We start from the raw sequence: 144,179 nt of genomic DNA, 5'->3' as shown, positions 1-144,179 counted from the left end.
ACGAATTTAAATAATAAAAAATAATGAAATAATAAATAAACTTCATTTATTAAGTATCATTTCCCTAAAACGCGGGAAATTTAAACTTTTATTACGTCAACAATAATTCAAATTCCATAATTATAAACACTATTATAATTATCAAAAGTTGAGTAATATAAAAGATTACAATTTATTGAAAATCATAAAAATATAAAAGCTCCGATGAAAAACTTTATCCCAGACTAGCCCCGCTCTGGCTCTATGTCTCACCAGATCCACCTACAACATCATCTACTCACGTGTACCGCGTACACGATCATCACCAAACACAAGCAGATAGGGTGAGTTAACAAAATAAAACATATGTATACAAATCATATAATTTTATGCACACCAAAGGAACCTATATCCTTTGATTTCACACACATGGCCACCACCATGTCAATCGTGTTCTACGTCTTCTGATGAGTATCCCAAGATGTCTTGCTGCCACACCTACCAGCCACAACCGGTAGAACACGTGCGAGAAACCATGCTACGGATCATACACCGTAATGCTAGGTGGAATTCCCAATACGAATAACATTCGTACGTCCCAAGACTACCAAACTTGTCAATTATTACTGAGGAGGGCAATCTCACTAGACCCATTCGTACACGCCGCTACGTGCACACTCACACTGGCAACACTTGCCAACCTGAGCCACAACTCAAGAGTTCCTCATGTTCATCCGCCATCCCGAGCCACAACTCAATAGATGCTATTCCAAGCCACAACTCAAGAAATACCACGTGCTTAACCCCTATCCCGAGCCACAACTCAAGGGATACGTTCCGAGCCACAACTCAAGAGATACGTTCTGAGCCACAACTCAAGGAATACCAGCAAGCCAACCTTTGAGATATCATAGAACCCTTGTAGATCACGCACACCAAAATAAGCACCACAAATTTCTACTACAGCAACATCGCCTGGCGCAAATCACGAGGTGCCAGGCGCATCCGGCATCCAGACCGCCTGGCGGGGGACGTGTACCGCTAGACGCTAAGCGCCTCGAACACACTAACTCTGCAGACACCGCCTGGTATCTTGTTTCCTTTTAGAGTTATGAATATGGTGAAGTTGTTTAAGAAAGCTTTTTGAAAATTCCCACTGGACATTAAGATAGCATGCTATCTAGATGTGAAGGTTCATTTCTCAAGCTTATGAAAGGAAGAAGAGAGTTGGATTCAAACTTAAACACACACGTCAATAACAACACTTAAAGAGCAAAATGAAAGAAGAAACAATAAAAATGGAAAGCATAGAAGATGAAGAATGGAAGAAGCACGCCACTCATAGGGGGGATCTAAGCCAACCAAGCCCTAAAGATGAGTGATGGTGCCGCCACTTGCAAGCAAGATAAGGCAAAGGTGAGTTCACTTCTAGGAAGGAGAGCTCACGAAAATTGGTGGTTGAATGCACAAAGTTTATAACAAAATGATCAACCCTTTTACAAGACAAGGAGCACCCTTTAAATAGGAGTTCATAGGGGTCCTTTAGCATATACAAAAACTTGAAAAAGGATTAATTAGCAAACCCTAAACCTAATGTGAGAGTGAGTCTTGGCCAAGTGAAGGGAGATGATTGGTGGAGGCATTCCCATGAGGATTCTAGGCCAAAAGAGGAAGGAGACCAAATGACCTTCTAAGGCATAAACCACAAAGGCAAAAGGAGACAAGGTACATGTCTACTTTTGCTTTTGCTTTATGCTTTTTGCTTTCCTCTCTCTTCCACTTCATCCAAGTGCTCCAATCACCAAGTGCCACCTAGCCATGCTCTACTTTCTCTTAATTACCTACAAAACAAGACAAACAAGGATTAGCATGTTGGTTTAAGTTAATCTAATCTTAGTCAAAGGTCAACTTGGATCAAAGTCAACAACTCAACCAAAATATATAAACTAGAAACCAACTTAGGGAATTCAAACTAAAGTAATGAAAAACAAAGATAAAGGTGATGGAATAGAAGACTCCCCTCTAGACATGCTTCTAGTGATCCTTCTTGAGGGAGCTTCTAAGGAGATGGTCACGCCTTCATCAACACCGCCTAGTGGGACCTCCCTAACCGCCAGGCGCACGAGTTCTAGGAGCCCACTATTTTAGTAGTTATCGCCTGGTGGATCCCGCTCTACCGCCAGGCGCTGCATCAGTACAAAAATGATTACTGATTTAGGTCCTCCAACTCTGTTGGCACATTTTCAATAGATACTAACACCCACTGTGAACTTTTACTAGTTTAACTTATCAACTCCCAGGTGATTTAATCTTACTACCAATCTTTTTCTTTTATTATCATTTAGATTCATGACCCAAGATTTCAAATAAGGCAACTAACACAAATTCAACCTGGCCATGTCATAATATACCACTATTAAGTTTATACCTCATATACTATATTATGTACCCCAATTATTGCCTAAGTCTCTGCCAACTTTCATATAGCATAACCATCATACTTTAGCAATATCTACACTACATTTCCAACTAGAGCAATTCCCCAAATCTTACCACTCTAACATTTCAGTTTGCCTTCTCACAAACCTAATCCCATAGTTTTGTTAACCTGAACTCCACTATTATAGTATCCAAAACTGGCCAAGACAAATTATAGCTTAGTAATCATACATAACCTCGTTTCACTCATTTCCTATACTTTTAACCCTCAGCCAGCATAATCAAAATTCTCATTTGACACTCACACACTCCAATTTACTTCCCAACCTTCACTGCTCACCGAAACACATGAACCCAATTCTCTGGTATGGCGCCTGGCGACAACCAAGGTGCCGCCAAGCGGTTCCTGCTGTTCCAGGAACCCCAACATTCTCCCCGATCAGAATCATCCCAGAACACAAAAAATATCCAAATCGAATGAATTCGACTTGCGTCGCCTGACGGGTATTTATCACCGCTAGGCAGTTCATCCACAAAACCCAGAACTAGCTACGAGCTTGCGTCGATAGAGGGAACATTCATACATTTCATACAATAAACCACGCAGTTCATGCTTAAACATAAAGATTTAACGTGTAAAGCTCCCCTATCCTGGATTCCTTAGCTTAACTTTGAAATTAGAAGTGTTCCCTTGAACACCAATGGTCTCCCTTTGGTCCTTCCCTAATTAAGCTCCTATGCTTCAGTCAACCACACAATTCCACTCTGAATTTTATCTCGAATTTTTTGCAGAACAATGGCAGCACTGAAAACCTTTTTCCTTACCTAAAATTGGCCTTTTAATGGTGCCTTAAAGTTAGGTTAATGACCAAAAACGAAAATTTGGTTTAATGGTGCTTGTAATTGCCATTCAAGGACCATTATGACTATTTTTCCAGCCTCTCTTTGGCTGCCCCTTCAACTAGGGTTTTCTCTACCCTTCCATATTCATTCCAAACGTAAAATTGGCAAAAGGAGAGCTTAATTTGGGTCTACCAAGGTTTGAACCCATAACCATGCCCATGTCAACTCAATGCACCACCATTCAACTAATTCATGTTTCATGATAATTCACATAATTCGATAATTATGTTTTCACTCATCACGATCCATCACATTATTAAAATAATTTATAAATTAAATAGCATATAAATGACATAAATAGGACTTGAACCCAAGTCCTCACACATAACCAAGTACTCTCAACTACTTGAGATAATACTTTTTCACGTCACATCAATCAATATTTAATGTCATAAAGGCTCCCACTACCCACATTTATTAATTAATTATTTATTTAATTAATTAAATTTCACGGGTCTTACACCATGCGTTTGCTCTCTGGAATGCCCTCGCCTAGCGGTTCCAGGGTGTTGCTAGGCGCCACCCTGCTGCTAGGCTCCCATCTTTGTGGCTATTGCCTGACAGTCCACTCCACACCGTTAGGCGCCATACCAGTAAATTCAAGATTACTAGTTTATGCAATACATAAGAATTTCTCACACACCAATGAACACAGTCACACATTCCAGCACATAGGTTACAAGTATATATACTCCAACTAACTCAACAAGCACCACTATACATATATTTTAACCATTATATACATATTCATAGGTTTATGCATGCATTTGCACTTTGATGTAGATTATACCAACCATGTATTCATATAGGCATATGCACTCATACATGAACTATGTAACCAAATTTAGAATTTACTATATTGGTTTATACCCATAAAATTATGATACATTAATTATATGTTCATACATCCATTCCAATTCATGGCTCAATCATATCATACCAATTCCATTTTAGCATCATCATCCAAATTATATCTAGAATTAAGGAAAGAAAACCCAAGGCTAGATCACCCAACTCGCAACTTACAGCCAACCACAAGGGATTGCTGGGCATTGTCTGTCGCATGGTTGCAACTCGAGTACCGTCAAGCGGTGCATCCAATTCTAGAAAAATCCCAGATTTTTCCTGCACCAGTGTGAACCCTAAACCCCCCAAAAGTTCCTTCAAGTTATGCAATGTCACCCAATTCGTGCTCAATCATGATTATAGAGTTCATGTGTCACTAAAAAAAAGATAATACAAACCAAAGTTGGCAACAAACATAATGTATTAGTGCATAGTCTAGGGAAAGATATGTGTCACATCCAAGGAATGCAATGTGCTAAAATGAGAAAATGTTGTTTGAAATGATGTGATATTCTACCTAGAATTCATTAATGAACATATTAAATGCCATGGATGATGCAAGGAATCAAAAATCATAATTCAATCAAAGGTTGACAGTGTTGGTGCTTATATTATAACTTCAAATGAAAACAAGCTTACCAAACTATGATTGGGTTTTTTTTCCTGAAACTAGTGTATTTACTAAAACCATGATTTGGGTTTAAAAACTAAATTATCCTCTACCAACAAGTTTAATGGATAAAAAAGAAGGTAAAATTGATGCATGAATGCAGAAACTGAATGTAAGACTAAAAATGCATAAATGCAATCGGGCAAGAAGAGTAAAAATAGTACACAATACTAAAAGGACAAGCATAAATAAACATTAACAATAAGAATTGTAACAAAACCAATAAAGGGACGTTTAATTAGTAAAATTAGTAAGCAATTATAGAAAAGTAAATTGAAATTAAAAAATAATGGATTGAATTTGAAAAATAGATAGAGGGTTACAATTTCATCCACCCAATTCCTTTGTAGTATAAGAACATCAAGCATTGCGACAAAAGGGCTTATCGTGACAATTAGTACCAAGAATGAAGGGCAAACGGTTGGCAACACCAAGCAAGCTCACTCGAACTTAGGTTTTTGAAGGCCATGTGATATGAGGTACGATGGTTTGGAAAATTGGGACTTTGGAAAGACGAATCTAAGGCCAATTAGGGGAAAACGAGTTTAGGAATGGCCAAGTTGGGAAATATGAGCTTGGAGAATGCTTGTCTGTGAAATGGAGAAAGAAATGTGTCCTTTGAATCTCGAAAATTCATTTTAATGCTCCTACTCAATTACGGACACAAATATGTCAATCATAATTTGTCGGTAAACAACTATGACAATCTTATCGACAAATATTATTGACAGATATTTAGTCCACAATTACATAACTCACTTACCAACGAAAATTCCTATCAATAAATAAAATATTAATATTCATCACTATTACCGATAAATCTTCATTAATAAATTTAGTATTTATAATAATATAAGCGCTTTTAAAATTAACGTGAAACGACTCACATTTAAAAATGTTTGAAAATTCAAGTTGGAGTTTTATATCATATTAAAATTAAACGATATATAACAGGAAAAAACTCATAAGTTTATTATTGTTTTAAGGGTTAAATATGTTTTTGGTCCCTCAAGTTTGAGCGAAATTTGGGTTTAGTCCCTCATCAAAACTTTTGACCAATTTAGTCCTTCATCTTCCAAAATGCGTGAATTTAGTCCTTTTAACCAAATTTTGTTAAGTTTATATGACATTTCAAGCGCATTTCATGATAGTATTTAAATTATTTATACTGTTTGACACATTTTTGCTTCAATGTTAACTTAAATACTATCATGAAATGCGCTCGAAACGTCAGATAAACTTAACAAAATTTGGTTAAAAGGACTAAATTCACGCATTTTGAAAGATGAAGGACTAAATTGGTCAAAAGTTTTGATGAGGGACTAATTCCAAATTTCGCTGAAACTTGAGGGATCAAAAACATATTTAACCCTTGTTTTAAATAATGTTTTGATTAAAGACGTTTTAAATATCTTGCCCGAAGATAAATTCATCTCTCGTTAGTATTATATTTCTCCCATAAATATTTTCTAAAAAGATTCATCAAAAACTTGTGAAATCAATGACCAAGATTTGATTAGCTTTCGATTTAAAACAAAAATGACCGCGATGAAATGGTACCCAAGAGTTAAATCTCAGAGACACTATTTTTGAATACTTTTTTATTCTACTATTTTCTTATTTAATTATTTTAAGAAAAAATAATTTTTTTTTGAAAAATATATAACTATAATTAACTTTTATATTAATTAATTTGTAAAAAAACTTATATTAGTTTTTTTGAAAAAAAAAATAATTTCTCACAAAGATGTTTATTTATTTTTCTAAAAATCTCTCTTATCTTGATTTGACGTGGTGCAAGACAAATTCAGTTGTCCATATTGTCAAAATGAAATTGTAAGTGGTGGAACTATCTTACCGAAAATACCGAACTCATGTCCTTTCTTTATTGTTTGAGCTCTCTATTTCACAATAGAGACAGAGCTATCAATGTTTATTATCTATATAGAATAATATATTATATTTAGTATATATCGAAATAGGGTGATTAACAAAGTAGAGAGGCGGATCTTAACAATTAGTCTTAGTCCTAATTTTATCATTGGATCTATAATTTTTTACATTTTCTTAGAATAGAGATTGTGGTCAATGTTATTATTAATAAAGAAGAAGGATATAAATTTTCAGTATCTTTTATTCATATATTGTGTTTACGTATAAGATAAAGATATTGTATTCTTGGATTGTGACTTGACCTATCTAGTCTCTCACATGAGACACTTGTGATATTAATTGTTAAAATCAAGTATTTATTATTAGGCTAAAAGTTATAAATATTAGTTATGGTGCAACTCTTATTACTTAAGAGTGTAATAGTCCAAACGTCATGTTTAGATTGTGACCCGACCCACTTATCATCTTTCACAAAATAATTTATGTCACTTGCAACAATACTATGCATATTAAATGAAGAGAAATTCGCTTACAATATTTTATAATGTATGAAAAATAAATTCTACCCATTTTACACGAAAATTAACACCGGTCTTATTTTAAAAATGTAAAATATTATGAACAATGATACTTTAACCTTTTTTTTTGACTCACTTTTAATCCACCACTTCAATTACCATTAGATCATCATATCACATTACTTGAAAAAAATTAAAATAGATAATCTAATAGTGATTGAAGAAGTGAGTTAAAAGTGGGTCAAAAAAGTGGCTATTAAAGTGGGTCATATGATACCAAATATTATTTTGGTATCAAAATTATTAGGAATTTGCTATTACAGTGGCTGCTTTATAATCATAAATATCATTATCATTGTGTTGATTGAGATAAATTAATTTAATTAATAGTGATAGAATATATAAATTTTATATATATATATATATATATATATATATATATATATATATATATATATATATATATATATATATATATATATATATATATATTATCATGAATATCCACCCGTTACGAGTAGATCAAATTTTGAACATAAAAAATTAGTGTGTATAGTTGAAATTAAGAATATTGTTTTTGCTGCCACATTTTCTTTTATCGCAATTTCAATCACATAGTCAAAATGATTTTTTTTTCTTTAGTGTTACTTAATGAACTTTTAGTTCTACTTTGACTAGCTCTGATAGTATTAAACATGATACAAGCCTTTGTTAAAATGGTATGTATAATGAATTCAAAGTAGGCCAAAACTATTCTTGTTTTTGCATTTTCATTTTATTCAAATCAAATACTTATGTTTTAATATGAAGTTATATATTTAAAACATTACGTCCGACTCAACTTTTGATAAAGTTATTCAAATGTTGCAAGTCAAATTTTAAACACCCAACCCGAGTTTTTTTAATCTGTTCTACTTGAAAGTCAAACTTGAAATTTATTAAAATAAACACCTGTAAACATATGTATGTTATTCATATAAACATTGAATCATTATCTGGTTTATCTTTCTTTAATAATAATTGGCTCATGCCATATTATGGCTTTGTACATTCTTAAAAAAATGTTTCTGTTGCTTTTGTTGTGATTATTTATTTAGGGCTTCACCAACCCATGAACCCCAAGATGTGTGTGCTTAATTTCACTTTCTTTCCATTTTTTTTCCTTTTTTTACTCATTTATTTTCATTTCTCAATCTAACCAAAGTTTTGAAAGATATTAAAACCGGCCTCCTTTAGGATTATACAAGAAAAAGACAAAAATAATTATAATGGGAGAAATATAAACAAGCTAGTTATCTACAAAGCAAGGTATTTAATTTGAGTTTCATGTTTGAAAAAAAAAATTGTCGCGAAGATCTCCACCATACTGCAGACACGTAAGTCTTTACAAAAACAAGATTATTTTTGGCAAAAGTAGTATGTGATGAAAAAGAAAAAAGGTTAAATATGTTTTTGGTTCCTAACTTTAAGTGAATTTTTAAATTAGTCTATTTCAATATTTTGGACCAATTTAGTCTTTTTAATCAAATTTTGTTAAGTTTATTTGACATTTTAAGTGCATTTCATAATAGTATTTGATTTAACATTAAAGAAAAAATGTGTCAAACAATATAAACAACTCAAATATAATTATGAAATGCGTACGAAACATCAAATAAACCTAAAAAATTTTGATTAAAAGGACTAAATCTACGTATTTCGAAAGATGAAGGACTAAATTGGTCTAAATTTTTGAAATAGACTAATTTCAAAATTCACTGAAAGTTAAGGGACCAAAAACACATTTAACCCATAAAAAAATAATAGATTTGAGATGAAATTTGACAATTTATTTTGAATTTAACCTTGATGTTATTTTTATTTATATACTTTAAATTGATTTCTGATCTAACATTAAATTTAGAAATAGGAGAAAGCGAAAGTTGATAGTGCAGTGTGGCTTACGAGGAATGGGAGAAACGTAGGAAGAAGGAAGGTGATGCAGGTATCCAACCTTTTGTCAGAAGCCACAATACATAAAGCCTAAAGGCTACGTGTGTGTGATTAGGACCTACCCATTTCCACATATTCGCCCATTTAGGTTAAGACATGCTTCCTCTCTTTCACAAGGTTGCGTTTGCATAACAATATAAATGTTCCAACTAAAACTTTCACACAAAATTTTAGAACCTAGTTACATCATTAAAACTGAGTTCAGTTGTTTTCTTTTGACATTATATTAGGTTCAGTTGCTTTTGGAAGTCCTACATTAACTAATAATAATGTCAGTTTATAATACATAAAGTGAATCCAAACTTTATTTTATAAATCCAGTTTTGTAAAATTGATTAAGTTTAAAGTTTATGATATATAAATTTTGATGTAAGTGATGTGTTTTAAAAATCTCAAAATCAATATGTGATAAAATCAATTCATAATATATAAAATGAGTGTAAATATAATCTTACAAATTGACTTCGTAAGATTAAGTGTGTGTTGTTTTATGTCAAAGCAGTGTGAAATTAATTAGAATTGATTTTCTAACGTGGAATCAATACCTTATACATGTTTGGTTTACAAAATCAATCAAAGGGTAAAAAATTCACGTTGAATGAGTTGACTGAGAAACAACTAATTGTTGCTTCTGTGATAGAATTGATTTACCACTAAACCAAATACACTAAGTTAAAATTAGAGTTATTTTTCAGAACTATATTATATTTAAAAATCCTCTTTAACATGTCATCTCTCAATTTTGAATCAACGAGAGTTAAGAAATGAGATATATAAAGTCACGAAGGTATACGTTCTTTCAATCTCCAGCTAATAAAACAATGAAGCTAGATGATAAGATTAATAAAATTCTAATTCGAATAAATTAAATAAGTCTTTTAAGAAACTTACAAAGATGGTATTGGAGATTTTTCTTAAAACATTCACAAAAATCACAAAAAGAATAATCTATAATTAATACTTTCCTTTATTGACTAATGGAACCTTTTTTTAAAATAAAATTATAACAAATTCATCAACTTTGAGAAGTAGAAAACATCTCAAATGTGTTGACTAAGTGTTATTCTTATCGTTATCTAATTTCTTATTTTATCAATTATATTCTTAACTTTCACTCAATATTTATTTATTACATATATGTATACATTTATTATAATGAAAAAAAAACAGAAAATTTCATAACTATTTTATTAAAAGCAACGTTATTAATTTTTTTATTTTTCCAAAAGAATTTTAAAACCCACATAAAAATAATTCAAGGGAGTAACTAACTCAACATTACATTCGTATATTTTAATTTAAGGGTCGGTTAATGATGAAGGATTGACCCCAACCAAGGATGGAGGCACATGCTTAAGAAGACTAAGCATGTTTAGAAAGGAAGTTCATTAATTCTTCATCCCTTTCATTTGTGTTTGTTATTTTTGATTCCCTAAGTTGACTTAGTTGAATCAAATTTAGTTGACTTGTTGACCTTTGACTAGGTTTGACTTGTTGATTATAGTTGACTTCACTTAAGCCAACATGCTAATCTATGTTTATTTGCTTTGTAGGTTAATTAGGAGTAAGAAAGCAATGCTAAGTGGCGTATGGTGATTGGGGAGCATAAATGATGTGGAGGAGAGAGTAAAGCAAAGGCATAAAGCATAAAGTAAAAGGCATGAAGCAAGTGTACCTATGTACCTTTAGTCTCCTTTGTTTTTAGCACACTTTGACCACTTTTTGGAGACATATGAGACACATTCTTTGTCTCCTTTTGTGCTAGAACGAAATTAGCCTTGCACACACCATAGTTAGCTCTTTTGTCTCTCATTTTTGTAACCTTATTTGACCTAGTTTCTAGAAGCTAGGGTTAGGTTTATGTAGAGACATCCTTAGGTATCTTTTATTTGCTTAGAGGCCCCTAAACTCTTCTATATAAGGGGTGCTCCTAAACATGTAAAAGGGTTGAAGATTTTGAAGTAAAAACACTCTTGTGTCTCAACCATTTGTGAGAGTTTCCTCCCTAGGGAGTGAATACTTTTAAGCCTTATCTTGCATGACAAGTGGCGGCACACATCCACTCATCTTCAAGGTTGTCATGGCTTCTAGCCTAGCCTTATAGTGGCGTGCTTCTCACATTTTTACCATTTCTTTCCTTTCCATTTTATGTTTTCTTCTTCCTTTAATTGTTCTTGGTTTTATATGGTTTATTTGCTTTCCATTTCCTTTTCATTTGAATCAATCCATCATCTTCTTCTCTTGAGCTTTGAGAAAGGAACCTTCACATCTATATAGCTTGCTATCTTAATGTCCAGTGGGGATTTCACTTAGCTTTCTTAATCAACTCACACCATATTCAATCATCTTAAAAAGGAACAAGATAATCCTCCTTCATCAGTTAAGGTACATTTGGTGATATAAAAAAAGTAATAGTTTTTCTTAATTTTAACAAAAATTTTCTATTGTTCTTTATTTGCTTTTATATCATCATATATAGAGCAATTAGGAAAACAATTATTTGAACCCGTTACTATCATTTGACATTTCACTATGAAGATAAAATAGTCTTAATCAAAAAAGTGAAATTTATATTTATACACTATAAGAAAATATTTCATTAGTAACCAATTTTATTGATTAAAAATTGACACTACAAGAAAATACTTTATTAGTAACAAATTTTAGCGATTAAAAATTATTAATCACTAATGTGATCAATTTAGATACAAATTTACAAAGTAAAAAAATTATTGGTTACTAAAATAGTCACTAGTATAAATAAAAAATTAGAATTGGTCCTTAAATTGGTCTTTAAAATTAGCTACCATGTTTTTGGCTACCAAAATAAATTGGTCACAAAAAATTAACTACCTAGATTTTGGTTATCAAAATGACTTAGTTTCTAAATTAGTCTTTAGTTAATTAATGACCAATTTAGTGACCAATTATAAGTTTTTATTTCTAATAGTGACTATTTTAGTAACCAATTTTTTATTTTTTAAATTAATATTTAAATTGGTCACTATAGTAACTAACAATTTTTGGTTACTAAAATTGGTTACTGATAAAGTATTTTCCTTATACTGTACAAAGAGAAAGTAAAAAGTAATGCAGAGTAATATTAAATGGGTGTAAAAAACTTTTTTTTGGTGTCAAAGTATATTTGTCCAAGCAATTAAAATAGTGGGTTGACTCCACTTTATCAACTCCTCTTGGAAAAAATTGTTAATTAATTGACAATCCCACTCCTAACTTTTGTAATTTTGATTCGTTAATTATTTGCAGTTTCATATATTCAACTTTCCAAAGATTCACAAACACATTTGGGAAGAATAGTTTGCATGCATACATGGTGTTTGTTGAAGCGCTTAAATCACAGCTTTAGATAATGCCACCACAAGAAGAAAAAAGCTTAATTCCCCATCCAAATGTTGTTTCGCCTAATAGTTTGTCCACTCATTTCATAACCTAACTCAAGCCTCTCTCTCTCTTTTCTATTTGACAATCTATCAAAATTATATAATTAAAACAAATATCATGTTCATATATTATTAATATGATGTGTTACATTACCAAACTATTTTTAATACATAAATAAATAAATGCATCCTCATTATATCACAAAGTGGACAAAATACACACTTACTTTTTGTCAAATAACAAAAATGTGAGGAACTACTAGGTATTAAAGATAATGAAGTGAGAGAAATTAGTTCTATATATGATAGGTAATTATACTATAAATAGACAAAATAACGTTTGGTGTGATATTCCATCTTCAATATTAAATCCTTTCCCGTGATTATATGGTTAAATGTTTATATATTAAATATTTTTGAAAATATAAAATTACTCAAAAACATAATTTATTTAAGATTGTACATGAAAATAATATAGAAAATAAGAAAAATACGTAAAGTAAATTATGAAAAATAAAATAATTGAAACAAAATAAATTATAAAAACAACAAAACATTAAATAATTCAAGTAAATAAAATAGTTAAAAGCATTATAACAAATTATCTATCCCTTATTATTTAGTGATTTGATATTTAAATAATTATTAAAAATTTCAAGGATATTCACTAATAATTTTAGAGAATCAAAATAATATATTTAAATTAAGTATAACTCTAATATCTAATATCAATGCAAAATTACTCCATTGATTGGAAGGTAACGTGGATGACCTTATTTTATTATAATATTTTTACTTTACACGAACAAATTATATGAAATAATTATGTTTTGTGTAATTACTAACTATATTAAACAATAATTCTACTACCACATTACTAAAATCTTATATCTAACGACTATATTAAGAGAGTCATTAGTGATGTTAACGAGACAGGTAGGGTACATGTTGGATAAATATATGTTCTGTACTCATCTTCATATCATGCAGGTATTTGCATTTTTTTTTTAAATATCTATCGATATTTATGGATATCCGCGGGTACTTAAAAAAATAAAATAAAATATTTAACCACATATTTTAACCATAAATTCAAATCAAATACAATACATAATATTCATAAATTTCAAATAAAGTCTAGATAATCCATTTAAGTAGTGTTGAATGATAGTTTACAAAAAAATATTTTTTTTAAACCAATTGATAAAAAATAACTCATTCAAAATAATGTGTTAATATTTTAATCATGTTTTTTTAATTTAAATTATAGTATAGCGGTTACGGGTATCCACGGTATGAATACTATGATACATGTACTCGCCCTGTTAACATGAGGGTATAAAAAATATCCGTACCCGTTACCCGCGAATATCCATTTTCTACATATTACAGGTTTTATCTGCAGATACTCACATATACAGATTTTTTTGACATTCTTAGTCACAACTATCTCATCCCTTATAATTATAGGCCTCGATTGTCGCTTAACCGAAGCATAAAATGGCACGGTGGTATTTTTGCAATTTTTTCCAAGTTTTATGCATCGGTTCATAAAATACCTGAGGCAGAAAACACATTTCTGCTTCGGTTCTAAGAAAACCGGTGCCAAAAGTTGACTAGTAATTTAAAAATGCCACTAGGGTGATATTTGGCTTCGGGTGAAATCGAACTGGTGCCAAAAAGGGTTTTCTGTCTCAATTAAAAATTGAATTGAGGCCAAAAAGTTGGCCAGTATTTCAAAAATGCCACTAGGGTGATGTTTGGCCTCGGGTGAAATTGAACCGGTGCCAAAAAGAGTTTTTTGCCTCGGTTAAAAATTGAACTGAGGCCATATGTTATGTTAGGGTTCAAAAACGTGAATCCCTTTTTTTTTCTTCTTTTTCTTCCTCGTGCCTACTACTGTTGCACTCCGGCTAATCATGCCACCACAGGTCTACTGCTCCGTCTACCTCGCACCGTTGAGTCTCCTTCCTTGCGAACGCTGCTACAATCCATGATGTTGTTGTTCATGGTGCAAATTTGAGGTGAACGTTGGTGGTTCTGTTTTCAGTGACTATTGCGAGACGATAGTGGACTCATTGATGCTTGAAGATGCAAGTGGCGGAGGTTCCTAGGAGGTGTGGTGGTTTTGGGTGAGTCGAAGATGGACAACGCCTTCCATGGTGGTCCGAAGGTGACGAAAGAACCTAGGTTGATTTTCTATCGCACCATATGACTTTGGTTCTCATAAGAACCGAGGCAGAATGTGGGATTTCTGCTTCGGTTCACGCCCAAGGCCAAAACCTAACCCCATTTGACCTCGTCCTAATATTCCTCGGTTATGAAACCGGGACAAAATGGCAAAAATAACCGCTGCCAAATCTTCTTCCTACACTAGTGTATAAATTCCACCACTGATATAATATTTATGTGGTATAAATTTTAATTACTTGCAATTTTCTTAATTAATTTTATTAATATTTGTTATTAGCGTGGTTGATCTTCGTTTTATATTATTGATGGCATTGTGGTGTTTATTTGAAAAATCTCAAATAATTTGACAAATAAAAATGATGAGAGAGTTGACACTAATATTAATAAGTTCAGAGGAGTAAGATTGTTGTACATTTTTTTAATATGATAATGTTAGTGCACAAAGATATTGTGATGAGGGAAAATGAAAGTATGAAAGCATATCTTGAGGACGTCCACCTGCATTGCACAAGAACAACTTCATGTCCTCGAAAATGACTTTTCTCACACATTACCTTTATTTCTCCAATATATTCCACCAAACAAGATTGGAATTCTCGAACATTCTTACAATATATACCTACCTTTCCACCAAACTCTTCTCTTATATATATCTTTTCACCAATATTTTATTAATCTTCCTTCTTATTATATTCTTATTTGAAATCCTAAGACAAATTCTGTAAAACTTATTATTGTATTTTTAAAGTATATGTTCTATTATATCAAAAGTTATTTATTAAGTAATAAAAGTATTGTTAATGCATAGTCGTTTGGTGAAAGGTATTTTTCTTAAATACTATAACGTACATTTAAAATTGTTAAGTCAAATTTAAGACCCAAATTTGTAAAATTTAACTTAAAAGGAGGGGGTTACTTGGATTTCAATTTTCATCTTTGAATTTGTAGTACGCATGCATGTAAAAAGTAAGAACCAACCCGTGCAATTTGTACTTCCCATTGTTTCAACACTTCTATTTTTTCCTTTTTTACCTTTTACGTACATAAAAACTCTTTTCATTGTCATGTACAAACTCAACTAGTATAAAAAAATTATTATCAATAGTTTATTATTGTCTAGTATATATATAATTTTCTGGTTTTTTCTTTTCAATTTCATTTGTTTTTTTTATAGTCTTCATTAGGTTTTGTGTATTCAACAAATAATAAATAAGTAATAGTGTACCTGTAGTCAATATATTAGAGTGGATATCTATTTATATTATTTTTTTAATGGATGTTTACTTCAATAAATAATGAGAATTACTCAAATTATCATTAATTATAAATTAGTTGTTGTTAAAATATGATAATTAATTTTAAGTATTTATTATTATTTGACTAAATACATAAATATCATGTATAAAAGTATACTTCGAAAAATTAATTTTTTCTAATACTTGTGGACTTTATCTAATAGGACAACAATACTATAGTTCCTATTTTTTTTACTCTCATCCTTTGTTTTCTGATACGTGGATTTAGTGTAAGTCATTGATTAATGTATCACTATTTTTTTTAAATAATCAATAGTCCATATTAAACTACGTCAGAAAGTAAAAGATAAGAGTTAAAAAATGAGAGTCAAAGTATAATTTGCCTATGTAATATTTTTCTACCAAGTTATGATGGCTTTGAGATCTCACATAGTCTTAATTTTCAAGATTGTACTATGTTGTCCTAAACATTCTCAATTTACTCGAAATTTGAAAAAGAACAATTTAGATTTACATTTGATTAGCTCGAGGTTATTTAAACCACACAAAACTCAAAATTTATTTAAAGATAACACTTTTTCATAACATTTGTATCATTCGCGTAACCTAATTTTTAGTATATACTATAATATGATCCTCTTCCAAATCTTCTCCATAATCTGGGTTATAGTATGTTAGCCAATATCAAATTCTAGCATCTCATCACATTTATTTGATTTTATTTTCGGTTACCATCAATTAAGATTTTTATTTACTTAAAGAAGCCTTTATCTCAATTTTGGACACACTCAAAGCTCTTCACTTCCTTCGTTTATGATATGTTTGTCTGAAACTGAATATAAAATTTTAATAATTAATTGGGATAATATTGAAAAACAATTGCTTTAGCTATTTGTCATTAATGTACTGTACTTTGTACTATTCCAAATCAATTTTGATGCACACAGACAGTATGCTTGTTTATTAAGGAAGTGGTTCAAGATTTAAATTAGGAGAAATGTATTTATCAAAAATAAGACTTACAGCTCTTTCTAAGTTTTAATATTGATATAAATATTTTTTATATCTCTAATAAATAACATTTTTTTTTAATTTTTAGATAAATATTTACTCACCTTATACTTTTAGTTTTCTATTTTTCATAGAGCGAAATCCACTTTTATTGTTTTATTAAAATAAAATTTAAATACAAAATATGAATATTACAGTTTAAAATATGATGAATGCTTCCATAACCAATCAAAACACTTATTATATAAGTAATCAAACTCAAGTTTGTTTTGGAGAAACATCCACAACATATAGAATTGGACAACACAGTAACCACATTCACGTCAAAATAAGAATCAATATCTTTTTCCATTTGAATTAGATATTGCTCTGATGGTTATAAATTATGTAACAGAACTTTGAAGAGTTTAGCTATATTTCATAAACTAAACTATGATAAAGTTTGTTGCTTGTGATTGCGTGTTGCAGCACTAAACAAGAAATATTAATTTGGTGCTACTTCTAACTCACAATAAACTCAATCAATACCAAACAAAAGGAAATAAAAAAAAAATGTATACATATATATGCAACATAACCTATGAATAAATTATTTAATGTATACTCATTATTTTAGTGAAATAAACTACACCAACAAAATAAAAAATTGTTGGTGATTAAAATAAGAGAGAGAAATTGCCGGACATCCGTACTGTACAGATAATGCTGAAGAGGACAACGTTTGACTCTTCCTATGACCTTAACTGTGGAGTGTTGTGCAATGGTGTCAGTTAGTGCTACAACTTTATATCTTTTTTGAAGGTTAATGTTAGTGGGAAGACTTTTATCATGTGCTAAGCCTTCTCTATCCAATTCATACAATTTTTAAAACTTGGTAATGGGTATTGACGTGCTTTTTCAAGTTACAAGAAAACAATACTCAAAATGATAGAAAATAGATTTTGCAAAATCACCTAGTAATTATAATAATTATGTGCAGGGTGACCATTAACCTCTTGTCTTCTTACTACAAATCTTTGTCTTAATCTCATTTAACACGTCAGAGTAGCACAAGTGGAACTTTTAAAACCTATAAAAAAGAAGGAAGAGGAAAAAAGATAATGTTGGCATGGTGGTTTGTTTGAAAAAGAGAAAGTGAAAGTGAAGGTGAGAAACAAAGAGCATGAGCAATAAGCAGGACCAAATCACCATAGGCTGTGATGAAATTGATAAGGTGATCACAATAATTAAAAAGTGCAAAAGATGAAAAGTTATGATAGTATGATATGATATGATACGATTGTATTTACGTAGGGTCCTCACTCTGTCAGCAGGACCACGGTCACTTGTTGTATAATTTTTTAATAAATAATTATAATATATATATATATATATATATATATATATATATATATATATATATATATATATATATATATATATATATATATATATATATTAAACTTCAATAGTTAATAAAGATAATATATCTTATTTTCTTTTATAATTAGTTATGCTAAATCTATTTTCTATTCGTGTATTGGTACAATTGTTTGAACATGTCTATTTATTCAAAGTTAATCTTTGTAATTAATATTTTTGATATGGGAATATATGAATGGTTCATCATTTTTATTTTTTCTCTCTTTTTCAATTCACTTACATAGTATCATATTTAGGTTGCATTTTCCTTGTGAACCACATATGTAACAAGCCTTAAGAATTCTCCATTATCTGAAAAATACCTTTGGCCTTTGTCTCTTATATCAGTCTAACAATAATCTTATCAGTCAAGCATATTAAGATTCTGATTAGGCTTCTGGTGCCGCCACTCGGTGTTCCATCTCTGGCTTTTACATATTCCTTAGCGCATATTTGATTTCTTGGAAATCCAAGAAACAAAGTATTGTCTCAAGGTCTTCATTTGAGGGTGAATATTGTGCTTAGGTCTCCCTCACTTGTGAATTACAGTGGCTTCAGTTCATGTTTTGAGATCTTCAACTCTCTATTTCCACACCTTATACCACCTTCTATGATAACAACTCTATTATTCAAATAGCTAAAAATATTACTTTCCATGAGAGAACAAAGCATGTTGAAATTGATTGCAATCTTATGATATAAGCTTTTGGATGGTATTATACATCTCCTTCACGTTCCTTTAACACACCAATTACCTGATGTCTTCACTAAAGCTCTCCATCATGCTCATTTTCATGATGTTATGATGTTATTTCCAAGCTTGGACTTCAGACTTCATAACCCTTATGCCGAGCTTGAGGAGGGAGGGGGTTAGTGAGGGAGGGGGACTGATAGAGATAGTATATATCTCATCTTGTTTTGATCATGTATTAACAGATTTTGTTAAATATGTATTCTATTCATTTATTTGTACAATGCTTGAATTTCTCTACATATTCAAAGCCAATATTTGTAATCAATAACTCTGATATTGGAATATACGAATGGTTCTTCATTCTTATCTTTTCTCTCTTTTCTAATTCACTCACGATAGTGACGTGAATGTGAACCCTGGTAGCAGCGTGAACCCTAATAGCAACGTGAATTTGAACCACGAGAACCAAGTAATGACGACGATTGAAGTGCCTATGCAACGGCATGAGTAACGACACTAGACTGAGTAATGATAATAATATGGATGCTATGAGGAGGGTGGACAACAATACAAAAAATATGTATGTGATGAGAAAAATTGAATAAGAAGGGGTACAAGGTTTTTAACGACAATTGTAGAGGGGCCATCGTTATTTCTCCTCTATAACACTTTTAACGAAGGTTGCATAAATTAACAGTCGTTATTTCTACTTTAGTGGCAGTTATTGAGTAACCATCATGGAAAACATTGCTTTTATTACAAAAATGTCACTGTATCTTTTTTCTTCAAAATGTTAGATATTTTAGTTGTCATTATTTGATGTCATGGAACCCCTTTTTGGATTAGTGTACTACATAACTGGACGTAGATATAAATGAAAAAATAAATAAGATTGATGTGTAATTGAATATAAATATAAATAAATAAAGAAAACCATTGTATAATTGGAGATAAATTTAAATGAATAAATAAACAAAACTAGTGTAATTGGATATAGATATAAATGCATAAATAAATAATATCAATGCCTAATTGAAGATAAATATACATAAATAAATATAATCAGTGTGAAACATCAGATACATAGATTAGATCATACATAATTAGGAATAAATATAAATAAATAAATATGACTCACGGAGATAAATATAAATAAATAAATGAGATTAAGGACATCCTACTAAATATAAATGTATAAATAAAATACATATATAAAATGAGATTAAGGACACTCGGTGTATATATTATCCATTATTTATTATCTATATTATCCTTTATTTATTATCTATTACAATATAAGAAAATAAGATATTAAAATAATTACTTTATTATCCATGTTTATAATATAAGAAAAGAAGATTATGGAAAAATTGCTTTATTATCCATGTTTAATTTGTTTATTTTTTTTATTTATATTTATTTTGTTGTCACTGCATTTATATTTATTTTGTTGTTATATGTGCATAAAAGTTATTTTACTCTTTTATCTATTTATTTTATTTTTAAATTGATTTATCCTTAACATGAAAATTTATTTCTATAATATTTTTTTCAATCTTAATTTTATCCTTTTATAATTTATATTTAATTGATATTTTAATAAATTATTAAATTTAAATAATACCTTATATTTAAAATATTTATTTTTTATATTATTTTTTCATTTTTAATTTATCCTTTTATAATTATAATTACTTGATCATTTAATAAAATTAAGTTAAGAAAAATATTTTTTATTTTTATTTCTTAAAATAATATTATATTAAAAAATAATATATTTTTATTAATAAATATTTACTTAGAAAATGCTAAAAAATTTACTTTTTTATCCTTGATTATTTTATTAACAAGTGTCTCAAAAGTTGATTTTTTAGTTATATGATATTGTTAATTTATATTTATATTTATATTTATTTTGCTGCCACACGTGTATAAGAATTATTTTACTCTTTTATGTATTTATTTTATTTTTAAATTTATTTGCCTTAAAAATAACAATATATTTCAATTTTATTTATGTTTTTACTATATTAACTTAATTTACCTTTTTACTCAAATTTAATTTTCTACCATAACTCTTTTAAGAATTATTTTATTTTTTTATTCATTTGATTTATTAATAAATTATTATTTATATTTTTATTGTTGAATATTCTTCATATTTTTATTATAAAATTTAAACTGAAATTATTTAATAAAAAATTAGCATGAACCATACATGCATAGAACTTACATAAAATTTTAAATAATTATATTTATAATAAAATAAATTAAAAGGTTGTACTCATATAAACTGATCAATAGTTATTTTAAAGGTTTAAAATATATATTTATAATTAAAAAAAAGTTACGTTTCTTAATATTATGGTCACACTCAAAAAATTGTCGTGTAATCATTTTTTTCATACAAAAAATTGTCAACAAAAAATTATAGTTATATTTTTTATATTAAATTATACATATTCTAATTGTTGAATATTTTTATATTTTAAGTATGTAAAAATTAAAATAATATTATTTAATAAAAATAAATAAAATTAATCTTATGAACATAAAAATTGGTATACAATTTTAAATAATTATATTTGCAAGAGTATAAATTAAAACATTATACTTTTCATTTCATTTCAAAGGTTTAAATATATATATGTAATAAAAGAAATCACACTTCTTAATATTATAAATTTTGTTTGATATTTTTTGAATTCACTTTTTACTACTTTTAACTTCAAAACTTAAGAATTTAGTAAGAGAGAATCCAAAGGTATAAACTAACAAACTAATTATTTTAAAATATAATGTATATATTATCATTGGATGAGTTTAGAAATATATATTATACGTATATTGATTAAAGGAATCTAAATACACACTAAACAAATATAGCAAAAAAAAAAATATGAGTCTCACAATATAAATATTAGATGAGTTTGTTCATACATTGATTAAACTAGTGTAACAAAAACCATTAGACAAGTCTAGCAATACACAATAAATGAGTTTGTCCATATACTAATTAGATAAGTATAACAAAAAAACATTAGATGAGTTATTAATACAATGATTAGACGAGTCTAAGAATACATTTATCAAATGAGTATAACAAAAATATATTAAACGAGTTTGTTGATGCATTAATTAAACAACTTTAACAATACACATTAGATGAGTCAGCCATACAATCTACCCATTGGACGAGTTTGTCCACACACTAATTAGACGAGTCTAAGAACAAACACTAGATGAGTTTATCCATACATTGATAAGATGAGTCTAGCAATATACATTGCACAAATCTATCCATACACAAATTGTATGAGTCTATTAATATACATTAGAAGAATTTTTTCATTTACTAATTAGACAAGTCTTGCAATACACATTACATGAGTATGTACATACATTGATTAAACGACTTTGTCCATACACAATTAAATAAGTCTAGGAACAGACACTAAAAAAGCATGTCTATATATTGATTAGATAAGTATAGCAGTATACATTGGACAAGTTTTTCCATACAAAGATTAAACGAGTCTATTAATACACATTAGATGAGTTTTTCCACTCAATGATTAAAAGAGTCTTGCAATACACATTACACGAGTCTGAATATACACTTACTATGCGAGTTTAACAATACACATTACACGAGTGTGCTCATATATTCATTAGATAAGTTTAGCAATACATATTAGACGAGTTTGTCGATGTACTAATTAGACGAGTCTAACAATATATATCAGACGAGTTTATGCATACATTGATTAAACGAATATAACAAAAAAATACACGAGTCTAACAATATACATTAGACGAGATTGTCCATACACTAGTTAGACAAGTATAACAAAAAATATTAGACAAGTTATTCCATATGTTGATTAGACAAGTATACAAAAAATTATTTAACAAGTCTAGAAATGAGTAAAACAATAAATATTAGATGAGTTTGTTAATTTATTGATTAGACAAGTCATTCATACATACTAGGCAAGTTTTTCCCATACACTAATTCCACAAGTATCGAAAAATACACATTAATTAGATGAGTCTAAGAATACACATTAGACGAATATGTTCATACATGGATCATACGATCTTTGCAACACACATTAGACAAGTTTGTTCATACACATATTAGCTATATACACATTAGACATTCTTATTTATAGAGAAATCAGTTACAAATATTAGCTTGTAGATACTACATAATTCTTAAAGATAATCTAAAATATCCTCACAAAATAATAACAGAAAAAACAACCACCCTCAAAGTAGTCCCTCAAATATTAAAGATATTCCTCAAATCTTCAAAATTCAGATCTCCCTCGAATATTGGATATTTCTTGAAATAATCTCCTAAATCCTCTACGAGAACCTCAGATTTATATCGAACATATACCATCTCGTCCTCACACCGATCCCTTTCAACTCATTTTCATGTCGATCTCTTCCAACTCATCTTCATGCCGATCTCTTCCAGCTCATCTTCATGCCATATTGCATCAATCCCCCCATCCATACACAATTCCGGCATTCCAAGATAATAATCTCTATATACTCGGTCTATGGGCGAGAATATTCTCCACCTATCTCGGTAGGATGATGAACCGCTCCTTCCAGACTAGTACAACAATAGACAAGTTATTGTCTATATATTGATTAGATGAGTCTAGCAATACACATTAGGCAAGTTAGTCCATATACTGATTAGACGAGTCTAACAATACATATTAGATGAGTTTGTTAATGCACCTATTAGACGAGTCTAAAAATACACATTAGATCGGTTTGTTCATACACTGATTTGTATTTTTAGAAAGTTTACTCTACATATTTTTGCATATCCTTTATATTTCTAGAGATTATATTCTATATTTTTGAACATGTTTTATCTTTTGTATTTTTACAAACATATTGACTTTCTAGACATATAAATAACTTTTCATGTTGATTATATTCAAAATTTAATTATAAATCTAAAAATATTTATTATTTATTTTCTTAACCTCTAAAGCTCTTTTAATAAACACACAAATAAACATCAACTCTTGCGTACATGTTTAAAACTAGTTATAATAATAATTTTAAGGATTAAGTATGTTTTTAGTCTCTGAACTTTGATCCAAAATTAGAAAGTAAATTTTAATTTTTTTCCTTAAATATTTGAGATCTTTATATTGCTTTGTAGCTTGTGATTAGACTCATCCATGCATGAGTTATAAGATAGAAAAAATAATAATCTTGATTAGCCTAGGTAAGTAATTATATATTTAAATTTTGAAAGGTCTTAAGTTAAAATGTTATTCATGTTGGTGAGGAATTTTTAAGGAGCAAACGACTGTAGATAAAAAAAGATGAATTAAACTTTTAATTATAATTTCTATGGATTATGAAGCAATATGTTAAATAAGTATAAGTTGAATGACGTAGATATAATGAATTATTATGATAGCAAAAGTATAACAATATATTGATATAGATTTTGGTGTTACTCTAGTATTTTCTTAATACACAAGTCTTTGAATGTAAATAAAACATAAATTTCACAAGAAGATAAAACAGGGAATACAGGAATGACGAGATGCTTATTGTATTGTATGTTGTGTTGTTAAATTTGAACCAGAAAGAATATAAAGTAATGAAAGGAAGAAGTGATTGAGAAAGGGCAGTTCCCAATTGATATTGATGATTGATTCAAGTGAGTGAAGTGTGTCCCATTCTGAGCCCAAGAGCTGTTTATTTATTCCCTCACTTTTCTTCTCATTGACCTCTCTTCTACCCACTCTGTCCAAACCCCATCACACGTAAGTCTCCACTCCCCACTGCCCCACCCACCACCCTCGTTCCGTATATCGTACATTCTCCATAATTTCCTAATACCATTTTCTTCATACCCAAACTGCCTATATATCATCCCTTCCCCCTCTGCTTTTACCACTTCACTAACTCTCTCTCTCTCTCACTCACTTTCTCACCATGCAGGAAGACAAGAAGATGAAGGTGAAGAAAGGGTTCTTGGCCGTTCAAGTGGGGTTAGAAGACGAGGACCAAGGTGGTTCCTCTTCTCAGAGATTTGTGATTCCCATCTCATACCTTTACCACCCTCTCTTCAAGCGTCTTCTCGACAAAGCCCGCGAGGTCTACGGCTACCACACCGATGGCCCCCTCAAGCTCCCCTGCTCCGTCGACGACTTTCTCCATCTCCGCTGGCGTATCCAAAAGGAATCAACTTCCGATCAACACCACCATAACCACACCAACCATCGCCTTCCACACGCTCTGCACTTTCACTCCTGTTGAGGCCTCTTAATTTCTCTCTCTCTCTTTCACTCTTTCTCTCTTCATACACATATAGTTGTAGTGCTGTAGCCAGCTTCTTAGTTAGGGAATTGACGCCACCGCTCTGTGTTTTATTGTTCAGAGGGAAACTTAATTGAAACAATTTCGCTTCCGATTCTTTTCTTTTCCTCCTTCAACTCTTGCTTTTTAGTCTCTTCATCGCGGAAACTTCTTTCTTTTTCGTCTCTGTTCGACCCTGCTTCTTCGGGACAAAACCTTCGGACTGTATGAAAATTTTGTGACGGTAAATACTAGAAGTTCCTTTGTTTTTCCTTTAATTTCTCGGACGCTTCCGGATAATATCGAAATATGTTGGAATTCTCCTTTAACTTTTTTCTTCCCATGTTTTTGGGTATGCTGATCATTGTTTCTGCTTCAAAGTTCAAGAGTAAAGATGTGAAGGATGAACCAGGTCTAATATGAATGATTGGTAGACAGAGAAAAAAAAACATTGTTTATATATATATATATATATATATATATATATATATATATATATATATATATATATATATATATATAAATATTTAAAAGATGAAGAAATAAGAAAAAAAAAAGTTTTCTACACGATAAAATTAGTTTAGTTTCTTCATAAAAAGTTTAAAATATGATTTGTATTTTAAAATAAAATTAGCTAGTAACCTATTCGATCAAGTTTGATTGATAAAAAATTGGTTAAAATTAAAAAAAAAAATAGAAATTCTTAATTTTTAAATTACGAATTATTTAACTAACTTTTTAGCTTAAGTTTTATTTAGTTTTCTTCTACTTTATATTTTAATACATTTTTATTACTTTTAATTTTTTGCCTATTATTTACATAATATGTTTTTATTATTGGTTGAATTACTTTTTACTTTTTTTATGTAATTTAATTTAAAAAAAAATCAAAAGTTGAAATGACTCATGTTTCACAAATTGTCACTTTACATTAATCAGTCTAACTTCAAAGTAGATATAGCATATGTTGAGAAGCACATACACATACTTTAAACTTTGATATGTCATTTTTATCGAGTTTAAGGTATTAATGTAAGCCCCATTTTTCTTTAGAGTTTTCAGTGTTGGGCCTGGCCTTTTCGGAGGCCCAAGGCCCTGCCCTACAGAAGGGCACCCCACCCTACCACAAGCTCTTCACTCTGCTCATTTCTCAACTTTCTTTGTATCAGAAATACAGTCCTCTCTGCTGCTTTGTCCTCTGCTTAGGGCACGCCATCCACACGTCTCCAAGCTACCAAAACTCCCTCTTGTTCCAGGTAAGTGGAGCTTTAGAGCTCCTGGTCCACTCCTTCTCCCCCTCTCTTTGCTTTAAAACGCGTGGACCAAGTTAGAGTTAAGACTCTTAACCTTGTTTTGTCCTCCTTTCCAGTTTCAGCTCGTGATCTTAGTTCTTGGAGCTGCTGTGCTTCACAGTTAGAGTCTGCTCGCTTTTGATACCCAAACAAAGGTAAGGGAAGCTAGATCCATCTGTCTTGAGTAGTCCTTGGCTGTTTTTGGTCGCTTTCGTGTTTATATGCATGTATGATGTGTTTTATTGAGAAAAATGGAGTTGCATGCGTGTTTGGATGTGGATCTGGGCGGTTTCCGCCATTGCGTGTGGGTTGACAGTGGTGAACGCTGCTATTTTCGCCCAAGCGAGCTTGTCTCGCCTAGGCGAGAGTACCAGAGTACTCCCTGCCACGAGAGCTCGCCCAGGCGACCCTTTTTCGTCTTGAGCGACGCATAGTCTCGCTCAGGCGAGAAGGCCTCGCCTGAGCGAGATATCGTGAAGCTGCCACGTTGCGCATCTCGCCTGAGCGAGAAATCGTGGAAAAACCACGTTGCGCGTCTCGCCTGAGCGAGAGTACGTGAAGGCCCCTGTATCTCATCTCGCTTAGGCGAGAATATGCTGCGTCAGGAGGGTCAGCATCTCGCCTGAGCGAGTATGCGAGGGGATGCTGTGTTTCCTTGGCTGTTTGAGTGACTTGTTGCATGTACCATTCAAACTATCCTTTTCTAAATATGATGTGCGTGAATATAATTGGGTATATGTGGGTTCTTATGAATGAAACTGGCATGCTTGGTATGAGATTGATCATGGAGTTGTGGTTTTGTGATGTTTTAACATGAGGATTGTATGTATGAGATCAACGTGGTGGTTGTGGTATGAGAAATATGATTATGATGGTGATAGGCGTAATTCCATGAGTCTCGTGGGGAGACTTTATGGTGGCGTGTAGTGTATATATTAAGATAAGGATTCAAGTAAGGATCGCATCCCGAAACTCTAAAGGGTCAGTGAGTCTCAAGTAGAGCAAACTGACCCAAGTGGTGAGAGTAGCGGGAGGCCCTAGTCTTTGGCAGGATAATGGCCTCTGATGTTTGAAGGCTAACCTCGTGAGTGGTAGGGTGAAACCCATTGGCAATGGCTCTGCAGAGCAGTAGAGGCCACCACGAGTGCAGGCATCCGGTGAATCCGATCTTAATATATGTATCCGGATAATTGAGTCATAGTGTCTTGCTTGTCTGCCATAACCTGATGTATGTATTTCTGTGCTGTATGCCTACGAATGTGTATGCACTTATTAATTTTACAATATGCTAAGTTTCAAGTTACACTAGCTTACCCTTGCATGTTTGTGTTTGCTTTCTTGTATGTTCTCTTTTGCGATGATCACCATTGGTGGGAGCAGATGGGAATACTTCTGGAGGTAGGCCTGATGGTGGTAGCGGTGCAGCCTAGTGGGCCCGTTGTTGTGGTTTTTGAAGATGTTCTATGGCCCTAGCGCCTTGTGATTCCATGCTCCTAGGGCATTCGTTTTGCATGACTTCTAAACCTTAGAATTGTTTTGTTTATGGCATGGTTGTATGCCCTAAATTCTCTCTCTAAGTACTCCCTTGGATGATTGTTAAAGTACACTCTTTAACACTGGTTTCTTTTGTTCACGTTGTTCTTAAAATATTATAACTGTGCGACGTTTTGTTTATTGGATATATCTTTTAAAATGGGACGTCACACTTTTATGGTATCAGAGCCTTCGTTCCTGAGTGTCTGTGGGCTATGTGTTTGCTTAGCTTTCGTTGTGTCTTTCTTGTCATGTTTAGATGAGTTTCCAATCGAATCGAATTCTAATGGTGCTTTCTGTGTGTCCAGTGATATGGCACCTCCTCGTGTAGCTCCTCCTCAATCTTCTCAGGGCGACGGACAAGACCTAGCTAGGGCGATTGAGGCTATGGCTGCAGCCTTGACGCAACAGAGTAATGCTATGATGCAACAGCATGAGGCGGCGATGCAGCGCCAGGAAGCCTCTCTTGAGCAGCAGAACTTCATGATGCAGCAGATGGAGGCTGCTAGGCAGGCTGCTGAGGATGCACAGAGGCAGCATGTGGATGCTCTCCGTCAGTTAGGGGAGAATGCTGCTGGTGCTCAGGTGCATGGTCCTCATCCCCAACCTCCACCCCCTGAATGGAGTTTGGAAGACTTCTTGAAGCACCAACCTGCCAAGTTTGACGGCAAGAAGAGTCCCGACCAGGCGGACCAGTGGATGAAGGACATGGAACGCATCTTCGATGCCAAGAGGTGCCCCGATGAAAGCAGGCTTGCTTTCACTGTTTACATGCTCACTGGGGAGGCTGAGCACTGGTGGGCCAGCATGAAGCTGGTGATGGAAGAGAAACATGAGGACATCACATGGAGAGCCTTCAAGAAGAGGTTCTTGTCTGAGTACTTCCCTGATAGCGTGAGGTACGCTAAGGAGGTAGAATTCCTCCAGCTGACACAGGGAAACAAGTCTGTGGCCGAGTATGCCGAACAGTTCAAGCACCTTGGACGCTTCTACACCATGCCACTAGATGAAGAGTGGCGATGCAGAAAATTTGAGAATGGTCTCAGAGGAGACATCCGCCTGATGGTAGCTCCACTGTCCATCAAGGACTTTGCGGCCTTAGTGGAAAAGGCCAGGGTCATGGAACGTATGAAGGTGGAAGTGGAGGCTCAGCAGCAGCCACAGCAGAGAGTTAGCGGACCATCTGGGTCCAGGCCACGAGTCGAAGAGAAGAGGAAGCCCTATGCTAGACCTCACCCACAGTCACAGGGGTCTAGAGGTTTTTCTTCCCCACCCAGCAGGATCCAGTGCCACCATTGCGGAGGACCGCATGTGAAGAGTTTCTGCCCACAGCTATCCGGGTTCCGCAGGTGCAACCATTGTGGCAGAGAGGGCCACTTTGGTAGGGATTGTCCTACTCTGAGGAGGGCAGTAGCACGACCTTCACCACATACTCCGAGCCAGACTTCTAGTCAGACTCAGCAGAGGAGAGGAGGCAGCAGGCCTCAGGCTACGGGCCGAGTTTTTGCTATGACTGGGTCGGAGGCGGCAGGTTCAGGTAACCTAGTTATTGGTTGTTGTGTGATAACTGGTAAATCATGTTGCGTGCTTTTTGATTCTGGAGCGACACACTCATTTGTGTCAGAGTCTTGTGTGCGGGAGTTGGGTCTGCCGGTGTGTGAGCTACAGTTTGATCTAGTGGTATCGACTCCGGCATCTGGGTTGGTTAGGACTTCTTCAGTGTGTTCTAGATGTCCAGTTGAGGTAGAGGGGCGTGTATACAAAGTCAATCTTATATGCCTCCCTCTGCAAGGGTTAGATGTGATCTTGGGAATGGATTGGCTCTCTGCCAATCACGTTCTCATCGACTGTCGGGAGAAGAAGTTGTTGTTCTCAAACTCAGGGGAGCCTGGGTTGTTGTCTTCTAATGAGGTTATGAAGGAAATCCGGGACGGTGCACAGTGCTTTATGGTCTTTGCCAGAATGGAAGTTGAGAAGGAGAAAAGGATAACAGAGATACCAGTGGTCAGGGAATTTGAGGATGTGTTCCCTGAAGAGGTACCGGGTTTACCCCCTAGGAGAGAAGTTGAGTTCTCCATAGACTTGGTACCAGGAGCCGGTCCGGTGTCGATAGCTCCTTACCGCATGGCGCCAGCAGAGTTGGTGGAGTTGAAGAAGCAGATAGAGGAACTGCTTGAGAAACAGTTTATACGGCCGAGTGCTTCGCCGTGGGGAGCGCCTGTTTTGTTGGTAAAGAAGAAGGATGGCGGCTCGAGGTTGTGTGTGGATTATAGGCAGCTGAACAAGCTGACTATTAAGAACAAGTACCCCTTGCCGAGGATAGACGATTTGATGGATCAGCTACATGGGGCGTCTGTGTTCTCCAAGATTGATCTCCGGTCAGGTTATCATCAGATTCTGGTGAAGGCAGAAGATGTTGAGAAGACTGCTTTCAGATCCAGATATGGGCACTATGAGTATGTGGTTATGCCATTCGGTGTGACTAATGCTCCAGCTTTGTTCATGGACTACATGAACCGGATCTTCCGTCCGTTTCTAGATAAGTTTGTCGTGGTCTTCATAGACGACATTCTCATCTACTCCAGGACGCATGAGGAACATGCTGAGCATCTGAGGATAGTGCTTAGCATCTTGAGGGAGAAGCAACTGTTTGCCAAGTTGTCCAAGTGTGACTTCTGGATGAGAGAGGTACAATTCTTGGGGCACATTATATCAGCTCAGGGAATAGCTGTGGATCCAGCTAAGGTAGAGGCCGTGATACAGTGGGAATGTCCTAAGACGGTGACTGAGATTCGGAGCTTCGTGGGTTTGGCTGGCTACTACAGGAGATTTATAGAGGGGTTCTCCAAGATAGTGGCACCCCTGACACAACTAACCAGGAAAGATCAGCCGTTTGCATGGACTGATAGGTGCGAAGAGAGCTTCAGGGAGCTTAAGCAGAGGTTGACGAGTGCTCCAGTGTTGGTAATCCCAGATGTGAGTAAACCCTTTGAGGTTTATTGTGATGCCTCTCATCAGGGCCTTGGGTGTGTCTTGATGCAGGAGAGGAAGGTGGTGGCTTATGCTTCAAGGCAGTTGAAGGTTCATGAGAAGAACTACCCCACTCATGACCTAGAGTTAGCAGCGGTGGTTTTTGCTTTGAAGATATGGAGGCACTACTTGTATGGTGCACAGTTCCGTGTGTTTAGTGACCACAAGAGCCTGAAGTATCTCTTCGATCAGAAAGAGTTGAATATGAGGCAGAGGCGGTGGATAGAGTTTTTGAAGGACTATGACTTCGAACTTCTCTACCATCCAGGGAAAGCAAATGTGGTGGCAGACGCATTGAGTAGGAAGACAGTGCATGTGGCACACTTGATGATAAAAGAGATGGAGTTGCTAGAGAGCTTTAGAGACATGAAGCTACAGTTTGAGTTGGAGCCGGAATTCATTAGGTGTAGCACCTTGGTTATATCTAGTGACTTCTTGGGCTTAATCAGGGAGAGACAAGCAACGGATGTTAGTCTACAGAAGGTAAAAGAGTTACTGGGGACGGATCAGGCCGAGGAGTTTGCCTTGGGCAGTGATGGTGTGTTGAGATTCCGAGGCAGGGTTTGTGTGCCAGAAGATGCAGAGTTGAGGAAGTTAATCCTTGAGGAGGGACACAAGAGTCGTCTTAGTCTGCACCCTGGCATGACTAAGATGTACCAAGACCTCAAGGAGAACTTTTGGTGGCAGGGCATGAAAAAGGAGGTTGCACAGTTTGTATCGGCCTGTTTGACGTGTCAAAAGGCGAAGGTGGAGCATCAGAAACCCGGTGGAACGCTTCAACCCTTGGATATTCCGGTGTGGAAGTGGGATAGCATAGCTATGGATTTTGTTACCCACTTGCCTCGCACCGTGAGAGGACATGATGCTATATGGGTGGTGGTGGATCGGCTAACGAAGAGTGCTCACTTCTTGGCTGTGAATCTCAGGATGTCTATGACCAAGTTGGCTCAGCTCTACATCCGAGAGATAGTGAGACTTCATGGAGTGCCTAGTAGCATAGTGTCTGACAGAGACCCTCGGTTCACTTCCAGGTTCTGGCAGGCACTACAGGAGGCTATGGGTAGCAGATTGAGAATGAGTTCTGCTTATCATCCTCAGACGGATGGCCAGTCAGAGAGGGTGATTCAGTCCCTGGAGGACTTGTTGAGGACGTGTATCTTGGATCATCTTGGCAGTTGGGACGAGGTGTTACCGCTGGTGGAGTTTACCTACAACAACAGCTACCAAGCGAGTATAGGGATGGCACCTTATGAGGCTTTGTATGGGAGGAGGTGTAGGACTCCCTTGTGTTGGTACCAGGACGGTGAGTCAGTTTTGGTAGGACCTGAGCTGTTGCAACAGACCACAGAGAAGGTGCAGTTAGTGAGAGACAGATTGCAAGCATCCCAGAGTCGGCAAAAGGCATATGCTGACAGGAGGAGAAGACCCCTGGAGTTTGAGGCTGGGGAGCATGTATTCTTGAGGGTGACCCGAACCACTGGTGTGGGAAGGGCTATCCGCTCAAGGAAGTTGTCACCTAAGTTCTTGGGTCCGTATCAGATCTTGAGGAGGATAGGGCCCGTAGCTTATGAGATAGCATTACCACCCCAGTTGGCTAATCTACATCCAGTCTTTCATGTTTCACAGCTACGGAAGTATGTCTTTGATCCATCGCATGTCTTAGAGGCTGAGGATGTGGAAGTCAGGGAAAATCTCCAGGCAGTGGTACAACCCGTGGCTATAGAGGATCGCCAAGTTAAAGAGCAGAAGGGAAGAGCCACCAGTTTAGTGAAGGTCATCTGGGACAGGAGGACAGGTGACGCAACTTGGGAGCTAGAGGAGGACATGAGGAGTTCATACCCACATCTGTTCTGGTAAGTCTAATTTTTCGAGGACGAAAAATTTTTGTTGTTGGGGAGATATTGTAAGCCCCATTTTTCTTTAGAGTTTTCAGTGTTGGGCCTGGCCTTTTCGGAGGCCCAAGGCCCTGCCCTACAGAAGGGCACCCCACCCTACCACAAGCTCTTCACTCTGCTCATTTCTCAACTTTCTTTGTATCAGAAATACAGTCCTCTCTGCTGCTTTGTCCTCTGCTTAGGGCACGCCATCCACACGTCTCCAAGCTACCAAAACTCCCTCTTGTTCCAGGTAAGTGGAGCTTTAGAGCTCCTGGTCCACTCCTTCTCCCCCTCTCTTTGCTTTAAAACGCGTGGACCAAGTTAGAGTTAAGACTCTTAACCTTGTTTTGTCCTCCTTTCCAGTTTCAGCTCGTGATCTTAGTTCTTGGAGCTGCTGTGCTTCACAGTTAGAGTCTGCTCGCTTTTGATACCCAAACAAAGGTAAGGGAAGCTAGATCCATCTGTCTTGAGTAGTCCTTGGCTGTTTTTGGTCGCTTTCGTGTTTATATGCATGTATGATGTGTTTTATTGAGAAAAATGGAGTTGCATGCGTGTTTGGATGTGGATCTGGGCGGTTTCCGCCATTGCGTGTGGGTTGACAGTGGTGAACGCTGCTATTTTCGCCCAAGCGAGCTTGTCTCGCCTAGGCGAGAGTACCAGAGTACTCCCTGCCACGAGAGCTCGCCCAGGCGACCCTTTTTCGTCTTGAGCGACGCATAGTCTCGCTCAGGCGAGAAGGCCTCGCCTGAGCGAGATATCGTGAAGCTGCCACGTTGCGCATCTCGCCTGAGCGAGAAATCGTGGAAAAACCACGTTGCGCGTCTCGCCTGAGCGAGAGTACGTGAAGGCCCCTGTATCTCATCTCGCTTAGGCGAGAATATGCTGCGTCAGGAGGGTCAGCATCTCGCCTGAGCGAGTATGCGAGGGGATGCTGTGTTTCCTTGGCTGTTTGAGTGACTTGTTGCATGTACCATTCAAACTATCCTTTTCTAAATATGATGTGCGTGAATATAATTGGGTATATGTGGGTTCTTATGAATGAAACTGGCATGCTTGGTATGAGATTGATCATGGAGTTGTGGTTTTGTGATGTTTTAACATGAGGATTGTATGTATGAGATCAACGTGGTGGTTGTGGTATGAGAAATATGATTATGATGGTGATAGGCGTAATTCCATGAGTCTCGTGGGGAGACTTTATGGTGGCGTGTAGTGTATATATTAAGATAAGGATTCAAGTAAGGATCGCATCCCGAAACTCTAAAGGGTCAGTGAGTCTCAAGTAGAGCAAACTGACCCAAGTGGTGAGAGTAGCGGGAGGCCCTAGTCTTTGGCAGGATAATGGCCTCTGATGTTTGAAGGCTAACCTCGTGAGTGGTAGGGTGAAACCCATTGGCAATGGCTCTGCAGAGCAGTAGAGGCCACCACGAGTGCAGGCATCCGGTGAATCCGATCTTAATATATGTATCCGGATAATTGAGTCATAGTGTCTTGCTTGTCTGCCATAACCTGATGTATGTATTTCTGTGCTGTATGCCTACGAATGTGTATGCACTTATTAATTTTACAATATGCTAAGTTTCAAGTTACACTAGCTTACCCTTGCATGTTTGTGTTTGCTTTCTTGTATGTTCTCTTTTGCGATGATCACCATTGGTGGGAGCAGATGGGAATACTTCTGGAGGTAGGCCTGATGGTGGTAGCGGTGCAGCCTAGTGGGCCCGTTGTTGTGGTTTTTGAAGATGTTCTATGGCCCTAGCGCCTTGTGATTCCATGCTCCTAGGGCATTCGTTTTGCATGACTTCTAAACCTTAGAATTGTTTTGTTTATGGCATGGTTGTATGCCCTAAATTCTCTCTCTAAGTACTCCCTTGGATGACTGTTAAAGTACACTCTTTAACACTGGTTTCTTTTGTTCACGTTGTTCTTAAAATATTATAACTGTGCGACGTTTTGTTTATTGGATATATCTTTTAAAATGGGACGTCACACTTAATATGTCCCATTTTCAAGTTCAGACAATATTTAAAATTGAAATAATTAATGTTTTATTGTCTTTTGTGAAATTTGTTGATAACTAACATCATAACATAACATGTAATCTTTTTCAAGAAAAGTCTTTATAATAATAGTGAACACCTTAAATTTTACGGTGAAGCAATTGAAAAACCCTAAAAATTATTGAAATGCGAACATGATGGTTAATTGACTTTTAAACAATTTAAGTGATGGGAGAGATTAATTATGTGAATATCTCAAGGAGTAGTACAATGAATTTGCCAAAATATTAAACGTTTTCTTTTATTTACTTTAATACTTTAAACTAAATTGGACAAGAAGTTGCTTCACAACTTAAAATTTAGAGAAAAAGACTTACACAAAAATGAATAAACCGATTTCTATTTTTCTTCTTATTAAATATTTAAGCAAGAAAACGTGATACTTTAATGAAGGAATTGATAATTTATTGTTCTTGAAAATTTATCTTTTCTTCTATAAGCAAGATGATTCTAATTTATAAAAAATTATAGAGTGGTGGTGAGAGCCAGCGAATGGTGATGATGTGGTTATAAATAAAAGGCACTCACTGCAACAACCAGAAGCTGCGACTGACTCTGCTTTTTGGAACATTCACAACTCCTAACCGCTGCAACGGATCTTTCTGCTGTCTGCCTCGTCTTCAACTCTTTCTCTGTCTAGCTGTGCAACACTACTACTCTCCTCCCATCATTTCCTTTGTTACTTTTAAGCGTAATTAGTCATTTAGTTCTATTATTTCGGTTTATTTTCATCTTCTTATTACTTTTAAGTTTAATTTGGTTTTTTAGTTTTTTAAAAATATTTAGTTTGATGATTTATGGTAACTTGACATTAACGTGTGACTAAGGATTTTAAAAGAATTTGTACTTATGAGTATCTATGGACAAAATCTGCAATAGGTAGGAAATAGATATTGTAAATGGATATTTGTGGGTAACGGGTACGACTATCCACATGTTAACGGGACGGATATGGATATCATAATATTCGTACCCGTGGATACTCGTACGTACCTACTATAATCTAATTTAAATAAAAAAATAAAAAAATAATTAAAATATTAACAAATTAATTTTGAATGAGTTGTTTTTTATTAATTGGTTTTAAACGATCTTCATTTATTTGTAAATTATCATTCATCATCATTTAAATGGATTATTTGGACTTTGTTTAAAATTTATGAATGTTATCTATTGTATTTTATGTGAATTTATGGTTAAAATATGTTGTAAAATATTTTAATTTTTTTTTGGTAAATACCCACGGGTATCCGTGAATATATGTGAATATTAAAAAAATTATGAGTACTTGCATAACTGATACCCGCATGTATATGCTGATGGGTACAAGGTGGATATTTATCCAGTGGATAGGATACAAGGAGGTACTACTCATACCCTACCTGCCCCGTTAACAGTCCTATCATGTCTCGTACATGTCACATGTCATCTTGTAAAATTTTCATTTTTTTTAATTTCTTTAAATTTAAAGAAAAAAACATAAACTTCCACATGTTAGGTCATATTTGTACCACGTGTTAATTTGTGAAATTTTCAAATTTTTAATTTTTATAATTTTATAGTTATTTTATAATTTTTTTAAAATAACATAAACTGCCATATGTCAGGTCTATGTTGTGTCACATGTCAACATAACAATGATTGATTTCAAATTAGTCCCTTTGTTTACGATATTGATTCAATTGAGTCTTCTATTTTTTAAAACAATTCAATTTTTTCCTTTATAATTTGATACCAAATTAATAATTAAGCTTAATTACAACTTATATATACATGTTAAAATAACTTTTTAGAATTTATATATCAAATTACTCCACCTAAATATTCAAATTATTTTATTTTTTACAAATGTAAAAAATTTCAAAACTTTTAGAAATTACAAGTGAAAAATGTAAGAAATAAAATAATGTAATTACTTAGGGAATGATTTAACGTATAAACAATAAAAACTATTTTAATGTTAATATATAAGTTATAATTAAATTTAATTACTAATTTGGTCTTAAATGGGGAAGAACAAAATTTGATCATCTAAAATAATAAAGAGACTAAATTGAATCAAAATTTTAAATAGAGAGACTAAATTGAAAATAATCAGTGATATGTTGACACATGATACGGTCCTGACGTGACACGTGATAGTTTTTTTAATTAGAAAAATTAAAAAATAAAATAAAAATTGAAAATTTCATGAATAGTTATGTTTTTTCTAAAAAATTTAAAAAGTTAAAAACATTTTAAGAATGACTTGTGACATGTACGAACACGATATTAACGCTAACTTAACAGAAAATACTAAATTGAATCTCTTTTAAATAATTGGAGACCAAATTAAATTCAAAAATAATAAGAGGACTAAAATAAACTAAATCAACAAATTAGATGTCTAAATCACTAATTAAGCCTTACTTTTACCATATATTTGTTTCCATCACGCTATTAAGTAATAGGTCTTTGTTCTAATTTTTTTAAATCACTATATATTATAGGGTATTATGAAATTAAATTATTTACATATGTTTAATTCTTGTATCATGACTGAGTTTGATGTTAGTCTTGAGAAAAGATTTACCTTTCAAAATTGAAAGTAAATGTTAGATCTCTTATTTACTGTGTCATAAATAAAATATAAATAAAATATTTTTTTTATAAATTATGTTTTTAACAAGTAAGAATTATATTAATGTGAAACCTTATTTATCACATTAGAAACATTATGTCATTTGTTAAGAAAAATATTTTACAAGACTTTTATAAAATTTGGACAAAATGATTCATAATTTAATTTATGGACAAAACATAATTTTTTATGATAATTTAGAAAAAGAAAAAAAATAACTCATACTATATTAATTGAATATTCTAAATAAGTGGTCTAGAATTTATGACAATAAATGTGATATTATCTATAAAATTATAATTATTTAAGTGAAAAATGTAAAGTCCCTTTTTCTTACTGCCTTAAAGGTTTAAGGCTTAGCCTTTTAGTGGGCCTAAGATCAGTCCACTTGGAGGCTTCAGGACTCTAAGCTGTTCTTTCAGCTCCCATTCTGTTTCTACTTGGCAAACAGCTCACTCTCAAACACTCTCTCTTCGTTACAGAGTTCTGCTAGGGTTTTGACTTCCCTCATCCTCAAGCTAGCTACTCGACCTTTTTCCTATTCCACTATTCCACGTAAGTTCTTTTAGCTCATCTTCGTTCTTTCCCAGCTTGTTTTCGTGAGCCAACAAAGATTCGTCATGATAACCTTGTTTTCTCTCCGTTTCACTTTATTCCAGCTCACAAATCTGCTCCTAGAGCTACTGTGTCCAACTGGTTGGATGTACGAGTCTTTGATAGCCTTATTCTAGGTAAGGGAAGCTAGGGTTTACGATTATTTATGTTTTTCATAAGTTTTCTGAGTTTAAGTCATATTCTTGAGGTGTGCTCACGGTTTGATTGCTTGGTATTGGTTAAAATGTGATTTTTGGTGTTGTTTCTGCGTTTTGCACGAGTGAATAGTGGTGAGAACTAGTTTCCTTGCCCAAGCGAGCATGTCTCGCCTAGGCGAGACTAACAGAGGTTTTCCCAGGATCTTCTGCTTGAACTTCGCTCAAGCGACTAGTCTTCATTTTGAGCGAGGTGTAATCTCGCTCAGGCGAGGTCTTGCCTGAGCGAGAAGTCGCATAAGCCACTATTCCACTGCTCGAGCCTTCGCCTAGGTGAGAAGGGGCTCGCTTGAGCGAGAGGACCTCCCTCGCCTGAGCGAGGTCTTCTAGCCTGAGTGAGACTAGGGCATGTTTTATGCTATAGTATGAATGGTTCCCTGATGTGGTCGCTTGCTCGCTTGACTTAAGTGCTTTACTATAAAAGTTGATGGATGATGCCATGATTACTATATGAAGTTAAGATGAGAACGAGGTGTTGCTATATTGTGTATGATTTGGGAAGTATGAGTTGTATGGTTGGTTGTTTATGTATATATATTGACATGATATTGGTATGGGAACTTCATGATTGGCTGGTGAAACATGTACATGGAATGAGTAGGACGTAATTCCATGACTCTTGTAGTGGTAGCTCATGGTGGTGCCTCATCTAATGGACGTAATCCCATGGACCTCGTGTGAGAGTTCATGGTGGTGCCTCATGTAAGGACGTAATTCCACGAAGGTTTCGTGGTGGTGCCTCAAGGTCAGGACGTAATTCCACGAAGGCCTCGTGGTGGTGCCTCATGTAAGGACGTAATTCCATGAAGGCCTCGTGGTGGTGCCTCACTACTAGGACGTAATCCCACGAAGGTCTCGTGGTGGTGCCTCATCATACGTATGCGGATAGTCTAGTCTCAGAGTCTTAAATGTTTTGCTATCACATGTTTGGATGACTGATATATACGCTTGACTTTTGAATCGCATGTTTAATTGTCAATTAAAAGAATCTTTTACTCTAGCTTATCCTTCTACTTGCTTGTATGTTTGTGTGTGATTTTTCTCCTTTGCGGTGATCATCAATCTTATTGATGTGAGCAGATGTGAGAACCCTTGGTAGTGGTAATGACAATAGGGATGCTACAACTTGATGGTTATGGATGGGTTTAGGGCTCACTATGGAGTCCACAACTGAAGGAGTTTTATTAGTTTATGATTCTCTTGTTTTGGACAAGACCTTGTGTTACTCTTGAACTATTGTACTTTGTTTTAGGCAATGTGGTATCTCTTTTTTGTATGGATATGTTTGGTATACTGTAGACCTTCATATCCCCAACTCCATACTCTTTGAAAATTTATGTACGCAACGTTTTTTTATTTGAGGTTATCCAATTATTTGGGATGTCACAAAAAAAATGTACTCTTTTTCACAAAAATTAAAATATAGTTAATTAAAAATATTAATTAAATGTTTTTTTAAATGTTAATTTAAGAATTAGTGAATAAAAATATTATGAACTTCACATATGTAAGTGGTAATTTTTTTTATATAAAAACGAGAGTCGAACTTTTAAGTTTTTAATCAACATCTCAATAATTTTTAATAACATTATCTACTTAATCAATTGATTTAATTATTTAAAATAAAGATTTTGTTTTAATTTAAAGGCAGTGTTGCAATCAATATTATTTTTGAATTTTAGAAAAAACTAATGTATGTGCAAGGCATACAGTACATTTTTGTTTCATATAACACCTTTTTTAATAAATAAGTATTTTTAAATGTATGTGTACAGTATGCCCAATCGGTCAGTCGGCATACTAACCCCTCAGGGTATCATCGGTCTCACTGGTAAACGAACAATCGTGCCACAAAATTAAAGGACCAGCGGTCAAACGGAAAGCTGCACACCATCGGTCAAACGGTTAAACATGCAAAATCACGACTTAACCATACTGATGCCCATCGGGCCATCGGTAAAACAGCAGCGACGAACCTCCTGACCTCAAGGGCCCATCGGTTCATCGGTAAAACAGCAGCGACGAACCTCCTGACCTCAAGGGCCCGTCGGTCCATCGGTAAACAACAGCGATGGACCTCCTGACCTTTAGTGCCAATCGGTTCATCGTTAGGACACCAGTGACGGTCTATCGGCCAAACACATCAATAGCTTGTCAACGCCATCAACCCAACCAGGCAACCATCGGTCGCACGGTCATATTACTTAAGTTATTAATTATCGGTTAAACGGGTCACTAATCTTCATTAAGGTTCTATTGGGCCGTGATTAAGAATCCCTAATTACAGGCCCATGTCGAAAGCTATAAATAGAGCCCAAAGGTAGGTTGGTAAGGCCATTTAATTACGCATTTATTACAACTGATTTCCGATATACCGACCGGTCCCCCTTTCTAACTTAAGCATCGGAGTACTTTAGACAGGTACCCCGATCGTCAGACCAACCGATCGAGCCAAGGAGAGGATTTCGTTGAAGTTGTGGAAGAGGAGAAAGACAACGTGAAGGGAAGAGGTTCTCGTAATAGACTCTTGGTCCCTACACCCCGAAACATATGCCCAATCGGTCAGTCGGCATACTAACCCCTCAGGGTATCATCGGTCTCACTGGTAAACGAACAATCGTGCCACAAAATTAAAGGACCAGCGGTCAAACGGAAAGCTGCACACCATCGGTCAAACGGTTAAACATGCAAAATCACGACTTAACCATACTGATGCCCATCGGGCCATCGGTAAAACAGCAGCGACGAACCTCCTGACCTCAAGGGCCCATCGGTTCATCGGTAAAACAGCAGCGACGAACCTCCTGACCTTTAGTGCCAATCGGTTCATCGTTAGGACACCAGTGACGGTCTATCGGCCAAACACATCAATAGCTTGTCAACGCCATCAACCCAACCAGGCAACCATCGGTCGCACGGTCATATTACTTAAGTTATTAATTATCGGTTAAACGGGTCACTAATCTTCATTAAGGTTCTATTGGGCCGTGATTAAGAATCCCTAATTACAGGCCCATGTCGAAAGCTATAAATAGAGCCCAAAGGTAGGTTGGTAAGGCCATTTAATTACGCATTTATTACAACTGATTTCCGATATACCGACCGGTCCCCCTTTCTAACTTAAGCATCGGAGTACTTTAGACAGGTACCCCGATCGTCAGACCAACCGATCGAGCCAAGGAGAGGATTTCGTTGAAGTTGTGGAAGAGGAGAAAGACAACGTGAAGGGAAGAGGTTCTCGTAATAGACTCTTGGTCCCTACACCCCGAAACAGTATGTATGAAGTTTAAAGTTTAAGATCACAACTTATATAATGAGTTTATTTGATAATATTTTTGAAATTATTGAAACTTAACTTAGAAATACATATGAAGGTAGATATAAGAGGTTAAGAACAAAAATCATAAACATTGTTTTTATAAGAGCAGAAGAAAAACTCCTAAAGTTATTATTGTTGAAGAATATCCTCTAAACATACTCCCATTTGAAGTAATTGTTTTAACCTACGCATGTCTAGAATAAATTATTATAATTAATATTGGATAATAAATAAGAACATTATTGTAGACATGTAAAACATCACAACGAAAATACATAGTTTATGATGAATGGTGAAGGTTTTTATTCTATTAAATTGAAACGATTTAAATAAATAATAGTTCTTCAATTCCATAAAAGTTGTAGTTTTTTCATTGAGTTAAATTAGTTTAATTTTTTAAGTAATATTCTGATCAAAATATGTATTTGATTTAATTATTTATTTACGTCGTGGTTATCATTCACTACAATATTGTTCTCAACACCTTATTATACTTTTGTAATCATAGTATTAATATAAATTATTCTTCGTTGAAATCAATTGCTAATGTCATCGAGAATATTAAAAGAATATAAAATAAGTATTTATTTATTATTTCATATTTAAAGTAATATCATTGAATTTCGAACCTTGAACAACTTAAATAAAAGATTATGTCAATGGGCTTTTAAGCCTTCCCTTTTTCTCACCTTTTCTTTTTTTTTCTTTCAATTTCATATGGGCTGCCCTGGTCTTCAATGATCTATTCGTCCAAAAACTAATTTGGGCTGCACCCATTGCTTCCTTCCTGCACCCCAATTGTTTTAAAATACAAACATATCCTTTTGACTTTAACTAGGTTTTGTGGCTGTTGGGATTGTAGGGGATGCAAGTTTAACAAGGGATATACCGGACTTACAAATCCAGTTTGATACCACTAGATTGAGAAGTCCAGTTTGATACCACCAGATTTTATATGCTAGTGAACTAAGAAATTTGGTTAGCTTTTCCCAAATCCAGTGTTACATATTGAAGGGGGTTTCTCTTCGTACCTCCAATAGTTTCTCTTGTACTCCCAAAACTTTGATTATTTTCAGTTTTATCCACAATAAAAGAAGAAAGAGAAAAAACAATAAAATCATGTATCCCTGCACTACACCCCTGCACCTTAAATAAAAAAATTTGTTTCATAAAAAAATTTGCTTTTCTAGATGCATTGCGGATGTCGACATCCGCTTCATAGTTTTCAGAGACGGATGTTGACATTCGTTTCGTTTTTTTTGGGTGCATTGTGGATGTCGATATCCGTTTCATAGTTTTCAAAGATGAATATTGACATCCGTTTCGGTTTTTTTATTTTTATTTTGGTGCATTGTGGATGTCGACATCCGCTTTAGTGTTTTCAGAAACAGATGTCAACATTTGTTTCCCTTTTTTTTAAGTTTGATTGGGGGTTTGCCTACTGCATTGGTCGGTTACAGAGATAATAATCCTGCACCACTTTCTGCAATCTCTGAGCTCTTTTATATTATTCTCTATCTCTCTTCTGCAAAGTGCAAACCCTACTTCTTCCTCTCTCTCCCTTCCCATACTCTGCTCCCAATTTTTCTCCCTTCTCCCATTTCTTCCATTCCTCCGTGTCTCTCGCAGTTTCAAACTCATGGACATGGACATACTCAAAACCTCCACGAGTGATATCAGCATGGACATGATCATGATGATCTAAATGGAAAAGCTCCCTAAGTTATGTGAACCTTTTTATAACAACACCACCACTCCTCTCTACCCGGAAAATGAGTTCTTAACCTCCACCACCAACAAGAGGAAAGGAGATTGTTAGACGAAGGTCTGAAGCAATTCCCTTCATTCTTTAAATTGTGGCTCATGCTTGGCCAACTAGAGGAACAACTTGTAGAGAATACAAAGCGACTTGATGAGACTAAAATATGAAACGTCCATGGACATCAAGCCAGAATGTTACAACACTCTCATAATCTTGGTTGTAGACATTTATTATTTGCCATCAGAAATTGTGCATTAATTTAGATATTAAGTTGAATTACACATAGTAGATAATCATGCTTAAATTTTTTGTGAATGTGATCAGTTTATGAGAAGGTACTGGTACGTTGACACCGAGTTATAATTTAACGTCCATTTGACACTCAATACGTATCAAAAAACCAATTTGTTTAATAAAATGTGGGTCCCACATATTTGGATGAAATAAGATTAAAGATGTAAATGGCATAGGTTTTGAATGTCGTGCTTTAATTTTTTTTAAAGAGAATTGAATGTTGTGCTTTTATAATTAGTGCATCTTTTGTAACAGCATTACATTGAATTTATTTGTTATTTTAAAAAAATTAATTAAAGTAACGTTTATAATTCCCTTCTCTTCTCTAGTTAGTCATTTCAAATCTTGAATTAGTATGTATTTTGGTATCATATGCTCATAAAACTCTAAAATAATAAAGCATGAAGCAATAAAAATTGAAACTAGAATCCATGTTATGCACATAAATATTTAGTTTTTCAACAAAACTTTTAAAAGGATGTTCCTTAGGACACTATACATAACATAAGTAACCACAAAAAACTACAATTAACTAGTTACTGAGAATATGCTCTGTTGGATCCATTCATACATTATACATAGCATCAGTAACGACAAAAAGTTAGTTAACTAGTTACTGAGAATATGTCCTGATAGGTGCATTGTAATTGTTACTAAATAGTAAATGTAGTAAGGACTTGGTTATGTTGTCCTGTACCATACTTTTGTACACCATTTTGTATTGTGCACATTAGGATCCAAAGAAGTTAGTAATGATAAAAATACAACAGTTCCAACACTAGATATCTGCAAATATGAAATCTTTGGACAATTAACAAGATGTTGGCATAAGGTCTAATTAAATAAAAAATAACTCAATGATACTGAAAAATAATTCACACTAACCTGTTGTGATGATTGAATGTCTCGAATGGGAATGTTAATGTCTGCATCATGGTCCATGCTCAACCTTGGAGTTGGTGGGACGCTAACATTTGGTGGTAGGATGATAGATGTTGCTAAAGTTACTGAGTTTTGAAAAGATGCACCTTCTTTTTTATTGGAAGACCGTTTAGTTCTTGGACCTTTCTCACATCTTGATTGCTTCCTCATGGAACGAGGTTGTCCCTTCCTTTTAACACATCTTGGACTATGAATTTCACTTGGGATTGTTTCAATGTCAGTTTGCTCAGTAGATTGTTGTGTTGATTCAAAGTTGGAAGTGGTACTGATTGACTTCATAGGAATGGTTATGCCATTATTAATAGCAAACAAAGAGAGGTTATCAAATAATTTTTTTGCAATTTCTAGTGACTAACAAGCAATCTCAGCAATACCAGCATCAGTCTTGCACAACCAATCACACCTATAAATATGGGGTTCCTTATCCTTTTTGTTGTATGATGCTAAAATATAGGTATGTTTCCTCCTTACATTTTTAGGCCACTTTTTCAAAACATACTTGATAGGGACTTCTTTAACTCTCTCTTATGCAAGGACAAAAAGAGAATGTCTACACAAAATACCCCTAAATTCAAACAAGAAGCAAGTGCAGGTCACTTCAACACTTTCACGGTTGTAGCACACAATAACACCCTTTCTTGGCTTATTCCACCACGAATGCACTCCTCCATAATGTTGTAAACACATGATTTGTCATTGATTACCACATCCTTCCCTACACAACTCATTCTTCCTCTAAATTCAGTTTGAACTCCAGCAAACTTTGCATGCGTGTACGCATTTTGAAATTCTCGTTTAATGAATGAGTGAGATCCGCATGGAATTATTGTGTTCAATGATATAAAGTCTGCTTCGTACTCTTTTTCCGCTTTATGTTGTAGTGCATTGTCGTACTGGTTGACAAATTGTTGCAGAGTTGTCTGAGAATTTATGTGAATTTATGTATCCGTTAAAGAAGGAATTCATCCCTTCACTTCTTTGAGTTGTAGACATGCTTGCCCAAAAATCTTTCTTAAGGTAACAAGGAACCCATCAATGTCGATCATAAAAAAGGGAATGAAGCTAGTCAATGTCTCCCAAGCCAAACTTAGAAATAAATGTTTCCCATTTGAAGACACATTCATCAATAGATTGAGATTCATAAATCAGTTCTTTAAGGTCTTCTTTGATGTATTTGTATGTTGCATATCCTTGTAACTTCTCTGGAATTTTTTTCATTATATGCCACAAACATAATCTGTGTCGAGTTATAAGAAACACAAGTTTAATGGCATTTCTCATTGCCTTACATTGGTCTGTGACAATGCCCTGTGGTGCTTTGTTGTACATACACCTTAGAAAAGTTTCAAATAACCAAACAAATGAGCTTGTGTCTTCTGAAGATAACAACCCACAACCCAACAGAATAGATTGTCCATGGTGGTTGACACCAATAAATGGGGCAAACGGCGTATCATATTTATTTGTCAAGTATGTAGTATCAAATGAGATCACATATCCAAAATATTCATAAACAGCTCTACTACGGGCATTTGCCCAAAACACATTCCTTATACAATTATCATCATCCATGTCTATTTCATAAAAGAAATTTTTATTCAATTCCCTCATTCGTGAAAAATGTGTCAGAAGGGATTTCCCATCATCACCCTTTGATAATGCCCTTCTTTGATATTTCAAGTAATTTCTAATATCTTGTTCTACAAATTCCATATTTTCATATCCTCTTGAAGCACAAACCAAAGACCTAAAACTCTTATTAATCCTCACCCCCGCCTCATCGTTAATATCAAGAGCTCTTTTGCCTTGTAGATTGATCTTTCGGTTGCCTCTAAATAGCCTTGATTTTCTAGGACTTAGATCATGACAATGAATATCATTGAATGCAGAAATGTACCACTTGAAATCTTTCCTAGTAACAGCCAATCGTGCTTAACAATCAATTGCTTGTGTAGGTTCTGTACTAATATCAGTAGGAATGCGGGAAACATATTTTCCTGCCCTTGAACGAACCATGACAATGTATCTGATGTTCTTGTCTTCGTCAGTCTTTGAACTTCGTGTGTGAACACCAAATCCCTTTGAAATTGCATATTGTCGATAAAAACCTTCACATCCTCGACACTGTCAAAACACATTCCAATTGAAGGTTCATCTAGGACTAGGCTTTTTAAGGGTTCTTCCAAGATTATATGTGCATCCAATGAAACAATATTCTCCTCCATTTTTCTGTAGGTCGCACATACAATGCTATTCATAAGTTACATTATAAAATGGTAATTTCAGAATAATGCGTGACATATAAACTTTGAGTGAACTATAACAACCAAAATATAGGTGTAGGAAAATTTAATTTATTAAATGAAAATGGTATAACAGAGTCCATGGAGGCTAACCCTAGCAATAAATCATCACTCCAACAATATCAATTACTTTTACTTCAAAATTAAACCAGTAATAACTCACAAATCTAACCTCTGAGAAGATGTTGTAGAGATGAATTTATTTGTGAATGATAAACTTTTCGTCAAGTACCAATGTTGATCCTTTGTTGCTGTCGTTGAAACATTAAAGGGAACTGAATGTTTAATGCTTTGTTGAGAAAGAAGGGAAAATGCAATGAAGAATGTAGACGAAGATTTTCTGATGAAAATTAATGATGAGTGTCACTTCATTTCTTCTTTTACAAGGAAACATTAAATGAAAGATAACATTGCTGATACACTTGATAAAATATTCCAATTATACCCTTAATCTTTTACGAGGAGAAAGACCTTTTATCAAATAAAATATTATTTCAAACTCCACCTCAGCAGCATCAAGAGGGAGTTAAATAAAATGGTAGTATCAAACTACCATTTTCCTTTATGAAAACAGTAACTAAATGCATGCATATAAATAGAAACATGTCATGAACCATTTGTCAGATTTATATCCCTATTTAGACGTGAAAATAGCCAAACTTAATAAATGATTTTAGTGTACGTCATTGTTAAATAATTAAAATAGGAGTTATTCGTCTGATTCATTAATTATTTATTTTTAAAAAGTTAAATGAAGATTAGATTTAGTTAATTGAACCTGAATTCCATTAAACTATCCATTACAATTTCGGGTGGTGAGTTCAACCAATAAATATAATATATTTTTCGCTACTATTTAACTAAAGAACTACGATTCAAAATTAAAGAAATACTTATACAATAAATAGAAAATGGATTATCTTTCCCTTTCTCATTTAAGGATTTTTATAATTCTTTCTCCTCTTTTAAGGAATGTGCATTTCGTGCATATTTTTCGCGACAATTGAGATGGTTCCACGTCCACAATGTAAAACAAAGAGTGTGGATGCCATCAAGAAATGTGACCATGATCCCCATGTTATTGCTGTTGTGGCCAAATTATTCTGGCATGATAGGAAGAAAAACCATGTCATAGCTGTTTTTCCGACCATAATTCAATATGAATGTCTTAGTATGCTCCATGCAATGCGGACAAGATAATTTACCATGTGTGCTCTAACCGGATAACATTTCATATGTAGGGAAGTCATTAATAGTCCACATCAAAGTCGTTCTCATAAGAAAATTTTGTTTTCTTGAAACATCATACGTCCAAATACCATTCCACAATTTATTCAAATCATCAACCAAAGGCTCCAAATAAACATCTATGGATGCCTTCAGATTAAATGGACCTGGTATTAGACACGTTAAAAACATAAAAGGATTTGTCATACACATCTAAGGTAAAAGATTGTATGGAGTAACAACCACGGGCCAACAAGAATATGGTGAAGACGACACATGAATGTATGAATTAAATCCATCCGAACATAGTCCAAGTCAAATGTTACATGGATCACTGACGAAGGATTGATGCTTTCGATTGAAGTGCTTCCAGGCTTCACCATCAGATGGATGACGTAGCATTCCTTGAGTTTTCTTCTCATAATGCCATGTCATGTGTTGTGTTGTTTACATTTAAGCAAACATTCTTTGTAATCTTGGAATTATAGGCAAGTAGAACATAAACTTCAATGGAATTGGTTTTTTTTTGCCTTTGTCCTGGATGGATTGTGTAATATCGAGCATGTCCACAAAATTTACATTCAAGCAAGGATGCATCATTTTTTTCCATTATCATTGTCATAAAAAAGCATACGTCCATTCACATAACAATCAATTTTCTTGGACTCCAATCCTAACTTTGAAACTAATCTCTTGGCTTCATAATAATTCTTTGGCAAAGAATTATTTGGTGGTGTTAGATCTAAGTAGAGTTTTGCCATACTGTCCAATGCTTCGTTGGGAACGTGCCAATTAGATTTGCAAGCCAAAAGTCTAATGCATACTTACAGTTTTGATTCTGTTACCCTTCAAATACAGGTTAAATTATGAAATAGTCACTAGCTTAATGCCTTGAATAACGACAATGTAATCGTCTCGAACATCGAAAGTGACCTTGATGTACTCGTCGGTGAAGTAAGACTTGGTTTTCTGTGATGTGCCTATGAAGTGAGGTGACGAGGATTCTAGAGAACTAAAGGATGCCATTTTCGCCTTCACTCTCCGTTACTATCGTCACTTTGGTTGTTGCGATTGAATGGGTGAAGACTTCGTCAGAGAATGTATGAGCGAGCAAATCATGGGAGTACACAATAAAGAACTGATGGTGGGGGAATAGAAGGAGAGAACAGAAGTGACGGGGAAACATGATCCCTACGACCCTATTGAATCGAACTTCCTTCATGTTGAGAAGGACTTTGGATATGGTGGTCGGGAAACGTTGCACCGATTGTTCCGGAAAAAAATCAAGTATTTATTATTGAAGACAAAAATTTAAAGAACTCTACTAACCTAACGTGAAATAAGGAGCACTGAGGCCAACAATAATGGTTGCCTTTAAGCTTGGGAGTTAACATTTAATTTATAGACAATGTGGTTAAAAAATAATAATCGACTTACAAAATATCTTTTAATAAAATATCGACTAGTAACAAAACAAATTTAGGCCAAATTCTTGGCTCCATAAACTTTAAATCATATTTAAAACATCTTATTTATTTTAAATATACCAACTTTACTCTTAAATTATTTTCTAAAATTTTAAATATATAAATTAATATATATATATATATATATATATAATTTTTCAAGTAATAATTTGTCTTTAAACTTAATATAAAAAAATGGAACAGACTTTAATATTTTTTTCATCATATACTCTATCACAAAATTTGTCTGATAAGATTCATGACAAAAAGAAATCATTAATTGTCACATAATGGTCTCACACAATTAGTTTCAAGATATTTTTTGAGATGGATTTGTATTTGTAACAAACTACATATTACAAAATAAACTAAATTTTAATGAGGAAATTTTCATTTATCATAAACTGCCACAATTTAAAAAAAGAAGGGCTGAGTGAAAAATTTATAAAATAAATAATGAAACTGAAACTCGTAAATAAAAATATTATAAGTGTTTTAAAAGAATAAAATAAGAGTTAAAAAGAATTAATTTACCAGGAGGGTTCAAACAGTAAATAACTGTTTGTATATGTCTACAAGGTTCTACCCATAACTAACCGCCATTAGTAGAAGAACATAGCAGACGTTGCAGCAGTGTGAGCCATGAAATGTTTCTTTGATCTCTCTCTCTCTCTCTTCAATGCGTTTTTGATTTAATGGTTGAACTTCATTTAATCGCTTCATGATTCTTCCTCACTTCAACAACTTTCTTCTTCACGGACCACCTTTTCCTCTCACCACAAATGTGGCGTCGAAGCTTCTCCAAATTCGCCGTTAGAGCTTCCGGTTTAGGTTTTCCGACGCGATCTTTCTCGCGCGAGGCGGGAAAGAGGTTCGCTGCGTTGTGGGGAAACGGCGATTACGGCAGATTGGGTCTCGGCAACTTGGATTCGCAATGGAAACCCGTCGTTTGCACAGCCTTCCGCAACCAGAACCTTAAGGCCATTGCTTGTGGCGGTGCTCACACTCTCTTCTTAACAGGTTCGCTTTTCGTTCCTCTTTATCAAATTGGTTTTTCGTCCATTTTCTTTTATTTATTTGTTTATTCTATCTATTAAATTGAGCATTATTAATGAAAAAGGAATATTGAGTCGTTTTCTTCTTGATTGTTATAACAATATTATGACGTCGGAAGGGTTAGTCTTCTGTGGTACTATGGAGTGCAATTGTTTGGGGTTCGTGTGTGAATTTTGTAGGGATGCCATGGATTTTTTCTTGGGTTGATTGGAAATGGAATGTCTTTAACGTCCTACTTGCTAGTTTAGCTTAGTAATAATAGTCATCACTGTGCTATTGGGTTGGATGATACAATATGACGGTGTCTAAAATTGGTGATGAGTCACTATTGAAGAGTCTTCGTAATGTCCGTGTAGGGGCTCACAATATTGTCTTCCTTTCGCAGACGATGGATGTGTATATGCAGCTGGTCTTAATGATTTTGGGCAGCTTGGTGTCTCAGAGAGTAAGCACTACTCAGTGGTATGGTTTGTTTTGCTTTTTTTAGCTGTATTTTTTTGTCTGTTGAACTTATCACTGCTGCAGTAGATTGTTTTTTCTCGATTTTTTCTGAATGCATGCCCTCTGGACATAAGTAGGAATCCGGAAAATTTACTTGACAGCATTTTCCATTTTTGGATATCTCAGGAGCCACTTCGTGTTTTTGGAGAGGAGAAGAAAATTGTGCAGATCTCTACTGGTTATAATCATTCTTGTGCGATCACAGGTCGGTGCTTATGCATGGTAGCGTTCGCCTTTGAAACTTGTATTTGAAATTTTTTTTTTGTACATGTCTTGTACATGAATAATTTACTGTAGAAGTTTTGTATTTGATATTGGATGGCTTCTTTTTTCTTCAAAAATGAGTATTTAACAGCTTTAAGTTCTTTTATCTTCTGAATTATTGCATATTCTTTACCTTCCTATTTTTAAATTTGCCCCATGTCCACCTTTCTCTGTTGTCTCTGTTGTAGTGGATGGAGAGCTTTACATGTGGGGAAAAAACACAAGTGGGCAGCTTGGACTTGGAAAAAGTAAGAACTAAACCTGTATTAGCATTTAATGGATCTAAAGAGTTTTTTTATCCTGAACCTACTCATATTATTATGCTTAACTTTAAAAACTTGATACTCTAGAGCTGTTAAAGGTGCTCAAAGAAAAAAGGATGGCAGGTAACTCTGTTTTCCTGAAATGTAGGGGCTCCAAACATAGTTCCTTTGCCTACTAAAGTAGAATACTTGGATGGAATCAACATTAAAATGGCAGCTCTGGGTTCAGAGCACACTGTCGCAATTAGTGGTATGCAATAGATACATCAAATATTCATAATATCTTCTCAATTGTTGTTATTGAGTTCCTCTCTGCAAGCATGACTATAACTTGTACACTGGATACTCATAATATCTTTTCAATTGTTATTATTGAGTTCCGCTTAGCAATCATGAATATAAAGTGTACACTAAATATATAGTTTCTCAATTGTTGTTTGTTAGTTTCTCTTAGCAATCTTAGCAAGCTGACCGTAGATTTTATACTAAATATGCAAATACATTCTCAATTGTTGTTATTGAGTTCCTCTTAGCGTGCTGATCGTAGTTTCTACATTAAATATGCTTAATATATTCTCAATTGTTGTATTGAGTTCCTCATATCAAGCATGACCGTAGGTTGTACACTATATATTTATAATATCTTCTTCTCAATTGTTGTTTCTATCTTTGCTAGATGGTGGGGAAGCCTTTAGTTGGGGAATGGGAGTGTCTGGTAGACTTGGTCATGGCCATGAGTCAAGCATCCTAGGATTCTTCAGAAGTTCCAGGTTCTGCCCCTTCATATCTTGAACAATTTTTAGTTCTCATTACTTTGTACCTCTGCTATTTGTTATATTATGTTTAGCTAATTGCATTTTATCTCAAGTGATTTGGTTCAAAAACACTTTGGCACTTCGTGGTAAAAATTTTTTATACTTCACCTCCTTATTGTTTCCCTTTTAAGACATAACAAGCCGCCCTTTTAAGACATAACAAGCCGTGTGCTATTTTCCATCCCTTTTTTTTTAATGGAGTGTACATTTCCCCCCCTTTTAGGACTTGCTGTAAAGTTCTCTAGTTTTCATTCTTCGGTCAGAGATTGATAGTCATTTAGGCTTGTGGCTTAGCTTGCATTAGGTCCAGGTCAAGTTAGGCTTTTTTATGGAATGAACTAGGTCAATATGTTTGCAAAAGTATGTTTGATTAGAAAGATCAAGTTTTAGGTATTTGGAGAAGTCTATTGGTCTAACAAACCAATTGTAAACATTTTTTTGTTAAACTTTTTATAATGTATTAAATCATATATCATATATTTATTTACTTCGATTAATATTAAACATGTTGATCTACCTAAAGAGTCTAGCCTATGGCTTGTTGAAAGATAAAGCATAATTGTGAAATAAACTTTTAAATAAGTTATCATGAAGATCAGTTTAGACCCTAAAATAAGACTTACATCATTATAAACAAGTTAGGCTCGACTTAAATAAACCCTAACCTATTTCCATTTTTGTCTCATGGCTTGAGTAGTAGTGGCTATAATTTCGTAATTTGTAATTTGTTTTACATTGACTTTTTTTACTCTGGTTTGTGTTAGATATATTAGATATCTTAGATATCTTATCTGTATCTTCTATCTCTAGTTTCTTGTTATTATTATTCTTTATCTTGTATGTTGGGTTTAGTCCATGTCTCCTTTACTATAAATACATTATCCTATGTGTAGTTTTACACAAGGGAGATTAATCCCAATCCTATTTTCACTCTATTTAATAGTTTGGAACTGAACCGTCATAAAACTTTCTCTAATTGTTAAGTGTTATTGAATTTTTAATTTAAGTATGGTAACATTTTATTTAATTTTTTGTGTTTTAAATGTAAAAAACCTATATAAATTTTCATTTTATTTTAGCCTTTAGCATCATAGAAGTATAATATTCAACTTTTTGGGGTTAATATGTTTTTAGTCCTTAAACTTGGCGGCAAAAATTGGAATTTGTCGACACCAGACTTTGAAAAATTTTGGTTCCAAACTTTGATACATTTTATTAATATTGGTTTGACCACTATTGAACCTTGAACTAGTGCTTTGAGATGTTCAATCACCGCTCTGTTTAAGCAAAACCTTATTCAGATCAATCAGTTTCCACCCATACATGCTTTTAAACAAGAAGCTTTGAGAGGCATAAAGAAAGCTGCATGTTCATTTTGATAAAAATGCTGTTGAGAATATTGGCTACATAGATGCATATGTAGGCGGGTAACTTACGTAATTTGAGTGACTGCAATTTGGGTTGTCAAAACAGACCTCCTCCATATATAATATATGTAGTGGGGTAAGCTTTGGACATAGATTGACTGACTGTAAACAATAAGAGAAAAACAGATACAGCAAAACGGAAAAATACATGATTAATTGATAAACATTCATTTTAAAAAGTAGATTATACAAAAACTGACATATAATTTAGCTTATATAGAACTTGAACCAAGCTAATACGGAATTTATAGCTATTGGACCAAAAAGAGGTGCAATTTTCTCTTTTAATAATGGTTTGTACTTATTCATTTTTTGTCATTGACTTTGTTGTTCCAATTTACTGAACTGGTTACATGCATAAGCCTATTTGTTTATTTTCGTCCACTTTACTTTTAATGACATAAAAAATGTAATTTCTGATAGGTTTGAACCATGTTGAAATGTAATGTGATTTAATTATTATTATTATTATTATTCTTTTATATGTACCAGCTTTAGAATTAGGGTTTAACTTAGTGCCTTGCCTGTTTTTGTAACCTATATATATATATACACACACACACACACACATCAATCAAAATCACGAAAGTGTAGTTTGGCTACATTGTGTTTACTCCATCTTATTTATTCAAGTAACCAATTTGAGTTCGGTACAAAGACAGGACACTTAGAATATATTGAAGAATACCTTCTGCACTCAAAACATGTCTGGAGAATTTCTAAATTGGAAGTGTTTATGAAATAACTATGTAAACAGTGTCTGTATTTGATACTGGAGTTAATTATCCAAACAGAGCTGCTTTGACTATGATCTTATACAAATTGCAACCTTTACTGTGCTATTCATATTGTGTTTCTGTGTTGATATGCTTTTTTAATATATGCAGTGAGTATACCCCGAGGCTTATAAAGGATCTTGAAGGAATCAAGGTGTGATGTTGAATGGATTGCCTTTTTGCTTCTAATTTAAGATGGTTATATTGGCTTCTAATATTTAGCTTTGATCTTTAATCTTTTGCCTCTATTGTTGGCTATGCTTAGGTAAAATATGTAGCTGCTGGTTTGCTAAATTCAGCTTGTACTGATGGTACTTGAATCTAGTTATAGCTTCTATCTTGTTATTTTTTTTTATACCTTGTATTACTCATTGCGAATTTCTCTACCCTATCTTGATGAAAATTTTGCAGAAAATGGTTCTGTTTTAGTATTTGGTGAAAGAGGAATTGCAAAATTGGTAAGCAATTAGTATTTTCTTTTTCTACTCATTGTCTTCTGCTTGTAGTGACTAATATTATTTTCAATCCCTCAGCGTTTAAAGGAAATGAGTGATGCGACAAGACCATCCATGATCAGTGAACTTCCATACTCAAAAGAAGTTGCTTGTGGTGGCTACCACACCTGTGTCGTGACAAGTAATTCGTCAGTTTCAGAACTTAACCTTGTGTTGATTTGTTTGTAATCATTTCTTTACTGTTTCATTATATTGTTTTGTGTAGATTCAGGAGAGCTTTATACCTGGGGTTCAAATGAAAATGGGTGCCTTGGCATTGGGTATTGTTTCATACCTAAGACTTGTTAGTTGGTCCTTTTCATTTTTGGCGTTTACATTCTTTTTTGTATATGCCTGTTAGTGTTCTAATTCTTCAAACTATTTTTATCCAGCTCCTCAGATGTCATTCATCTACCTGAAAAGGTTCAAGGGCCATTCTTGAAGTCTTCTGTTAGCCAGGTTTCCTGTGGTTGGAAGCATACTGCAGCCATCTCTGGTAAATTGTTCCCTTGAACAGAAAATAATTCCAATTAAGTTGTTTTTATCTTGCCATATTGATGTAAAGGCTGCTTTCTTTTATTACAAAAGAATAATTTCATCAAGACCATATAAAAGAGATCAAAGAAAATATCAAGGAAGCAAAGCTAGCCAATCTCATAACATATTTGTAAGGGAAGCCCTTTTAAAGATTTTCCATGCCTGCAGCAAATATTGGCCAATTGTTAGAGGTAGCCAAAAGTCAAGTTTTAATAAGTTGAAAAAGGATAGAAAAATAAATAAAAGGGAATTTGAGGTGAATCAGGTTGGAGAGGTTTTAAGCCAACTTCCAACCTGAACTAACCAGGATGGACATAACCTGGATACCTGAGTCAAGCCAGTTTTTCAAGCTTCAGTTGAGTTGGGTGGATTTAGGAGTATATCCAACCTATCTCCACCCATTCCAAATGCTAGTCATGGTCCTACTAAACTTCTCATAGAAATTTCCATAGATGTGATGGTTACACTTAATCACATTGTTAATTTTGATGTTGACTCTAATGATGTGGAAGTTTGTTGCTCACCTAGCTGTCTCTAGTTCATATATGGTGAGTTTAGAGAGAGACAATGGAAAAGTTGATTGATTTTGCTTTAGGTTTCAATAAGCATCTGCGTATATAAATTCTAAATGGACTAAGTGGGGACTATTTCGTAGGCATAGATAAATGGGTGCTGCTTATTGAATACTAGTTCCTATGAAAATTAAATGCATTTAATTTGTGATGTTTAAACTTGTTTATCATATAAATTGCATGTTATTCTAATAGTAAAAGAGGCCAGACATAGGAAATCATACTCTTTGTTATGTGCAAATTTGCTTAATTATTTGGGAGAATCTGTTATTTTTAAAACAAAGCAGTAAAATAAAATAACTCACAATAACATCAAAATAAAATAAAAATAACTTACGGTAGGATTTTGATCGTAAATTATTTTAAATAACACTTAGACTGACTTGGGAGACCAGACTAGACGACTGGACCATATTGCCCAAACCTCTGAATCCCTTGCATAATGGAAAAAGCGAAGCTCACTTACAATTATAATGACGAAGGAATTAATACATAGTTTAGTACTAAAATAATTAGTAAGAATAAGCTTGTCATTTGTGGCTAAATAGTGCGATTACCACTAAAAAGCCATCGGAATGAAATTTGACACGTTGAATATTCAGGACAAAATAACAGAAGAATACATCATTAACATGCCACACAATAATGGACTGTTTTGAAGACTAAGACCGGGAGCCCCCACTTTTGGCAATGTACTAAATAGTGGAATACCAAGAAATAAATAATTATCCATAAATCAAACCTTTAATTTACTGGATAATTGGAGACACAGGGCATATAAGTGAGGAATGTGAAATTGGAGACTTCCCGATCAAATCACAATACCGAATTCCTGAAATGTCCTTGCAATTGGAACATTTTAGTTTGCACCATCATATACAGGTGATGATGAGTCATTCCTCTCACAGCCACAAAACTCGTTTGACAAGTTGTGTTCTATGATCAAGTTATACTGCTTTTTATTACATTTGTCATGAAGGCAGTAAATTTCCTTACAGGAATGAGGATATGTGGACTAAAAATTAGTGATGAGTTTCTTGACTCCTAGAGAAACTTGATCATTTTTCTAATTTGTTTCAGTATCTGTTGATGTTCTACTTTTTCTTTTCAATATTAAAATTTGCGTGTCTGTGTTAACTGCAACACCGTTTACCGATTTCTTTAGAGCTGTAGGCTCTCTACGGAGATTTGATGGTGTAATACATAGCTTCTTTTCTTTTAATTGTACAAGTTGTGAATTTTTTCCAGATTTCTTTGACAATTTTTTTTTTAAGTTCATTAAAATTTTAATTTCCTCTAATATGTAAGACTTGAACTCGGTGTTTACACTGTACTTGTTGGAATTTTCATTGACTTCAGAAGGAAGAGTCTTCACATGGGGTTGGGGAGGTTCCAATGGGACGTTCTCTGAAGTTGGACATTCTTCCAGTGGACAATTGGTATGCTTCTACTTCTCAAATAATTTATATATCCTAGTATTAGTACAATTGTACCAAAGAGCATGTTATACATTCATACACAATGGTCCGAATGCCAATTCTCTGACGTTGACAACAAAAGAGAACCAAGAATCCTAGAATTTATCTAGATTAACGGGAAAATGTACAATTAATAATGACTTCATGATGTATATAAAATTTGCTCCTCACGCGCAAGCTTTTTAATTGAAAACATATTTCCTTATAGAAATGAGGGATCTGATAAGCCATACTGATCCATCTCCTAAGTTAATTGATTAGTTTGTGGTCTTTAATATTGCCAAGTGCACAATTATCTGCGTTGCAAGTGCAAATAACCGTTCATGCCTTCGCTCAGGGTCATGGAAGTGATGTGGACTATATAAGTCCTACGAGAGTTTGCTTTGGAGAAGACGTGAAAGCGTTGCAAGTTTCATGCGGGTTCAATCATACAGGTGCTATACTGGAATATGCATAGGTTATCTGCTCCAATAATTTACAATTAATGGTATTTATTTAAGAAGATTCAGAGGCGTGATTAATCTCCCAGTGTTTGTTCTATGTATCACCATATTAACAAAAAAATATATATCTTCTAATCCCTCCGGGAGGATCCTGAAAGTTGCATATGCATATACTGTACACATGTTGTATTATACCATTCTTTTCTCAGAAATAGAGTCACAAATAAAGCTTCGTAAATGTACAATACTTGTAAAGAACGAGCATAAAACATTGCTTCAGATAAAATATCAAGGAAATGGTTGCATACATAAGCAAAAAAGGAAGTTTGTAGTTTTTTTCTCCTTTTTATTTTTGGTTTGCTGTGTTACTGGTACTTACTAAACAGAGATAAATGCGTATGTGATTTGCCCTGTTTTTCAAGAGCAGTTAGTGAGATAGTTAAGTAAATGGTGATTTGGCAGTGCCAGCATAACAATTGAAAAGGCATTTCGTGAATTGTATGTTTTTAGAGATTCTCACGGATGTGGCTCTGCAATCCACCACTACATCCATCAAATGGGGAATGGGAATCCCAATAACATGGTACAGTGGTAAGAGTTAATAGTTATGGTTTGGCCCTCTTTATTGCACGATAGAAGGAACAATTAATAGTATTATTGCATGACAAGTCAAACTCCTTGCTCCTCTTTATTTTTTATACGAATAACACCTACTTTTATTTTTAATTACTGTGCTATGTCTATAATATTTACATTTTTTGTTTTTGTTAGATCATACAATTTTTTCCAGACTAATTGTTGGAGTATGAGGTCGATTATTTTTCAGACTATGTCTATGATTACTTTAGTAGATTGTTAGATCATACAATCTAAACTCTTGTATAAATTTATTTTAGGTTTAATAGTAATTTTTGTTTTTACATTTGTAACGTGATTCAATGTTTTTTTATTTATTTATTTTTTATTGATATTAATATACAAACATTAAATTTTTTTTCTATGATATAAGAATGAAAAATTCTTTAAAACCTTTATTTTATTTAGACTAAAGTGACATCATGGGAATATTTCATTGCAGCGACCGAGTTTTACAATAACCTACTCTTAAAAATAGCTTGAAAGAGTTTTTTTATAGGCAAAATGCTGTTTTAGTTGATTTTGAATTATTCCTTTCTTTAATGAATAATTTTAGATCTTTCTGCTTCGTTATTTTACTACTTTTTACTTTCTTCACATAATAATGTGTATTTTGTATTTTCAAGATTTTAAATATACTTTATATTTTATTTTCTTATAGAGTACAGTTTCGAGTATATTTTTACATAGAACATTTTTTTTATTCTGATCTGAGACGGCACATCCTCATTTTGCACATGTGCTCTGAGATAGTGTACCGTACATGATAATAAATGTCTGTTCTGACAGGTCAATACATTGTGAGATAAAATGTCAGTCATTTCCCTCAACCGTTTTAAAAGCAAGGTATTATTGTGTTATTATTATTTCTTTACTTCTTTGACTTCTACTCTTATGTTTCAATAAGTCTATTAATTTTGAAAATATGTAAATTGGTCAGAATTCTATTATATTTATGAGTACAATGTTCTTTTAGTAAAAATCCTTGTGATACTATAATTTGTATAGATTAAGGAGTGAAAAAAGAAATGAAAGACATAAGTGAAGTTTATCTTACTAGTATAAAAGAATGTAGAAATTATTTACGTTGTTATATTTTATTAACAATGTTATTTTCTTCTTTTTTTCAATTCAAACATAAATTTTATAAGAAAATCAAATAATTTAATTATTTTACCAAATACGAGATCTTTTGCTCCGAATATTTGGAACACATTATTCAATACTATGAAGTGATGTCAATAGATAAAAATACAATAGTACACCTTATGTTTATCAAACAACCATAAGAACAAAAAAAGTTTCAAAAGTTCACCTAATATGGAGAAAAATTCACTGTGAATGATAAATAATTTAAAAGAAAAAAGAGGTTAAACAACCAAACCAATAAAAAAGAGGTTAAACTATCAAACCAATATGTCCTGGATAATCATTCAATCCAATCTGAGTAAAAGATCCTTATTCTAAAGTACATATCATTAAAGAACACTAAAAGATAGCAACATAATAAACGTCATCATTCAAATCGTAAAAGTTTAAAATCTCATATAGAACACTAAATGTTCTATGTCAAAGTAAGATTCGTCGAATTCAATATTAAGGGCATTCTTTTCTGGATCCCGGGAGTAGTTTGGTCTAATCTTCAAATAATTGTTTCATTCATGATGAAAACCTTCTAAAAACTTAAGAAATTCATGTAACCAAAAAATAACACTAAAGCATAAACTCCAACTCCTATCAATATATACGTACATCAACATGTAGACAAATTCATCTTAAAGTTATTAACTTTCACAAATTACAGTTACAATGAACATTAAATCAAAATTCATTTTTATTAAAATAAGACTAATCCTTCTAACACTATCGACATTAACAAAAATAATAAAATTACAAATTAAAGCATCACAAATAATATTTACATGAATCCAAATGAACCCAAATTAACTTACAATGGAACCCAAATGAAAATGGACTTACTTTTTCCGGATAAGTAGGGAAATAGAGTTCTAGAAAAAACTTTTTAAAGTGTGCCCCTTATCGCCATACATCTTCTTTCTCCTCAAAAACACAAAGACCAACTCCAAGACAAAGCTCTCCAACAACCAAATAAGGTCCTAAATGAAGCTTCTGAAAAAACCCTCACACACAACTTAGAAAAATTAAATATAGAACTAAAGCCTGAAATACAAACCTAATAATAATTATGCATCAGGTCCTTTAATTTACTTTAAGGCCTTTGTACATCCCTCTTTTTTGTCATTCTTGTACAAAAGTTGAGTCTTTTTAGTCTTTTCGAAAAGAAGTATTACGATGTTTACTCTTTTGTCTATTTTGTCGACATCAATCTTTACTAGTGCAATTCTTTTTAATCTTTTCCAAATGTCAATTTCTTTAAAATTATAAGAAAATTTTTGATTAATGATCAATTTTAGTGACGAAAAATAATTAGTCATGGTAAGATCTGGGAAAATTAAGTAAAAAAATAAATATTTATTTAATAAATGTGAGGGAAGAAATCTATAAAGTAATTAATGCGGAGAATTTGTAAAACTAAGAGCTTTTAGAATTTAGGATTCTCACACGATAGAACATAATAAAGCACTAACCTATGGGAGATCTTGTGAATGTGCATTCTTCAATCTATAATCTTGTGTGCTTTTCAATCACCGTTTTTCAATCTATCTCTTTGTCTTTCTTTCTCTTCTCACATGTTCTTGATAGGTTACTGTGAAAAGAACCTTATGGCCAGAGACAGAACCCCAATCCCTATATAAACCAACGTCCATCAAGTTGGTTTTTTATTTTATTTTATCTTATCTTTATTTTATTTTATTATCACTTCTCATAATAATAACCAATAAGTCTTTAGATTTTATTAAATCATAATTGGACTCATCATAATATTTCAAATGAGTCACTAATAGAATTAATTCGTCAATTAATTCTAACATTCTCCCACTTGACTCATATGATGTCATAACATTATGTGATTTAATACATAAACATAATGTGCATTAAAAGATCTTGCATAAATTGGTTTCATCATTATTCATGATTAAAGATACAGAAACAATAAGAGTCATGGCGGTCACACATCATTTGGTCGACATGATTCCTTCCATGTACTACTATATCATCCATTTCTCCTTAATATGACCTTAAAAACGAGAAGTCCATAATGGGTTCAAACATAATGTCATTTTACAAAGCAATAACATAACATAATTTGTTTTCTTCATCATAATTTGCATGCATAAACATAAAGAAGAAAACACAGATTTCAGAAATTTATACATTAGGGAGCTCAGAGTGTCACATAAACATTAAAAACATTAACATTCAACATTTAACATTCACTAGTAGACATAATGCCCATATTCTTTACATGACCAGCATACAATTTGGGCGATAACCCTTTTGTTAAAGGGTCAACAATAATAAGATTTGTGCTAATATGTTCTATTGACACTTTACGTTTTTGAACTTCTTTAACAACAAAGTATTTCACACTAATACAAAGAAGGCTTTTAACGTCCGATATTTTCGGTCTTTAACGTCTGCCCAAACACCGACGTCGTATTGGGTGATGTCAAAATTGATGTCGAAAAACAGAGTCAGACGTTAATTAACGTTGGGGCCAGGAGAGTCAGACGTCAAATAACGTCTCTCAAGGTTCTATCAGACGTCAAATAGTGCTTTTTTTTTTTTAAGTTTTGTTGTTTTTACAACATTCTCACACCTGAAAATCAGAAAAATTCCATAATAGTTTCTAAAAGCTTTTCTTAAAAGTATTAACTTCCGTATTCCAGAACTACTAGTTAATCAATAACTAGAAAAAACCATTAAATCAAATGCCTTGTAGTTTAAAAAAATGAGTACAACAATATTGCATAGCTATGATAGTTTATACTACATAAATCTTTTAGGTATTTGTTATCCTCATGCCATCACCTTAATCTTATGTCGAGAGAAGAATATAACTCTAGCAGATTACAAGAGATGTCTCATAACAAAATTAGACCAAAGAGAAACAAAAGACATGAAAAAGAACATTATCTTAGTTACTTGCTGGTTTTGAGGTACTTGATTTAACCTTACCTCACTGACCCCTCTTAATGGAGAACTAAAGATCAAGGAGTGACCACCTAAATATTACTCCAAGGCAACTTAGAGGCCAGTTTAAAGAAATGTAAACACTTCAACATCATTCGTAAAAGAGAAAAATACTAAGAACTCTCATGTAATGAAAACATAAACTTTATAGTTCATGGAATGAGTCATCCTTCATTATTCACTCCACCCTAAATTCATTATGACTCATTTTCGTATGGAGTTCACAACATTGATCACCACATCATGCTCATTTACCCTCCAAATTAGATACGTAGGTTATCAATTCAATTTCAATTTAAATTTCAAATGCATAATTAAAAGTCTAAAAGGAATCCACATGAGAGTGTCTTGTACACTCTTTATAATCATACACATATGAAAAGAATTACCTGTAGTATGCATCATGCCATTGTAATCACAATTAACGCTCAATTTAGTAATAACCCTAAATTTAGAAATGAAAAACTAACCCCTTCTAGCAAAATGAAAGACGAACTTGGAGAGGGTGGCTTTAAGGTCTTTGCACGTTGTTAGCCAAATGGGGATGAAGAGCAAGTGGGACAAATCTCAAAAAGTTGCAAATGGAGATGAAAATGCAAAATATTCAGTTCAAAATGCCTAAAATCAATTCATAATCAAATCCCAACAAGTTTGGTGGTGAAAAATGTTCAAAACTCACCTAGATGAGGTTGGAATGGTGGTTGTCGATGGAAAACGCTTGCGAAAATAGTGAAACAGCACAGGGTTTCTGCGTTTCGCGTAGAGATAAGTAAAACTTAACGTCGGTGGTGAAGGAGTCCGACGTTAAGTGACGACGGGGGAACAACAGTCTGGCATCCTTTTTTAAATGACGTCGGGGATTTTTGGGCAGAAGTTAAATTACGTCTGATTTAGAATGGACAGACGTTAAATTACGTCTGATCTGGAATGGACAGACGTTAAAAAAAGTCTGATAATTTACAAAAAATGCCACCGATCATTTTTAACGTTGGACTTTTTTTGGCAAACGTTATAGGGGTGACGTTATAACGCTTTTTTGTGTTAGTGTCAACTCCATATGCTTAGCACCTTTGGAATACTTGTCGTTTTTAGAAAGAAGACTGCTGCGGAATTGTCACAATAAATTTTCAGCAGCTTGGAAATACTGTCGACTACTCCAAGTCCTGAAATAAAGTTTCGCAACCAATTAGCCTGAACTGTGGCCTCAAAGCATGCCACAAATTTAGCTTCCATGGTGGATGCAACAATGACAGACTACTTCGCACTTGTCCATGAAATCGCTCCTCCGGCTAAAAGATACATATAACCAAATGTAGACTTTCTTGTATCCACACAGCCAGCAAAGTCTGAATCTGTATAACCTATCACCTCAAGGTGATCAGATTTTCAATAAGTAAGCATGTGATTCTTTGTTCCTTGTAGGTATCTTAAAACTTTCTTTGCAGTTTTCCAATGCTCCAGTCCTGGATTACTTTGGTATCTACCAAGCATACCAACTGCAAAGCTAATATATGGCCTCTTACATGTTTGAGCATACATCAAACTTCCAACAACAGATGCATAAAGGATATTTTCCATCTGTTTTCGTTCCAAATCATTCTTTGGACATTGCATGAGACTAAACTTGTCTCCTTTCTGTATTGGAACGAGAGATGTTGAACATTTATCCATTCTGAATCTCTCTAAAACTTTATTAATATATGCATTCTGAGACAAACCTAACAGTCCTTATGATCTATCACGGAATATTTCTATTCTTATCACATAGTATGCCTCACCCATATCTTTCATTTCAAAGTTATTAGAGAGGAACCTCTTAGTCTCACTTAATAGACCAAGATTCTTAGTCGTAAGAAAGATATCATCAACATACAAAATAAAAAATATAAACTTACTCCCACTGACCTTCAGATATATACACCGATCAACGATGTTTTCCTTAAATCCAAATGACACAATAGTATCATTGAACTTAAGATACCATTGCCGAGAAGCTTGTTTAAGTCCATATATCGATCTCTTAAGTTTACACACCATGTGTTCCTTTCCTTCTTCAGCGAACCCCACCGGTTGGTCCATATAGACATCCTCTTCTAAATCCCCATTCAGAAAAACAGTTTTAACATTCATTTGATGCAACTCATGATCATAATGAGCTACTAATGTCATGATAATTCTAAAAGAATCTTTCTTAGAAACATGCGAAAATGTTTCCTTATAGTCAATGTCATCTTTCTAAGTAAAACCTTTGGTAACAAGTCGGGCCTTGTAACGTTCAATATTGCCTTGAGAGTCACGCTTAGTCCTAAAGACCCATTTACACCCAACTCTCTTACATCCTTCTAGCAATTCCATAAGGTCCCATACGTCATTATGTGCCATTGATTTAAGCTCATCTTTCATGGCATCTAACCACTTATCAGAATTATTACCATTAATGGCTTCTGAAAAAGAAATTCGATCATTATCAATACTTAAGTCATTATCTGACTCTTGTAGATAAACCACATAGTCATTTGAAATAACAGACTTTCTATCTCTGTGACATCTTCTTAATACTATTTTTTGTGATTGTTCTGCTATTGGTTCATTATTAACCTGAGGATCATTAATTTGTTGTTCTTCTTGATTGCTGTGAGTTTCTCAACATGTGGAATAACAACTCTTGATAAAGAAGTACTAGGTATAAGAACTTATACTCTAACTTCCTTAATCTCCACATTTCGTGAAGCTTCACTCTCACTGGTTTCACCATTCTCAATGAACCGAGCATTTCCAGTTTCAACGATTCTTGTACTATGGGTAGGACAGTAAAACAATACCCTTTTGATTTTTCTGGATAACCAATGAAAAATCCACTGATTGTTCTTTCATCCAGTTTCTTTTCTTGTGGATTGTATATTCTTACTTCTGCCTGACAACCCTAAACATGCAGGTGTCTTAAACTGGGTTTCCTACTCATCCACAACTCAAAATGAGTCTTTTGAACAGCTTTACTAGGAACCCTGTTCAACAAATACATGGCAGTCTTTAAAGCATACATCCACAATGATAAAGGTAAACATGAATTACTTAACATACTCCTAACCATATCTAGTAAGGTTCGATTACATCTTTCTGATACATCATTTTGTTGTGGTGTGCCTGACATTGTGTATTGAGCACAAATACCACGTTTCTCAAGGAACTTAGCGAACGGACCAGGATGCTGTCCACTTTTATCATATCTTCCATAATACTCATCACCTCTATCAGACCTTACGATTTTCACTTTTCTGTCTAATTGCCTTTCCACTTCATTTATATAAACTTCCAAGGCATTCACTGATTGAGATTTCTCATACAGTAGATAGACATGTCCATAATGCGAAAAATCATCAATAAAGGTGATGAAGTACTTCTTTTTATTGAAAGAATTTACATTAAACGGATCACATATATCGGTGTGTATGATTTCAAGAAGCTGAGTGCTTCTCGTGGCTCCTTTCTTTGTGTGTTTATTTTGTTTGCCTTTAACACAATCCACACACACACACACACATTCAAATAAGTAAAATTTAAATCCGGAAGGATTTCATTCTTAACTAATCTTTGCATTCTTTCTTTGGAAATATGTCCCAAACGTTTATGCCACAAGTAAGCAAATCGTTCATCCACTAAACTACGTTTAGTGCCAACATTGTGATGCAAAGTCATAAGAGTTTCAACATATAAATTATCCAAATTCAATTTATATAAACCATCATAAAGTGTACCAGATCCAATCATAAAAGTACGCTTAAACAAACTGAAACAATCATTTCCCGAACTTAAAAGAATATCCAGCAATATCAAGCTTAGACAAAGAAATTAAATTCCTAGTGATACTAGGTACGTAAAAAGTATCCATAAGGTCTAAGTGATATCCAGTGTCGAGGATTAGACGATAACTCCCGACCGTTTCCACTGGAACTTTCTCTTTATTGCCCATGAAGATAAACTTCTCATTTGGGTTTATGGTTCGGGTTGTAAGAAATCCCTACATCACATTAGAAACATGAGTCGTACATCCAGAATCAATACACCACGTATTATGGGGAACTTCAGTTAAGTTTGATTCAAATATATGTAAGCATATGCTCACCTTTCTTTTCGAACCAAGCTCTACGCTTTATGTAGTCCTTCTAGAAATGTCCAGACTTCCCGCAGAAATGACATTTGTCATTTTTCTTCTGGATTTTGGTTGAGGACTCGTCAATCTTCAGTTTTACCCTTTCCATGTTTCTTAGCAACTTTCTTTCCAACAGCTCCTTGATTCTTCACATATTGAATAAAGTAGCTTCCTAAGTTCTTCAGTCGGGTCTCCTCCTGAACTAGCATACTGTGCAATTCATGCACATTCCACTTGTCTTTCATGGTGTTATAGTTCATCTGGAACGAACCATACTCAGACGGTAATGAGTTCAGAATGAACTGCACGAGAAAACCTTCATCCACTGCCATTCCTAGAGACTTAAGTCTTGTTGCGATATTTGTCATCTCGATCACATGCTCATGCATGGTACGTGAACTATCAAACTTCATAGTGGTCAACGTACTCATCAGTGTCCCAGCGAGAGATTTATCAGCAGTTTGGGAGCGCTCTTCCACAAATTTCATAAATTCTTTTGCGTCATCGGTTTTGGGAAGAGCTGACTTTATATTGCTTGCTATGCTCATTCTCATAAACATTAAGCTAAGTCTGTTTGATCTTGTCCAAGCTTTGTAATGGGCTTTCTCTTCATTGCTACTAGTATCCGTGATAGTAGCCGACTTTTCAACTTGAAAAGCTAGATCAAGATCCAACACACCTAAGTAAAATTGGACTTTCTCACTCCAGTCAGGGAAATTCAACCCATTAAAGACTGTAACAGACGAAGCATGCGAGTGTAAAGATACCAGAATAGAGACTGCAATTAACACATGCCTAACATTAATGCTTTGAGTCATAAAACTAAACATAAAAAATAGATTTAGACATAAACAATCATTCTATGCATACTAATGTTCTTCTTTGGGAGATCCAATAATACACAAACATAAACATAATGATGCTAATCATATTATAACATTATTGATAATTAAAATATGCATCAACTAGAATCATCTACTACCTTTGGGTATACAAATAAAACTAGTGACGCATACAAAATTATCTACAATCATGCTCATTAATTATAAGAATTATTAATCAACCTTTGGGCGATCCTGAAATGTCTTATAATTAATGAATTTCAATTAATCCATAAATTTAATTATTCATAAATTAACATCCATACTAAGGGTAATTGAAATAAAAAACATTAATAATTTGAAATCACAAAAACTTTAAAACTTTGGCCACTTTAGTGATTAACAAAATTTATCATACTTAATTTCAAATAAATAAATACACATTTAATTGCTATAAACTTTATATAGCATCTTCATTAATTTTAATTTAACAATAATAAACATAAATATTATTGCAAATTAAAATAAAATAATTAATTAAAAAATAATTAATATTAATTTATTGGTGACATAAACCAATAAAAACATTACCCATTTTCTTGATGCACGTTCATACATTGGCAGTTTTTATTCCATTCACACATCCATTCCAAATTCATGTTCATGCGTTAGTTTTTCATCAGTTTTTCATTGGCACGTTCACACTAATAAAACTAAAACTTTCAATTGGCACACATTCACACAGTAACAGTTTTTAAACTTTCATTCAATGCCAATTAGATGTAATCACGCATGCACTATTCATTGATTCAAATCTAGCGCATCGATTCAATTTATGCATGTACTGTTCATTCGTATTCAATTTTAAAGTAGCATAAAACTTAAATAATCCTTCAAACTTTAATTAGGATTCATAAAAATTGGAAACAAACATCATAAAAGGAGAAACATCACACAATAGGAGAATCATAAATCCTACAACCTTGCTCTGATACCACATGTAAAACTAAGGGTCTTTAGAATTTAGGATTCTCACACGATAAAACATAATAGAGCACTAACCTTGATCCATGGGAGATCCTGTGAATGTGCATTCTTCAATCTATAATCTTGTGTGCTCTTAATCACTGTTTTCCAATCTATTTCTTTGTCTTTCTTTCTCTTCTCACACGTTCTTGATGGGTTACTATGAAAAGAACCTTATGGCTAAAGACAGAACCGCAATCCCTTTATAAACCAACGTCCATCAAGTTGGTTTTTATTTTATCTTATCTTTATTTTATTTTATTATCAGTTCTCATAATAATAACCAATAAGTCTTTAGATTTTATTAAATCACAATTGGGCCATCATAATATTTCAAATGAGTCACTAATAGAATTAATTCGTAAATTAATTCTAACAGAATTGTGCATATGCTTGATAATTGGGTGGATGTGAGTTCAAACCTTGATTAATGTTAAATAGTCCTTTTTATTCTTGGATTAAGAAGGGATGTTAGGGGATCTGTCATTTATTGTTTTAATGATATTATATGCAATTGCGTTATATATATTGATGCATGAAAGTCTTTTCCTGAACCAAATTCTTGTATCGTTTAACTTTTTGATGTTTGTTGTATGTGATTTTAGAGAGAGTATGTGAATTCTTGTATCGTTTAACTTCTTGATGTTTGTTGTATGTAGTTTTAGAGAGAGTATGTGTATGCTTGTAGTTTCCATTGTGTTGAGTTGTCTTTGTGAACTCATCACTACTATGATTATTATGATTCTTTTTTCTGCCTTGGTGTGATGTTAAGAGGTTTTCTTTTATATACGACACAGTTATGATTATTATTTACTATTATTATTATATTACTATTATTATTATTATTATTATTTTATTTTCTTAATATTATTGTTTTATTATTATTGCTTTATTTTATCATTATTATTATTGTACCACACCTAGCCTGACTCGACCAAATAAGTAAACAATATATGCACCAAGGCGGCCAAGCATTCAGCCTAGGCCGAGTCAGCCTAACTTATATCGGTTCTAACCTACACACATCGTCAAGGTAGCCGGTCGAGGCCGGCTACTCCAGCAAACCCGGTAAGATTAAAGCCCAGGTCGAGAACTCCTATAAACTTAGTGAAATAGAAGCCCCCGCGTTTAATAGGTCTTAAGGGCCTGGGTTAGGGCCCAGGCCCACTCATAGCCCAAGTTAGAGCCCAAGTCAAGGCCTGGCCCATGAGATAATCAGACATCATTAATGCTCTATAAATACGCGTGGACCCCAGTAATTAAAGGTACGCATTCATTAATCACTGATTTGACTCTCTGAGAGCTTTGACTTACTTGAGCTTCGGAGACTCTTCTGCAGGTAACCCCTCCTGGGTTCAAGCTGACATGTATCAACCGGGGAGAGGCCAACTGAAAAGATAGCGGACTACATGGTAAGGTGACACTTGTGTCTAACTCATCTTATTTGTTCTCTGCGGGAACAATTGGCGCCCACCGTGGGGCACGAGACGAACACCTTTAGTACCCATTTTTCTTTGAAGATGGTTTCCACCCGTAGCAAAGCTGGAGCGAACAAGCAAGCGGATGCTGGTCCCTCTGGACCTCCTGGCATCACCCCTGATCTGGCCGCCATCCTTGACGGCTAAGCAAAGATGCAACAAGAACTCGCAGATTTGAAGAAACGCAGCGCTGATGAAATGAAGGCATTAAGGCAAGAGAACTCTCGCTTGAGGCGAAGGATCGAGGCTGATCCCAATCTGAAGGGAAAAGCCAAAGAAACTTCTGAAGCTGTGAAGTCTCCGGCCTTCCAGCCCACAAAAGAAGAAAGTGAATACAATCCCACCCCTCACACATTCACCACCACCCAACAGACACCCGCTACCTCCACCCATCCCCATCACTTTCCACCTGGTCAACCGGGGCTTACCGCACCCCCAACCCCCGCCGCTACCCTCCCTACCACCCAGATCCCCTACAACATACCCACCACCCTACACACCACACATATTCCACCCTACAACCCACAATACCTTCCGACAGCCCACATTCCCCCTCACAACATCACCTCCACCTTTCCCACTATGATCAACCACCCCGTTCCACCTCACTTGCTCCTTCCTCACCAGCCCAGACGCCGTCACCCATTCACGGACTTTATCGCCAACACCCATCTTCCAGCCCAGTGGGAACCTTTTACCCTGGATCGCTATACTGGCGACACCGACCCCGACGAGCACCTTAAAGTCTACATCACCCACGTCGCCTTGTACACATCCCAAGACACAGTCTTTTGCAAAGCTTTCCCCACCACCCTCAAAGGCTCTGCCCTATAATGGTTCACAACTCTTCCGCCCTACTCAATCGACAATTTCGACGTCCTCTCCCACATGTTTTCCACCCACTTTGCCGGCAGCCGTCCCCATCAAACCACCATCATATCCCTCCTGGGCATCAGACAAGAACCCAACGAACCACTCAGAGCGTTCATCGATCGCTTCAGCAAAGCCGCCCTTCGTACACCACACCTCAACCAGGAGATGATTCTCCAGTGCATGACCCTTACCCTACAACCCGACCCCTTCGCCAACAACGTCTATCTCCACCCACCTGCCTCCACGCACGAACTCAAGTTGCGTGCAGCCGACTATGTCCGCATGGATGAAATGCAAACACTTCACACCAAATTCTGCAACGACTACGCAGCCACCACCGCCAACCCCACCCTACAACCTAACCCATGCCCTAACACCCGCCCACGCGAACCCCGCCAACCTCGCTTCACCAGATACGCCCCCCTCACTGTAGCCCGTTCCTGCATCCTCGACGAAGCCCTCCAAGCCGATCTAATCCCTCCACCGCGCAAGACAACGACACCCCAACGCCGACATGACCAAATATTGTCGTTACCACCGCAACCATGGCCACACTACAGAAGAATGCAAAGCACTTCAGGATAAAATAGAAGAACTGGTCCGTGCTGGCCACTTTCGCCGCTTCATCCATAGGGACGACCATTCCTCCTCCTCTCGATCCCGTCACCCCCCTCAACCTGACCACAGACGTCCACCACATGACTCCCGTCACAACAGCCACCCCACCCAACCCAACAATCAAGAACTAGAGCCCGCCCGTACCGACATCACCCCTGCCAACCCCCCTTACGAGGCACCATTAACACCATCTCCGGCGGCTTTGCAAGCGGAGGCTCCACCTCTTCTGCCAGAAAAAGACACCTCCGCCATATACAATCCATCAACCACATCACCCATTCCCCCTACAGACGCCGTATGCCTCCTATCGTATTCACAGATGATGACTTCCACGGCCTCGACCACCAACAAGATGACCCCATGGTCATCATTGTTGAAATCAAAAATTATGTTGTTAAGAAAGTCCTCGTTGATCAGGGCAGCTCTGTCGATATCCTCTACTAGGCCACTTACCAAAAACTCCAACTTCCTGACACCGCCATGGTCCCATACGACGAGCCAATATATAGCTTTTCCGGTGAACAGGTATCCACCTGGGGCTACATTAACCTCCACACCGTCTTTCGGATGGAACCCAGACCAAAACCATCCCAATCCACTTCCTTATCATCGACGCGCAAACATCCTACAACATCCTCCAGGGCCGTCCTACCCTCAATACCCTTGGCGCAGTCGTCTCCACCCCTTACTTGGCCATGAAATTCCCTGCCCCATCCGGCGACATCCTGACCATAGACTGCGACCAGCGCTTGGCACGCGAATGCTACATGGCCAGCTTGCGACCACAACTCCCAATCCAACAAACCAACCATATCGAACGACCCCTCGGTTCAAGCATAACCCTATCCGGCAGGACCTTGACCCCAGAATAGGCCGGGATGTCCGCCTTGAACCAGTTGAGGACACCTCTCCTCTAGAGCTTCCCAATGGTCACTCTATTAACCTCGACACCGGTTTAAACTCTGACGAGCGTGCCACCATCACCCCTATCCTCATCAACAACACAGATCTTTTCGCCTGGTCGGCCGCCGACCTCCCTAGAGTAGACCCCCTGGTGGCATCCCACAAGCTATCCACATATAAAGAAGCCCGCTACGTATCCCAGAAAAAACGCAAGCTTGGTGAAGAGCGTCGGCAAGCAGCCAAGGTCGAAGCCGACAAGTTACTAAGCGTAGGATTTATAGAAGAAGCTCAATACACCACTTGGCATTCTAACGTTGTCTTGGTGAAGAAAGCCAATGGCAAATGGCGGATGTGCGTAGACTACACGGACTTGAACAAGGCTTGTCCTCGCGACGCCTACCCCTTACCCAACATTGATCGACTCGTGGACGGCGCGGCAGGAAACAAGGTGCTTAGTTTTTTGGATGCGTATTCAGGGTATAACCAAATCCCCATGGCCGCAGCAGATATGCACAAAACCGCCTTCATCACGGACGATGCCAACTACTTCTATAGAGTCATGCCCTTTGGCCTCAAAAACGCTGGGGCAACTTACCAACGGCTAATGGACAAGGTGTTCAGCCACCTAACGGGGCACTATGTCGAAGTATACGTCGACGACATGGTTGTCAAGTCCCCAAGCCATCACTAACACGCTGAAGACCTGTCAGCAGTGTTCTCTGTGCTGCGCCAATATAACCTTCGCCTCAATCCTGACAAATGCGTATTCGGCGTTGACCGGGGTAAATTCCTTGGTTTTATGTTAACCCAACACGGCATAGAGGCAAATCCTGAAAAATGCAAGGCTATCATCGAAATGCGCAACCCACTATTGTTAAGGAGGTCCAACGTCTCATTGGCCGTCTCACAGCCATCTCTCGTTTCCTACCCAAACTAGCCGAACAAACCCAACCCATAATCTAACTCCTAAAGAAATCCACCCGGTTCACGTGGACTGATGATTGTGAACAAATTTTCTAAAAACTCAAAACAACCCTGACCTCCCCACCTATCCTCCACAAGCCAGACACCAGTCAACCCTTGTTGGTATACATCACGGCCACCGACTATACCGTAAGCGCCGCGCTTGTTCAAGAAATAGAAGGCACACAACATCTAGTGTATTTTGTGAGCAGAACATTGCAAGATCCCGAAACCAGGTATCAAATGGTAACAAAACTGGCCCTATCTTTGGTCCACGCGGCACGCCGCCTCCGCCCATATTTCCAAAACCACACCATAACTGTTAAAACCGACTACCCAATCCAAAAAATATTACAAAAACCAGATCTAGCCGGACGCATGTCATCATGGGCCATGGAACTGTCAGAATTAAACATCCGCTATGAACCTCATGACCCCATCAAAGCCTAGTGTCTTTTAGACTTCGTCAACGACCTACAACAAACACCCATAGAGGACTAGTGGACACTTCACGTAGATGGTTCTTCAAATCCAAGGGGCGCCGGCGCCGGCATCGTCTTAGAAGGGCCCAACGACATCCTCATCGAAAAATCCCTTCATTTTGCCTTCAAAACGTCCAATAACCAAGCCGAATACGAAGCCATCCTCGCCGGTCTTTCCCTAGCCCGCGAAGTAGGCGTCAAGAAGTTTACGTGCAAAACCGACTCCAAACTCACTATAGGTCATCTAAATGAGGAATTTCAGATCAAAGACCCCATCCTTCTACAATATTACCATCTGGTCCGTGCAGTCATTCAATCCGCCTTCGAACAAGTCTGCGTCGAACACATTCCAAGAACCGACAACGTCAGGGCCGACATCCTCTCCAAATTGGCCAGCACCAAGCTCAAAAACCACCACCGATCCTTACTACAGCAAACGCTGTCCACACCTTCCATCACACACACTTGCCAAAATTTAACCCACACCCCCGCTAACAACGTCACCCCCTCCCAAAGCCAAAACTGGACCACCCCTACATTCAATACCTCAAAACCGGCAACCCCCCCCCCTCGACGCGGACAAAACTTGGCTGGCTAAGGCCGCCAGGTACACCATGATAGGCGATGACCTCTACAAACGCGGATATGGCCAACCCCTACTTAAGTGTGTCACGGCAGAGCAAGCCCAATATATAATCAAAGAGCGACTCGAAGGAATTTGTGGTTATCATTCCGGTGCACGCACCATGGCTACCAGAGTTCTCAGAGCCGGATACTTCTGGTCGATCATAGAAGCAGACTACTAGGATCATGTCAGGAAATGCAAGCCATGTCAGAAACATGGCAACCTTATTCACCAGAAACAGGAACAACTACATCACATACTGTCCCCATGGCCATTCGCTAAATGGGGAATGGACATCATCGGCCCCTTCTCACCCGGCAAGGGGCAGGTGAAATTCCTAATTGTAGCCGTCGACTATTTCACTAAATGGATCGAAGCCAAGCCGCTAACTACCATCACGGCCCAGCAAGTCCAACAGTTTGTGTGGAAGGACATTATATGCAAATATGGCATACCACATACCATCATCACAGACAATGGCCGACAATTTATTGACAAGGAGTTAGCCAAATTCTACATCGGCCTAGGCATCAAGCACATCACAAGTTCTATAGAACATCCACAAACCAATGGGCAAGCAGAAGCAACAAATAAAGTCATCCTCGTAGAGCTACGCAAGAGATTAGATACCGCCAAAGGCCGATGGCCCGAAGAGTTGATAGAAGTACTATGGGCTTACAGATGCACCCCCCAATCATCAACAAATGAATCCCCATTCAGCTTAGTCTACGGCGCAGACGCCATGATACCAGTAGAAATTGGCGAACCGTCACTGCGCCGAGAACTATACGACCCAACCCACAACCACCAAAACATGGCCTTACATCTCGACCTTCTACCCGAACTCAGAGAAAAAGCCCAGATACGCAATTTAGCTGCCAAACAACGAGCTGCCAGGAAATATAATGCAAATCTACATCCACGATCATTCGTCATCGGGGACCTAGTATGGAGAATGGCCAGCAGTGCTAGAAAGAAGGATGGCAAGTTCTCCGCCAATTGGGACGGCCCGTACCGCATACGAGAAGATGCAGGAGGAGGAGCTTATCGCCTAGAACAATTATCTAGGGAAGAGATTCCCAACACTTGGAATGTATCCCACCTCAAGTTCTACTTCAGTTAAATATGTATTGTAATCAAACCAATACTTGTAACCCCGGGTGTACTCTTTCCTCACTTGGTCTTTTTTCCCTCAGGAGGGTTTTAGCCAAGGAGGTTTTAACGAGGCACCCCTATTCAATAAATAAAGAGAAGGGTTCCCAACTGTACAACTTTCTATCTGTTTTTTATCTTAATTCGTTTAAGTTCCCCACCCTTACCACAAGTAAGCGGCCTGGGTCGAACACCCTTAACTTGTGCTTAATTCGTTTAAGTTCCCCACCCTTACCACAAGTAAGCGGCCTAGGTCGAACACCCTTAACTTATGCTTAATTCGTTTAAGTTCCCCACCCTTACCACAAGTAAGCGGCCTGAGTTGAACACCCTTAACTTGTGCTTAATTCGTTTAAGTTCCCCACCTTTACCACAAGTAAGCGGCCTGGGTCAAACACCTTTAACTTGTGCTTAATTCGTTTAAGTTCCCCACCCTTACTGTAAGATCCGGGAAAATTAAATAGTTATTTAATTAATTATTTAATTAGGACGGATAATGAGAATATTTAAAGCAATAAATGCGAGGAGCTATGACGTGGAAAGGTACTAGCTCAAGTGGTTGAGAGTACTTTAATTGGGTGTGAGGACTTGGGTTCGAGTCCTATGCGTGCCACTTGGATGTTATTTAAATTGTGTGTTTTTGTGTGTTTTTATATTTGATGCGTGTTGTCATGGTAAATTCTTAAAATTGTAGGATTTATCATGAAATCTGGATTGGTTGAATGGTTTGGCATTGATTTGGTGTGTGCATGGGTGTGGGTTCAAACCTTGTTGAGAACTAACTTACTTTTCTTTTTGCCAAATTTCATTAACATGAATATGAAGGGGTTTGAGAACCCTAGCAGCCAATGAATGGGCAATTCAGAGGGCTGGACGTAGCTTGAGAAGCGGCTTAATTAACCATTAAGCTTTATTTTACTTAAATTTTTGTTTAGTGGTAAAAAGGGGTAATTAGAGAGGTAGTGAGTAAAGGAAAGGAAGAGAATTAGCAAGAGGAGGGGTATTGAGACAGGAGCGTGGGCGTTGGGTGGAGAACATCTGGTGTGGACGCATTACAGAGAGGAATTGAGAGGAAGAACGGTGTAAAGGGTACAAATCAAGAGAGGAGAAGGTTTTTACTTCAAAGCACACTCACCAATTCGTGTTTGGAGCAAGGAATCCAGGTTAGGGTAGTTGCTTTGTGTGTTTATAATTGTGATCGATTAGCTTTGTGCTGCCATGTGTAAATGTATGAATTTTCCTCTCTGTCTGACACTGTTTTCTGGAAATTCTGGGTTCTGCCCAGAAACCGCCTGGCGGGCATGCATATGCCGCCAGGCGGCACGTTAATTTTGTCCCCGTTTTTGGATTTCTGGTATGAACTGCCTGGCGGTGAGTCCGGGATCGCCAGGCGATGCATAACGATTGTCACTGTTTCTTTGTGTTGTTGTGAATTTTGTGAAATCATGAACTCTCCATTGTTTTCCGATGTTCTGCGATTGCATATAGTGATTGTAATCTTGACTGTTTGGGTGTTGCGAATTAATTAGAGTATGGGCAGAGAGGGTTTGTGATTGAGATCAAAAGGTCATTCTGAATTTTGATGTGTTGATTAGAAGTAGTTGTTATATCGGGTATAATATAATTCGATGATGATTCTAGTAATTCATGTGGGAAGTGCTATATACGTGTTCTATTCAATGGTAATTGGGTGTTTGATTAAGTTCTGGAGAAATTGATGGGCTGTGCAGGTATGGAAATTAGGGAGCTGTTTCAGGGCCTGATGTGCCGCCTGGCGGCGTAATGGTGGCCGCTAGGCGCCAGTGAGTGATTTGGGACTGTTGGGGTCTCTGGGGCAGTGGCGGAGTGAAAGGTGAAGGGTGAACTCGTAATGGGGCAAAATCCAGTATAATTGGAGGGTAAGGGTGGAGGAAGTGAGAATTTGTGATATTATAGGTACGCCAATGTGCGGGAAGAGAATTGAGATATAAAGAGGTCATTAGGTACTGGAAATTTTGGTGGTAAAGGATAAAACCGTTGTAAGCAAATGATGACAAGGGGAAAAGACCCAAGTTAGGTAGCGAATGGTGTACCTTGGATATGTGGCAATAAAACTAACCAATTAGCTAAGATAAGTCTGTATGTCTAATGTGATGATAGGACCATCCTGTAGGGTGAAGTGAGTTGAATGCAAAGGATGGGGTAATCTCTTAAAAATTATTGAATTATTACTCTAGAGGAGAGGTCTTAGTGAATCAAAGGTTGAGGATGAAACGTCTCAAGAATGAGATATAGGAAAGTATAATGATAGCGGGATGATTGTAAAGTCAATAGGTTTGTGATAGAACCAATAAGAAATGTTCCTTAGAGTCATTTTTGAATGCAGAATCAACTGAATTGAGTGCCAAAACCAGCTGCAGAATGCTTCTGGTATGGCGCCTGGCGGTCTACTGATAGCCGCCAGGCGATAGCCTTAGCGTGAGAGGGTCTGCACTGAGCAGGCGCCTGGCGGCACGGTGTGCTCCGCCAGGCGGTGACGAGAAACCAGTGGGGTCTGGGAGCACGCTGGCGCCTGGCGAGAGGTGAATACCGCCAGGCGGTCTGGAGCGATTTCGCCTGGCGGCGTGTGGGCTGGGCCAGGCGGAAACGTTGTTGTTCTGTGTATTGTGGTGTGCTGACTTTAACTGAAACTGATGCTTTGCTTGGATCGGGAGATGCTGTGCCATGAGCGGGTAGGTTCATGGATGGTGTGACATGTGATGATATGAGCGGGGAGGTTCATATCAAGATACTCTCACGTGGGGATACGAGCGGGGAGGTTCGTATGTTCCGTGCTCACGTTGAGAGATGCCACGTGCGGGGAGGTACGGGGGCTGGTTGATCACATGTGTTGGACTACGGGCGGGTAGGTCCGTAGAGCAGGACTACGAGCGGGGAGGTTCGTAGAGGCAGGACCACGAGCGGGCAGGTTCGTGTGAGCATCAGATTTCTAAGTCCAAGGCTAACCAATTGTGTGACTTGAAGACTGTTAAGTCTTGGGGTTAGGGTCTTGGCCAAGATTTATAGATAATGATTAAGATGGGTAAATGATCTATCCTGTGATTACATGCTTATTATTTTATTTTATTTTCTCAGCTCACCCTTTCTGTTTGTGTGTGGCGATGATCGTGTAATTGTTACACGGGAGTAGATGTTGATACAGGTGGTGCTGAGGATGCTCAGATGGCGGAGTGAGGGCTAGCATGGGAGTAGTGCTAGGGTTTTACATAAATTGTAATTTATGTTTTAATGCAAATTTTGGAAACTTGTAATAAATTATGAATTAGTTATGAGTTTTGGCGCGCTAACTTAATGAAATAAAATTTTCCCGCGTTGGGATTTTTATCGAGATGATTATTTAATGAAATTATTTATTTTAATATTTATTTTTAAGTAATATTCCCTAGGGATGTTACATTTGGTATCAGCGCAAACGTTTTGATGCTTTTGGGGCAAACTGGGGAGTGAGCTGACGTTTGTATGTGAAATTGATTGATGTGTGTTAGTTGCTAGAATTAATAGAGCATGATTTAATCTTTAGCTGTTTGATTTTAACAGCTGAAATATGTGGCGTGCACAGGCAATGGCAAACAGGAGGCGTAGAAACACTGCCGGAGCTGATGAGATTGCTAACGCAATCCACAGGATGGTGGATGCTATGCAGCCCGTGGCAGCGCCCCCGCGGGCTATGATTCCACCTGTCAGACCAGTGACCATGGAGGACTTCATGCGTCACAAACCGGCTAAGTTCACTGGGAAAGCCACCCCAGATGAGGCTAACGCATGGCTTCGTGAATGTGAGAAGATATTTCGGGTGATAGAGTACACAGAGGCACAGAAGTTGAATTTTTCCACCTTCTTACTAGTGACTGAAGCTGAATACTGGTGGATGAGTATGCAGCAGCAGATGATAAATAGAGCTGAGGATGTGAATTGGGTTAACTTCAGGACGAGGTTCCTGGAGAAATATTTTCTTGACAGCGCTAAACATGAGCGCGAGGCCGAGTTTCTCACCCTGCAGCAGGGAAACTTGTCCGTGCAGGACTATGTGGAGAGGTTTGAGTACCTCTCGAGATTCTACTCCCAGACGGTGACGGAAGAGTGGCGCTGTAGAAAGTTTGAGGGCGGCCTCAAGCATGAACTGAGGCGTTTCATAGTGCCACTGAGGGTGCGAGAGTTCCCTATCTTGGTGGAGCAGGCCAAGAGTGTGGAGCAGCTGAAGAAGGGGCCCAGCCTGGTTAACCGTACACAGAGAAATAATGCTGAGGGCAGATTCCAGAAGAAGCCCTACAGTAGACCCGCCGCGTCTTCATGGAAACCCAGGTGCTATAACTGCAGGGGTGAACATCTGCAGCGAAATTGCACTAGACCCGCCCGCAGCGGAGGCAGTGGCATGAGCACTCGTAAGTGCTATGCCTGTGATCAGCCAGGACACTTTGCCGATAGTGTCCTAATAGGAAGACTGCACCAACATCACGACCTCAGCCATCCTCTTCAGACAGGCCGAGAGCCGCAGGCCGAGTTTTCGCCATTACCAGCACAGAGGCCACCCGGTCAGGTAATCTGATTCTGGACCATTGCTTGCTTTATGGTAACAGTGTGCTAGTGTTATTTGATTCAGGAGCTTCGCACTCCTTCATATCCCATGATTGTGTGAAGAGGTTGGGGTTGTCCACTCGTGACCTCGGATGCGAGTTGATAGTCTCGACACCCGCATCTGGACAGGTTTCAACAAACATAGCCTGTGTTGGATGCTTGATGGAAGTGGAGGGCAGACGCTTCAAGGTGAATCTAGTCTGTTTGCCCTTGGAGGGGTTAGAGGTCATACTGGGAATGGACTGGCTGTCTATCAACCACGTGGTGCTTGATTGTGGACGGCGCAGAATTGTATTAGCAGAAACAGAGGGGATAGAGTTGGTGACATCTGGAGAGGCAGTGAAAGAGATGGAGAATGGGTCGACTTGTTTTGTGATAGTGGCCCAAGAGAAGAAGGTGAGTACAGAAGAGCAGATCAGTAAGATACCGGTGGTGAATGAGTATGCCGACGTATTTCCAAACGAGATACCCGAGTTACCACCCAGCCGGGATATAGATTTCTCAATTGATCTAATCCCTGGAGCGGGTCCAGTGTCGGCAGCGCCATATAGAATGGCACCGGCTGAATTAGCAGAGTTGAAGAATCAGATAGAAGACCTGCTAGAGAAGAAATTCATCCGACCCAGCGCTTCACCGTGGGGAGCCCCGGTGTTATTAGTGAAGAAGAAAGATGGTAGTTCTCGGCTGTGCGTCGATTATCGTCAGTTGAACAAGTTGACGATAAAGAACAAGTACCCACTGCCTAGAATCGATGATTTGCTTGATCAGCTCAGAGGGGCAGGAGTATTCTCCAAGATTGACTTGAGGTCTGGCTATCATCAGATCTTAGTCAAGCCAGAGGATGTCCAGAAGACAGCCTTTAGATCGAGATATGGACATTACGAGTATGTCGTGATGCCTTTTGGAGTGACGAACGCCCCAGCTGTCTTCATGGATTATATGAACCGCATCTTTAGACCGTATCTGGACAAATTCGTGGTGGTGTTTATAGATGACATACTCATCTACTCACGGACTAAAGAGGAGCATGCTGATCATCTAAGAACTGTGCTGGAGGTATTGAGGGAGCATCAGCTGTACGGTAAATTGTCCAAGTGTGAATTTTGGTTGGACGAGGTGCAGTTTCTGGGGCACGTAATTTCTTCACGGGGTATATCAGTGGACCCGAGTAAGATTGAGACAGTGTTGAAGTGGGAGAGACCTCAGACTGTAACAGAGGTCAGAAGTTTCTTGGGGTTGGCTGGGTACTACAGGAGGTTCGTGGAAGGGTTTTCTAAAATGGTGAGCCCATTAACTCAGCTCACTAGGAAGGATCAACCCTTCTCATGGACTGATAAATGTGACGAATGCTTTGAAGAGATGAAAAGGAGGTTGACTACCGCTCCGATTCTGATTATTCCAGATACCAGCAAGATGTTTGAGGTATACTGCGATGCATCCTACCAGGGTTTGGGTTGTGTACTAATGCAGGAGAAGAGGCCGGTAGCTTATGCCTCTAGACAGTTGAAGGTGCACGAGAAAAACTACCCTACCCACGATCTAGAGTTGGCTGCTGTAGTGTTCGCTCTTAAGACGTGGAGACACTATTTGTATGGCTCTCAATTTCAGGTATTCAGTGATCATAAAAGCCTGAAATACCTATTCGATCAGAAGGAGCTAAATATGAGACAGCGGCGTTGGATGGAATATCTCAAGGATTACGATTTCGAGTTGCTTTACCACCCTGGTAAAGCTAATGTGGTTGCGGATGCCTTGAGTCGGAAACAGATGCACATCTCAGCTATGATGGTGAAGGAGTTAGAGTTAATTGAGAAGCTCCGGGATATGAATCTGGGTATGCAGTTGAGTGAGGATTGCATCAAATGTGGAATGCTCACACTGACTAGTGATGTACTGGGAGTTATCAGGGATCGACAGAAGGATGATGCTGAGCTACAGCAATTTGTAAGTTGGATAGGGACTGAGAAGGGGAAAGACTACCGGATTGGGACAGATGGTATTCTGAGATTCAGAGATCGAATCTGTGTGCCTGGAGATTGGAGGTTGAGGAAACAGATTCTAGAGGAGGGCCATAAAAGCCGTCTTAGCATACATCCAGGTATGACTAAGATGTATCACGACCTGAAACAGTCCTTCTGGTGGAACGGGATGAAGACCGACATTGCTGACTTCGTGGCATCATGTTTGGTATGCCAGAAGGCCAAGATTGAGCACCAGCGACCAGGGGGTACACTTGAGTCATTGGACATCCCTCAGTGGAAATGGGATAGTATTGCCATGGACTTCGTCACTCACTTGCCGAAGTCTGTGAAGGGGCACGACTCAATCTGGGTAATAGTAGACAGATTGACAAAGTGTGCTCACTTCCTCGCTATTAATCAGAAGTGGTCAATGGACAGATTGGCGGAGTTGTATGTGAGAGAAGTGGTCAGATTGCATGGGGTGCCGGCCAGCATAGTGTCAGATAGAGACCCGAGATTCACATCTCGTTTCTGGCAGTCATTACAGGCAGCGTTGGGGACTCAGTTGAGGATGAGTTCTGCCTACCATCCTCAAACTGATGGTCAGTCGGAACGTACCATTCAGTCTTTGGAGGATCTGTTGAGGGCTTGCGTATTAGATCATATGGGTAGTTGGAGTGAAATGCTTCCCTTAGTGGAGTTCACATACAACAACAGCTATCACACCAGCATCGGTATGGCTCCATACGAGGCGTTGTATGGGCGGCGGTGTAGGACGCCACTGTGTTGGAACCAGGATGGGGAATCGTTGGTGTTGGGTCCTGAGTTTTTACAGCAAACCTCTGAGAAGGTTAGGGCGATCCAGGAGAGGATGAAGGCTACACAGAGCAGACAAAAGTCTTATGCAGACAAGAGGAGACGACCTCTAGAGTTTGAGGCTGGAGATCATGTGTTCCTCAGGGTGACACCAACGGCTGGTATTGGGAGGGCCATCAAATCGAGGAAGTTAACTCCGAGGTTTGTTGGGCCTTATCAGATTCTGAGGAGAATTGGGGTTGCAGCGTATGAGATCGCCTTACCACCACACCTGACGAATCTGCATAACGTGTTTCATGTTTCCCAGCTAAGAAAATATGTTGCAGATCCGTCGCACGTACTAGAGTCGGATGACATTCAGATTCGGGAGGATTTGACGGTGAGCACTGGGCCAGTGCGAATTCTGGATTCACAGGTAAAACAGCTGCAGGGGAAGGAGATTAAGACTGTGAAAGTGCTGTGGGATGAGACTACCCAGGAGATGACCTGGGAGATGGAGGATCGCATGAAGCAATCCTATCCGTACCTATTCCCTGGTAAGTTTTATTTTCGAGGACGAAAATCTTAAAAAGGGGGGTGTAATGTAAGATCCGGGAAAATTAAATAGTTATTTAATTAATTATTTAATTAGGACGGATAATGAGAATATTTAAAGCAATAAATGCGAGGAGCTATGACGTGGAAAGGTACTAGCTCAAGTGGTTGAGAGTACTTTAATTGGGTGTGAGGACTTGGGTTCGAGTCCTATGCGTGCCACTTGGATGTTATTTAAATTGTCTGTTTTTGTGTGTTTTTATATTTGATGCGTGTTGTCATGGTAAATTCTTAAAATTATAGGATTTATCATGAAATCTGGATTGGTTGAATGGTTTGGCATTGATTTGGTGTGTGCATGGGTGTGGGTTCAAACCTTGTTGAGAACTAACTTACTTTTCTTTTTGCCAAATTTCATTAACATGAATATGAAGGGGTTTGAGAACCCTAGCAGCCAATGAATGGGCAATTCAGAGGGCTGGACGTAGCTTGAGAAGCGGCTTAATTAACCATTAAGCTTTATTTTACTTAAATTTTCGTTTAGTGGTAAAAAGGGGTAATTAGAGAGGTAGTGAGTAAAGGAAAGGAAGAGAATTAGCAAGAGGAGGGGTATTGAGACAGGAGCGTGGGCGTTGGGTGGAGAACATCTGGTGTGGACGCATTACAGAGAGGAATTGAGAGGAAGAACGGTGTAAAGGGTACAAATCAAGAGAGGAGAAGGTTTTTACTTCAAAGCACACTCACCAATTCGTGTTTGGAGCAAGGAATCCAGGTTAGGGGAGTTGCTTTGTGTGTTTATAATTGTGATCGATTAGCTTTGTGCTGCCATGTGTAAATGTATGAATTTTCCTCTCTGTCTGACACTGTTTTCTGGAAATTCTGGGTTCTGCCCAGAAACCGCCTGGCGGGCATGCATATGCCGCCAGGCGGCACGTTAATTTTGTCCCCGTTTTTGGATTTCTGGTATGAACTGCCTGGCGGTGAGTCCGGGATCGCCAGGCGATGCATAACGATTGTCACTGTTTCTTTGTGTTGTTGTGAATTTTGTGAAATCATGAACTCTCCATTGTTTTCCGATGTTCTGCGATTGCATATAGTGATTGTAATCTTGACTGTTTGGGTGTTGCGAATTAATTAGAGTATGGGCAGAGAGGGTTTGTGATTGAGATCAAAAGGTCATTCTGAATTTTGATGTGTTGATTAGAAGTAGTTGTTATATCGGGTATAATATAATTCGATGATGATTCTAGTAATTCATGTGGGAAGTGCTATATACGTGTTCTATTCAATGGTAATTGGGTGTTTGATTAAGTTCTGGAGAAATTGATGGGCTGTGCAGGTATGGAAATTAGGGAGCTGTTTCAGGGCCTGATGTGCCGCCTGGCGGCGTAATGGTGGCCGCTAGGCGCCAGTGAGTGATTTGGGACTGTTGGGGTCTCTGGGGCAGTGGCGGAGTGAAAGGTGAAGGGTGAACTCGTAATGGGGCAAAATCCAGTATAATTGGAGGGTAAGGGTGGAGGAAGTGAGAATTTGTGATATTATAGGTACGCCAATGTGCGGGAAGAGAATTGAGATATAAAGAGGTCATTAGGTACTGGAAATTTTGGTGGTAAAGGATAAAACCGTTGTAAGCAAATGATGACAAGGGGAAAAGACCCAAGTTAGGTAGCGAATGGTGTACCTTGGATATGTGGCAATAAAACTAACCAATTAGCTAAGATAAGTCTGTATGTCTAATGTGATGATAGGACCATCCTGTAGGGTGAAGTGAGTTGAATGCAAAGGATGGGGTAATCTCTTAAAAATTATTGAATTATTACTCTAGAGGAGAGGTCTTAGTGAATCAAAGGTTGAGGATGAAACGTCTCAAGAATGAGATATAGGAAAGTATAATGATAGCGGGATGATTGTAAAGTCAATAGGTTTGTGATAGAACCAATAAGAAATGTTCCTTAGAGTCATTTTTGAATGCAGAATCAACTGAATTGAGTGCCAAAACCAGCTGCAGAATGCTTCTGGTATGGCGCCTGGCGGTCTACTGATAGCCGCCAGGCGATAGCCTTAGCGTGAGAGGGTCTGCACTGAGCAGGCGCTTGGCGGCACGGTGTGCTCCGCCAGGCGGTGACGAGAAACCAGTGGGGTCTGGGAGCACGCTGGCGCCTGGCGAGAGGTGAATACCGCCAGGCGGTCTGGAGCGATTTCGCCTGGCGGCGTGTGGGCTGGGCCAGGAGGAAACGCTGTTGTTCTGTGTATTGTGGTGTGCTGACTTTAACTGAAACTGATGCTTTGCTTGGATCGGGAGATACTGTGCCATGAGCAGGTAGGTTCATGGATGGTGTGACATGTGATGATATGAGCGGGGAGGTTCATATCAAGATACTCTCACGTGGGGATACGAGCGGGGAGGTTCGTATGTTCCGTGCTCACGTTGAGAGATGCCACGTGCGGGGAGGTACGGGGGCTGGTGGATCACATGTGTTGGACTACGGGCGGGTAGGTCCGTAGAGCAGGACTACGAGCGGGGAGTTTCGTAGAGGCAGGACCACGAGCGGGCAGGTTCGTGTGAGCATCAGATTTCTGAGTCCAAGGCTAACCAATTGTGTGACTTGAAGACTGTTAAGTCTTGGGGTTAGGGTCTTGGCCAAGATTTATAGATAATGATTAAGATGGGTAAATGATCTATCCTGTGATTACATGTTTATTATTTTATTTTATTTTCTCAGCTCACCCTTTCTGTTTGTGTGTGGCGATGATCGTGTAATTGTTACACGGGAGCAGATGTTGATACAGGTGGTGCTGAGGATGCTCAGATGGCGGAGTGAGGGCTAGCATGGGAGTAGTGCTAGGGTTTTACATAAATTGTAATTTATGTTTTAATGCAAATTTTGGAAACTTGTAATAAATTATGAATTAGTTATGAGTTTTGGCGCGCTAACTTAATGAAATAAAATTTTCCCGCGTTGGGATTTTTATCGAGATGATTATTTAATGAAATTATTTATTTTAATATTTATTTTTAAGTAATATTCCCCAGGGATGTTACAGCGCAACTGGTAGCATCTGCTGGTGAGCCAGAGGTGTTAAAGGTCAGGTTGGGGGTTCGATTCCCACTGGCAACAACCCACCCAGTATGAATGGACGGAGAAGGGTGATGGGTTGGGGTGTATTGGGCTGCAGACCTAACACAACCGGTTTGAGGGTGGCAGGTGGGATGCTTGGTAAGCCCAAGAGGATCCGGGGGTGTTACAAAAAAGTGCACTTTTTTGTAACATCCCTGGCTACCCCTCCTCGGCCCCTAGAGGCTGTCAGGTTACTACAGCCCAATGCACCCTAACCCCTCACCCTTCTCCGTCCATTCATACTGGGTGGGTTGTTGCCAGTGGGAATCGAACCCCCAACCTGACCTTTAACACCTCTGGCTCACCAGCAGATGCTACCAGTTGCGCTGCAGCACAATTGGTAGCATCTGCTGGTGAGCCAGAGGTGTTAAAGGTCAGGTTGGGGGTTCGATTCCCACTGGCAATAACCCACCCAGTATGAATGGACGGAGAAGGGTGAGGGGTTGGGGTGCATTGGGCTGTAGTAACCTGACAGCCTCTAGGGCCCGAGGAGGGGTAGCCAGGGATGTTACACTTACCACAAGTAAGCGGCCTGGGTCGAACACCCTTAACTTGTGCTTAATTCGTTTAAGTTCCCCACCCTTACCACAAGTAAGCGGCCTAGGTCGAACACCCTTAACTTATGCTTAATTCGTTTAAGTTCCCCACCCTTACCACAAGTAAGCGGCCTAGGTTGAACACCCTTAACTTGTGCTTAATTCGTTTAAGTTCCCCACCCTTACCACAAGTAAGCGGCCTGGGTTGAACACCCTTAACTTATGCTTAATTCGTTTAAGTTCCCCACCCTTACCACAAGTAAGCGGCCTAGGTCGAACACCCTTAACTTATGCTTAATTCGTTTAAGTTCCCCACCTTTACCACAAGTAAGCGTCCTGGGTCGAACACCCTTAACTTGTGCTTAATTCGTTTAAGTTTCCCACCCTTACCACAAGTAAGCTGCCTGGGTCGAACACCCCTAACATACAATCGATTGAAACACACATACACCACATATTATCAAAACCCGACATACACAACAACATACAAAACCTTAATCACATTTAAACATAAGTGCAAGAATGTACGAAGGTAACATAATGTACCAAATATTACAGACATAGGCTTAAATAATTTTCTCGAATCATTTAAAACCGAGATCCTATTCTGCTGCATCAGGTGCCACCTCCTCGGCATCGCTCGCTATTTTCTCCCCCTCTACCGCCTTCTCCTCCGCCTCCTCATCTGCACTGCTCTCGTCCTCTTTCACCAACTTTCCATCAACAACGTCCTTATTCACATCGAACTTTGAATCCGTGATGTCCACATCTTGATGGAAGAAGGCCGCCTGCCGCAATCCCTTCTCAAAACCATTGATGTGCTCCTGAATAATGCTGTTCTTCAGATCATCAAGCTCATCAACAGCTCCATCATACTTGTCCTACAAGTCATCATAATCCTCTTCCAATTCCCCTATCCGTTTATTCAACTTTTCTTCAGAATCCAAGCAACGAACCCTCCATGTTGCCAACCTTTTCCTCTCCACTTCCCAACTTTCCTTAGCCTTCTCTAACGTAGCCTTTTCCCCCTCCAGCTTATCCACCTTCCCCTGCAACTCCTCCACTTTTTCCCGACCACCCTCCTTCACTTCCCTCCTATAAAGCGACCCCACACGTCGGCTCAAAACTAAAGCCTTGCTCCCAAATTCCACCATTGTTCTCACAATGTGCTCCGCATCCATGTTGTCAATAGAGTTTACGATGGTATCCAGGAGGGTAATCGAGATATCCTTCCTCACGGATATCTCCGACAACTCGATCAGCCCAGCTTCCGGCCCCTTCTCCCCACTAGCCGACCCGCCCCGCTAGCCGACCCGCCCCGCTAGCCGACCCCGTTCTAAGCAGGGCCGCCCTTACTTTCTTCACATCTTTTCCCTTCCCGGGTCGAGGCGGAAGCTCAGCCTTCCTCTTTGTCCCGTCGTGGACGTGCACTTCCACCACCGACTCTTGTAAGTTGGGAACATCAGTCTTCCCAGCCACCTTGGCCTTAGCGGCCATTTCTTTCCTCAACGTTTGAAAAAGCGCCAGATTCTTCTTTCGAGACTGCGCCATATGCCCTACAATAACACATCACAACTCGGATCAAAATAACTTAGCATTATTAACACAACTTAAGTAATAAACAGATACCTTCGATATCTATTATCGGGTGCACCGAATTATAAACCCTAACTAGGCCCTTAGTGGTGAACTTATCGACAAACTTCAACAACATCCCCACCACCTCCTTATCGCCAGCTGACAACTCCTCAATTCCCATGTCTTTATACCGGGAAGGATTGTTGGTCCAACTAAAGGGAAACTTGGTACTCCCATCTGCATTCAAAAAGTGAGCTTTGCCTCCTTCCTTGACGACGACCTTGAAGTACCCATCCTTGAAATGCTTGAAAGACTGGGAGAAGGCATCCAATCTGCTGATGCTAGGGCGACTTATCAAGGATAACCAAGTAGCCGGCCGCTGAGGTCTGGTGTTGTAAAAATACAAGAAAGCGTAAGGAGTGGGCTCCAAGTATAAGGACTGGCACAAAATGCGAAAAGCCTGCAAATAGGCCCAACTGTTCGGATGTAGCTGTGTAGGTACCACATTCAACGCCCGCAATATGCCCATAGTAAAATCGTCTAGCGGCAATCGCACATGAAGTTGAGAGAAGTGGCACATATACATGTAGAAAAACTTTTCGGTAGCCCCCTCCTGCCTATGGCATACCCGGTCGATAGCACTAACCCTCTCTAGAGAAACAATGTCCCCATTGACACCCTTGGAGATAACAGGTGTGCAGTTTACCAAGAGTTCAGTAGATGGGACCACCTGAATAAAGACGATTGATCACGAACATCAGCAGCCGCCTTTTGCCGGCCAGTTGCTCTCCTCCAACTCTTCGGGGGATCCTCTCGAACCTCCCTCACAACCGCCATTGGCATCCCACTTGTAACAACCCCAGAACTTATACCCTCGTCATCAGGTCACCTATCTTTACTCTTCTCTGACTCGGTACTCTCACTACTACTAGACGTAGACATGCTATCACTACTAGACATACCTGGTTTCGTTTTTACGGGAAGATGTAGGTTGATTTTGGGAACTAGTCGGACAGTATGACGCGCACAAGATCTCTGAATTCAGAACTCTCGCAAATGAAACAAGTAACCCTTAACCCATTTTCAAACCCATATTTATAGCCTAGGGCCCCAAACGACGATAACTCTTCCCGCCAAAATAAAACCCCAGACCAATCGACACCATCATTGCGAAAGATACAACTTTTGAAAAATGACGGCACCAAAATTTCTTGATTGGACCCTTGACACCCTTCACCTACCTTCTGACGGTTACCACTTTTTAGCCTTAACATTGTTCATCACACTTAAAGGCTGCGGGACTAGTGTACCACACCTAACTGGTTCCGCTAGCATACCAACACAACCAACACATATCACCCTTGACCGACAACTCCCATCGGACAAGGCTGGGGGACTAGTGTACCACACCTAGCCTGACTCGACCAAATAAGTAAACAATACATGCACCAAGGCGGCCAAGCATTCAGCCTAGGCCGAGTCAGCCTAACTTATATTGGTTCTAACCTACACACATCGTCAAGGTAGCCAGTCGAGGCCGGCTACTCTAGCAAACCCGGTAAGATTAAAGCCCAGGCCGAGAACTCCTATAAACTTAGTGAAATAGAAGCCCCCGCGTTCAATAGGTCTTAAGGGCTTGGGTTAGGGCCCAGGCCCACTCATAGCCCAAGTTAGAGCCCAAGTCAAGGCCCGACCCATGAGATAATCAGACATCATTAATGCTCTATAAATACGCGTGGACCCCAGTAATCAAACATCTGTTCTTTTTCGTTTGTATATTGTTTGGTTGTCCAGGATTGTGTGTTGGGTATAACACTTTTGCTTTAACTGTTTTATGTGGATTTATTATGATTCTCTGGGATGTATAAAAGCAAGAATATAGTTATGTTTGATGTATGACCATGTGATATTATGTAGTTAAGTTCAGCTTAATGATATGAAAGTGTATTTACTAGTCATGGATGCATGTTTTGCGTGAACTGAGTGTCTTGTGTAAATAGGTTCATTGGAACCTATTCTAGAGTGTCAAATACCAGTAAATTATCAATTACTAGTGTGGCGTCTAGCGGAACGGTGTAAAGCGCTAGCAGATAGGCCACAAAGTGAACTCTAGAGTAAAACCCTAGAGTTGGCGCTTGGCGACGAAAGTGGTCCTGCCAAGCGGTATGTTGTAGAATTAGGCTTGGACCAAAATCTAGTGGGTTGGCGTCCGGCGACGCCAAAAGTGTCCTGCCAGGTGGTCTAGAACGCGAGTTAACCTAGCGACGTGGATGTTGTGCTAGGCAGTTTTAGATGCAGTGATAGATTACATGAGGGATTCTACACAGCTTTGGATGGAGGTCTTGATGCGATGCTTTGTTAGGGGCCCAGTTCCAAGTGCAACTTGTATTGGGGTAACATGTGGCCACTCGAGGTTGTAGCCTGATGGTTTTGGAAGTCCAATGGAGTGTGCGAGATCGTGGCTCTTACGGATGAGTTTCGGAAGATTGCCCTCCTCGGTGTTATCCAACAAGTTTGATAATCTTAGGATAAATACGGACTGTAATTCGTATTGGGGAACTCCACTTAGTGTCGCGGATCGTGGTTGTGGCAAATTTATTCCCGTGTGTGGACTATTAGGTGGTGGCCTATAGTCGGAGGGGCGAGTAGACACTCATGACAACAAGGATCGATCAATGTAATCATCAAAGGGTGTAGAATCAAGAGCCGTCTGGAGGAACATTTGGAAGTCGAGGATTAAGGATTATGGCTTGTGAGTCTTAGGAAAAGTAATGCTCTTACCAAGTTTTGGTGAACAGGTAAGGATTGTGCTCTTGCCGAGTTTTGGTGAGCAGGCAAGGGTGGTTGCTTGTAAGTCCTAAGGAAATTATGCTCTTACCGGGTTTTGGTGAACATGTAAGGGTTGTTGCTTATTCTTCCCAAAAGGCGTTAGGGCGTAGGAAAGGAAACTGGTTGGTTATGAGAGAATAGTATACTATGTGATGATACTTGGGAGTATTAGAACTTTTGGAATATTGTATGGTTATTTATTATATTGTGCAGTGCACTTTTATTTTGTTGAGCTCACCCTATCTGCTTGTGTTTGGCGATGATCGTGTAATGCGTTACACGAGAGCAAATGATGTTGCAAGTGTTGCTGGTGAAGCATAATTTCGGAGAGGGGCTAGCATGGGCAAAAACCTTTATGATGTTTTCTTGTTTTATGAATTTTAAACATTTTGTAAACATTTATCTTACCAGACTCGAAATTTGTAATTGACAATTATAGTTTGTGGATTTTGGTTTATGGTGGTATAATGAATGTTTTAAATTTTCCCATATTTTTGGGAAAGGGAATTATCATAAATGCGATTTTATACTTATTCCCTATTTTAATTATTTAAATTAGTAATATCCGAACGAGATGTTACACTCACTATAGTGACTAATTTAGATACCAATTTATAAATTAAAAATTATTAGTAACTAAAATAGTTTAAAAAATTATATTTGGCACTAAATTGATAACATTAATAGTTTCTATTATGAATTGATCTCTAAATTAGTGATTAACATTAGCTACAAGGTTTTGACTACCAAAAGAATTGGTCTTTAAATTAGTCTCTAATTAGGAAATTGGTCTCTAAACATATTTTTGGTCATAAAATTGGTAACTATTTGATAGTGTTCTTGTAGTGTAATACAGTCAACATATCTTTTTTTTTCTTTTTTTAATTTTGGTCACTTTATTTTATGTTATTATTTATTTCAATATTACAAATATAAATTAAATAATTTAATTACAAATTTATATAATATAATAGATATATTCTTAATGTAGATTTTTTATTAGAGATATATTTTTATTATAATTTTATATAATAGATATATTTTTAATTTCAATAACTATTATAATTTTTTGTTTCACTACTTTTATTACTATTTAATTTTAACTACATCATAAAATATGTTTCTTTAATTCTTTATTTAAATATAATTATACAAATTAATTTTTATTTTTTTATTTAAAAAAAAGCTTACTAGTATAAAGGAATGCAAAAATTATTTACATGATTATATTCTATTAACATGAAGGAACAAATTGTTTACCTTTTTATGTAACTTGGAAGCATTTATGTCAATGAAAACCAATTTCACTTGACAAAATGTTCTATGAATTTGTTTTTTCTTCTTTAGAAGACATGTAAATGATTTTAGTTGTTGAAACTTGGAATTTATCGTTTTTGCATTCTTCGTGATTTTTTTTTTGTACTAAATGTATTGTTCTGGTTTTCGTGAAACTTATGAAAACTCAATGTTGGGTTCACATTCATGGTTTTCATGACGAAAATGATTTTCTCAATAAAACGTGAAATTGGTATTCCTTTATCTTTAGGTGATTATACTAAGAATAAGAATAAGTCTTGAGGTTTCTTTGCATGTATCTTGGTTGATGTTGATTTGTTATCTAATTTGCCTAATCAAATTTTGGTGAAAATATTAGGATTTGCGTTTATTGTTTATGTGAAGTATAAGAATTTGCTCTACTTTGTTCAAATTGTAAAATGATTGGTTATGATAACTAATTTTAAATAGTTACAACAAGATGACAATGTTATTTTTGATTCAGAGAAAATAGTTGGTACAAAAATACAACAACGTTATCATCCTAAGGTGATTGGTGTATAGGATGTGACTAAGGGGTCTTTAGCTCAAGTGGTGGAACTTATGATGGAACTCATGTGGAGTCTATGGTCAGTCTTTTATGGTGCAACCTGTGGGCGTTCAACCTATTGCTCAATCACAACCTAGCCACTAGTGGTGAATCATGACCCTATTTGTGTTATGAATGGTGTTCTCTTGTTAATAATCTTATGGTGGTATGCTAGTAAAATTCGATTCCTTGGCTGGTATGTCTTCTTTGAAGGTGTCACTCCCATTTGCAAGGTTTACAACAATTAGATTCAACTCATAGTATTTTAGTGATAGTTCCTAATCCTTGGCAATTACTTTTTGCATCTATCATTTTTTCTTCATGCATCCTATCTTTTGCCCTTGGCATTCACTCAAGGATTCAAAAGCTTCAATTGTATATCTTGTTTTTGATGATGTCCAAACAAATAAAGGTACATAGGCATAAGTTTGTTCAAGTACAAGGCAAAAGTTACATGCATAAAATATTTAAAGCCAAGGTAAAATGCTTATAAAATCAGCCTCATCATATCTTAATCAATTAAGCACTATAGTGGTGCGAAATAAGTGTATGTTCAAATGTTACCTACTAAATTGACAAAATAATCAATTAAGTGCATAATCTAATCGATTAATATAGTGACACTTGAGAAAAAAAAATTCTTTTGTGTTGATCAATTAATATAACAATATAATCGATTAATCTACTATTAGGATTAAAAAAATAAAGATATTTGATTACCTCACTAATGTAATTGATTAATACATTAAAGAAAAGCTTTCCTCTTTGAAACCACCTTTGTATTTCAAAATAAATATGATTTTCACAAAAAAAAAATCAAAAACTGAGACTGTGATTGAAGTGTTCATGGAGAATTATTTTTGAATTTGCTGGAAAACATCAAGAATTATTCACGAGTGTATTGATTCAAAGTCTTTTGACTTGGCATAGGTCAAATTTGGAATATCTGCACAAATCATGTGTATTCCTTCTAGTTTATCTATGTATAGTCTCATTTCTTTTGTGTTCATATCATTGAGTAGTTGATAGCATTAGGTAATTATGTGTACCATTATCTTGTCTTTAAAATTTTGAAGTGTATTCAAGTGTTCTTGTGTATCTTGAGTACAGGTATTACATAAGTCGATCTTTTAATGTAATTCTTGATATTTTAGTGAAATTCTAGCTAAGGTTTCTAAAACTTAGATGTAAATTCTTAAAGAATTGAACCAATATAGAATCAATTGTGTTTTGTTTCTTCTTTCATTTTCTTTGTATGTCTTTATTTGTATAAAGGTTCCAATCTCTAAGCATTCCACATATACATTATTAATTGATTAAAATTGTTATAAAAAATGAATTATAAGTTTTGAAAAGAGTAAAGTTTTTAGAACAATCAATTCACCCTCCCTCTTGCTTGTGAAATATTAGTGACAACTATTTTAACAATTAGTATTAGAGTTGGCTTTTGAAAATTATTAAAAAGACCCTGATAATGGCTAATATTTCATAAATATTTACATAAGGGGAAATAATTAATAGACCACCACTGTTTGTTGGAGAAAACTATAATTTTTGGAAAATAAAAATGATAATCTTTTTATAATCCGTTGATAAAGGAGTATGAGATGTTGTAGTGAATGGAACTCTTAAGCCCATAATAACTATTGATGGTAAAAACGTTCCTAAAGAGTTTTCTTGATGGACTCCTGATGAAAATAAAAGAGCCCACTATGATGCAAGAGCTAAGAACATCATTTCATCTACACTAACTTTGGATGAATTTTACAGGGACTTAGTGTGTGAATTATATAAGAGACATGGGATGTCATGGGGGTGACACATGGAGGAACATATGAAGTTAAGTGAGTCGAACACTCATTAAAAAATATGAGATGTTCAGGATGAAGGCCGGAGAAACCATCTATGAAGTGCAGAAAAGATTCACTCACATAGTGAACCATCTGTTGGCTTTACGAAAAACCTTTGATAAGGTGTAATTGAATATCAAGATCCTAAAAAGTATAAATAGAATATGAAAACCAAAGTCACTGCAATATCTAAATCAAGGGATTTTACAAGCATGAACATGGCTACAATTTTGGCAAATTGAGAGCACATGAACTCGAGCTTGGAAGTATGAAAAAGCAAGAAAAAAGTGACAAAAGGCAAAGTGTTGCATTAACGGCTGCTATAAAAACTATTGGAAAATATTAACGAACAAAGATGAACGATGGTTGATCAAGCTGAGGAAAATTCTAATAGTAAGTCATTATATCTAATGGTGAAAAGGTTATCAAAATTTCTGAAATATAAGAATAAATCTAATACTAAATTTGAAGGAAAAAGGAGGCCATTTAAGAAACAAGATTAACGTGCTATACCAACTGATAAGTGTCACCATAACGTTAAGAAACATATCAAATTAGACACTCATCATAGGCTTAAACTATTTTTATTACGAAAAAAGATCCCTCTTTAGTTACATCAATGAACACCTTATGATAGAGACACCAAGTTTCTAGGCCACTTTTGGATAACTCTTTGGTTAAGGTTAGGATCTAAGCTTAACTTTTTGACTTCTTGTCACTCCTAAATTGATGGGAAAACAAAAGTTGTCAATAGGTCTCTCTCTACTATGCTAAAGGCAATTCTGAAAGGAAACCACAAATCTTAGGACAAGTACCTTTCCTATATCGAGTTTACTACCATTTCCCATATCTTTGGACTTTGTTCATAAAGAAGGGGTATCAAAATCTAATTTTATCAAGAAAATGTATAAAAGGGTTAAAAGTTAAATCCAACAACAAACTAGGGTATGCCAGATACAACAACAGGGGAAGGAGGGAAATTATTTTTGAAAAAGGGGATTCGGTTTGGCTTCGCCTAAGAAAAGATAGAGTTCCTAAGAAAAGGAAGTCCAAACTTAGATCCCGAGGAGATGGTCCCTTTAAAGTGCCGAAAAAGTGACCAATAATACATATAAGCTAGAGCTGCCTAAGGAATATGAAGTTCATGCCACCTTTAATGTTACTGACCTAATTCCTTTTGGAGGTGGAATCGATGATGAGGCAAACCCTCCAAATTGAGGTCAAATCCTTCTAAAGAGGGAGGGGATGATGAGAGACCTCTAGCTAAGGGACCAACCACCAGCGCTATGGCTAGGAGATTACAAGAAGATTCAACCTCCTTTGAGCATGCAAGGATCAAGTTGAAGTTCACATGGGCTAATGAGGATGTGAAGACTTAGGCTAGGACTTTTTGTTTATAAATATTAGGTTAGGATTTAGTTTTGTGCTTTGTATTATGAACCCAATAGAATAAGGTTTTCTTTCGGCCATGTATTAGTGTAAGACCCGAGAAAATTAAATAATTAAATAAATAATTATTTAATAAATGCGGGTAGTAGGAGCCTTTATGGCATTTAATGCGGATTATTATAATGTGAAAAAGTACTAGCTCAGATGGTTGATAGTACTTGGTTGTGTTGAGAGGACTTGGGTTCAAGTCCTATGTATGCCAATTGTATGTTATTTTGATATGTGTATTATGTTAATGTTATGTTTGGATGTGAGTAGTGATAATGTAATCCTAAAATTATAGGAATTATCACGAAACATGAATTGGTTGTGCATTGACTGTGTAATTGAGTGCTTGTGTGTTCAAACCTTGCTAAGAATGAATTTATCTTTCTTTTTGCAAAATTTTCGTTTGGTATGGAGATGAAAAGTAGAGTAACCCTAGCCATTAAGCATTTTTTTTATTATTTTTCGTTTTGGTGGAGTAAAGGGTGTTTAAGGGGGTAGTAATTTAAAGAGAGAAGGGAAATGGAGGAGAAAGGAGGACTACATTTTGTGTAGGTCTTGGGCACAGGTTTTCCAGAGGTTTTGAGCCACTTTACAAAGAGGGTTGAGAGCCATTGATTAGGACGTCAACGGAGACTATTAGAAATCAAGCAAGAAGTGTGAATTCTCATTGGAGCAAGGATTTCCAGGTAAGGGGAGTTGCTTCTTGTGTTTTATTCGTGCATGAATGAATGTGTCTTGCTATTGCATGAAATCCCAACCTTTGTGACGTTATTTTTCGTAGTTTCTGGGTTTCTGCCCAGAAACTACTTGGTGGCTCATCCCTCACCGCTAGGCGACGCATCACGTTAACCTAGTTTCTAGGTTCTGTCATGAACCGTCTGGCAGCTTTGAATACCCGCCAGGCGACACGCGTGCAATTTGTGTGATTTGGCTATTTTTGATGTACTTTTGATGCCTTAAAATTTCTTATGGAGCATTGGTGATGAGTGGTACCATGATGGTAATTAACTGATATTAAACGCAATTGGAGATGTGGTATGATGTGGATTATGAATGTAAGATTTTGGTTTGGAAAAAGAATGGTGATTCTGATTATCAGTGTTAACTGTTATATGAATTGTAAACATGACTTGTGTAGTGCGTTCCTTGAGTTATCTATGAATTTGGCCTAATTCCACGATGAGGGTGGCTTGGGATAGATTAAGGGTTATCGCAGGGATAGGGAAATTTAGGTTTTCCCCAGAATCTGGTATGCCGTCAGGCGATAACTGGAAATTTTCCAGTTTTGTTGTATGGCTATTTGGGAAGCAAAGTGTGTGTGTTTTGATTTGAATGCAAATATGTGTTAACAAGAATAAGGCAAGTAAATTGTGGTAAATTTGGAATGAGTAAGGACTAGGGTATAATGGTGTGTGTAGGTAAAGTATAGGTGTGATTTGATATTAAAATGATAATTGAAAATGGGATTAAAGAATAATGTAATGGAGATTTTAGGCTCTGGGAAAACATAGTGTAATTAAGAAAGGATATTGAGGTGTTGATAATCTTACTATGAAGGGTGAAAGGACTAAATAAGTTGCATAAGTTGAATTAAGGAATATTCTAGGTAAAGATATGGTACATGCATAGCAAGGGAAAAATAATGGGTTGTTTGGAGCCGGAGTACTGGTTGTACATGGTTGCCATAAGCTGGAGTAACCTCTGAGGTAAGATAAAAGGATTAGGTATGAATATTATGTCTTTAATATAGGAAGTGGTGAAGAAATGTAAATGGAATTGAATCATGGATAAGTGGCATGGTATTTGAAATCAGACATTAACTTGTGAACAAACCTTAATTCATTGGGACGTAATGCGGATTGTAGAACAATCCATGTTGTGTGCCAAAACCAGCAGAACTGCACTAATGGTATGGCGCCTGGCGACCTACGAGTGTTCGCCAAGCGATAGGAGCAGCAGGGATGTATCTGCACCGCGCGGCGCTTGACGACAAGGGGTGCTCCGCCAGGCAATAGACTCTGAAATAGGGGGTCTGGGAGAGGCCTGGAAAATGGCGGCAATGGTGTCCCGCCAAGCGGTCTGCACAGGAATTTTGCCTAGCGGCGCTTGGGTTGCGTTAGGCGATAGTGCTGCAGGTATTGGCTTGCGTGTGTTGTTTGTACGCATTGATGCGAGACTTAGATCAGGAGATGTTGTGCCATGAGCGGTAGGTTCATGGATGGTGGTGAACACGTGATGATATGAGCGGGGATGTTCATATTTTGATACTTTCGTGTGGGGATACGAGCGGGTAGGTTTGTATGTTCCGAGCTCACACTTGAGAGATGCTGCGAGCGGGGAGGTTCGTAGCTGGTGGATCACGTGTGTTGGACTATGGGCATGTAGGTCCGTAGAGTAGGACTATGAACGGGGAGGTTCGTAGAGCAAGACTACGAGCTAGGAGGTTCGTAGAGGCAGGACCACGAGCAGGCAGGTTCGTGTGAGCATCATCAATCCTGAGTCCAACGTTAACTATATTATATGAATTGAAGGTTGAAAAGCCTTAGGGTTTAAGGTCTTGGCCAAGAACTAACTAGAATAAAACAATGCGGTGTATTTTGATTTATATTAACTTATGTGTTAATTATATATGAGCTCACCCTTTCTGTTTGTGTTTGGCGATGGTCGTGTGACTTGTTATGCGAAAGCAGATGATAATTTAGGTGATATTGTTGACACATAGCTATGGAGAGAGGGATAACAGGGGACCTTTAGCTAGAGATTTTAATTATGTTTTCCATTATTTTTGTCATTTTTTAGAACTTGTAATAAGATTATTATTTTAGTTATGTTTAAATTTTGGTGCGTTGAAAAATATTTCAAATTTTCCCGTGTTTGGGAATAATAAAATTATATCGATTAAATTTTCAATTCTTATTTATTTATTTTAAATTAAGTAATTTCCAGTAGGGACGTTACAATTAGGCCTTGGAGGGCCTGTGGGCCTTAGAAGTGTTTTGGACCAAAAGAGAGTTGGGTTTTGTAAATGGGCCTTAGAGTGTGTGCATAATCATCTAGGTTTTAAACCCTAGAATTTGTGCCAAGCTTGTCCATCAAGCTTCTCCTTTAGTGCCTAGGTACATGTTCCATATGACTTGCTTAATGGCAAGTGGCATCTCCCTCACGCTCTCTTTTTGGCTCAAAAAATACCACATTCTAGACTCTTTTTTCCTCCCTTTTCCTAGACAATCTAACTCTCCTTTTCTTTTATAAATATAGAGCTTTAGGTCTTGTAAATGCATTGATGAATATAGTAGAGAAATTCTCTTGAGATGACTTCAGACCTTTCTCTTTTTGTGAATCAACTTAGGCTAGAACTCCCCTTAGTGGCTTCCTCTAGCCTTCTTCCTTAAGTGTTGTCCTAACCTTACTTGAGAGCTCATTCCAAACACAATAGCCAGACCTTCTCTTCGACAATCTTCTAGCTTCCACACCTTCATCCTTTTCCATGGAAGTCTCATCATTAGCACATGGCTTCCTCTCCTTGAAGATGGATTCATGACTATTATTCAGAATGAAAAAGATTCAAAAATTAAATCCCTTAGAAGTGATCATGGGGTGAATTTAAAAATGAAGTTTCCTAAACCTTTTGTTAGGAATATGGTATTTCACATAATATTTCTGCCTTTGGAACACCACAACAAAATAGTGTTATAGTGAGGAAAAACAAATCATAGGAAGAATTAGCAAGAACAATGCTAAATGGAAATGATTTGTCAAAATATTTCTGAGCAAATGTAGTAAGTAATGCATGTTATGTCCTAAATAGAGTATTAACAAGACCCATTTTTAAATTAACACCCTATGAAGGTGAACATGTTTTGTTATTTGTGAATATGTGTTTGTGATTAGTTCCACCATAACTAGGGAGTTGCCCTGTGAGGGCAGTGTGTTCCACTTTTGGCTGGGGAGGTTGCCCTTTGAGGGCGTTTTGTTCCACCATAGTTAATGAGGCTACCCTATGAGGGCGATATTGATGTGACTCCAATAAGGCTTATAGTATTGGGCCAACGCCTAGGCCTATTTCTTTTAATTTCTTTTATTTTTTAATTAAATAAATGTTGTTCTAATTGGGTTTGTTTTGTTAATTACAGTCCATTTGTCAAAACTGCCAATTATTGAAGGTTTTTGCATTGGGCCTGTGGCCCAAATATTCTCCACACCAACTCGTACACACCCCTCCTGATTGGGCCTCGATAGCCATTCCAGCACACCTCCACGCTAGCAGCCAACACTTTCTTCAACAACAGCTTCAATTGGGCCTGCACGTAGCAATCCAATTCCTTCAAGCGTTCAACAGATCTTGTCATTTTGCACCACTTGATTTAGCCTTCAGCGTGTATAGTGAAATGGTGTGCATCAGCTGATTGGGCCATCAAATGATATAGTTGAAGCCCAAGTCTTCTTTTCCACATCAAACGGTGCCTTTCTCTTCGTTGTCGTGAACCCAATGTATCGCGTGTAAGAACCCTAAGCTAGGGTTTCTTTCACGACCTCTCTTGCCTCACGCGGGCATACCTCTCTTCCTGTTTCACATTCTCACCATATCAGTTAGGCTTCCGTTCATGCCTTCTATATATAGTCGTTAGGGATCTGTTTAGGCATCCAATCTTCTTGTCGTTAGCATTTGTGTTAGACGACATCCCTTTCCTCCCGTTTTCTTTCTAGTAGCCTTTCCCATCTATATAAGGCGAGCTACTTCGTTGTAATAAACAGCTTTGATGAATGTTAATTTAGTTGAGAACACTCCCACCGTTCATCTTAGCTCACCCTTCCCTTTAGATGAGGATTTCTCCTCCTAGGGTTCCCAAACCAGTGAGATACAAGTGTTAATCTCCAAATCCGAGTCTTTCGCTGCGATTTCCTCGCACACTGCGAGTTTAAATCGGTAAAACATCAATTGGAGAGGTTTTCCAGCGAGTACCGCGACGGAGGAGCCTCATCAAGTGGTATTCAGAGCCACTCGTTCTTGGACCGTGCTAAGATAAGTCTTCTTCGTCTTATCCAGTTTTTCTTCTTCGCTTTTTGATTCCTGTCTTGTTCATACTATGCTTGAGTTTCGAGTTTGATTTTGTTGCTTCGCTGTGATTGAATCTGTGCTGAAATTTTTCTCGCTGATATTGATTCAAAATCCTTGTTCTGATTGCCTTGGATCAATGTTGATTATATCATGTCTTAGCTCTTTGTTCCTGCTGTTCGATGCATGTCTGTAGGTTCTTTTAATTTTTTTTTACCTAACTTTCATGTTTTAAAATCCTTGTTTTGTCTTAGTTTTTGTTTAATTCGTTTTATATGTCCTTAATTCTATAGATGTTGTCCATGTTTTGTGTATGTTCAGTGTTGCATCTCTTTCAATCATTGTTTCATTCGCATAAGTAGGTTCATGTGTTTTGTGGAGTTCCTTAATTGCTATTAGATCATTAGCAATTTTTCTACAGTGCATATTGATATTGTTCCTGTGTAATTCTGCTAAAATTACTACTAGTTGCCTTGTTCTGTTTTCTTAAATCAATTTGCTATCGAAATGCATTTGTGCTTCATTGTTTCGTATCTTCATGTTATTGATTGAGGTGTATATGTCTGGCCAGTGATGTTTGTCGACTAAACCAAATCTGAATGATTCCATATTTGTGATTGATCTGTCTTTGTTCAGATAAATCTAGTGGAAATCAATTGGTTTAGTTTATGCTTAGGCTGATTCTGTTATGATGTAGTTCTTATATGGCAGTATCATTTAAGTTGACTCAAATTGTTGTTGAAATTCAGTCTCTGTAGTTTATATTTGTATGAATCGGTGTTGAAATTGTTTTACACTTGTGCATCAGTGATTCCTGTTTGCTTAACTCATTGTCGTGCTCTTAATTGCAGTATTGCTTGTGTATCTGTTATGCAAACAGTTTGTCTTACATTCCTTCTTGTGATAGTTTCCTAAATTTAAATTGAATTTCCCTACTATTTCTGTTTGGTAAATTGTTTGAGTGAAAGCTGATGCATGACTTTGCTATTTGTTCTGCACTGGTCGAACCTCTTCTGGTTGTCTGTTGTGTCTTTTTAAAAAGTTTTTTTTAAGTTGAATCATTTGCTTTCCATAGTCGTATGTATCTAGTTGAGTTGATTTTGATATATTGTTGTGAATTCTTTGCTAAAGAAGGAGTATTCCATGTGACCTTGGATTGAAAAGAAACAGTGAAAAAATTTGCTAGATGCACCAACATCTGAAAAAAAAATAGACATTGATTACTGAATCAATTGCTTTGAGTTATAAAAAAAGAAGAAAGAACAGTGGCTAATTCACAACAGTATTTGTGTCAATTTCTATGTCAACTATGTTTGCATATGTTATCATTCTTGATTCAACTTATTTTGAGTCTTTGTTTGAGTTTGGTTTTACTCATCTTAGTCTAGCCCTATTCCTTAGGTTCCTTTTTGTGTGCCTTCTTTCTTTGTGAGCTAGTTTTCTTCCTTGTCTTTCTTGGCTATCCTTTGATTTTGTCTATTAGATCCATCACTTGATGTTGTCCTTGCCTCAATTTGAGCTTTTATTGTGTTTCTGATTTGTACTCTCACGCAACAGTTTGATTTGCACTTGGTTTTGCTTTGGATTCTTTGCATCTCACTATTTTTGATAGCCTTGTAGGTGATAACCTTTCTGAAAGGTGCAGCTGTGGTGAGGAAAAACAAATTGAGTGGCTACCGAGAGGAAAAGGGAGTGAGCTGGGACCTTCAAGGAGGAGTGCAAACACTTGAGAGATACACTTTGGAGGCTGGACCGAGAGAGACATAGCTTAGCATAGTTCATGTTCTTTTATTGTGCTTTCTGTTTTGTATCATAGATTTTGGGTGTATTTTTAGTTTGATGTTTCTTTTATTTCATTTGGATTAGGTGGGAAAATGCTTTAGAGCAATCCCATTCTTAGCAAGGCTTGTAATAGTTTTAACATGTTTAGTGTGAGGTTCAAGGGGTTCCAAAGGCCACTTGTATCTTCACTTAGGTTTTTCGTCTAGTTTATGTTTTCAGTCTTTATGTTTTATGTTTTTATGCTTTCAATGTCTAGGTTTTGTGTGATTTGTGTGTTTGCCATTTATGTTTTAGGTCATCGTGATATTTAGGTGCTATGTGTTTAACACCTAGTTGACCTTCTTTTGGTCTTTAGGTTTTATTTTGTCCACACACTTTGCAAAATTATTTTTCACACAATCTGTTTTCTCTAGAATTTTATTGAGAATTTTTTGTGAAAGTTGTTTAGAAATCTTTGGCTTGGAAAGGCTTGGTTTCTAAGCTTGTCCAAGAGACTCACCTCCTTTTCCTAGGAGTATTTTTAGACTATTTTCACTCCATTTTCTCTTTAGGAATTCTTAAACATTTTTTTGGAAAAAATTGTTTGGTAAAAGTGTTTTCCAAAATTGTTTTAAAATGAGTTTTCCTTCTTATAGTTGTGTGCATGTCGATAGGCATAATAGTGTGCATTTAGGTAGGCATAATAGTAATCATGAGTTGCATCATACCATTCATAGTGACATTCCATTCTATGGGGAAGATATAGGACCAATATCATTTAGAGATTAGATGTGGGATATAGAGAAATTGGTGCAACCATTGTTTAGTAAATATAGTCAATTTGACATTCTTAGGCATGTTACTTCTAGGTTTATAGGACGTGCATCCGAGTAGTGGCAAAAGAGACAGTCTAGAGTACAAAAGGGGAGAGAATCATGCATTAACACATTTTATGAATTAAAAACATGCATGTGGAAACATTTTATCCCCCCTTCATTTAGGATAACTAAAGAGAAACAATCTGGGATAGAAAACTTCATTGACATAGGTGATGAATTCATTCAAAATCTTGCTAAGTTTTCTAGACTAGAAAAAGATTTTAAGTACAATTTGGACTTGCTCTTGAGTGAACAAAGAAAGAGAGAAAAACAAAAGAGAATAAGAGCAAAGAGGTTGTCCTTTGACAATGTTTTTTTCCACCATAGTTAGAGAGGCTGTCCTATGAGGGCGATATGTTCCATTTTTTGCCAAAGAGGTTGTGCTTTGACAGTATTTTTTTCCACCATAGTTAGAGAGGCTGCCCTATGAGGGTGATATGTTCCATTTTTGGTTCCCTTTACAGGCGTTTTGTTTTATCATAGCCAGGGAGGCTATTGTTTCACTATCGGTTGGGAAATGTAATGTCCTAGCCGGAAATTACTTATTAAAATAAAAGAAAAATAAAATTCAATAAAACAATCTCATTTATTATTCAACAATTTCCCAAAACGCGGGAAATATTTAAAACCTTAAGTTCAATGCGCCAAAACAGATAAAGTAATTCACATTAATACTGTAATAGTCCAATAACTCCATAGTCCAATAAAATAAACTAGTGAGAAAATCCCCAAGAGATCCCTACTCCGTCTTTATGCACCTGTCCGCTCACATGCATCAACATCTGCTCCCATGTAACAAGTTACATGATCATCGTCACACACACACAGATAGGGTGAGCTCATTTAAATAAAACCAACCAATAAAATATTAAATACAACATCAAAACATTTAAACTCGGGTTAGTATTCTTCTCCCTTTTTCCGTACTTCTCCACTTCCAATACTTCCATTAGACGTCTATCATTTCTATACCCTTTAGGTGAGAACAATGATCGATCTTTGCTGCACGAGTATCTACTCGCCCCTCCAACTACAGGCCACCACCTGATAGTCCACACGTGGGAATAACCTTGCCACAACATCTCACCGTGACACCAAGTGGAGCTCCCCGAAACAAACATAAAGTTTGTAGCTGTTCCAGACTACCAAAACTCTATCAGAATACTCTGAAGAGGGCAATCACCCGAACCTCGCCATACGAGCTACAACTCGCACACTCCACTGGACTTCCTAAACCACCAGGTTACAACCTAGAATGGTCACGTGTTTCTCCAATACAGGTTACACTCGTAACTGGACCCCCAGCCAAAGCCTCGCATCATGAACATCACCTAAAGTTGTGTAGAAACCTATCCTCGCGCCCCATCACTGAACCAAAACCGCTTGGCGCGCATCTCACCTAGCCAGGCAAACACTAGGTCCAAACCGCCTGGCGAGCATCACACACCGCCAGGCACCATGCGCCTGCAGCATCATCACTACACCGTCACCGACGGGCGGATCCACCATGCCGCTAGGCGCCACTCCCGCCACCGCCTGACGCACTTGCCTCGCGCCGCCAGGCGCCACTGCCCCTTCAGGATCTCTACTGTACCATATCGCCTGGCGAAACCCCCCTTACCGCCAAGCGTCAACAGTGGCCACCGCTCTCGCCGCCAGGCGCCATACCACATACAAGGTTTCAATACAACATTCATATTATAGACAATTCTGGATGATCAATGCCCAATCATTGAAATAGCTCATGTATATTATCCCCAATTCCCGCATAAACCTTCACCCCCAATTTCATTCTCAATTTCAGGAAATTTCCATCAATTTAGTAATTACCAACCATAATTTATCATGCCAATTAAATTGGTGCAATAGAAATACAACCCAAAATACCATGGCATCGCTGACACACCAATCAAAACGCGAAAATAGGAAGACGCAAGTTGCATCGCTTGGCGGGCCATTCTCAACCGCCAAGCGATTCATAAGCGAACCCAGAAACAGACTAAAACACATAGGCCTCCTGGCAGCTCATACCCTACTGCCAGGCGGTTTCTGGAAAATCCAGAAACACGAGCAAAACTTGATTTTTAATAGGGATCCAGGCTTTACTAGTTTCATACATTACATGATTATACAAAATCACTTTTTAAAACAATGAAGGAACTCCCCTAACCTGTATTCCTTTCTTAATTTGATAAGTTCTCTATTTCCTCCTTGATCGCCAATAGCCTTCTTGCTCTTCTTCCAACTCAGCCCCCAACCTCACTCAACACTCACCAAAACTCACAATTTCGTGCTCTCTTCTGCAACCACAATTACAGCCCAACCAAACCTTCTCTCCTACCTCAAAATACCCTTTTAAAATGATCTTAAAGTGAGTTTAATGTGAGAAAACGAAAATGGCATTAATCCTAAGTTAATTACCATTCAATATCCTAATCAACTTCTGATTTTCAGCCACTCTTGGCTGCCATGTCCATTAGAGTTCTCCTTTAACCCTTCAAATTCCAATCCAAAGCCAAAATAGCCAAAAAATGAAGTTCAATTTGGATTCCCCAATGCTTGAACCCACAATCTTAAAATGTCAAGTCAATAACAAACCATCGTGCCAATTCATGTTTCATGCTAACTAATATAATTTAATTACTATATCATTCCCTAACATGATTATATATATAAAAATATAAAATCACATAAATAACTCATAATTGGCATACATAGGACTCAAACCCAAGTCCTTTCACCCAATCAAAGTACTCTCAACCATTTGAGCTAGCACTTTTCCACATCATGAGGGCTAACATTTAATGTCATAAAGACTTCTCCTACCCGCATTTATTAAATAATTATTTATTTAATTATTTAAATTTAGTGGATCTTACAAGAAGGCTACTCTTTAAGGGTGTTATGTGCGCACTTTAAACAATAGGATTATTAAGAAATGTTTATTTATTTTCAAAAAGGTGTAAAAATTTAATCAAATTGTGTTTTTAAGAAAATGTTTTGGCTCTGTTATGTTTAGGGGTGGCAAGATGCGTTAGGCCTAACATGTTGGCTGGTCAACCTGATAGAAAAAGGGTGGACCAGGTCAAGATATTGAACCTATCAACCCGTATCAACCTGGATCGTTTGGCCCATCAATCCATTAGGTGTTGGAATAGGTTGGCCACAGGCTGGCCTAGAACCCGTCATAACATGAGAAAGTGAAATTCAAAAACGGTTGGCCCGTGTCATTTTTTTTTGGTTTGTTTGTTTCATTTCTTTCTCTCATCTCACTCACACACAATAAATCTTGAGAGACAAAACCCACAATGACGAAACCAATTGTTGGTCACCCACGAAGGAGATGAAATCCACAACATCGACGACTTTGTCCTAGGGAAAATCCAAGTTCGTTTTGGACGGTGAAACTAGGTTATGGTCGACAGAACCCTGACAAAGGAGACGAAATCCACAGCCTCGACGACTTTGCTCCATCGGCGAGCTTCATTTCCCCAACCACTATTCTAATCTTTTTTCTAGTTTGGTCTCTATCGGTTTCATTGCTTAGAACAGAGCACATACTCTCATTTTACCTATTTTTCATGATAACAATTTGAATCTGGTATGTTTTAGGTGTTTTGCATATGCTATTTTAGATTATGTTTGTTTTTTATATTTTCTTAGAATTCATAATGTGGAATTTAATGGAGACTGTTGATTTTCTTTTTGCTAATAGTGAGTGTTGGAGTTTTTATTGTGAATGACGTAGTGTTGAATCCAATTTTTTAGTTGTTTGAATTTTGTTTTTTAACATGTTTTGTGTTTGTTTGAAGTGATGAGATGAAATTTTAGGTTGGGTTTTGAGTTTTAGCATTTATGAATGTATGAAGATGGAGTTCTAGTGTAATGTTCTTGTTGGTTTATGTTGGGGTCAGTACTAGCTTTTTAAGCATAGGTTTTGAATAAGTTTTCATTCGTGGAAACGTTTAGTTTTTAAAGTGTTTTCTACTTTTTCAATTCCTTGGTTTCAACTTTGCGTTTTAGTTTCAATTTCAATGTATGTTCATTCAAATTCAAGTCCATGCTATGAAGAAAAAAAAAACAATTTTTTAAGAAAAAAAAACAATGGGCTTAGATGGGTTGGCCCATTAGCTTGTCATGGGATGGGACGAGTTGTGGTTTCTAAGCCGTCTTGTGTAAACGGGCTGACCCTTCTTGGCTTGTTTTTAACGGGTCAAAAACAGACCAAACCAAAATGAATGGAACTAGTCATTTTACTACCCTATTTATGTTAGCTTACTCTTCTATTTTTATTTGTGTTTTTATTTTTTTTATTGTGGTGATCGTATAATGCATTTTTATATTACAACTTACAAGGGATAGGGGTAGCAGAGAATGATTTAGATGAAAATATCTTTTATATTACATATTAGATTTGAAGTTTATATATATATATGACCTACTCATTGTTTGATTTCTATTTTCTAAAGAGAGAAAAAATTATAAATTATTGAATAACAAAATGTTATATATCATAAAAAAATATTTAAATATTCCAATAAAAGTTTGAAAACACATAAACTTAATATTAAATATATTATTGTATAATTAACGATGAAGGGATATATTACTAGACTCTTGAATTAATAATGTAAAAATCTACAAGACCAAAAATAACTAATAAAACTCTCAGATGTATTAGAAGTTGTGTAAAAAAGTGTAGTTAACTACGTTTACCAACAAAGAATAGCTATTGATAGAGTCTTAGAAGTTATGTAAAAGTTTTATAGTTAACGACATTTTCCAACAAACAAATTACAGTTATTGATAATTGTAGTGATAAAAATTGTTATACGATGAAAATTTGTTTTTTTTTATTTATTTGAGAATGGAATAAATAAAATGAAGATGAGAAAGAAGAAAGAAGAAAGAAGAAAAAGAAAAGAATGTTTGAAAAGAGATAAATGAGAAGTGAGGGTCCATAAGCGATAGAAATGAGGGGAATAGGTGAGTGAAAGCAAAGGGCCCGGGAAATGCGGATAAAATATCGGCGGAAAAGGAAGCGAAGGAAAAAAATAGCATTTAGTTTTGGTGAGAGTATTGATGAGCACTATGATGATCTCATAATTGAGTAAATGGTGGTCCCCTCATCCAACAAACATCGTGGGGCCCACTCTCTCAGGCCCCTATCTCACGTGCTCTTGTTCCCTCTCCTCTGCGGGACCCACCCATCTCCGTACCACTCCATTAAATCATATCACGTGCTTCCTTTCACTCTCTTTTTCCAACTATTTAACAATCAAATATAATTTTTTTTTATTTTATCTCTCGGTGAAATTTTTTGAATCGAACATAAATTCAAGAAAACCGAAATAAATTTGAGTATATGATTGATTTGATTATGTTAAAATAATAAAATTTAGGAAAATGAATAATTATAGTTGAGTTTGAATAGTGAGTTAAAATCTTATGAATATTTTAAATTGAATTTATATTTTAATATTTATAAATTTGTAAATATAATTAAAATTTAAAATTTTGTTTTTAATATATTATTATAATATTATTATGTTAAAATTTAATATATTTTTAATTTTTTAGCTGATATGAATATTATGATATTCGTATCTGCCCCATTAACAGGCATGTATAAAAAATACACGTACACGTTATGTGCGAATATAATATTCATTTTGTTACGGATTTTATCTATGGATACCCATGGGTGCTAACTTTTTTGACATTCCTACACTGTCAAATCACATGTCAATGCTACTGCTACATGTCAGTTCATGGTTGTGTCATTGCCTTGTGTTCAATTCATTTTGTTTTGATTCAATTCACTCTCTTTTTTTTCAAATGGAGCAATTTTGTCCTTTTCTAATTTTAATTTTTATATAAATTTTATACTAATATTTTTATTAAAATTGACATTGTTATTAATTAATTTTAAATTTAATTATAAATTATTAGATTTAGTTATAAATATTTCTCAAATTATTTTAAAACCAAATATATTTCTCAAATTGACATTGTTTTAAGCTTGCTCAAGCGAGGTAAATTAGCCTAAGCGAGGCTGAGGGCTTAGCTTGGGCGAGAGTCCCTGGCTTAACCGAGTTTATGCGAATTACTATGTTTGTATGTGCTTGTGTGTGTTGGTTTGGCTACTTTTCCTAAGTATAGGAAGTGCATGTGGTGTGGTGTTTGGGCTTGAAGGACTAAGTCCAATAGGGGTCTGGAATGTGCTTGATGGTTGGACACATGATGGGCATGGAACTGGTTAAGTTCCCGTCGGCTACTAATGGGCGAGGAGTCCTTAGTATGGTGATTACATGTGTCGGGCGCACGATGGGCAAGGAACTGTTATGTTCCTGTCGGCTAGTATTGAGCGAGGAGTCTATAGTATGGTGATTGCGTGCGTGCTAGGGTCCAAGTTGAGAAGGCTTGGATGTTTTACTACCGACGAGGAGTCTGTAGGGCAGGACTATGAGCAGGATAGGCTCATAGGGTTGGACCACGAATGAGTTAGTTTCGTGGGAGCACAGTGAAGTCCCAAGACCTAGTTCATGTATATGACTCATGAAGGACTATGAGGTCATGGTTGGGTAATTTGCAAAGCATGAAATTTTAGTTATGTTATTTTGGGATGGGGGACATTTTTATTTCATGTATCTGTTTTATATATTGTGCATAGCTCACCTTTTCTGTGTGTGTGTGTGGCGATGTTCGGATAACTCGTTATCCGGGAGCAGATGATGTGACAGGTGGGCCAAGAGATGCATAGACTCGGAACGAGGGATAGCATGGGAATTTTGTATATAATTATTATTTTGGTTTTTGAGATAACTTTGTAATTTCTTTTGGGAGCCATTTGAATATTACTTCAGTTTTATAATTATGGACTCCTGTTTTTATTGCATTGTATTAAAGTTTGAAATTTCCCGTGTTTTTTGGGAAATGGTATTATATTAAATGAGGCATTTATTTTTTTATTTCTTATTTTATATATTAAATATTAGTAATATTCCTTAGGGATGTTACACCATCTAATAACATAACTACTAAACAAAATATTTCATATTGATAATAATGAACATAAAGTACTAAAATGTAATTATCATATTATAGTTATCCAAAAGATAAACTAAAATACAATTTATATATGATATTCTAAAGAGACTAAAGTTCTTCAAAATGAAGGTATATACACGAAAGGAGTCTAAGCACTAGCTAGACAGTCACATCATCCTCTCCTTGAACAAGTTCAACTACAACTTCCTTATTTGCTCACACTAATCAGGTGGTCATTGCAAATAAGAATAAAACACAAGACAAAACAAGACACAAATAAAATGGTAAGCTAATGTACAAAAAAGTTAATCATATAAAAGAATAGAATCAATTTATCATACACAATCACTCATGAATTATTATCATTCTATTTCATACAAAAAATGAAACAATGACTCAATTATCCGAATACATGCATTAATATCAGATCCTTCAAAACCATTGTCAATGAGTTTCACCCTACCACATACAAGGTTAGTCCGTTAACGCCTTTGGTCAAGGTAAAGCCCCTAGACTAGGACCTCCTATTTCTTTCGCCACATGCCTCATCTTTCTATACTTGAAAATTGATGGTCATTAGAGCATCAGGATAACTTCCAACTAGATCCATATACTAATGCACACATTATTATAAACCACCACTCATTCTTCTTGGATTAGTATCAACCCTTCAAAGTTTAATTTCATACATCATCCCTTTTCATAAATAATCAATAACATTTTAATTTCATACTTCATCCCTTTTCATAAATAATCATTCACATTAGCCACAAAATATCAAAATCAATAATAGAACAACTACTAGGCTTCTAATAAACCTGTCAAGCGAAACCAATCTCTCGCTGGGCGAAAAGTGAAAAAATGTCCACTCGTCCAACACCACATGGCTTGCCCAGTGAGTGAATCACTAGAACTCCAAGAGGAAAATTATTCCATAATTTGCTCAGCGAGGGTATGACATCTTGGTCAGATATTACTAATATTAAATAATAAAATTAAGAAATATGATGAAAACCTCATTTATTATACTTCATTTCCCAAAACGCGAGAAATTTTAAAACATTTATTACATCAAAAATTATCCAAAAATTCATAATTTATAAAACTCCAATACAATATCCAAATTCATAAATTAGTAAAACACTATTTACAAAGTTCATAAAAACAATAATGATAAAACTTTAGTAAAAGTTTTTCCCAGCTAACCCTCTCTTTGATGCTATGTCTCACCAACACCACCTACAACATCATCTGCTTCGTGTAACGTATTACACGTTAATCGTCAAACACAAGTATATAAGGTGAGCTAACAATATATAAAAACATATATATATATATATACACACACACACACACACACACACACACATTGAAATATATAAACACAAACACACCAAAGGAATTCTATCCTTTGATTCCATACCACATAGCCACCACCAATCTTACCCGTGTTCTACATCTTTAGATGATAACCTCAAGATACCCTTTGCTGCCTCTACCTACTAGCCACAACTTGTATAACATGTGCGAGAAACCAATACGAACATAGTTCATAATTGTCCCAAGACTACCAAACTTGCCTGCTAATGCCAAAGAGGGCAATTTTCTTAGACCCATCCGTACGAGCACAATTCGCACACTCACACTGGCAATACTCGTTAATCTGAGTCACAACTCAAGGAATGCTCGTTGTAAGACCCGTGAAATTTAATTAATTAAATAATTAATTAATTAATAAATGTGGGTAGAAAGCGCCTTTATGGCATTGATTATTGTTTAAGGTGATGTGGAAAAGTACTAGTTCAAGCGGTTGAGAGTGCTTTGGTGTGAGAGGACTTGGGTTTGAGTCCTATGTATGCCAATTATGTGTTGTTGTTTTATTATTTATTTTAATAATAGGTATGAGTATGAAATTGGTAATGTAAACTTATATTGATTGGTGTGTATCACCAAATGTGAATTGACATAGTGGTTGTGCTTTGGTATTATGAGTGGAGGGTCACGAGTTCAAACCTTGGTAGACTGAACTTAACCTTTATTTTTACTAAACTTAGTTTGGAATGGATGTGGAAAGGTAGAGAGAACCTAGCAGAATGGGGCAGCCTATAAAAGCCAAAATTTAGGTAAAGGGAAGGGTTTTGGCAGTGTGGTGAACTGGTAAAGAGAGGAGCACGGGATTAAGAGTGTGAGTTGAGTTTTGGGCGTGCAAGGGCTGAAGCAAGAAGGAAATTGTGAATCAAGAGTCCTGTCTTTCTCAATTTCTCCTAGTTAGGGGAGTTGTACTTTGTGTATGTAAATAAACTGTTAAGTGCTATGATTTTGAGTCCCCATTGATTCTTGTTTGATGGAAAATTCGTACCTTATGTGTTGTGATTGGGAATTGGAGTATTTGAGGTTAGGTGCATAATTATGTATGGGTAATATGTTGTGGGATGAGGGTTTTGATATTTCAGGTTATTGATGATTGTATATTCGAATTTGGTTGTCCAGATGTGTAGAAAGCATGGTTCTGAGTGCTAATTGCCATTACAATTGCGTTGGTATCGATTGAATGTTTGGTGGTATATTTTTGGGTGTGGTTTGGCATTGTTTTAGGTAAACTGTGTGAGTCATAGAGAGGGAACTCTGCAAGTCTCGCCCAAACGAGTCTATCTCGTCTAAGCGAGAGTTGCAAAACCTCGTTTCTGGTGTGGTTCGCGCTGCTCGCTCAAGCGACCTGGTTCAGAGTTGAGCGACGCCTAGTCTCGCTTAGGCGAGAATGGTTCGCCTAGGCGACGTCGCGAGGAAACTTGGGTGCTTTGAGCGCGACATCTCGCCCAGGCGAGAGGTATTGGGGTTTTGAGCGACTTAGTCTCTCGCTCAGGCGAGAGACACTCGCCTAAGCGAGGTCGCGATGAGAAATGATGTTTGTTTGATTGAATCCTCGTTTAGGCGAGGTGTGGGTGTTATTTTGAGCGATGTTATTGCTCGCCCAGGTGAGGGGATCTCGCCTAAGTGAGATAACGTGATGCAGTCACTGTTTTAAGCTCACTCAGGCGAGGTGAGCTAGCCTAAGCGAGGCTGAGGGCTTAGCTTGGGCGAGCATCCCTGGCTTAAGCGAGTTTATGCGAATTACCATGTTTATATGTGCTTGTGTGTGTGATTTGGCTGCTTTATCCTAATTATAGGATGTGTATGCATGTGGTGTGGTGTTTGGGCTTGAAAGACTAAGTCCAATAGGGGTCTGGTATGTGCTTGATGGTTGGACACATGATGGGCATGGAACTGGTTAAGTTCCCGTCGGCTACTAATGGGCGATGAGTCCTTAGTATGGTGATTACATGTGTCGGGCGCACGATGGGCAAGGAACTGTGATGTTCCCGTCGGCTACTATTGAGCGAGGAGTCCATAGTATGGTGATTGCGTGCGTGCCAGGGTCCAAGTTGAGAAGACTTGGATGTTTTACTACAGACGAGGAGTTTGTGGGGCAGGACTATGAGCGAGATAGGCTCATAGGGTTGGACCACGAATGAGTTAGTTTCGTGGGAGTATAGTGAAGTCCCAAGACCTAGTTCATGTTTATGTCTCATGATGGACTATGAGGTCATGGTTGGGTAATTTGAAAATCATGAAATGTTAAGGTATGTTATTTTGGGAAGGGTGACATATTTAATTCATGTATATGTTTATATATTATGCATAGCTCACCCTATCTCTGTGTGTGGCAATGATCAGATAATTTGTTATCCGGGAGTAGAGGATTTGACAGGTGAGCCAGGAGATACTTAGAGACGAAGAGCATGGGCTACTTGGGCTTTTGAAAGCAAACTTTATTTTGTTGATTTTGATGTAAAATTTATTTATGCTGAACTTTGGTAAATTTTGTAATAGAATAATTGTGAACAATTAGACTATGTTACAGTGATAATTTTATTTTAATTTTCCCATGTTTTTGGGAAATGATTACATTTTAAATGCGGTATTTATTTTATTTCGGAATTTATTTATTAAATGTCAGTAATATTCCTTAGGGATGTTACACTCGTGTCCATCTGCAATCCCGAGCCACAACTCAAGGGATGCCATTTCGAGCCATAACTCAAGGAATGCCACGTGTTTACCCAATATCCCGAGCCACAACTCGAGGGATACCATTCCGAGCCACAACTCAAGGAATGCTACAACAAAGTTCATCCTTAGGGTTTTACCCAAAGCCTCGTAGACCACACACATCCAAGTTACCCAAGCAATTACTTGACCATGGACCCAGGATATACATGCTTCCACGAAACTACCCATTAATAGTCTTGCCTCTACGAACCTCCCCGCTCTTAGTCCAACTCTACGAACCTCCCCGCCCGTAGTCCAACACACGTGATCCAACAACTACGAACCTCCCAGCTCACAACAGCCTTCAAGTGTTAGCACAGAACATACGAACCTGCCCACTCGTATCCTCACACGAGAGCATCATAATATGAACCTCCCTACTCATATTATCACGTGTTCACCACTAGTTATGAACCTACCTGCTCATGACACAAATAAGCATATCCTAGTTCAAGTCCCACATCATAACATATAAATAACAGTTAAAAAGAACATGCTACCTATGCGCTATCGCTTGGCATTGCCTAAGCGCCGCTAGGCGATAAGTCAGCGCATACCGCTTGGCAGAGCCCCCTCGCCACGAGGCGCCAGAAAATCCAAAGCCATTACCTTAGTGGCTATCGCTTGGCGGGTCATACCTCACCGCCAGACACCATGCAATTCAGGGACCTCAAGCACGCAACAGCCAAAAGCATGGCACAATTACAGATCATACATAATCACATATCTAGATTGCAATTTAACACAACATACACATCATGAATACACAAGTTGAACTCAACCCATCTTTTAAACCTTGCCAAAACTATATTCCTCATACTTTTACCAAATAAAACATACCACACTGATTCTCACACAATTTATACATCATAACAATCCCTAAACATACAGTTCAACACATCTCAGTCAAGGCAAACATTACTTGGCACTTTGTCATCTCAATCATTACATATTTTTTTTACACTTATTTACTTCCTTCCATTACATGCCTATGTCCCTTTCCAACCCCCTACACCCAATTCAACATCTATATGCACAATATTTCCAGTCAAACACCCAAGGACACATAATGTGAAACAGAAGTAGAACACTCGTCAGCATTGATGTGTCACCTGGCGGCAGTTCATGTGCCGTAGGTGGTGCATTCTAAATTCTGGTTTCTACTTAGATTTTTCTCGTACCTACTTTGCCCATAAATCCCCCAATCATGGTTCCATCATTCATTTTAACATAATTATATTGTGTAAACATCATATTTGTTCAATTCAAATTACTTTCATGAATCATATCATAAATCATACACATAGGTCATGTTTGTTTATTCCTCCGCAAGCCCCACATGAACCCTAGCCTCTAATTATCTCCACAATCATAATTATCACTAGTCATACAATAACAGACACATAATTAAATAAACAAGTACACAATTTCATATATAATAACTCATTCGAGCATCAATATCACAAAATATCACGAAACCACGAGAAACTGGCTAAACCAAGTCGCATCGCTTTGCGGGCAACGTAGAGCCACCAAGCGGTTCATGGAGAAAAACCTAGAAACTAGGTTCTGAAGCTTAAGTCGCCTGGCGGGTCATCAACACTGCCAGGCGGTTTTTGGAAATTTCCATAAACACGAACCTTTTACGCATTTTTAACAAGATTCAAGGCTCACATGCACATAAATCAATCCAGAATCATAAAGTTCATGCTAAAACATGTAATAAAGCTCCCCTAACTTGGAAATCTCGTTTCAAAGCATTCTAAGAATTCCTTCTTGCACCAAACGTTGCTCTAACTTCAAGACCCTTCCTAGCCTTTGCACAATTTCCTTTGATCATATTTTCATGCTGTAAAAAACCTCTCTAGCAGTCCCCAGCAATTGGCACTCACAAACCACACTTTCCCTCTCTCTAACCTATTCTTAACCTAAGAATTAAGTCCATTGATTGCCAAAAACGAAAATGATCATTAAAGGCATTAACTTGTGGTTTCATGTCAGGTAACTACTCAACCCTCATCTCTTTAGCTTCCCTTATAGTTGCTAGGGTTTCTAGAGTTTCTCCAATGTAGCAAAAAAATGATAAGCAATAAAATAACCATAATGCGCTAGCCAAGGTTTGAACACGCAAAAATCAAATATCAAAGCAAGTGCACACCAATTCAACCAATTCATGTTTCGTGATAATTCCTATAAATCTAGGATTGTATTATCACTCATCATGTTCAAGCGTTTATTATTAATATAATAAACAATTAATACAACACATAAATGACATACACTGGACTTGAACCTAAGTCCTCTCAGCACAATCAAGTACTCTCAACCATTTGAGCTAGTACTATTCCACATCATAAAAGCTAACATTAATTGTTATAAAGGCTCCCACTACCTGCATTTATTAATTAATTAATTAATTAATTAATTAAATTTCCCAGGTCTTACAAAGGGTATTCTCGACTAGCGACTGCAAAGTTAGTAAGCTCTATGTCTTTGGATTCACTAAGTGAGTAAGTACTCGACCAATGACTCCCAAGTTAGTAAGCCCCTGCTCAACGACTCCCAAGTAAGTGAGCCTCTGAATTTGGATTCGTTGAGCGAGTTCACCCTCGACGAGTGAGTCTGCATAATTCAGTAAAATATGATTCTACATAATTATGCCTTCCTAGTCAAGTCTAAGCAACTCAATAACCTTCACAGATCCCAAACACATACCAAGCTCATATTAACCACTATTTACATGTAAAAAACCTCAAGTTTAAAATATCAATTTCACACAATCATGTATCATTCTATAGATTAGACACACATGCATTTTACAGTGCCATCATTTTATTTACCAATTCAATATTTTTATAACTTAAAAGCATTGTAATTAACTTCCTTTACCTATAAGATGACTTAAACAACTAAAAGAGTCTCAAATTTCCCTTCCAGCTATTAAGGAACATCATTAAAACTACTAATTAGCAGAAACTCACAAGGAAGACTTAGAAGCCACATGCGAGCTATAGTGGCTCACATGCATACACAAGGACAATTGACCAAGGAAAACAAGTAGAAAACCAACTTACTCAATTAGAAAAATTGATCGGACAAAAGCGGAGAGTTCGCCACAAGGATCACCCTAGCGGTCTCCAATCTTTAAGGAGATGAACACATGTTGAGTAATCCTAGAGAGAAGTGAAAGGGCTCTAAGAAAAAGGTTTTCAGAGAGATGGTATGTTTTAAATAATGAAACTCGTTCATAAAATTTCTGTTTATACTTTAATCGTTTAATATTAAAATAATTGAGTCTCATTATTTTAAACATTCTATCAATCCTAAAATACCATTTTCCAGATTCTAACACTTTTAAATTTGAAATAATTGATTTTGATTTCTAAAATTAACATTGTTACAAATTTGATAACATGATTAACACGTATTTTACTTGAGAATGATTTTACTCATGTTTAGAATATCTTTCTTTTTTTATCTTTTTTATTTCCTTTTTCTTTACTCAAATTTTTGTTATTAAGATTACAATGATGTAATTTTTTTTCTACCTTCATCATTCTTTGTTAGATTTTTATGGGTGAAGTTTTAATTTAAGTTTTCATTCTTTGATTAATTTTCAAGAATGTTTATTAAATAAATAGTTGTGTTATTATCATTTAAGTCGACACTAATTTAAATAAATATTAAAATTAAATAAGATTATAGTCTACTTACTAAAAGTTAGTTAAAATAAATATTATGTTTAATTATTCTTTTGGTCCTTATTTTTGTTCAAAAATGTCAAGTTGGTCCTCTAATTTTTTTAGTTTCAATTTGGTCCCAATTTTTGAAAAATTGATAAATGTGGTCCTTTTGATTATATTTAGTTAAACAGATCAAAGACTTTTCATCAAAATTGAAGTTGTTAATACGAATTATTTGTTTTATTGATGTAATTAACATAATGATAGTGCCAATTTTGATAAAAGAAAATCATTGATTCGCTTCAAGAAATTTAACGAAAAAGACCAAATTGCATTAATTTTTTAAAAATTGGGATCAAATTGAAACTTAAAAAATTTGGAGGACCAACTTGATATTTTTGAACAAAAACAGGAACCAAAATAGTAATTAAACTTAAATATTAAAAATAAACACCTTCATCATTCTTTGTTAGATTGCTATGGGTGAAGTTTTATTTTAAGTTTTTATTCTTTGATTAAAGTACAAGAATGGTTATTAAATAAATAATTGTGTTATTATCGGTTGTTGGAAGTCCCATATCGACTAGAGATAAGGCAAATTCTATTAGTATATAAGTGAGGGGCAAACCTCACCTCACAAGCCGATTTTGTGGGGTTGAGTTAGGCTTATAGCTCACTTATAACATGATATCAGAGCCATTGGTTAAAAGGCCTATCCTAGTGGGATTTCTTGGACATTCTGTTCCACCAGCTATCGGGCCGCTAACGGACTACCCACTAATTTCTAGTCCCACGCACGAGATAAATATACCTTAACGTGAGAGGGTGTGTTGAAAGTCCCACATCAACTAGAAATAAGACAATTTCTATTAGTATATAAGTTGGGTGCAAATCTCACCTCACAAGCCGGTTTTATGGGTTGAGTTAGGCTTAAAGCTCACTTCTAACATTAGTTAAGTCGACACTAATTTAAAAAATATTAAAAATAAATAAGATTATAGTCTACTTACTAAACATTAGATGAAATAAATATTAAAAATAAATAAGTTAGTGTTGACTAAGCTATATATTATAATATGAATGTATTCTTGACATCAAATATGAACTATACATTGTTTTTAATCTAAAGACTCCTTTTTAAAGATAACAAATCTCCTCATTTACAATTTTCTTCTCTCACTCTCTATATAAATTTCATTACACTTTAAAGATAACAAATCTCCTCACAATATATTTCATTCACATTGATATCCTTCGCTCACATTTGCCCTTTATTTCATTCTCATCCATCTTTGTCCTCTATATTTTTTCCCATCTCTTTCGTCTACATTCTTCTCCTGATATCATTTGCATCCATCTCCTTCATTATAATAATATTTGTTTATATTTTTTATTTATATTTGTTGAACATGAAGACAATGTACGAGAAACATTTTTTGTAGTTATTGTTATCAACATCAGTTAAATCAATGCAAATTAAATTAATATTAAAAGTATATTTTATTTAGTCTTGGTTAAGCCATTGTAAATTAAATAAATTTTAAAATAAAAATACAATAGTATAATCAACTCTAAATTGTTTTAATTTAAAGATTAGTAATAAATTAGTATGGTTAAAGTGCTACTACTTAGAGTTTACCTTAAAAAAGATGTTAACCACGTCCATAAATTTAAAGTCGCAATTGCATACAACACAAATTCAATGCTAATAACTATTTAGTGGCAAAAAAATCCAATGCTAAATACCTATTTTCTCATAGTAAATATTTTTCTATTAACATTTAAAATGGTTAGAAAGTATTATTGTTCACTTAAATCAACTCATAGAAAATATTATTTGTTCACCATCACAAGAACGAAAAAACAATGATAATCATCAACAAGACCACAATGGATCCAAATTTTTTGCTAAAAGAAGGAATTTTTGGGTAGGGGAATCAAGCAAGATGGCAGACCAAAGAATAGTAACAAACAATATTGGGGCAATCAAATAAAAAAAAGAGACATATTAGGTCAACTATTCACTCTATTAGCAACTCCATATCTGATATTGAAATTAATAATAATAATAATAATAATAATAATAATAATAATAGATTATTAGTTAAATTACTCTTTTGGTTATTCTATTTGTTAATTAGTATCAAATTGGTCCTCCAATTTTTTTTGTCTCAATTTGGTTCTTGTTTTTTTAAAAATGATTCAATTTAGTCCTTGCCGACAATTTTGACCAAATAGTGTTAAAGTCAACGTCACATGTCAATTTCTGATTTTTTGGATTTTTTTTAATTTTTGTTTTGTTTTCTACACATGTCACTTCATAGTTGTGCCACATGTCAAAATGATTCAATTTGGTTCCTATATTTGTTTTTAGCTTCAATTTAGTTTCATTTTTTGTAAAAAATGAAGCAATATTGTCTCTCCTTAAATTGAGACTCAAATTACTTTTTCTATAAATCTTAAAGTGATATTCTTACTAAAATTGACATTTTTATTAAATATTTGTAGAAATATTTTTTAAAAAGTTTAAAAAAAGTTCAAAAAAACAACAAATTGACATGTGATGTTGACTTTAACACCGTTTGGTCAAACTAACGGCAATGACCAAATTGAATTATTTTTAAAAAAATAAAGACCAAATTGAGAAAAAAAATGGAGGATCAATTTGACAATACTCGACAAATACAAAGACCAAAAGAGTAATTGGTTGAAAAAAGGGAGTTTAGAAGTAATAAGATTATGGTAATTAAGGAAAGAAATAATGTCACACTAAAAGGAAAAGACGAAGATGTTCTTATGCCACTAGAGGAATTAGAAAAAAAAAGATAGCGAGTTGAAGAAGGAAAGGGATGGAGGGGATAAAAATTGTGATAAAGAAGATAATAGCTATAAACATAAGGGGTTTGGGAAATGTAATTAAATGGAGCTACATCAAAGAATTAACAAGAAAGGAGGGAGCTAGTATGATATGTATACAAGAAACTAAAATGCAAAAAATTAATAAAGAAAAATATTATATGATATGGGAAGTAATAATATAGATTAGATACATAATGAAGTAATGTAAGGGGCTAGGGGGATACTCACTATATGGCACAAAAGTGTATTCTCTTGTGAGAGACATTTAATCAGTAAAGGATACATGGTCTTAATGGGTAGGAATAAGGAAAAGGATATCATGATAGTAGTTATGAACGTGTTTTCGACATGTGAATTGAAGGAAAAATGGAATATGTGGGAGGAGTTAAGGCTAATTAGACAAACTGAGGCATGTAAAACATAATGTATGTTGGCAGATTTTAATGCAGTAAGAAAAATATATGAAAGGAAAGGTGTCAACATAGGCAATACTAATAAAAGGGAAATTACAAGGTTCAACAAATTTATTGATAACACGGGAATGCATGAAATCCCATATGTAGGAAGGAAATATACATGGTATAGACCAAATGGAAATGTAAAAAGGGGAATATATAGAGTTTTTGTTTCCTTTGAATTGTTGAACCAATGGCCATAGTATAAACAATACATTTAGAATAGGCAAGTCTTATACCACTATCCCATTTTAATAAAGAATTCACAAATAGCTAGGACCAAAACAATTCAGATGCCTAGAAATGTGGAATAATCATATGGGGTTTAAAGATTTGGTCAAAAACAAGTGGAATAAGGGTAATGTAAAAAGGAACAATATGAGGGTAGTAAAAGAAAAATTTAAAAGAATGGACCAGGAGTTAAAGATTTGGAATAGAGACACCTTTTGATACACTACTAAATTGAAAAAGGAAATCATCTAGAAAATAGGAGAGTTAGATAACTTGGATGATCATAGCAACTTAGAAAAGGAAGGGAAAATTGAATGTATAGAACTACTCATTCAATTGAAGTTTTTAAATTTGAAACATGAATCAGTGTTGAAAAAAAATCTAAGATCAAATGGATTGAATAGGGGGACAACAACTCCAAATTTTTCCATCCATCAATTCATTGGAGATCACTAAAGAGTGAAATTAAAGGGATAGAAATCTTAGGAAAGTGGAATGAAGACCCTGACATTGTTAAGGAAGTTGTGAAAGAATATTATGGGAAAAGACTGATGACAACATCAGGTCTAGGAGTTTGGTCAAATAACATTCACTTCAAAAAAATATATGATGAAGATAATAACCTCATAACTAAGTATTTTGAGGAAATTGAAATTAAGGAGGTTGTGTGGGAGTGTGGTAGTTCTAAGAGTCTTAGTCCATATAGGTTTAATTTAGTTTCATTAAGAAATCTTGGGACATTTTAGGTAATGATATCATACGGGTTGTGGAAGTTTCATCTATAAATCTGGCAACATATCAAGGGGTTGTATTGAATCTTTTATCACTTTAGTGCCTAAATTGGAAAACCCCATTAGACTAAATGAAAATAGACCTATCTCACTAGTAGGATGCATATATAAGATAATATCTAAAATCATATCTAATAGAGTGAAAAAGGTTTTGCCAAAGATAATGGATGAATCACAATCTGCATTCATACTTGGAAAAAGGTTGTTAGATAGTTATTTAGTTGCAAATGAGGTAGTGGAAGAGATCAAGTGAAAAAAGAAAATTGGGATATCAGTTAAGATAAATTATGAAAAGGCATTTGATTCTGTAAGTTGGGAGTTTCTATAATGCATGATGGGGAGACTAGGTTTTTGTAGACAATGGATAGGTTGGATTAAATAATGCTTAATGTCTGCCACCATCTCAGTTTTTGTAAATGGTAGTCCAACCAAACAATTTAATCCTACAAGAGCGTTAAGACAGGATGATCCGATACCACCATTTTTGTTCTTAATAGTGGCACAAGGCCTATCTGGAATGGTTAAGCAGGCTGTTAGGAACAATGTTATACTAAGATGGAAATAGGGTATAAAAAGGTAAATGTTAACCTCCTACAATTTATTGTTGACACACTATTTGTGTGTGAAGCAAAATTTCAAAATATGATGGTTATTAAAAGTAAACTTAGATGCTTTGACATGGCTTCAAGACTTAGAGTTAATTTTCATAAAAGTAAATTTGAAACCTTGGGAGTGGACAAAAATGAATTTAAAAAGTACTCACAAGCTTTAAATTGCAATATAATGGAAGTACCATTTAAATATTTGGGTGAGACAGTAGGAGGTAACCCAACAATAGATAGGAAGGTTCTTATCATTTGTTGGAAGAATATGCTTAATAAAATTTGTGATCACTGCCATGTCTCTTTATTACCTCTCCTTTTATATAGCTTCACTAGGTGTATACAAGATTATCAAGAATCTTCAGTAGGAGGTAACCCAACAATAGATAGGAAGGTTCTTATCATTTGTTGGAAGAATATGCTCAACAAAATTTGTGATCACTGCCATGTCTCTTTATTACCTCTCCTTTTATATAGCTTCACTAGGTGTATACAAGATTATCAAGAATCTACAAAGAAATTTTCCATGGGGTTGCGAACATGATGCTAGTAAGATAGCTTGGGTAAAATGGGAAAACTTACGCAAACCCAAAAGTGAAGGTGGAATAGGAATAAAAAACATTATATTGTTTAATAAAGCATTACTAGCTAAATGAAAGTGGAGACTAGGTATGAATGAACAAGGTTTGTGGAAAGATATCCTAGAATCAAAATATAGTTCTTGGAGATGTTTTAATGGGAATAGAAGAAAACACTACATATCTAGATGGTTGAAGGATATATACGAGGTATGTGGGGAATGTGAGAAAAGGGAGATGGTTTGATCAAAACTTTGAGTGGAAAATCTGTACAGGGTCTAGGTTCATGTTTTGGGAAGATACATGGCTTGGAACTTTGCCTTTATATATTATGTTTCCTAAGTTATATAGGAACTCAATTATTAAGGATAAACCAATAAGGGAGTTTGGTGAATAGACTAACAATGATTGACAATGGACAATGAAATGGAGATGAAATTGGTTTGAGTGGGAACTATCCCAAGTAGTTGAATTTAGGAAATTAATATCTTAAGCACAAATTTAGAGAGAAGGTGAGGATGTATAGGTATGGAAAGATGAGGAACACATGTTTTCAGTTAAATTTGCATACATAAAACTATGTAATTCAAATATTGGCATTAAATGTGTGAAATTAAATTGTTCCAAGTTACAAAATAAAGCTAAGATTAGTAAATTTTGGAAACAAATAAATCAAGAGCTAAATGCACTCTTAGTTTTACACTCTACCATTCTCAAATGGCTCATACAAAATATGTCTTGCACCCCTCTATTTCTACTAACTTTCACCCCTCCTACTACTCACAAAAGTAGTCCAATATTAGACTGCCATGTGTGCACTATCCTCCACCCACTAAATTGTCCAACCAAAATGCGCCACCATCCACGACATCAACATCGTACACGCTGTCAACCATCCTCGCGAAACCTGCACCTACACCACGAGCTTCGTTCATCATCAGGTAGCAATGCGCAACCTCCTCCACGCGAGTGCAATGCCTCCATTCCAAATCAACGTCGTGCCACCATCATAGCACCACGAGGCCACCACACGTTTCACGAACAACAACACCTTCAAGTTCAACAACCATGGTATAGGAAGAAATCCTAATTTGGCAAAAAGAGAGAGTGCCACATGGCAGACTATCATTAGGTAGTCAACAAGTTAAACAGTCAAACTTTGGTCAAAGTCTGGTAAAAAAGAGGGCTGAAATGCAATTATTCATCCTTTTGGATTTCTATGCAAATTTGGACCGCACAATCACAAGGGCTGAATTGGAATTTTGGCGAAGATTTAATTGTTGATAATTATTTAGATATTTGTAGATAATTAATCAGATAATATAAACCGAGAATATCTTCAATGTATTTCTAAAACTGATAAAATATGTTAATTCTTTGAATTATATTATATCAACAAATAAAAAATTTTAGTAATAAGAAAAGATAAAGTCAAAGTCTAATTAAGGCCTATATAAAGAGACCAAGGGGAAGCAAAAAGAACAAGTCCAGGACTTCAGAGTTTATGAATCCTTACGGGGGACTAATTTTGTTTTCTCTTTCCACCCTCTCTTCTTCTATTTTTATATTACTTTTGCATTCCATGGAGTGTTAAACTTCTTGTGTTGGTTCATTGTAATTTCGTTAGGGATTTTGATGTTAGAATGAAATAATTTATTTGTTCTTTTTATTATTGTTGAGGTTTTAATTTGTCTATGTCTTTTAGTTTCTTGAATCAAATTTAAAGTAATGATTTTAAATTTATATGCATGTTGACCATATGAGTCCAAGGGTTTTTAAATTTAATTGAGACTTCTTTTTGATTTAATTTAAAAACTTCCATGTGATTAAATGAGTTTTTACCAATAATTGAGACTTTACTTTGGTTAAAGGTATTTACTCTCACTAAAATTAGTCAAGACTTTACTTTGATTAATTAAGCTTTTTTTGGTGAGGAGATAAAAGAATAAACATGATTAGACATAGTAAAATTTGATTGAAACTGTACTTTGGTTGAATTTAGTGTGGATAATCTAAAAGTTCTCACTTTTAATTGAGATTGTAATTAACTGAGACTTCACATTTGAAAATCTACAACAATAATTAATTGAACAATAATTTTTAGATAACTGATGATGAATCTATTTTAAAAAAAATAGTGGAATCAATATATTTTTTTATCATTTTTTTTATCTTTTTATCATTGTTCTCTATGATTATGCATAGTAAAATTTGATTGAGATTGTACTTTGGTTAAATTTATTGTGGATAATCTAAAAGTTTTCATTTTTAATTGAGATTATACTTTGGTTAACAAATTAATTGAGACTATACATTAATTAATTTGCAAATCTACAATAATAATTAATTGAACAATAATCTTTAGATAACCAATGATGAATCTATTTTGAAAAAATAATGAAATCAATCTATTTTTTTATCACTGTTTTTTTATATTTTTTATCTTTATCTTCTTTTATTATTTTTCCAATATTATTTAACTAACTCCTTTTGTATATTTTTATAAGAACTAATTTATGAAGACTTAATTTTATGTTTGTTGGGGAGACGACTTATGATTGACATTATCCATACTAATCTTTTAACTATTCTTTTAACAATCCTGAACTTGTTACAAATAATTAATAACATACTAATCTTTTAACTACTTTTTAATACTAAAGTTGTTACAAATAACTAATATTAATTTGATCGCTGCATCATCATATACTAAAGTCTTAGCTTTCATTATTTTGAATGGACTCTGTGATACAATAACACATATACATTCTGCATATATAAAATTAGGAATTCTTGGACGTAGGTTGAGACATCTTAAATTTACTGGAAACGATAACCCGAAACATACTAAAGTCATAAACCAAATTTAGCCAGAAGTTTCAGAACTTCACCATGTTGTACAGCGGATTTTATGGACAAACCAAAAATTTGAAGCCTCTAAAATATATTCATGGAAAGAAAGGAAGTTGAGAAATGTTTTGCATAACTTTGCTCATCTTTAGCTCAATTATAGTTAGAATTAATTATATTTTAATAACTTGATAAATTTAAATATTCTTTTTATTAAAATATTTTTTTATTGAATGTTGAAATTATTTAATATTTTCGTCTCAATACTTTATGATTTTATTTTTTTTTCATCAATAAGACAGTGTAACTATTATTTTTTGTGTTATCTTTTAACCTTAATAATTAATTTAGTTTCTTCTTAATCTCTTTCAACATATTGATCAATTCATTTATTTATTTGAAAATATTGAAAAAGAAAAACGTAAGTTGATAACCAAGCTTAAAGATAAAAAGCGTAACAAAATTAAATAGTAAGATACTAAAAAAAAAAATTTAAACAAAATCAATAAACCTATTTTTCTTAATTTTTTAAAATTTAAATTACTACACTTTTCATACCAATTCATCTATTTTAAAAATTTATATAAATTTGAAGAATTGCAGTAGTAGGTATACTGTATAGTATATAGATGATGTAAATGGAAAATGAGCTTATTGGGAAATGGCGTGGAAGACTTAAATTTGTGCTCACTCTCCGCTCCTATTCCTACGCTTCCGCTGACACTAACACCCCCTACTTTTGTTCTTTTCCAGTGCTCCTTTCACCTCCATTTGGTAACAGAAAATATATAATAGAAATCAAAATAATTTAATTCAAGATAAAATAGTTTTATAATTTATTATTGTAGACAATTCTTTTAATTTGAAAAACATTAAGTATAAATAAAAAATTATTTAACTGTCCATTTTCTATTATAAATAATTATTTTAGTTTATAAAAATAATTACATTTAAATAAACAATTATTTAAAGAGTAAAATGATTAAATAATTATTTTAATTCAAAAAATGGTTAAATTTAAATAAATAATCATTTAAAAAATAAAATTATTAAAAATTTGTGTATATCAAAAGAGAAAATCTCTTTAATGATATTATAGATATTATTATTATTATTATTATTATTATTATTATTATTATTATTATTATTATTAATATGTTATAAATGTATTTAGCCTTAAAAATCTTCATGTTTAATACACGACATAAATATAACTTATTGTGTGGTGAAGAGTTTTATAGAAATTAGGGTAAAATTGAATGAAATTTGTAAAACTCATTACTTTTGGAACAAAACTAACTAAAAGTAGTTAATTTTTTTTACTAGAGATGGTATGTTGGCTTTTACTTTCATTTGTATCAATTAGAGATCACAAATAAACTCGTCCCCGTGGGTATTGTTCAAACCTGTCTTCGTTTTGACGGGAATCCCCCATTGACTGGGTATGGGTATGGGAAATCCCCGACTTTTTCAATTGGGTATGAAGATAGGTATGGGATGTACATATCCCTGCCATAATAGTCGTCCCCGCCATATCTCTGTCTCCGTTTAAATTATTAAAATATTCATAATTAATTAAGTAACTATATATATATATAATTTTTTTTTCTTTCTATTTTTTATTTATTCTAATTATTTGATTTGTCATAAAACTCATTCACATCTCCAATATATTTTTCATCTTATCATAACCCGTTATGTAATTATGTTAAAATGATGTATGTGAATTAAAAAAAATTTATGTCTCACAGTTGAATATTTTTATTATTTTTAATATTTTTATTTATTGTATATTTTCCTTTCACATGAGAATGTTTAATACTCTCAATTTAAGTGTTTAATAGCATAAACATTTCATTTACTAGGTAATATAACAAAAATTCTTTACTTATTGTTATTAATTTTTGTTTCATTTGAAGAACTTTCGTTTCGCTAAAACAATTTTCGTTATTTCTCAACCACTGAGTATATATGTTGATATTTGAAAAGTTTTCTTAGATCTCTAAGGTATTTTTGATCTTATCATACCCTTACTTATACATTTGTTTTCTTTGTGCGATTTCTTTTGATAGTCTCTCAAATTGTTTCTAAGACACACATTTGTTAATTTTTTAATATTTTTATTTGTTGTTTATTTTAATCATGTACAATATTAATATATTTTATCTAATTATTTTTATTTTCTAACTCATTATCAATCATAGTGTAATTTTTCACTATAATTGTATAAATAATGTTTATTTACTATAATATAAAAATTTAATGTAATTGCCATGAATATTTTTTAACCACCATCCAACATACATTGAAGTTCAAAAGGTATAAGATCTATGTCAAAATTTTATTATTATGTTTATGATTTGTTCTTTGCGTCATTTTAATCAAGTGATGTATTATAACTTTTATTAGTGTATAAAAAAAAGATTCATTAAAATTTTAAAAATTGAAGTAAACAAACATTTACAATATATTTTAATTTGAATATTTTTTTCCTTTTATATTTTTTTAAAAATATTTTCAAATTGTATCAACTAGGTTTTTGCAGCTTGCAAATTTAATAAATGTCTTGGTTTTGATGATATTTTATTTGGTATTCTAATATAAAATGTAAACAATTATAATTTATTTCAAAGTATTTAATATCAATGAAACAATCATCCTCCTATATTTGATAATATTATGTTTTCTTTACGTAATTTTTTATTATTTTATAAAAATTAATTAAAATTAATATTGAAGTAGTAAGAAAACGGGTATGGGTATGGGTACAAGATTATACCCATTACTCGGTGGGAATAGTGATGGGAAAAAAGATTGATACTCGTTGGGTTTGGGGATGGAGATCAATTTTTTCTACGGGGATGGGTATGGGATAACGAAACTCGTTCCTGCCTCCCGCCCCGTTGCCATCCCTAGTATCAATTATTCGGTATGAGTTATCTAAAGCAAAATTTTTATTTAATCAACGAATTAAATATCACGTTTACTATCATATCACTGTCCAATTTTGTTCTTAATGAAGCCTTTGATTGGTGTTCCTGCAGAGAACAAATAAGATCTGTTAGGCACAAGTGTCACCTTACCTATATATCCGTTATCTCCTCAGTTGGCCTCTTCCCATCTAGCAGATATCAGCCTGGACCCGGGAGGGGTTACCTGTAGAAGGGACTTCGAAGCTTAAGTTAGCCAAAGCTCTCAAAAAGTCAAATCAGGTGATTAAGGGAGTAATGAATGCGTACCTTTAATTCGTAGGGTCCATGCATATTTATAGATTATTAATTATGTCTGGCCACGTCATGGGTTGGGCCCTTGTTTGGGCTATAAGTGGGCCTAGGCCCTAGCCTAGGCCCTTAGTTCCATTATTGTGGGCTCATTGGATATCAGGGGGCTTTGATTTTGCTAAGTGTCTTAAGGTTCTCGGCATAAACCGACTACTCCCTTTGGCGGTTTGTGTTGCTCATATGCTGTTCTAGGCGGGTTATTCCTCTTAGCGTCTTATGTTACCGGTTCAGGCTGGTTAGGCTTAGGTCAGCCCATGCTGGTTACTTGAATGATTTTGCATGTAGGTATGGTGATCGTTTATTATTATTTTGTTAAGTTGGCTCGGTGTGGTACACTAGTCCCCTAGCCTTTGCCGATATAGGTATGTCGGTCAAGGGTGATATGTGTTGATATGCCAGTGGGACCGGTTAGGTGTGGTATACCAGTCCCCCAGCCTTTCAGTGTGATGAACAGTGTTAAGGCTAAAGGCGGGAAAGGGTTGGTAGTAGGTGAAGGGATGTCAGAGGTGAAATCAAAGGGGTTTTTTCGCCGTCGTTTCTAATACTCATGGCTTTTGAGATGGTTGTGTCGATTGGTATGGGTTGTGATTTTGGCGGGAAGAGGTTTTATCGTTGGGATTCAGGCCTATAAATGTGGATTTTACGATGGGTGAACACTTGTTGGTTCATTTGCGAGAATTTTCACAATTAGAGATCTTGTGTGCGTTATACCTGTCCGACTAGTTCCTAGTTCCAACCGTCAACTTTTCAGAAAAAAGGTATGTCTAGTAGTGATAGTGTGTCGTTGTCTTTGTCCAGTAGTGAGAGTATGGAGTCCGGGGGGAGTATAGGTAGACATGTTGAGGAGGAGAGTACCAGTTCTGCGGGTATGGTAGGCAGAATCCCTATGGAAACGGTGATTGAGGTGCGAGAAGACCCTCTAGAGGAGTTAGCGGAGAGTAACTGGCCGGCCAAGGGTGGCTATGGATGGGTGGCTGCTGACGTTCGTAATCAATCGTCCTTGTTTCGGTGGTCTCGTCTGCTGAATTCTTGGCTAAATTGTATCCCTGTTATCGCGAAAGGTGTAAACAGGGGTATTGTTTCCTTGGAGCGGGTGAGCGCCATTGACCGCGTATGCCACGGGCAAGAGAGGGCGACCGAGAAGTTTTTCTATATGTACATGTGCCATTTCTCCCAGCTACATGTGAGGTTATCGCTAGACGATTTTACCATGGGGGTGTTGCGTGCGTTGAACGTTGCACCTACACAGCTGCATCCAAACAGTTGGGCCTATATGCAAGCCTTCTGTGTTTTGTGCCAATCACTATATCTACAACCTTCTCCTCATGCATTTTTGTACTTCTATGATACTAGGCCCCGCCAGCCGACTACTTGGCTATCTTTGGTGAGTCGTCCTAGCATCAGCAGATTGGACGCGTTCTCTCTGTCCTTCAAGCATTTCAAAGACGGATACTTTAAAGTTGTGGTGAAAGAGGAGGGCAGGTCCCATTTCCTTAACGCAGATGGGAGTACGAAGTTCCCGTTTAGCTGGAAGAGAATCCCTTCTCGATATAAGGACATGGGGCACCGACGAGTTGTCGTCGGTGGATAAGGAGGTGGTGGAGGTCTTGATGAAGTTTATCGATATGTTGCCCACTAAGGGTCTAGTTAGAGTTTATAATTCGGTGCACCCGATTATTGATAATGAAGGTATCTCCTTATTACTTAAACTGTGTTAATGATTCTAAGTTGACTTAACCGGGTTTTGATGTGTTGTTGTAGGGCACATGGCTCAATCCAAAAAGAAGAATTTGGCACTTTTCCAAGCGTTGAGGAAGGAAATGGCTGCGAAGGCCAAGACAGCCGGGAATACTGATGTTCCCAACTTGCAGGAATCGCTGGTTGAGGTGCACGTGCACGGCGGGACCAAGAGAAAGGCTGAGTTGCCGGCTCGACCCGGCAAGGGAAAATATGTAAAGAAGGTGAGGGTGGCATTGCTCGGGGCGGGGTCGGTCAGTGGGACGAAAGGGCCAGAGTCTGGTTTGATTGAGTTGCCGGAGATATCTGTTAGAAAAGATATTGCTATCAATCTTCCAGAGACAATCATCAACTCTATCGACGGTATGGAGGCGGATCAGCTCGTGAGGACCATTGTCGAATTTGGAAGCAAGGCATTGATATTGAGTCACCGTGTTGGGTCTCTATACCGACGAGAAGTGAAGGAGGGAGGTAGGGAAAAGGTGGAGGAGTTGTAAGGAAAAATTGATAAGTTTGAGGAGGAGAAGGCCGCTTGGAAGAAGGAGAGGGAAAGTTGGGAGGAGGAGAGGAAAAGGTTGGGAACCTGGAAAGTCGTTGCTTGGATTCGGAGGGAAAACTTAACAAGAGGATAGCGGATTTGGAGGCGGACTATGACGAGCTGAAGGAGAAGTATGATGGTGTTGAGGGGAGCTTGATGACTTGAAGAGTTGTATCATCCAAGAGCATATTAATGGTTTTCAGAAAGGATTGTGGCAAGCAGCCTTCTTTCATCAGGATGTTGATGCAGCCGATTCAAGATTTGATGTTAACAAGGATGTTGTTGATAGGTAGCTTATCAATGAGGATGACAACAGTCCGGATGGGGAAGCCGAGAAGGAAGTGGTGGGGGAAGAGAAGGAGACGGAGGATGCCGTGGAGGGGGGCAACGATACAGCAGAATAGGAATTTTACTTTTAATGATTTGAAACAGTTATTGAGCCTATGTCTGCAATAACTGGTACACTATGTTCGTAACACTTCGTACATTGCTTTGCTTTTACGTTTAATGTGATTAATGCTTTGTGTTTGCTATCTTGTTTGTCGGATGTTGATGATTGTGATGTATGTTATGTTTAGCGAACTCGATTGTATGTTAAGGGTGTTCGACCCATGCCGCTTACTTGTGGTAAGGGTGGAGAACTTAGACGAATTAACCAACAAGTTAAGGGTGTTCAACCCAGGCCGCTTACTTGTGGTAAGGGTGGGGAACTTAAACGAATTAACCAACAAGTTAAGGGTGTTCGAACCAGGCCGCTTACTTGTGGTAAGGGTGGGGAACTTAAACGAATTAACCAACAAGGTAAGGGTGTTCGACCTAGGTCGCTTACTTGTGGTAAGGGTGGGGAACTTAAACGAATTAACCAAGAAGTTAAGGGTGTTTGACCCAAGCCGCTTACTTGTGGTAGGGGTGGGGAACTTAAACGAATTAACCAACAAGTTAAGGGTGTTCGACCCAGGCCGCTTACTTGTGGTAAGGGTGGGGAACTTAAACGAAAATGAGAAGTGAAGTAAAGAATGGTCATAAAGTTGGGAACCCTTTGTATTATTCATTGAATCTGGGGTGCCTCGTTAAAACCTCCTTGACCAAAACCCTCCTTAGGGAAAAAAGACCAGGTGAGGAAAAAGAGTACACCCAAGGTTACAAGTGTTTCGATGTGATACTATACATGTTTAACTAAAGTAAAACTTGAGATGGGACACATTCCATGTATTGGGTATTTCTTCCCTAGATAAAGGCTCCAGGCGATATGCTCCTCCTCCTGTGTCTTCACGTATTTGGTATGGGCCGTCCCAATTGGTGGAGAACTTGCCATCCTTCTTTCTTGCACTACTAGCCATTCTCCATACTAAGTCTCCTCTTATGAACGATCTTGGACATAGGTTTGCGTTATACTTTCTGGCAGCTCTTTGTTTGGCGGCTAAGTTGCATATCTGGGCTTTTTCTCTGAGTTCGGGTAGGAGGTCGAGGTGAGTGGCCATGTTTTGATGGTTGTGGGTTGGGTCATATAGTTCTCGGTGCAGGGATGGTTCGCCAATTTCGACGGGTATCATGGCATTTGCATCGTAAACTAGGCTGAATGGGCACTCGTTTGTTGCTGACTAAGGGGTGTACTTGTAAGCCCATAACACTTCTACCAGTTCTTCGGGCCATCGGCCTGTGGCGCTGTCTAACCGTTTGCGTAGTTCCACTAGGATAACTTTGTTGGCCGCCTTTGCCTGTCCATTGGTTTGTGGGTGTTCCACAGAACTGGTTATGTGTTTGATGCCCAGACCAGTGTAGAACTTGGCTAGTTCCTTATCTATAAATTGTCGGCCATTATCGGTGATGATGGTATGTGGAACACCATATCGGCATATACTATCTTTCCAGACAAATTGCTGAACCTGCTGGGCTGTGATAGTGGTCAGTAGTTTGGCTTCTATCCACTTGGTGAAATAATCAACGGCTACTATTAGGAATTTCACCTGACCCTTGTCGGGGGAGGAGGGGCCGAGGATATCCATTCCCCATTTAGCGAAGGGCCATGGGGATAATATGGAATGGAGTTGTTCTTGTTTCTGGTGGATGAGGTTGCCATGTTTTTGACATGGTTTGCATTTTTTGACGTAGTCCTAGCAATCTGCTTCTATAGTCGGCCAGAAGTAACCGGCGTGAAGGATTTTGGTGGCCATAGTGTGTGCACCGGAATGGTAGCCGCAAGTGCCTTCATGCAACTCCTTAATGATATACTGCGTTTGTTCTGCAGTGACACATTTGAGAAGCGGTTGGCCATATCCGCGTTTGTAAAGGTCATCGCCTATCATGGTATATCTGGTGGCCTTAGCCAGCCAAGTTTTGTCAGTATCTTGTGGAGGGTTGTCGATTTGGAGATATTGGATATAAGGGGTGGTCCAGTTGTGGGCTTGGGGAGGGGTGATGTTGTCGGTTGGGGTGTGGGTTAGGTTATGGCAAGTATTTGTGATGGAAGGTGTGGATAGTGTTTGTTGCAATAGGGATCGGTGGCGGCTTTTTAATTTGGTGCTGGCTAATTTGGATAGGATGTCGGCTTTGATGTTGTCGGTCCTGGGAATATGTTCGATGCGGACTTGGTCAAAAACGGATTGAATGACCGCGCGGACTAGATGGTAATATTGTAAAAGGGTGGGGTCTTTGATCTGGAATTCGTCATTTAGATGGCCCACAGTAAGCTTGGAGTCAATTTTGCACGTTAAAGTTTTGACGCCAACTTCGCGGGCAAGGGAAAGGCCGGCGAGGATGGCTTCGTACTCGGCTTGGTTGTTGGATGTTTTGAAGGCAAAGTGGAGGGATTTCTCAATGAGGATATCGTTGGGGCCTTCTAACATGATACCAGCACCAGCACCTTTCAGATTTGAAGAACCATCTACATGAACCGTCCACTGGTCCTCTGTGGGTGTCTGTTGGAGGTCATTAACAAAGTCTAGGAGGCCTTGGGCTTTAATGGGGCCATGAGGTTCATAACGAATGTTAAATTCCTACAACTCAACGGCCCAGGATGACATTCATCCTGCCAGGTCTTATTTTTGCAATATCTTCTGGATTGGGTAGTTGGTTTTGACGGTGATGTTGTAGTTTTGGAAGTATGGGCGCAGGCAGCGAGCTGCATGGACCAAGGACAGGGCCAACTTTTCCACCATTTGATATCTGGTTTCAGGATCTTGCAGCGTTCTGCTGACGAAGTAAACAGGATGTTGTGTGCCGCCTACATCTTGGACAAGCGCGGCACTGACGGTGTGGTCGGTGGCTATGATGTAAACTAGCAGGGGTTGATGAGTATCCGACTTGTGGAGGATAGGTGGTGAGGTAAGGGTGGTTTTCAGTTTTTGGAAAATTTGTTCACAATCGTCAGTCCACGTGAACCTGGCGGATTTTTTGAGGAGTTGTATTATGGGTTGGGTTTGTTCAGCTAGTTTAGGCAAGAAGCGGGAAATGGTTGTAAGGCGGCCTATGAGGCGTTGGACCTCTTTGATGTTGGTGGGACTACACATTTCGATAATTGCTTTGCACTTTTCAGGATTGGCCTCTATGTCGCGCTGGGTTAGCATGAAGCCGAGGAACTTACCGCGGTCGACGCCGAATACATACTTGTCAGGGTTGAGGCGAAGGTTGTATTGGCGTAATGCGGAGAAGACTGCTGAGAGGTCCTGCGCATATTGGTGATGGCTTGGAGATTTGACAACCATGTCATCGACGTATACCTCGACACATTGTCCTATCAGATGGCTGAAAACTTTGTCCATCAACCGTTGGTAGGTTGCTCCGGCGTTTTTGAGACTAAAAGGCATAACTCTGTAAAAATAATTGGCATCGTCTGTGATGAAGGCGGTCTTATTCATGTCAGATGCGGCCTTGTTACCACGGTGGGCGCCAATTGTTCCTGCAGAGAACAAATAAGATCTGTTAGGCATAAGTTTCACCTTACCTATATATCCGCTATCTCCTCGGTTGGCCTCTTCCCATCTAGCAGATATCGGCCTGGACCCGGGAGGGGTTACCTGCAGAAGGAACTCTGAAGCTTAAGTCAGCCAAACCTCTCAAAAAGTCAAATCAGGTGATTAAGGGAGTAATGAATGCGTACCTTTAATTCGTGGGGTCCATGTATATTTATAGATTATTAATTATGTCTGGCCACGTCATGGGTTGGGCCCTTGTTTGGGTTGTAAGTGGGCCTGGGCCCTAGCCTAGGCCCTTAGTTCCATTATTGTGGGCTCATTGGATATCAGGGGGCTTTGATTTTGCTAAGTGTCTTAAGGTTGTCGGCATAAATCGACTACTCCCTTTGGCGGTTTATGTTGCTCATATGCTGTCCTAGGCGGGTTATTCCTCTTAGCGTCTTATGTTACCGGTTCAGGCCGGTTAGGCTTAGGTCAGCCCAGGCCGGTTACTTGAATGATTTTGCGTGTAGGTATGGTGATCGTTTATTATTATTTTGTTAAGTTGGCTCGGTGTGGTACACTAGTGCCCCAACCTTTTCCGATATAGGTATGTCGGTCAAGGGTGATATGTGTTGATATGCCAGTGGGACCGGTTAGGTGTGGTACAATTGGGGACGTAAATCTTTTAGAATTTTGAATTATTGCCTTGAAGATAAGAATTTAAAACCATTTATAAATCAGGTATGGGAAAACCCTACTTTTTGAGCGTTGGGGAAGGTATGTGCTAAAAAATAACTAAAATGTATCAAGATTAGTAACAACTTTAGGAATATTTAGTAGCAACTAGTAAAAAATTGTGAACAACTTTATAAGTCATATAAAAAACGAAAAAGAAATCATCTTATTGGAAGATGAAGTACTGGAGAAAAGGAAGTGTGACATGAGAATAGTTGGACAGTTGTAAATCAAAGTGAATTATTACTTAGATAGGAGTAAAAAAGTAAATTAGAACAAAGGAAATATAGTAACATCAAGTTTTTCTTTCATGAGTCATTTAAATGATGAAAGTGAAAAGAAAAAAATTGGACAATATCTCGGAGGCTAGGCACAAAACATTAAAATCATACTTTTAAAATGTTCTTAACTTTTAAAATGCATTCAAAGTTAAGAACATATACTTATTGTTGTGACATGTATTATAAAATGCTTTAAGTCTTGAGACTTATATTTGTCAAACAAAATATACTTATTGTTTGTTTAAAGAACAACTTATTTGACCAAGAAGCTTAAGTTTAATAAGGAGAAGCTTATCAAATAATACATTTATATAACATCTTCATTTGTTAGTTGGAACACCTTTTAAATTAGACATGCATCTTCCTAACCACACAATTTGTGTCTAATGGACTAGAGTAAATCATTTGCATCTGATAAAATTTATACGTATCAAAATATATTTTATATTTAATTATTCAAATACATAATTAAAACTAAATAACAGTTAATCTTGATCTAACTTTAAATCAAAGAATATATAGTAAAGAATTGAGTTTAAGTGAAGAAAATGAATTATTTATTGTGCCAAATGAATTCATTAATTAGTATAACTAAGTTTTTTTTTTTTATTTAGGTGTCATGTAATTGTATAGAAAAAAATAATATATTTTTTATTAATTTATTCTTACATACGTTAGAATATTTATCCTTAAATAAAATAAAAAATTTAAATTGTATGTGATAGTATAAAAAGTATAAAATATATGTACATTTTTGTACAATTTTTTTTTGTTATAAATTAAAATATTTTAAAAATTCTATTTATATATATATTACGTTGCTAAGGAAAAAAATTATTAAAATTAGTTTATATATAAGAAAAAAAAATGTATGATTTAAAAATGGAAGTACTTGGTAGCTGTTTTGAAGAGGTGGACTTCACTTTTGCTAAATAAGTTAGTTGGAATAATAAATAGCATTGGTACTTAAAAGAATGGGGTGATTTTGTTGTTTGAGATTTGTTTGGTTTTGTTGATACAAGAAGTTTTCTGCGTAATTAAGTTGCCAGCATGCATCGGAACTTATCAAACTCCATTCAAACACCGTGGACTACGGATTCTCGGTCAGACTAAAATTATATATACCTTTTCCATTTTCAATTATTCTCTACTTTTGCATTATTGATTTTTTTTTTCACCTTAACATTTCTTCAGTATATTTCAGATATATAATTCAACAAAGATACCGTTTTATCTATATCTAATGGACAGTTAATATAATCCAATTTTCGAGAAAGGAGTTCTCTGATTGCACACCTTAAGTCTTTTTTCTCTGATAATAACATTTAGGATCTTTAAAATATAAAAAATAAATTTAAGAGTTCTCACAAACTTATATGTTTTTTATTTATCTAATAATATTTTGAAGAAAAATAATAGCTAATTAAGACTAAAACTATCTTAGAAGACAAATGATATATTTTATAAAAAAAATACATAAATATATTTTGTTTTATATTGTGTTAATATTATTTTTTAGAAAACATTATTAAACTGCAACATGATATAATGAGTTCTTATAAATAAAAATTACTACACTATAACTGAATAATTAGATAGATGGTTTTTTTAATATAAAAATTGAAGATTTTAAAATGTTAGATTTTTAAAATTTATATTGCAAATTATTTCTGACAGGATTTATAAAAAAAATATAAAAATGTGAATTATTTATATTTTAAAATTTTTGTAACCCTCCCACCTTGCATTTTGATTAAGGTCGCTTCTCCTTTGACTCAGGCACAGGTTTTCTCTGTTTCTAATGTTCCTACCAAAATTTTGCATTATTTAAGTACATTTTAGAATAAATAAAATAAAGACAATGTTAAGAAATTTGGAATATGTATATTAAGAACTAAGAAGTGTGATATAAATGTGTGTATTTTTCATAATAAATTGTTATGTTTGTTTTTTCTCTCAATTCTATGGATTTTAGCTTTTGCTTTTTAAATAAAAATTTGATGGGATGTTTTTTCTCATTAATGATTTTAGTCTTTGTTATTAACTATCATTGTTAAATGATGACATAGCATTAATCTAACTTACCACTTGTATTTATAGTCACAACTTTCAGTCCTACCTTGGCCAGTGCATTTTTTGACCTATATGTTGACTTGACCATTTGTTTCCTGTCTCATGGTTTTGGCCTAACCAGTTTTAGGTCATAAACTTGATGTTTTCCAAAGCAAGTTTCATTGAAACACAATCACTTTCTTCTTCTTTTTTGCTGCATTTTATAAATTTTAGCATTCTAGTTGTCTTCTTACTGAGGTTGTTTGTAATGTTTTTTGAATCACAAAATTAAACAAATTTCGTTGGAATACTCCCAGATTAACACTTTACACTCTTTCAATCCCCCAAAACAATTTTATTAGTATGTACAACAATTTTTGTCAAATAATTCATTTTCATATTCATTGTAATGTAGTAAACAAAGTATAGGTTTCATCAAGCAGGTAATATAATTTCTTTAAGCAGTCTACCATATAACATAATTATAGTTTATATTATTCATATAAGCACTTTCCATAAAGACAATGAAACAAATACGACACGATTTGACATAGTTCTTAGAAGTTATAGAAGTCATCCTCGGAAGTTTAGGATTGCACCTGCGGCTAACAAAATTGGATATGATATATAGGTGTATTAAAGACATTATTTAAGAAAATACAAACTGATGTAGATTTTTTTTTAGAAAACTATTGAATAAGAATGTGGGAGAAGAAAGAAAATAGAGACATTAGAATAAAAAGAGAAAGAAAATCAAAGGTTTAAAGCGAGTTAAGCCCTTAAAATGAAAGTTAAAAATGAAAGTTAAAAAGAGCGAGAGAGAGTGGTTTTAGATTGTATTGTGGTGTGGCCGTGCGGGTAAGGGATAGTACAGGAGAGTTTGAAAGTAGGGGTTGGAAAAGGCTAAAAATAATAAGGTAATGATGAAAGAATCGCATTAAAGCTAATCAGTTTTGTCTTCTTCTCTGTGTTTCTTTGACTCGATGGGAGGCAACGGCTGGTAGCAGGTAACAGGTCGGTTGGTGACCGGCATCACCAGGTATTTGCATAGGAAAACAAACTTTTTAACTCCACCACACTCTGCATTATGCACTTATCTTATTTTTTTATTATCATTCTATAGTAATTACAAATAGTAGGGACGCAGGGGCCTCTCCTCAATCTCAGTCTTAGTCAGATCTTTTGTGGGGTGCTGCTGCTCTTGTCTCCTCAACTCAATTGGTAATCGTATAATATAATGCATTGCCTAAATACATTTTCTTTTTAAAAAAAAAAAAAACATTTTTATCTTTGACCATAACAGTTAATTTAAGTGCCCTTTTGCACAAGCTAATTTGGGAACAAAAAACATCTGAAAGGGTAACTAAAAAGCGCCATTAGTGTACTGACTCACTCTTCTCTCTCTCTGGTACTATATATAAGAAGCTATATGCAGGTTAGGGTTTTCAGAATGAGGGGGACAAACAGCAAACGTTGAGTTGAGTTGAGATGGGTTCGTAGTGTTGAGGGGAATGTTGGCTGGCTCGAGGCTTTTCACATAGGAGGTTCTCACTGGCAAGAACTATAAGGCTTCGGACCAGGCTTCATTCCCCTCAAAACTTTTCTTTTTGTGTTTTCGGGGACTCACATCTTCTTCGATTTCGTTTCATCATGTCCCAACTTCAAACATTATGTGTTTATGTTTGGTTACAACAACTGTGTAAGGTTTCATTGCAAAGGTTAGGTTGAGAGGAATGTTGTCTGGCTCGAGGTCATTGAGGATTGTATATACATGGGAAGTGTTTCAGTTTTCAGGGTAAATTAATGGAAATTAATTTATACCCTAAATGATTCTCGGACCAGGCTTCATTCCCCCCAGCCAACATTTGCCACTCACCACAGCTACTCAAGATCCTCTTCTTCATGGGATTGGTAAGGCTTTCTGTTGCAATTCTTTAGTAGTTTCATTAATACATGCGCTAACTATACATACATATATGCTGTTTTCTAGTTTTTCATAGAAGGCTATTTAATTTACTGTTAATTCTTAAGAGATTAGAGACTATAGAATGTTTTTTTCTTTTATAGTTTCGTGTATGAAGATGTATGTATATGGTTAATTTAGGCTTTTACTTTCTGGCCATGTTTCCATTACACCAGTGAGTGAGTGAGTGAGTGACCTCATGATGGTTTCTTCCAAGTTTCAAGCTTGAAAGGTTCTACACTCAAATGAGGTCATATGTATTTTTGTTTTGGTTTATTTAACCTTTTTAAATGATTGAACCGTTTGATTTTTTTTTAATTTTTTTTTTCCTTTGAATGAGAAAAATACAAGGGAAAAAAAGTTACCCAGCTTTCACATGTAGCTCAGACATGAAGGAATTAACATGTTTACTCCCATTGAATCTGGCCCTTCTCTCTCGATCTCTGGGAGAGAGAAAGCTGATAGAGACATGCATGCTTCAGCGTCACCAACAGCAAGTCCAAGTCTCTCTAGTTTTCTGCAATCTTAATTTAAGATTATAGCTTTTGACAGATGCGTGAACATGAGATGGAATGCATTATGTTATTATTGTTAATATTATTATTTATTATTGAATAAATTGGCTAATCAGTCCTCTCCTGGCTCGAATGTTCATTTCTCTGGACAAGAAAGGTGAAAGCATGTACAGTGAAAACCTATCAGATGTGAAATATTTTCTTCCTTGCTTTATCTGCAGTACTCTGTCTCTAGGTCTTTCTAGGGTTTCAAACTACAACATCCCTCCCTCTTCTGAAGTCCTTTCAGCTTTTTTTGAATTAACCCCATTCCAGACTGGTGAGTGAAAATTATAGGGAAGGGAACTCTCAATTTACTGGGCAAAAAAGGGCATAATTTTCATCAATCTGAATCAAAATTGTACTACAGGTAAATCAACAGTTACCCAGTTAAATTCATTGCAGTAAAAAATCTAAAGAGCAAGTTTCATACATAATCTCCCTCATAAAATATTTATAAGAAGAAACAATCGGTAGATTTTCTTGGTCCTGAATAAGAAATATTAAACACAGAGAAATGATTTACATTTTATGAATAATTTCAAAAGGAAACTTAAAGAATGATAGATAAAAAGTT

General features: G+C 36.2%; 4 protein-coding genes across 9 annotated transcripts; 3 read left to right on the top strand and 1 right to left on the bottom strand.

Moving 5' to 3' along the window:
* Nucleotides 1-25,011: 25,011 nt before the first annotated feature.
* Nucleotides 25,012-25,949, top strand: LOC114162510 (auxin-induced protein 6B-like). The gene has a single exon (XM_028046428.1). The coding sequence runs from the start codon at nt 25,179-25,181 to the stop codon at nt 25,500-25,502; it is 324 nt and encodes a 107-aa protein (XP_027902229.1). The 5' UTR covers nt 25,012-25,178; the 3' UTR covers nt 25,503-25,949.
* A 20,192-nt stretch (nt 25,950-46,141) lies between these two features.
* LOC114163622 (protein FAR-RED IMPAIRED RESPONSE 1-like) lies at nt 46,142-47,304 on the bottom strand. The gene is made up of 2 exons (XM_028047925.1): nt 47,093-47,304; nt 46,142-46,991 (listed from the first exon to the last, which is right to left on the bottom strand). The coding sequence occupies exons 1-2, from the start codon at nt 47,302-47,304 to the stop codon at nt 46,142-46,144; spliced, it is 1,062 nt and encodes a 353-aa protein (XP_027903726.1).
* Nucleotides 47,305-50,665: 3,361 nt separating this feature from the next.
* Nucleotides 50,666-79,729, top strand: LOC114196144 (ultraviolet-B receptor UVR8). Of its 6 annotated transcripts, none has more exons than XM_028086689.1 (17): nt 50,666-51,095; nt 51,517-51,593; nt 51,759-51,837; nt 52,085-52,144; nt 52,308-52,409; nt 52,836-52,929; nt 55,289-55,331; nt 55,443-55,488; nt 55,589-55,635; nt 55,711-55,813; nt 55,898-55,952; nt 56,064-56,167; nt 58,140-58,219; nt 58,596-58,692; nt 59,212-59,284; nt 60,127-60,183; nt 66,389-66,446. In XM_028086689.1, the coding sequence occupies exons 1-17, from the start codon at nt 50,858-50,860 to the stop codon at nt 66,429-66,431; spliced, it is 1,398 nt and encodes a 465-aa protein (XP_027942490.1). In that variant the 5' UTR covers nt 50,666-50,857; the 3' UTR covers nt 66,432-66,446. The 6 variants fall into 6 exon arrangements, with proteins under 6 accessions (XP_027942490.1, XP_027942493.1, XP_027942492.1 ...); XM_028086691.1 differs by lacking the exon at nt 66,389-66,446 and adding an exon at nt 79,714-79,729 and having other exon boundaries at nt 50,667-51,095; nt 59,212-59,292; XM_028086692.1 differs by lacking the exon at nt 52,308-52,409.
* Nucleotides 79,730-80,145: 416 nt separating this feature from the next.
* LOC114163621 lies at nt 80,146-85,861 on the top strand. Its single transcript, XM_028047924.1, has 6 exons — nt 80,146-81,120; nt 81,222-81,689; nt 81,873-82,183; nt 82,445-82,717; nt 82,787-84,471; nt 85,809-85,861. The coding sequence occupies exons 1-6, from the start codon at nt 80,146-80,148 to the stop codon at nt 85,859-85,861; spliced, it is 3,765 nt and encodes a 1,254-aa protein (XP_027903725.1).
* Nucleotides 85,862-144,179: the final 58,318 nt, after the last annotated feature.

This window comes from Vigna unguiculata, chromosome 9, assembly GCF_004118075.2.
Source record: "Vigna unguiculata cultivar IT97K-499-35 chromosome 9, ASM411807v1, whole genome shotgun sequence".
Lineage (NCBI taxonomy): Eukaryota > Viridiplantae > Streptophyta > Magnoliopsida > Fabales > Fabaceae > Vigna > Vigna unguiculata.
This window is presented reverse-complemented; position numbering and strand designations above follow the sequence as displayed.

Excerpts from the sequence above, each read along its gene's own strand:
- LOC114163621 (XM_028047924.1), top strand. The coding sequence starts at position 80,146 with ATGGCAAACAGGAGGCGTAGAAACACTGCCGGAGCTGATGAGATTGCT. Across the intron at positions 82,718-82,786 it reads CTAGAGTTGGCTGCTGTAGT|CCTGAAATACCTATTCGATC; the intron begins GTTCGCTCTTAA and ends TGATCATAAAAG. Across the intron at positions 84,472-85,808 it reads CTATCCGTACCTATTCCCTG|GTATGGAAATTAGGGAGCTG; the intron begins GTAAGTTTTATT and ends TGGGCTGTGCAG.
- LOC114162510 (XM_028046428.1), top strand. The coding sequence starts at position 25,179 with ATGCAGGAAGACAAGAAGATGAAGGTGAAGAAAGGGTTCTTGGCCGTT.
- LOC114196144 (XM_028086689.1), top strand. The coding sequence starts at position 50,858 with ATGTGGCGTCGAAGCTTCTCCAAATTCGCCGTTAGAGCTTCCGGTTTA. Across the intron at positions 52,145-52,307 it reads GCAGCTTGGACTTGGAAAAA|GGGCTCCAAACATAGTTCCT; the intron begins GTAAGAACTAAA and ends CCTGAAATGTAG. Across the intron at positions 55,814-55,897 it reads CCACACCTGTGTCGTGACAA|ATTCAGGAGAGCTTTATACC; the intron begins GTAATTCGTCAG and ends TGTTTTGTGTAG.
- LOC114163622 (XM_028047925.1), bottom strand. The coding sequence starts at position 47,304 with ATGGAGGAGAATATTGTTTCATTGGATGCACATATAATCTTGGAAGAA. Across the intron at positions 46,992-47,092 it reads ACATCAGATACATTGTCATG|GAAAGATTTCAAGTGGTACA; the intron begins GTTCGTTCAAGG and ends GGCTGTTACTAG.